This window comes from Equus przewalskii, chromosome 16 (genome assembly GCF_037783145.1).
Source record: "Equus przewalskii isolate Varuska chromosome 16, EquPr2, whole genome shotgun sequence".
NCBI classification, from domain to species: domain Eukaryota; kingdom Metazoa; phylum Chordata; class Mammalia; order Perissodactyla; family Equidae; genus Equus; species Equus przewalskii.
Genome location: NC_091846.1, coordinates 52,134,050 through 52,278,228, shown reverse-complemented (window position 1 = coordinate 52,278,228; position 144,179 = coordinate 52,134,050).

Genomic DNA, 144,179 nt, shown 5'->3' with positions numbered 1-144,179 from the left:
AAAGAGCCTTTGCTCAGCAGACCAGTTCCAACTTTTATTACTCTTTTCTTCTGCCTCCAGCAGCACAGAGCCCAGGGTTTGATGGCAGCCGATTCCCGTGTCACACAAGGATTTCCAGGAGAGCTACCTGAAATGGGGACAAGAAGACAAAGGCCACTGGCTGAGAAGTTTCTAGGTAATCTGCTTAGGAAACTGTCACTACATATCACAAATGTCTGGTTAGTATTTGTTTTCCATTCTCCAAAGTCTGAACATTGAGTTCTTAGTTCTCATGTCAAAAACAGGAGGAAGGGAGCCTAGCGTGATAGACACATCAGGGTCCAGCTCCTGTTGGCAATTTCTGTTCTGTTTCTACTGCCCTTTGCTGTGCATTATTTTTATCCTTTTTTTCTGTGCTCCTCCACTAAATTAAACATTTCTGAAGAGTTAGAACCGGGTCTTCTATTCCTCTTGTAACCACACTGGAGCTCGCTTTTCTGTGATTCTAAGGCTCCCGGAAAGCATTAGACTATTCATCCCTTCCCTTCCATTCTCTAACCCTATCTTGTCCCCACTGGACCCAAGCCTGAAATTCACTCTTAGGGCTTTGGTTTGTTAGCACAGTGATTGTCTACAGTGCAGAAGATGACACATACCCAAATCTCTCAGACAGTTCTTTTTTTCCTTCAAACCCCAGAGAATCCTTTCCTCTGGGGAGATATATTAGAACGATTTGTGTGAATATAGTGATTTCTATAGTCTGAAACCAGACTGACCTAGAAGTTCTTATCCCCCTGCCCTTCCCCTCCCTTGACTACACACCCCCTAGTAGAAACACCCTAAGACTATGTTGAAAGTGACTGCTTTCAACTAAGACTGTGATTACCAAAAGAAAGTTAACAATTAAGTCATATATGTCTCACTGACAGTGGCTTTTACTTCTTCTTATTAAACCTCAGCTTTCGGAATAGAATAGTCACCTTCCAAAATGCAGAGCTGATTAATACCTTACAACGATTCTCCTTCATCCTTAGAATGAAGCTCTAATTTCATACCTTCTAGGCTCATCTACTGCTCTGTCTCTACATGTTGCCTATCATGTAAATTTACTCCAGTTTACGGGACTATGCACTTCTACCCCTTGGTGCTTCAAGCGTGGTACCCTTCTGAGTGAGCTGAGCTTCATGATTAACATCTTCTCACTCTTCATGATTCCCTCAAGAGTACCTTTCTCTAGGAACTCTTCTGAACCCTCCAAAACTGGGTTAAATGCTCATCGGAGGTAAGCACCCCTTACAAATCTCCCGTATGCAGCACTTCTTATCACACTGTATGTGGAATGAGGAGTCTGGCTCCATTTTTGGGATGTTTTACTGTGAATAGCTTTTAAGCCTCACTCTTTCCTCTTTCCTTTGTGCCCCATATGTGGATAAGCTGATAAGAAAGCCTGCGTGTTCCCCCTTAGGCATCTGCAGGAAATTTGAACCATGCAAGCCCCTGTCCCTGTGCGAGAACTCTCGCTCCAGCCTCACCCTCCAACCGCAATACAGTCCTAGAGCCTGTCTCCTTTCCATTGTTCTCTGAAGCCATTTCAGATCTGCTTGAGAGGCCTGCTCTGCTCAATTATGTTAGCAGCAAACCTTTTCATACCTTTTTGGTGCATGTGTGGCATCATGTATCTCAACATCCAAACCAAACTTTGGGTGGAGGGTCCGTCTGCCATTGTAGGTGGCCACGACAGTGTTGTAATCACTGTTTTTCTTGCCCATACTCTCCCCTAAATTATGAGTTCTTTGAGCATAAGGACTGTATGTAGTTTATTTAGGTATCCTCAGTGTCTGGTACAATGTCTGGCACAACAGTTGATGTTCACTAAATGTTTGCCTGTTGAATAAAGTACATGTCTTTAACCAAATGCCTGTTTCCATTAAATAAAATGTAAATAAATTAGACTTTTATAGTTTTAAGGGAACCTGGGTATCATCAAATACAACCCAGACTAATGAGGTATATATATTGCATCATTACTTATTATGGCAAAACAAATATACAGAACGGTTTTTGTTCTTGTTGCTTGTAGTAAGAAGTCACAAAGAGAACTCACTAAGATACAAAGCTATCTCTTGTGGACTAGGCTGAGAGGTAATGAGATCATGACCCTGGGAGGTATTTAAATAGGCATCACTTGGAGATGTCCTTTCCAGTCTCCACAACTGGAATATGGTATGTTAGGATTGCCATTGATTTGGATAGTTTCGAGAACCTGGAAGTAATCATGGACACAGAGCCAGGTAGCAAATTATACATACATTTATTACACATTTCACAATTATTTCAAAAATGCTTTCAGATGGACGCTTATATTTCAAAGCAACTGGTATCAAAGTTAAATCTCAACCAGTAGCTGACTTTAATAGCTGCCTATAATACACTTGGATCATCATCTGCATCAATTACAAGGATAATAAGTAAAAACTCTGGTGAACTGGCTACACAGCATGGTGAAATGAGGCAATCACCTCCCACCTGTCACTGATTTGCACAGACATTCCCCCCAACCTTGCTACCAAGCCTTCTACAGTTCTCTGGGCATAGCTCTGTCGGAAGAATGTATTATACTGTGACGTAACTTCGTATGTTCTTTTCCATCTTCCTCCATTCTCATGTACCATGAAAGACAAGACCGCCTCTTGCTCACTGCTGTATCCCCAGCTCCTAGTATATACAACGCTGGCCACCAGGGCTGCATTATGACTTCTTTGGGCTCTGGGCACTATAGCCTTTATGGGCCCCTTTGTTCACAAAAAAAATATTGAAATGATATTTTATGACTGTGTTGGTATAAAGATAACTAGATTAATATTATAGATTAATATTATATATTAAAACATTTTCTTGGACCTAAAAATTCATTTTTTTCTTGTGATCATAAAAGCAATAAGAATGTTTTTCTGGGTCCTATAAGTAATGTTTGCCTTAGTATGTAACAGATAAGTTCACCCTGCTGGTCATACCAGAGGCACTGGCTCACCACTTGATAAATGGATGAAAGATGGGAGAGGGAAAGAGAATGCAACCAGCCAGCTAGGAGTAAAATGCATAAGAGTTCATACACATATGATCAGTCTAATCCTCCCCCAAAGCCCCCCACCAAACCCATACCCATTATCACTTGAGGTCATTAGACCCAAAGAAGTCAGACCCCTGCTGCATTTCGAGGGGCTCTGCTCTTTGGAGTATCATCAAAATTTTCTCCCAAGTCCACTTTTTGTGCCTGGGATCAGGAGGGGCCTCGGTACCCCAGCCTTGATTGGGACCCACAGGGACCCCTGTTTCTGTTCCACCCCTTTGAGGTGCTCTCCAACCCTTTCGCCCTCTTAATCTACCTCCCCCAAGCATGAGGTTGACCAAATCCCCCAGGAGTTCCAGGACTTGTGTCTATGCAGTGGTCCTGAGATTCTGTAGTTGGGACAGGGTTCCAAGAGGCTGACCTGGTGAGCAAGCAGATCATTCTCATTGTCCAGTATGGTAATCGGGCCGCCAGAATAGTACTGTTGATGCACTGATTTGCATAGATTCTTATTCACATCAGGTAAAGGAAAAGTTCAGGCTTTGGGCTAACCTTCAGGCTTGAGCAGTATGTATGGGCCCACTGCATGTGCCGACCATAGTACTATAGTCCCGGCTCTATAGTACCCAAGGATGGTGGGTGGTGTTGGCTTCCTTGACCTGGTGCACCCCTCCTTGCCCATGCTGGCACCAAGGATGGTCACCCCACTCCCTTCACAGCTCTGCACCATGTGGCAGGCAGTCCTCCAGGGTGGCCACACCTATCTCTTCCTGGGCCACTCATTGCTCCCCAGTACCAATGAGCCCTTCCCATCGATGTGGTGATGGCATGCTTTCTGTGTTGGTCTTAAGCCATGCTGGATGAGGAACACACTTTTCTTGCAGGTGTCACTTTTCTCACTCTGTCCATGGCTCCTTGTGTATCCTTCCTGCTGGTGGCCATGTGTAGAAGACAGGGTGATGGTCAACACTAAAAGATGTCACGATCTAGGAATGCAGTGATTATGGCCTAAAGAATTCAAGAGATGATATGGTTGGAAGATCTGTTTGCTTTATGTTTATGCTGCAAAGTTCCACACAATATATTCTCCATGACCAAAACATGAATTATTGTTAATTATTGTTCACATTTTCTGTGTACTCTGAATAAGAATTGCATTTGTGGCCATCATAAATGAAGCCCAATAACAACTTTTGAGAGAATCTTTGGAAACCAGAGTTTGTGGGCAATGGGATGGGAATCAGGATGTATGAGATGGATCATGAGCAACGAGATAACCAACATCAAATAAATGGAATAAATGGGACTGGGGATTTTCAGAGACAAAAAGCTCAACATTATTTTAATACAAACAGGATCTGAAGAGCCACGGCATTGCAAGTAACAGCACTGTTGCTACCGTATTCTTGTGGTGGGAAGTACTACATTTAACAATTAAGAACATGAAGAGATGACGCCTGGGTCTGAACAGGAAAAGGCAGTATCTGAACACTACAAAGAATCTTCTCGTGTCCTGATTGGATAATAAACAAATATGTAAGTACCTCCTCTCTACTTATTATTCTAAATCTTCGTCAATAAGGCTCTATACATGAACTCAGTGTTGCAATACATTTTTTAAAAATAGTCTTTATATAGACACAGCCCTTGCAAAAAACAAATATTTGCATGGGGCTCTGCACACCCTAGGGGTGGTCCTGATTGAGGAAAAACTGTTGGAAGGATACTCTCTGCTTTCCATATACTATATTCCTGCAAGGATGCCTATTGTATGATTTGTACTTTGATTTCACACAAATTGTAAGGAAGATGACTAAGGTGCAGAAGGGACCATGTAATTAACACATCAAAGCTGATGTCCCCCAACACACAAACACACACTGCTAACTGACAGTTTGCTTCAAGCCTTCAGGCCTTCACAGTTTATCATTTTCATGGGAATTACCAGAAATACCCCCAAATAATAGCTGTTCTTTGAAGAACTGTAATGAAACTCAAGCCCTATTGAAAAGACCTGAAAACTGTGTTCTCACAGTAAAGAGAAAATACTTTCTTTACCAGGTGTCATGAGAAGAAATTTAGTCATCACCACAGTTGCTACATTTTCAAACAATCTTTTGAGGGATGACTCTCTTCATTATCTTACTATTAGCTGAAACAAGTAGACACATAAATGGGAAATAGAGAATTTCTGGATGAAGACGCAATTGTGTTCTTCTTCATAAGGGCTTGATAAAATATCACCATTTCTGACACTTCCCATCCCATTATCTCATTCACAGTGAAAAGAGCATTATGTCAGCCAAGACAAAATCAGAAATACAGCTGTTTAAAAATGAGGTCCTGTCCTGATGAGCAGAGTCAGAACAAATAAAGGAAACATATGTTGATGTTTGTGAAATTCCACTCGATGACTTTATGGTAAGACAAAAAATGTGATAAGGATTAATAAGGGAGAAGTGAGCTCCTGTTAATTAGAAAATTACGGAAGCGCTCTGCAAATGTCTTCAGAACAGTGAAGACCTGCTATAATGTCTTACGAATATTTAGTTAGATGGCAGAGTGTATGCTACCTCATATTTCTGATCCTAAAGCCCAGTTAATTATTCCAAATAAAATTTATATATTTCTGTAACCCTTGAGATTTCACTAGATTAAACTACCCTTAAAGAATTGAGAAATTGCATTAATTCATGTTCCCCATCATTTGTGAATAAGTAAGATTCATAAGACAAAACATGAGCAAATAATAATACTTGAACTACAAATAGCATATCAAGCTAAATACAATTTAAACAAGAGAAGAGTCGTGAAGGAATTAGCAGCTAGGATTGTTTTTAATACTGGGTTTAAATAGAGAATCAAGGACTTGTGTGGAAAAGGATGGTTTTTAAAAGGTTTCTGCAAAAAGGAAGATGAGGTGAAATAAGAACCAAGATATAAAAGGGTGATATCAGGACTTGGTATGAAGTAGGCTGTATTTTTACGAGAAAATGAGAGTGTGGAACACAGTGGGTAATTTATAATAGACCTCCAAACCTAATTTATAAAAGAAACATGTAAGAGTAGAAAATAATTTAGAGATTATGCAGTCAAAATACCTGTGGTAAGCAGAACAATGCCCCTTCCCCACCAAAAAATATCCACATCCTAATTTCCTAAACTTGTAAATATGGTAATTTACATGGCAAAAGGGACTTTGCAGATGTGATTCAAAAACTCTCGAGATGGGAAGATTATCCTAGATTACCCAGGTGGGCCAATGTAATCACAGGGTCCTTATGAGAGGGTGGTAAGGATGTCAGAGCAGGAGAGAGATCCGAAGACGCGATGCTGCTGGCTTTGAAGGTGGGCGAAGGGCCCATGTGCCGAGGAGCGCAGACAGCCTCTAGAAGCTAGAAAGACGAGAAAACAGATCTTCCTCAGAGCCTCCAGAAGGAACACAGTCCTGCCGATATCTTGATATCAGCCCAGTAAGACGTCAGATTTCTGATGCCCAGAACTGTAAGGTAGTAGATTTGTGCTGGTTTAAGCCACGAGATTTGTGGTAGTCTGTTATAGCAGCAGTAGGAAACTAATACACTGTCAGTCTTATAGACAGTCTAGAGAGTGAAATAACTTACCAAAGGTAACAGAGCTGGTAAATGACAGACTAGAGACTACATCCTAGGGATTTGAGGGGCCAATTCATTATAGGCCTCTTTCTTTCAGATTTTGTTCTAATGGAGAAATAGATACATAGTTTGTTTAGACAACAAAACGTAAAGTTATATTAGAGAGCAGAGTCTGGCCCAGTTGGGCTTCCTAGACTTTCTCCACTAAATTGTTCACAGAGAGAGCAGCTGAATAACTGTAGGTACATCCCCTCTGTCCATCCTCTTCCCAGGACGGAGCTCCCCAAGGGAGGCTCAGAGGAGAGGAGAATGCCAGCAGTCTGCAAGCAGGAGCTCCCAAGAGAGTGAACAGGGTACAGGCCATACCTGGACACCTTGAACGTAGTAAACCCGCCCAAATGGGAAACATGGGTCATCATAGCTTTTTCCACACTGCTTCACTGAGAGCGACTTCCTCTTTTATAGGCACAAGAGCTTGCGGAGGAGACCAATGGTGCCCTTTGTACCTGGTTCCACTCCAGTCTGGTCTTTCAATCTGTTACCTGCCTCTTTCACAACTCAGCCGGACACAAGAGAACCTGTGTGAGGTAAAAGAATCTCATGATGAAGATGCATTGTTTTCTTTTTATGTTTTTTTAGAAGGGACATTTGTAGTAACAAAAGTATAAACCGAAGTTTTAAAGTTGTTTGTGGAGGACTACAGATTACATGAAGTAAATATAAACACAAGAAAGGCTCCTACTGAAATATGAATGTATTTTTTACTCTACAGAAAGGTCCTGTCTCCCACTCAACTATTAGCAGGTTCTTTCCCAAGGCAGTAACCTTATATCACGAGCACTTAGCACAGGGTCTGGCTAAGGGAAGTCTCGCTAATATTTGTTGAGGGGGATAACAATAAAAAGAGCCTATTAGCATTTTAAACTATATTAGTACTTAATTCCCACTAAAACATGACAAGGTAAATATTAATATGATCAGTCCTATTTGATAAATTAAATTTGATAAATTTGATAAATTAAAGAACAAGAACAGAGAGATTTGGGAACACACTGAAGACAACACAGCTGGGATTTGAACCCAGGCTCTAAAGCCTTAGCTGTTGGCTGCTGGGCTCTGGGATGCATTTCAGGCAGCCAGGATGTCACGTTCCTGAACAGCCAAAGAACTGAGGAACTATTCATGGCTAGGAAGCCAATCACAAAGGGAGCCGAGAAGCTCTCTATTCACGCTGCCTCGTTTCTTTTCAAAGAAAAACTGTTACAACAATACGGTGTTACATGTGGAAAATAAATTCCTCTACTATCATGTGGTTTAAAATCACGGAAGATTCTTAAACGTGTAGTTTAAAACACACAGTTTAAAATGACGGGCATTTGTTGTTATTTCTTTTTTTCCTCATACTTTAGGCCTATGAGGTCTGAAAGGGTTCCCCCACAGAGACAAATTCTAGGTATAAGCAAACCTCTGAGTCATGTGCAATTCTGTTGAATTGCCAGATCGGGTGTCTGATGGATGAGCAGTGTGCCAAACTTGAATCCGGTATAGGAACAGGTTTCTTTCCTCTGTAGCTCTTACTTAGAAGACTGTTTTCCTAATTTTTCACTATTTTTTTTTCTTATTACAGAAAACGTTGCCCTTCTTCTAGGCTACAAGAAGGTTATTTTAGCATGAAGTTCATAGATTTACCCCAGTGAGGGATTGCTGTGACCCATCTGATGCCATCTGCTTGTGTGGATGGTGTCATCAAGAACAGGCTGGTGAAAGTCATTACGTCATTTTCTATGACGGTGCCTGTGAGGACGTTATTTTTTCCCCATCAAATTTTCCCAATTTTGAGAACCCTGGACACAATTCTTTCTGGTTCAAGGGTTAAGAACATGTCTGCTTTTCTTAAACTATTAGTTTGCTTATCCCTTATGTACTGTCAGGAGAATTGTGTTTGCTTTTCAAAGGGAAGCCAAACCTTAAGTCAGAAAAATAAGGCTGAGAAGTTGGAACTTTGCTTAATTAGCGAGCGGGCAGGAAAAGAAGTTTGGGGGACTCTTCCTTTTAATCTCCGAAATGAACCCAGCTCTGTCAAATAGAATGCTGTACCTCAGAAAAGAGATATGCCATCACATAATATGAAACCCAAAAAAAAACGTAGCCACATTTCACAAAATAAGACAGCTAACAGAAGTACAACTCCTTCACAGATTTATTTTGTAAATTTTCTTCAAAAACCAAAAGAGGACAGTGGATCTTTGGAGTTGGAATGTTCTAGTCTATCTTAGCCCACACTGTGTGAAGCCAGCACTCCACAGCAACAAACTCACACCAAGATAGCCAGAGTGAATGAAAATCTAAATTATTCAAGTTTTCCCTGAAAGATCCATACTAATGTATAAAATTTTAATAGAGGGGTGTTCTGGCGTAGCAGGAAGATTCATATTTTAGAGAAATTTACACATGTGGATGAAGAGAAATGTACAGGGATATTCATAGCAGCATTGCTTTCAAGAAGAAAAGAGACCCTGAAAATAACCCAAATGCCCCTGATCATGAAACTGGATGAATCTATTGTGGTTTATCCAACAAATGGAATACTATGCAGCAATGAAAATGAAAAATTTACAGCTACATGCATCAACATGGATGCATTTCAGAATCATAAAGATGAATGAAAAAATGAAGTTCACCAAAGAAAACATACTAAAGTACACTATTTGTATAAAGGCCAAAAATAAACAAGAAAATTAAAGTTTGAGTATAAATATATCTGTCATAAAATGATAACCAAAATAGTGCTTATTCCTGAACAATATAAAGAGAGGTGTAGAGATGAAGAGGCATGTAGGAAATTTCAGCTGCATTAGTAATATATTATTTCTTAAACTGGGTACTCGTGTTATCATTCTCTGTATCTTCCACATATGTGTGTATATAGTATATGAGAAATATTTCATAATTTAAAGAATTGGTGGAACCAACCAACTTGTTTTAGCAGAAACTAATTATTTGTTCACCACCATGAGCACAGAGCTGGCTTTCAACTTCCTCCCTTCCTTGCAGTTAGGTGTTGCCCGGTGATGAGTTTTTGGACCAGGGACTGTGGGCAGAGCAGTATATGCTATGTCCGGGCCGGGCCCAGAAAGCCTCTATGTACCCACCACTCTGTTTTCTTCCTGCACCTGCTAATCAGATGCAGCGAGTCCAGTGCAGGACTCTGTGGCCCAGGTGGCTGCCAGAGGCACCGCATGGCAGCAGAATGCCTCCCCCATCCCGCAGCTGTGTTGTGAGTCACTGAGATTTTGGGGTTGCCACAGCAGCCAGCTTACCTGCCCAATACACTTGCTATGAAATGATGACCACTCAGCCTGAAATTAAAAAGTGTGATAAACTCAGAACACACACCGAAGTCTATTCCAGAGAAAGTAAATCAACCTCTTTTTGGTGATGAAGAACCAAGATTCAAATCCATCTAGGAAGCTGGGGCCAGAAGTTTCTTCCCTTGGCAAATAAACAAATGAGATCTGAAATGAAGTCAATCCCACTTTACAAAACAAATAAGAGCATTCACAGATCTTAATTCAAGGTAGTTTCTGACTTCCCGTTCCAGTCCATTGGTGAGGGAAGGAGCCATCATCTAAATGTTTCTAATCGAGAGGCCAAACATTCAACAAGGATAAAATGACGGGGTCACGACAAAAATTCCTTGGAAGATCCCAAGGAAAAGATAGGAAATTACCTCTTGCATCCACACAACTGTAGCTGCAGAAAGTAAAATTTGGAGGAGAATAATAGCAATAGCTACATTTTATGAGTGCTTACTGTATGCCTGTTATTATTATCATTGGCTTACAAATACATTTAATCTTCACAAATGTGATGAGTTGTTATCACCATTTGGCAGATGAAGAAACTGAGGCACAGAGAGTGAAGTGCAGGTTCAACGCCCTCTCGACATCTATCTTGGACTGTATTAAGGAAGGAAAATGTGACTTCTGAAATACGGGATAGTTATTTCTCTTTAATTATATTTGTTACATACAAGCCCTAGTCCTCCTTGAATTTTCTCTTTAAAATTCAGTCGGCCCAGTAGTAAATGACAAACAGCACTCACCGAACATAGTAGCAATGACTGGAGCCATCTCCACTCTCCAGAAGCCCAATAACGGGAGGCAGAGAGAGAAGATTCAGCAGAGGGGGGGCTTCGAGCAGTTTCTCCTCCTTCACCACCCCTCTTGCTACTGCTCTCGAAAATCATCAACCTCATTTGGAGCATGTTTTAGAATCCCTCATTTTCAAAGGGGAAAAACTATTAATGAACCTGTCCTGAGTTCTGATTGGATGCATAACGTTCTATTAGACATAAAACTAGGCTGGCGTTACTGGTGAAAAACGGTCCCCACATCCAAGTTCCTGCAATGCAGAATGAAACATAAACATGTCAACTACTCCACTGGATCAAAGAAAAAAAAAATCAATATCCTGTTTTCCTGAACCACAGAACTGCTAATTACCTTTAAGGGGGCAATCTATTTCAGTGGAGTAAGAAGGGCTGATTGCCTGCCTTCTCTCTTCAGAAGCCCGTCCTAATGCAATGGTAGGGAGGAGCCTCTCCTTTTATTAAGACTGCTTTAAGACGAATATAAAATGTATGTCCTGGAGGTAAAATAAGCAAAGAAGTGAGGAAAGGAAAGGAGGAGCAACAGAGACATAAAATATAATTAAAAAATGGGAAAAGACCTAGCAACTCTGGAAATAACAGGACTTGAAAATCATCAGAAATGTGTCCATGGATGCCTGCCACCTTGGCCTTCCGCAGTGATGAAGCTAACATTAGACAAGGCTCGTTCCTTTCCAGGTACCACTATAAACATTTTACATGTATTATCTCATTTAAACAATCCAGTTAGATGAGTACTATTAACGTCTCTATGTTTTAGATGAGGAAATAGAAACACGGAGAGTTTAAGGAGCTGGTGCAAGGTCACACAGCTTTTACAAGACACAGTCGATATTTAAAAATGCATGCAATTTCAAACCCTGAGCCACATCTAAGCAGCCATCCTCTGGTCTGCTTTGGTTCCTTTGCTTAAGTCCCCACATCTTCTAATGGCCTTAATGAATGCTGACGGCGGGGAGTCCAGGTGAACCTTTACAGGTAATTCTGTATATGCAGACTCTGAGCATGCTCTCTGGGGAAAATCCTCCTGAATAGCTATGAAGAGAATTATAGCAACAGTGGAGTGAGCTGGAGAGGCTGCCGGAAATCCTACCAGATGGCATAATATTGTTCAAACAGCATTGACTGATCTCTTGTGTATCATATGCAGAGACAACCTGCCAGTGAGAGAGAAATCGAAGGTGAGAGATCTGAGAGACGAGAGAAGGAACAGGGCTGGAAAAGGAAAAAGGTAGTTGTAATGATTTGACAGTAGCCTCTAGGTTATGAGCCATATTGCAAACAGGTACATTCTCATATGAACTGTATGCGATTCTTACAGAACAACAACATTACAGGAGACTGACGACATCAGCCACTCCAATTGCTGGAGTTAAGAAAAGTCAAGTTACAGTAGATTAGACAGGATTTTTAAGTTTTCCAGCTGGTTACCGTCAGGGCCGAGAAGAGAAATCTGGTTTCCTAACTTAAGAGTTTATTGTTCTTTCCATAACCCTGTGCTACAATGTCTAATAAACCACGTCAAGTTTTGATTATCAGCATCTAAATTTAATATGAGCAATAGGCAGCAAAGGCTTCTATAGCTTCTAGGTTGCCTTTCCTCCACCCGTGTGAAGCTGCTAATTACCTGCTGTCAATGAAAACAAGCCTTGTAGGCAGCTGAAGAAATGGATTGGAAATACGGGTTTGAAGTCACATAAAAAACACAGGTGTCGCTCTGTTCAATTAAAGCCTCACAAGAAACTTAGTGGGATGAAGGGGTGGGAGGTGGGGACGGGAAAAGGGAAAAGTGACGTCATCCTCAGCTAGAATTGTCGGAGAAAGGATAAAAAGCAAGAAAATCGCTTCCTAAGCACTTCCCGAAAGGGAATTTGGAAAGCTGAGGATTTACAGGACTAAACTGTGTCCACGAAACAATTTGCATTTCAGAAAAATAATTTGTGAAAAGATTTTCCATCTTCCGTAAGAAATGTAAATAGGAAGTCGCAGTGGTTAAAATTAAAAGATTAGATGTTGATTAAAGCAGGCAACCAATTATAAAGTTGAGAGATTTTTTGATTCTGCTTTTTTGGAGGGGAGCAAGGTGATCAATTTTATTCAATTTTTAAAGGTTAATTTTCATACACTGTAGAACAGTGTACTATAGTTGACACTGTGCGACTGCAGTCAGGACTAAACATCTTTCTGGTTTGTTTTTACTAAAGATAATATACTTTTCAGAAGTCTTATCGGCAATGTTCCAAAATTAAAATATATTCTGGATTATTAACTCTTCACTTGAACACTGTCTAATTCTCTTATTCCACTTAGGGAGTCCGTTTACTACAGGAAAACAGTAACCTTTATTTTGATTACTTATTTTGCATCTTCCAAGGCAAGAAATTCTCAGGCTCTGAAGAATGTATTGAAGAGCGGTGGAGAGAAGCCTTACCTGGAGATTCAGGAAGCTCTTTGTCCCCCTTCCCATCTCCATCATCTTTAAATCCAGGTACATTTGTAGTAGGAATTTGTTCAGCGAAACCCTGCAGCAATATTTCTCTTCATTTCCATGACAACAACTCCCTATCAACTTCTAAAGGAACCTGCCTGTATTGTAAACAAACCTCTCTTGGCAATTGGCTTGTTTTCTTTCTCTATCTCATCTTCCATCTGTTCAAAGGCTTTGCTTCAAAAAGAAATAGGTTGCAGGTGTGTACTTTTTCTTTCTTTACCCCTCCCCCCTTGTTTCTGAAAGAGGTTGATCTTGGAGATTAAAATTCTCTCCACTAGTGACTTTAACAAGCTCGCTGAGTACCTGTGTGTACCTGTGAACCAATGTTTGGAGCATATCAACATAGAGCATGCTTGGTTCCATTTTAATACAAGTTCCCTCGGAAGTAGGAAACTGACTAATACATTTGGTGAAGTAAATTCTAATCTGCAGGAAAAAAAAAAACGACTATTTAGTGCCAGCCAAAAGTGAATGAGAAATGTTTTTTATTCAGGATCTTTCAGTGGAGACTAAAGTGTCTATTACAGAAATAGTTCCATGACAGAAACAGAACCTTCTCAGTAATCAAGGTGAGAAAAAAAAATTTTATTTCCTTTTAAAAAAAAAGAAAATGTCTCTTATATGTTTAACTTGAGGTTTCATGACCTCAAAATGGCATAAAATTTTAATCCTCAGGGCTTGGAATGTAGGTCAGTTACGTGTCCAATATAATAAATTTGACATTTTTATAAGTTCATTTACCGACACTCTTTAAGTCCTTTTTCATTCAGTATTCCATCAATTGGATCAAGTGACTACTAGAGTAAACACAATTATCTGGTATTATGCCAAATATATATTTAAAAAAAAAGTCCAGCAAAGAAAAAAAAAAGATACATTTTCTTCACCAAAACACCAAATTTGAAGAGAGAGAACTGGAAACAGAATATCTTAGCTAGAGTTTGAGAGAGGTTTGGAGCCTATGAATCACAGTTTCAGGTCTCCACTGAAAATGTTTTATTTGCTTGTTTTGTTTTGTTTTCCTTAGTATTTGTGAGGAGGGACTATGTTACTGATAATATCAGAAGATCCTTGATGTCTCCAGAAAATCCCATATTTGGGAAATTCAAAGAGCCTTCTCAGAGATAAAAGTATTCGCAGGTCTTTATCTCATTTTGTTGTATGGTCTGACTTACACATGTATTTATTCACTCCAAAAATATTGTTGAGTGCTAACTATATCCTAGGCACTGTGCTAGCTGCTGGGAATGCAGGGTCAACAAGGACATAATCTCTGTCCTCATGCAGCTTCCTGGGCAGTGGAGGGTACAGGCTTTAATCAAATAATCACACAAATGTAAAATTATGATATGAAAACGTTTAATAGAGGAATTGGACATGCAGCATTTGGAAATGATTTTCAAGGAAGACCTCACAGAGGAAGTGGGGCTCGAGCTAAAGTTTGAAGAAGACGTGGGAGTTAAGTGGACGAACAGTCATTACGATGTATTTCTTGTCCATTCCTGCTTGCTGGGATTTTAGCCCCACAAGAGCAGACTACACTGTCTCGTTTGCCACATTATCCTTAGGGCCTAAAACTGTGCCTGGCCCCAAATTCAGGTCAATCAATGTTTATTACATGAATGAACTAAAATGAGTTGAACTAAATAAAGAGGGAAAGGAAGAGCAATTCAGACAAGCATCATAGAATCTGAAAAAGGCCATAAAACTCAGAAAACTATCAGTCTGGGAGCCTGGTGTGTTAGGAGTTTTAAATCCCTCAGTGATGAGGCGGTGGGACCCATTGACTTCCTTCTTACTTTCTTCATTTGTTTTTTTAATGAGCAGGCAAGATTCCAAGGCTTATCTTGACTGTAATGCTTTCAAAGAAATGACTTATATGTAAACCCACCCTCCCCTTTCGCTTTAGACCTAGTATATTGCCTACGAAAACTGTAACCAATTATTATTCTCATATCAGAATGAAAGCTGTTCTGATATATCAACAGGGCCGTGCAGGGGCTAACGGTATAGAGATAAAATCTCTCCTCTTCCTCCTCTTCCTCTACCTCCTCCTCCTCTCCTTCTTCTTCTTGTCTGTATTCATTCTCTCTGTCTCCCTCCCTCCTTGCCTCTCTACCTCTGTCTCCCTCTCTCCCGCTTTCCTTCTCTCCCTCAATGACTATATAGAGCGTGCTTTACTCCAAACAATCTTTGGTCCACATGCATAAAATATAAAAAGAGACATGAGAGCAGAAAAATATATTGGCCTTGAGTTAAGCCAATGAGCATTCACTGAGTATTCCCTGCATGACCAGGACTCTCCTGGACTCCAGCTTTGGGGAAGGACTCCCTCCATCTTGAGCAGGCATCCACTTAATTGGAGAAACTAAAAAACTATTCTCAAAAGAAGTTTCCTACAACAGGATTTCAACTCATGTGAATGAATTCTGCATGGCATTGGATATGAATGCATAGCCCATGGGTTAAATTGAGGAGGCTTCCTGAAGAACACTGAGATTTTTTAGCTTGATTTTGAAAGAGAAGAAGGATTTAGGTCATCAGAGAGAATTTGATTTTTTGCATAATGTAAATATTTTTAAAACCTAGGGCCATTTCGGGCAAAACTAATCACCTCCAAAGCAGAATCCTGATACGATCACCAGAGCTTAGAGGAAAACACAGCAAACAATACAGTAAAAAGAATGATTTCCCTTACTCCTTCTCAAGGTCAAACAGGAGTCCTTTCCCTGGTACATCAAAGAAACGTGAACACTTTCCAAAGGACAGGCAATGGGTTCAAGAATAAAAGACCACATTATGAACCAGAGGGTGGCCCAGTTCTTCAAAACTGAAAGTGTCTCCACCTAAAGGACAAATTATTAATTTTGATATTAACCTTTATGTTGTCTTTCCTCTTCTATCTGAAAGAATTCAGTATAGTGGTGAATCATTAACTGCGTCTTTTAGCACACATACCATAAGATTTTAAAACATATTCCATAAGACTAAAAATAATGTTCCATTTTTTAGGCATTTCCTACCTGAAGGCACAAACATAAATTCACACTGGCTGTAGGTTTGCACTGGAGTGTTTTACCTCTTTTTGGATCAACACCTGCTAGTCTGGTCTTGTGTCTCTCTCCCTCTTTCAGATAGTATTTCATTGCTTAGAGGCCTTTGAAAGGCAACAGATAACAAACACTCTTTGGTCCCTTGCATTTCAATAGAATAACCTGAAACTTCTTATCATGAAGGCCCAGGCAGCCCGTGATACTGGGGAGGGACTAGGGGTTCCCAGGTCCTAGTTGCATGTATAATTGGATTTCTTTTAAACAAAGAATTGGTTAAATTGAACCCAAATTTATGCCCAAAATAAGTTTTCATAGCAGCAACAATGACCTGCCTAGAGTCTCCCATTTTCCTCATTTCAAAACTTAGCACTGTTGACATTACATCTTACACCTGCATATGCATGACACATACAGAAGAGGACCGGCTAGACATCAGGGCATCAAGAGCCGTGTCTCAGTGTGAGACTCCAGTGAAGTTATATAAATGCACATTTACAGAGCTCCTGACCGAGAGGCTTTTAAACGGCCCCTGAACAAATTGACTAGTTCACTTGTCCACTCAGTCCATTGAGCAACACTCTCCTGTGGCCAGAAAGGACATGAAATGAGCTCACTGTGCACACCCAGATTCTGTTAGACATTTGCAAAGCCATTTTAGAAGAAACCAATAGTCCAGCTAACAGAGCTTTGATTTTCAAATGTTAACAAACAAATGTGTGTGTTTGTGTGTATTTAAAGGATGTCTCTCTAAGAACATAATATTTACCTAGCATGTCATGATTTGCAAGAAACTAGTGCTTAGAAAACCATCTGCATTGGGAACTGTGATTTGCAATGCACACAGCAATCATTCATAATACATAGCCCAGGAACTTACACGTTCCAGGCACTCATTCTTTGTGGAATGCATGAATGAGTGAATGAACATTGTTGCCCATCCTATTCAGGCTGAGGAAGTCGACAGCACAGTTCTGAGATTGGCTAGTATGAACGAACTGACAAATGCTAACCTGCAGATCTCTCCTTGCTGAGTACACATGTAAGCTGTCACGGTCAATTATATTTCTGGCACGGCTGGCCAGTGCTTCTCTGACTGGATGGGGGCAAGTCAATTAAGATCTCTTTAATTCTATTTCTAATTTTGTAGCTTGGAAATGAAAATACAAACTGACCATCTTCCTCAGAACCAGCATGAAACTAAAAGAGATCCAGACAGAACAATACAAGCCAATAAAATGGGATCATCTCGGTAAATCCACAGAGACAGAAAGGGCATTGGTGGTTGCCAGGGCCTTGAGGAGGGAGTAGGGAGGGAGAATTGGGGAGTGGCTGCTTAATGCGTATGGAGCTTCTGTGGGGTGATGAAAATGTTTGGGAGCTAGACAGAATTGGTGGTTGCACAACTTTATGAAGGTACTAAATGCCACCGAGCTGTGCACTTTAAAATGGTTAATTTTATATTATGTGGATTTCAACTCAATAAAAATGCTTGTACCACAATATTTAAAGTTCTGAAGCATGTTTTTGCTAAGTCTGTGAAAAGAGTGGCATGGTGAATGTTGTCTATCCATGTACATGTTTCAAAAGGACAACCATTGCTCCTAGTAGTTTTGCAATAAACACGTAGTGAGTTTATGAAGAACTAGAGCGGATGTCAATGATGAATGTGGTGATATCCTGATAAAGTTACACTAATCGGAGTCTGGATCTGAAATCAGGGCAAATTTTGTGACTTGGTAATGCAGAACATTTCCTGGCAGGCAAGAAATTATTTACCTCCTTGATCATTTTAAAAGGAAATTCACTAATAAATGTGGTATAAGAAACATTAATAAGCAATATTAGTTTTGGATTATGGTCTATTTACACATTTTCTGAAAGCAAGATTTCTTTAAAATAAACTCTATTGTCACAAGTACATTTGAATTTCACAAATCTCACCCTTCAATAAATCAATGAGTGTTTACTGAGCCCCACTCCACATAGAGTGTGCCCAGCACTATTCCCAGACACTAAAGGGTAAAAAAAAAAAAAAAAATGACAAAATAGATTTTCATCTCTGTTATTTTATTATTTACAAAGTTGAGTTTATCAAATAGATAGTATCAAATGGTAATACTGTGAATTAAGCAAACAAATGCAACATAACCATGCACTTATATAACTTTTGGCAAAATACTTTGGCATGTATTACCCTTACAGCCAAGCTGGGAGGCAGGCAGAGTAGGATTATATTTTGCTGTATTGTAGGATTAGAAAGCTGCAAGGACACACAGTAAGTAGTACAGCCAGGACTTGAATCCACATCCCAGACACCTAGGCTGGTACTCCTTTCATGATGAGGAAACTAGGGGTCAGATCTGAGTTCTAACTGTGGTTCTGCCATTAACTTGTCAGGTGACATGGAGGGTGTCCCTCAGCCCCTTGGATTTCAATTCCCTTCTCTCTTAAATGAGACGGTTGGAGCGCATTTTCTCAAATGTACTGTTTTTGGAATCTGCGTTCTCTGTAGCAAATGTAGGAATTGCATGTACATTAGCTAACTATCTTTCTCTGTCATTTCTTAACTCAAGTGCACATTTTCCCTTCATATAATTCAGTTCTCAGATGCAGTAATCCATGCCTACCTTTTTTTAAATACTCACTATGTAAAGTCTGTGTTTGCAAAGCCACTTCAATTAAAGTAGCCTGACAAGGAGTTCCCTAAAATTCCTCAGCCTGCAACATATGGGCTTCTCAAGGCCACACTGGTCCTATCCATAGGTAGCATTCTCTCTTGTCTGCTATATCCCTCTTTGGTCCTTGCAAAGTGCTTTTCTATCTCTTGTCTCACTTGACATCACTAATACCAAGCAAAGGCTCAGACTAAACCACACTATCTCTCCCTAAACTAACATGGCCCTACACCTAGTCCTATTGTTAGCCTACAAGGATGCGACAGAGATAAGACACGGTGGGAAACTGACCCAGTGACAGCCAATCAGAAGAGCTTTTGTCCGTAGATCTGACCAGGGGTGATTCATCAGCCACCAATACCAGAAGCTTTCAATGGAAGAACAAAAAGTCCACTATTGCCCCAAAGGCTGTGCTTTGGTTTATTCCCTTGTGCAAGAAAAAAGAAATGTTATGTTAACTGTCAGAAGCAACTTTAGAATCCCCACAAAACAAAACTGAAGGGAGAAGAGTCAAAGGAGACAAGCGAAATGTATGCCTTCTCTCTCTCCAGTTACAGAAAGAGTAGAGACAAGTGGTTGCATAATCCAGGATAACCTGTCCCCAGAAGAATAGCCCGATTTATCCTCATTTATCTCAAATGTCAATAAAATCACTGTAAAAAATAAATTATTGAGAGAATGGCCTCAGCATTCCAATCACAGATGGAGTCTTCCTTGTGTGTCACTTCTTTTAAGCCTCCCTAGTTCTTACTATACGTGAATATGCAGTTTTTTTAACCTGCTCACTCACTCCAAAGTATCTTTAAAAATATAAACTCAAGCAAATTCTTCCTTTCCTTTATTTAAATTTTTAAAATTTTATTCCTGTGGAATATAGTGTTACTATACTCATAAGGTTTAAAATCCACTAAAACGCCATCCATAATTTGTACCAGAAAACACAAAGTGTGCGGAAAACCATGGCCACGTGATGTGGGTAGGTAAGTACCCCAGAGAGGGGTAGATGGATGATGGTGAGATGATCTTTTCCACCCAGAGAAAGCCTCTAACCATCCTTGTCTACAAGGGACTTCCAAGGTTACAAGTGAGTAACATTCAACAAGGGAGGCAAGGAAACAAAGCAAAAAACAAACCAACAAAGAAACCAAAATGATCCTTCACAATATGCTAATACTATATTCAGGGTCTGACTGCTTTCTCTATGTGTCAACTTATAATTATTTAATTTTATCATTAGATACAAAAGAGTATAGTCAAACAAGCCCTGGAAAGGTGCTAAATGCAGCACCAAGCTCTGACATTACTATTATGTGTCTTCAGCCTAGTCATTTTTCATTTATGTAATCATTCATCACTCAATGATTCCTTATTACATGTGTAATAATTCTCAAATGCTGTGCAGGGTGCTGGCTCTGAAAGCCTGCCATGTTCAAGACTCCTTTTCAAGAAGGTGATACAGGTAGTTCCTTACATATAGATTTCAGTGATTTGTACCCTAGGACCTGCTACCATGACCATATCTGTTTGGATCAGGAATTGGTAGCTGACTTAAACATGGCCATCTATTGGTCTTCGAGTAGTTTTTAAGATAGCTTATAAGAAATGCTCAAAACGCTTCTCTATACTGGATGATAACCAATTGAACCATTAGAAGAATCCCTCAGGGAGGTTAAATGTCAACTCTAAGGGAGGAGAGCGGGCAGTAGAGTGCAGTAGAAGGAGAGAGAGAGAGAGAGAGAGAGAGAGGCAACAATATGCACAAGCTATGAGGCAACAGAAGCTATGCCTGAGTATAAACTGTGAGTAGAGTAAAGAGATTGGAAAAATCGTAGCAAAAGAAGCAGAGATCTTTTCCAAGAGGAAAAGGTTCATGGATTTAATCAATAAATATTTACTGGGTACTTTCTATGCATGAATATGCAAATGAGAGCAAAACAAAAATCCCTGTATATTGGAGTCTACTGAAGGAGCCAGACATTAATCAAATAATCACCCTAACTGTGATATCCTCGGAAGGTAAAATCACAGGGAGCTACAAGATGAAATGGAGGAGGAGCTGATTTGGTTTGGGGAAAGGTTGCTCAGGAAGACTTCCTGGGGTGGTGACATTGGAAAGATCTAAAAAAATGAATAGCAATTAAGTGCGCCAAAGTAATTGGGGAAGAACTATGATATCATGGAGATATTGGAAGAGTAAGGGGCAAAGGAGTGCAAAGTTAACCTAGAAAGATAGAGGCCAGATCATACCAGGCCTGTAGGCCATTTTAATGATTTGGGTCTTAAGCCCAAGAGCAGCAGGAAGCCATCAAAGGATTCCAATAGGGAGAGACAAGCTGAGATGTGCATTGAAACTGACAACTGTGACTGTCATGTGGGAATTAATAGGAAGGGTTTAGACTGCAAAGACCAGTTCAGAAGCTTCTGCAGGAGTCCAGGGGAGAGATGGTGACAGCTTGAACTAGGGAGCTGGACAGTATCCTGAACCTTCAGGGCTTCAGCGTGGGAAAACATTTAAGCGATCTCTGCATCCATAATGTGTTACACAATCCTGGCACCTGACAAATACTCAGAAAATGGTTGTAGAGTGAATGGAGATCAATTCCACAGACAGTGGTCAGTAATAATTTAGTAAGATTCCTCTTCCACCTTGAATCTACTCTGACTGAGAGATGTCTAATGGTGGAGTTTCAGGTACTGTATGTTATTCTCTCAAAGGAGATATTTGAGGGTAAGGGAATCTTTTAGCCCCTGAAGTGACCCCATTAAATGTACCTCTGTCCAGAAGGCAAATTAGAACAGTGTTTAAGGTCCAGGTTCTGGAACCAAAGTGCCCCAAACCATTTCCCAGTTCACCAATTTCTTATCATGTTACGATAGGCATACTGTGGAAACCCTCTCTGTTTTCACTTCTTCATTTGTATAATGGAAATATTAATAGCACTAATGCCAACTTCGAAGGATTACTGGGAGGATTAAATGTGATTATATGTGTTAATCATTTATCACAAGACGTGACACACACTTGAAGCACTCAACAAACAGTATTATTATTATTTATTATTATTATTATTATTCTCCCCTAGATGGTGAGCTTCCCAGAGAAAAGCATTCTTTATTTGAAGATAGAGCCTGTGACATATTAGGTCAATAAACTTGTGCTGTTGACTTTGCATCCTAATCCATCACCCTGAATCTGAGGATTTTATTTCAGCGTGTTTGTTTCAGAGCCATCTTCTTTTACCCAGGTCTCCTAACATCTTTTGTATCCTGAAAGGGAACATTCTACTAACCCTATAATTATCAGCCTTTCCATCACACTCCTCTTTTCCTGTTCCAAATAAAATTATTCAGGCTGCTTACCTTTCCCCCTACAAATCCTGCTATTTCAAAGTTAATTGCTTCTACTTCCATTACACACCTGCCTTGCTTTATTTTGTCTATTAACTTTGCTTTCTTGTAAGTAGATTGTATCTGTGCTGCTTGTCCCCTTTCCCTTATTAATGAACTTCCTAGCCCTGGCATCAGTTGAGAGTTATCCTTCAACCCAGGCTCCTTGAACCAGTCTCCAAATTCTTTCCCGCTTAGGTGATTGCTTTTGGCATCCTCCTTGCTAATTCACCTTTGTTAAACAACTCTTGTCTCTGAAAACATCCCTTTCTCATAGAGTGCAGGAGGGAATTATTCCTCCAAACAATTTTTTTTAACTGCTCTTTCTTTCGAGTTGGTTTTATTTTCTCCTCCCTTTGAATGTCTAATGTAAGCATCTTCCAGCTAGAATTGCACATTGTCTATACCTCTGGCAGGTAAAAGGAGAAAATAGCCACACCTCCAGGCACTTTTCCAAAAGGAATCAAATACAAGCCCACCCAGCTCTATCCCTCTGGGTACCTCAGAGCATAGGCTGGTTTCCTTCAAGAGGATTAATTCTGCCTCTTCCAATTTCTATGCTGCACTGGCATTCCTCACCTTCCATATCTTAATACTATATAGATTGATTGTTCTTCTCCTTAATTGTACTCTTAACACTGATTCTATCTACGTATTCTGGACCTAGTTTCATGGCTCATTGCAAACTATTCATCTCCCTACCTACCTGCACAATCTCTTAGATTTCTTTGCACAATTCTTAAACAAGCTCCTTGAAATGTTGTTTGTTTGAAGCATGTTTTTCTGTGGGGACTCCTTTTTCTTGTTTTTTTTTTTTTAACTCTTACTTGTACTTCCTGAGGGGTGGTTACTGGCGAGGGTTGCATTTCCAGGGCTCTGTGTTTGTTTGGCCACATTTCTGCCTTCACTCCCAAGTGATCAGCTTAATCGATCACTCAACTCATAATCGCTTACGAGCTCCTTGCTCACAGCTAATTCAGTAGAGAGGGAGGCCTTCTGGGTTGAGAATTACAGAAGCTTCAGGTGGAGAGAACTTTAATCTGGCCCAGTCTCCTCTCCAACATCGACGTCTTCCCGACAACGTAGTTATTCTGCCTCTACTTCGTTTCAGCCGTAAGTTTGATAAGTACTTCTCTTCCTAGGTCATAATACAAATTACTCCAAAAATGTTGACAGAGTCCAGGCCAAGAATACAAACCAGAGAATCCCACTTGAAATTGCTGTCAATGAAAAACCAGCACTCTTAGGTCTACCACTATCCAGGAGCTATAACTCTTTGGAACACACAGTCCTGGCCGTGTTTCTTCAAGTGGTATGCAAAGGTAGCATCCACATCAGGATTATGATAAAAGCTAACGTGTATTATGAATCTACTAGTCCTAGGTGTTTTTCCACTTGGCTTACATGCATTAGCTCATTTGGTCTTTGTAATAACTCTATGAAGTAAGCCATGTTATTATCCCCCTTTCACACATAAAGAAACTAGGACAAAGAGCAATTAAGATGCTCCATCAGACAACGGTGGCAGGGGGATTTCAACTTAGGTCTCAAAGACACCAGAGCCCGTACTCCTAACCCCTCACTGAGATTTTGTCAAATGACATGCAGAAATACAAAATTTTTATGACTCTTCTCATTAACTGTCCTAGTGCTTTTCAAAATAAGGAATGTAGCTGGTTTAACGTGGATCGAAGTGGAAGTGAATGTGGCTTTTAGTGATCGCAACTTCGTTCTGAGCCCCCACAAACCACATCTTCAGTAATCCAGAGCTATCATTTTGCCATGAGTAGAAGCAAAGTTCACACCTCTGTAACCTCAGGATTCACGTTTGTTACGTCTTCATATGCTCCATATGACATGTGCAGTCTAGCTACCCTCACAGATTACTGACAATGATTCAGAGACTGTAGTTCTGTAACCTCCTTGGCTAAACTCAGAAATACTAACCCAATTTAAATGTTCTCAGAAATAATAGACCAATTTAAACATGTAGCCTATCACTCTTTTAATCAGCTCACCTTTCTTGAGCCTCAGTTTTCTTTAATCTTGGTAGCTATGATCCTCAGCTGAAGGACATCCCCAGATTTAAAAAAAAAAAAATTGAGAAAAATTAGCAGTTGAGTATTTCTGGTCTCTTGCTTTTGTCTGAAAACCTTACAGCATCTTTTTCTCATGGTGGGCCTTTCCCTGTTGTCCTGGGGATCATAGTGAAGAATGCCAGTGTAGCCGGGCATCCCCCTTCCTGCTTGAAATATGGCTCAAGGGCAGATTTTATCAAAGTATATAGCATGCTAGGATGTCTCAGGGACAGAATATACTTCTACCCAAATATCTCCTTGCACAATCCTTGTGGAAGAAAAACAATGTTGTGTGTAGCCCAGTTACACTGACGCAGTTTACACCAAACAGGTAGACCAGAGCAGGAGTGGCCAACGCCACCAGAACCAATGTACAGTGATGCAGAGCCAGAGGGAACCAAGGAAGTTGAGAGTTCACAGTCACAGGCAGAGGAAAGAATGGAGCTACAGAAAGACAGAAATGTGAGAAGATAAAGACCAAAGAAAAGAGAAGAAGAAATGGGGAGAAAGAGATCCCTGTAGGCTGGGGTAATTAGCATGGGTCATGGGTATCTTTTGACGGTCAGCTAGCTTACCTTTCTAGCCTCACCTCCCAACACTTTCCTCCCATGACCCCAGTGTACATGCATACCCAAATGTTGCCCCTAGCTAAGCATCATGGTCAGCACATCATGACATCGTGACCCTTTGCCTTTGTTCATAATTAAAGACTAAGCAAATAGAATGCTTGGTGCTGTGCCTGGAATATAGAGTTGGATGGCCTTTATTATCATTTGTTTTCTCCATAGTTCAGTGATAAGCAACAGAAGGCAAAACTCACTTTTGTTTTAGATACAGACCAGCTTTAACGGCCTTGCAAAAAACAACTGGGATGTGAAAGTCCCAGATTGACTTGGAGTGACCTTGAGCACTGATATGAGTACACAGACAAAGCCGAACCAGACAGACTGGCTAAAGCTCCTTAACACTTATTTCATGTTTAGAGTGTATACCCCAAAAATATGCCTCTAGGAGCCATTGGCTATAAACATAAATTCTTAAAAAAAAAAAACCCACAAATTTGATCCAGAAGGTAGTGCTCATTGCAGATGCAAGGAGCCCTTCCACTGCAATGCGCCCCCCATACATTTCCAAGGACAGTTCATAAAAATGTATTGTCTTTCTTAAAGCAAACTCTCTCAAAAAAGAACTGGGTTGGCGGGAATCTAGCAATACAAGTTGTGCATTGGGCCTGACCTCTTGTTTAGCGGTCAATGAGAGAATGTGCAGCTCACGGTTTAGAGAAAAGTGTTTAGAAGAGCGTTGTTCACATACTGCTGCTAAAACAGCAGAAGCCGTTTTTGTCTCTGGATGTTTCAGAACAAGTTGAATCCAAAAGAAATAAAGAGGGGGAATGTTTTTCCTGGCTACTTCTCTCGTGGCTCCCAGCATCCTGGCCTGGTGGGGGCAGAATCACGTGACAATCTTTTTGAGCTAGAGAACATGGGAATAGCCCTTTCTCAGATTGTGCTTGCAATCTATAAATTCCAGCCAAGCCAGATTTCATTCTCTCTCCCAAACTGTTGCCAGGCATTAATGCCAAAAGAATCGTACTGCATGGACTTTTTAAGGAAATCAATTACAAACCTCTTTTATTAGCCAAACAAGTTCAACTACCAGAAATATTTTGTGTGAAACATATATAAAGACCCACAGTTGTTTTGCACCGTGTTTACAGGTCAAGCTTCTTTAGACACCAAGGTAGAATATGATGAATGAAACACAAGTTTTCACAATACACTGCATTTTTTCTCATGCTTCCTCTGTGAAGAATTGTGAATGCTAAAGACCAGCAATGGGGGACCAGCAGCCAAAATAGAATTCAAGGCCATTCTCACTGACAACATTGTGGAGTTACTGAGGGAACAGCAAGAGGAAGCTTTCAGCTTTTTTCAGCGTCTAGGAGAAAATATTTAGAAGTATATTGTGCTTGGAGAAAGTTTTGTCAGCCTCAAAATCAAGAGAGCCATGATGCAATTAAGCTGAAGGGAAGAAATTGTATCTGAGATCCCTAAACAGTGAGCTGAATTTTCAAATCTGCTAGTCAGAAAGAGAAACTGCTTTAGAAACACAGTCTGTGAAGAATTGTGTTATGGACAAGATTATCCCACATTCTTTAATTTATCCAGTTCCTACCAGCTACAGGTGCCTGGAAAATTTGGCCAAGCTAATAAAAATGATTGGCTGTAACAGGTGGGTTTCTATATATGGGAATTCCAGGTCATGCACCATATGGGACCAATATTAGTAGAAAGGTCCGTAGATCTTCTGCAGGAAACCCTGCCATGTCTAAATAGAAGGAAAAAGAGGATCAGAGGGATGGGTGATACTCTTGATTGGGAACAGAGGACTCATGCCTTCTTAGTCCCGTCCATATGCTAAGGAGTTTGTGTACAAAAATATAGGGGCAGGCCCAGTGGCATAGTGGTCAAGTTCAGGTGCTCCACTTTGGCAGCCTGGGGTTTGTAGGTTCAGATCCTGGGCATGGACCTAGCACTGCTCATCAAGCCACAGTGTGGCAGCATCTCACACAAAATAGAGGAAGATCGGCATAGATGTTAGTGAAGCAATAATCTTCCTCAAGCAAAAAGAGGAAGATTGTCAAGAGATGCTAACTCAGGGCCAATCTTCCTCATGAAAAAAAATAATAATAATACCTAAACTTTCCCTGAGGTCCTTTTCAAGAAAAGCTAATAAGCATCTCAAACTGAGCATGAGTAAAGCTAACTTCATCACTTTTCCTGTCAATCCTACTCCTCTTCTTATGGCCTCTGCCTCCACAGAGATCCACTCAGTTTGTCCAAGCTAGAAACCTGTTTCTTCGTGAACTCATTGTAGCCAGTTCTCATCAAGTCCTGCTGATTCTATTTCCCAAACATCTCTTGAAACTATCCATACCTTTCCTTTCCCCTGCCACTACCCTAGTTTACTTAAAGTCCTCCTCAGTTCAGACCACTGAAATGGTCTTTTAGCTAGTCTCTCTGTCTCTTGTCATCCATCTTCCCACTTCCATCCCCAATTCATATTTCCTTCGTGTAGTCAGCGTGATTCTGAGAAAATGTGACCATTCAAAAAGAAGTCTTTACTGCCTGTAGAGACTGGTCCGGGAACTCTAGAAGCCAAAATTAGATATTGACTCTAAATTTTAAGTTGCCAAATTATAATTCCAATAACAACCTCACCAGGTCTCTTGTATAAAAGATAAAGCTCTGACTGGGAAAGTGAGGTGTGCTTTTGGTTGGAATGGGGCTGGCTATCTGCATAAGTTCAGAGGACTTAAAGAACCCTCCAACCCAAATTTAAACACTTCTTATTTAACAATTTCCTTCAAGACCTTCTCCTCATTATTGCTAATTGGGTGGCCGGCACTGGATCTCAATGTGGTCCTAAGGATAAAGTGTGGCATCCGAGTAAGGAAGAAAAAGCTTTCCCAGATAGAATTACAGGAATTCTCTAATTTATATTTTTAAAAATCTGGGGAAAAATTATGTCATACATTTAGGAGATGTTGGACAAAGAAGGTAGAACATAATTTTGGATTGGGTGGCAACCACCGCTGATACAGGTACAATCGTCATCGTGTCTGCACTCAGCGTGCTTGCCTAGGCAGCTGGCTACGGTTCAAACTAGTTGCTGGGCTAGCCAGCTCCAACTAAAATCAAACACAGAATCACACTAGGTGACGTCAAAAGGCCAGAAAATCCTTATTCTATTTGGAGGGAGGATTTAAAGGACTTCGAGGACAGTAAACTACAACGGAATGTTCAACCCACGTTTCATCAGTCCCCTACGTGAGCCCCAAAGACCACCTTCTCCTTTACCACAAGGAAAAGATTGAGAGGGAAGCAATCAGTTCTTCAAACGTGCTTAATAACTGGGTTTAGTAGGCTGGGACTGCTGATCCTAGAGGATTCACCGAAATGGAGAAGAGAGGAAGTAGGAAGAACAGTGGGTATAACCATAATAATAGGAGAGCGCCTAATTTGGAAATTAGACATCAGAAAATGATCTGACCTTCAGGTTTGTCCTACCCGTTTGTGGCTATTTAATCTTAAGGACGTAGGTATGAAGTTGATGGCCTTGTGTGACAGGCTGAACCTTCAGTTGTGACCAACAGAGGCTTGACTCAAGCACCCCACTAGAGAATCCTCTTCCCAGACCCCAGACTCAAGTCGCTTCTGAAGCCCAGAGCAGTGTAAGTAAAAGAAACACTGGGTTCCTCTGATGAACAGCCCTCTTTTAACCACCACACAATTATACCATGAATCTGGTTCCTGCCCTTTTCCCAGGTGAAAAGGAAATCCTGAAAACTGTGATTTCTATTGGATGCTGCCTTCTGAGGTAACACTCAGACCTGGGGTCTCAGAACAAATTTGTCATGGGTCCACATGTCAGATTTTCTTTTGGCCAGGTGCTGACGCTCCGATCTCCTTTGTCCTTGCAGCAAGCATAGAGAGACTCAAACACGCCCTGCGATCATTTCCCCAGTTTCTCAGTCTATCAGTGAAATGGTATCCTCAGTTATCCTCAGTAACCCCCACATTGGCCCTTCGCCCTTAAAGTAATGGCTTAGTGGAATTCGTTGGTTCAGCTCCTCCCTACTCAAGAAGTACATGAAGCGATACTACTTCCTGGGGGACACTGAAGAGACTAGCGCAATTAAAAAGTTTCTAGAGCCAGTCCTGATGGCCTAATAGTTAAAGTTTGGGGCTGTCTGCTTCGGTGGCCCAGATTTGGTTCCCAGGCACGGAACCACACCACTTGTCTGTCAGTAGCCATGCTGTGGTGGCAGCTCACATAGAAGAACCAGAAGAACTTACAACTATACACAACTATGTACTGGGGCTTTGTGCGGGTGGGGAGGGAGAAGAAAAAAGGAGGAAGATTGGGAACAGATGTTAGCTCAGAACAACTCTTTCCCAGCAAAAAAAAAAAAAAAGCTTCTAAATGGGTAGGCATGTTGTTTCTTGTTAGATTGTCACTGAATTTCCCAGTTTGTCTTGGCTTAGAAGTGATACAGCAGGTAATAGGTGAAAGGAGGGTGCTGTGGGATGGAAGTATTTTTCAGGGGTAACCCTGAGGTACTGTGGAATATAGAATAATCTTAAGCAGACATTTTATTCTCCACTTTGCCTAGAAGAACAAGTCCAAGGGCATGAACTCCTTTGATTCCTGGGAAGTGGCTACTGATGTTGTTCCATGGTCAAGAACTTGAAAAGAGGAGTCTTAGGAATTAGTGATATGAAACTTTGAGAAAGGGGTTTATGAATGGACTTCTCAGAATGGTCTAGCCTGAAATTATGGTATATCATGGCATCTCTCCAGAATACACTCCTTGCATAAGAAGGTCTGGCTAGGATAGAATAGCCAGGTGTCAATGTTCTGACTTCCTTTGTCCTTACGATGAGTGTAGTGAGACTCAAACAGATCATGTGTCATTTCCTTAGTTCCCCAATGTGGACAAGACAGCCCATTTGGTGCACATTAATCATCCTTCTTCCCCAGGCAGCCCAGAACTTTCCCAATGGAGTCATGAGGAAGGAGGTCATAGCAGGCTCTACCACATATATATCTCACCACCAAGGCTGACTATTACTTCTACAGCCAAGTGCCCAATTTGACACTAAAAAAATCACTGAGAGCCCACACCATGGTTCAAGGAAACCAGCCAGAAAACAGCCAGTGGCAGGTCCATGCCCCTGAACCCCTAAATTGCAGCCATTTGTCCTTGTTGAAATAGAGACTAGTTTTTCATGTCATGTTATTGGAAAACTATTTCTTTCTCTTTACTCCCATCCTATTGGATATAGGGAATGTTACCAATGGCTAAATTTAACTGTCGTTCTGTATGCTGAAAAGTAATATAGTCTCATGATAGAACTAGAAGCAGAATAGAATATGATCTTGCCTCAGTGAGCATCTGCTGATGTTAGGAAGATAAAACTAACACAAGAAAAAAGAATATAACAATAAAAATGTACAAGGACTCTGTGAAATAGTAAGGAAGGACTCTGGTGAAATAATTGCTTCCAGGAGGAGAGTTTACTGAGAATCCAAGAACTCTAGAAAGGGGCAATAGGCAGGTGTAACAGCCTGAGCTAGATGGAAGGATCATATTTACATGGACAGGATGAAGAGCGTGCCATGGTGCAGGAAGTTGCCAGAAGAAGATATAAGCAGAAAGAAATGAGGAGAACACATCAGTGACCGTGCGTAGAACCAAACTTTGGGTTGGTGATCTTCCATCTGGAGACTCCACTCCGAGACCCATAACGTCCGAATCCTTTCTTTGTGCAGGAAGTATATCTGCAAAATCATCATGTTGTCTGAATCATCCTTTTAATATACTTTTAACATGCATTCTTTTCTTTTCTGCATTTTAATACCACATAATCTATTTTAAAGTCCTATAGATTCCAAAGGAAATGTCTTGTCACTCTCAGCTGCTAATACTCTTTCACGAAGAGGAGGTTTTACTTAAACCCGATAAAAATGCAAAAGAACAAACAATAATGTTCTGCTTTCCATTGTATTTCCTTTTATCCAAAGTTCTTAAAGCACTTTGAAAATATTAAGTACATCTCTAAATAGATGTCTTATAGTAAGCATCTACCATCATCTCCTTTTTTAAACAATGGGAATAAAGCACAGAGCAATATAACTAATGCCTCAAGAAGATGAGGTCCCAGGGTCTAGGCTACATCACTGTACGAACCAGGACATGAAAAGGAAAAGAAATGAAGGATACAAGTCTTGCAGAGTGAAAGAGGCAGATTCTTTTCTCCTTCTTAGAACATGGAAGATTCATTTAATATTCAATATTGTCTTCATCTGTGGAGCAGACACAATAACTCTGAATGACTATGGGAGTTGGATAGATCACTTAGACACCGTGAAGGAAGGCAAAAAAGGAAACTCTCCTATTTTCCCAAATTATTTTTCTTTTGATTACAAGTGCTTGTACCAAGAAGCCGGATTTTGGCAAGATATATTTTTCGCAAATAAAAAGGAAATGAGCTGCATGTGCCTGAACTAGAAATACAAATTGTCTCTTTTGCCATTACTTCTGTCTATAATTTTAAGTCAGTTCACACCCTCTAATTTCCAGGAGTATTGATAGGAGATTGAAAGCCCCAGCTCCTCTCTGGAAAGGCTCCCTTTGCATCCAGAGTTCCTGAGCATTTTAATCCAGCTTTGTTGCCAGAGCTTTCCTGAATTCCCAGAATAGCGTGTCACAGTTGGCAGTAGGCGGCAGGGTAGAGAGACTTTACGCTATCGCAGCGTTTCCTCCCAGCAATTACAGTGTTAAATTATGAGCAAACAAGGTCTTTTTGAAATGAAGAGCTCTGCAAAAGTGACCACTTAATTAAGGGCATTCAAATCCCTTGATGCCTTGGCTAATTCACCTGCCCCGTTTTTTGACCTAAAATAAGCCATCTAATCCAAAACATGAGATTTTTTTCCTGGGCCAATGAAGCCACAATTTGTCACTCAGGTCGTTTAGTAGTACACATTGCCATAAGTCTTCCTAATGTAGTGCAAAGTCATGGTTATGACATTGAGGGTTTCTGGGTAGCCAATTTTAATGAGGAATAAATAATTTCTCCTGTTCAGCTAGTACCTGCTGGTGTAGAAAGGTAATCCACATGTCACTGCTCCATCTCTTTATTGCAGAAAAAGAATAATGGGCAACATCTGCTTTGAATATGTTCCTGGGGGGAAAGGCTTGAGAGGGCATTCAGAGGCCTGTGTACTTCCAACAGTTACCGTGTCACTAGGAAAAAAACCAAGAAGCTCCGGGAAGAAAAGATGGCGCCATCATTTTATTGCTTACATGTACACATTTCTGCTCAACAAGTAGAAAAGCATCCAGAGTAGGAACCAGCACAAGACAAATATGCTTATTGCCACTCTGTAATAAACAGTGGTAATAGAGGAGATTTTGGAACAGTTTTGGTTCCTTCAAGCTTTAGCTTTGTCCACAGAGCTGGTGGGCACTCAGGCGGGACACTTATAAATGGACAAATTTACAATCTTATAAATGGACAAATTTACAATCTAGCCTCTGCAAAGTACCTCAGGCCACATCTCATCCAAGGTACCTTTGCATCATGCTCGTCATCTGTGATGCCCGGGGGTCAGGGCCAGATGTCCCCCCACCTGCATGTACACACCAGCTTGCTTCCAGTGGGGACCAGCCTTTTCCCGTTTATCAGAAGGCTGAAGGCTTGTTTTGATTTCTTGGCTTCTTGCTTTGCTAAGATGTCTGGGTATTTATTTTTTCTCTTTTTGGGAGCATATGCTCAGACTCCCTTAGATTCAGAAACAGAAAGATAAACTTAGCTAGAAAATGAAGGAACATAATGTGATCCTCTCTGGGTCCTTGACATTGGCTCTTTCCTGTTGTGCTTTTAATTTGGCCATTCCTCTGTACAAATTTGCGCTGGACCAATGTTAACAGTAAACAAAAATAGGGCCTTCTTTTAAAGACTAAGTCACCTTATGTAATGTCCAGCCCTCTTTAGGAAAAATACGTATTACATATGCAAGGAATATGAAGCCAAGACTTTACGCTTGTATAAAAACAGAGACACAAACAGTTGTTTACGCGGATAGGGAATTATCAAGAAAACAGCGAAAACAGTTTTGTTCTGTCCTCTTTACTTTGGGTTCCACTATTCATCGAGTATTAGTTAGGGTTACCTGAGTTAGGTCACAATAAAGACATAAAAAAAGAATAAAATCTGAATCTCAATGGCTTAGTACAATAAGTTTTGTTCTTTGTCTTTTGTTCGTTTTGTTAATTTTTTTTTTTACATCACATTTGTGGTTCTGACAGCTGCTGCCTAGGTGGCTCCCAGGACACCAAGCTAACTTTCTTACCCTTGTACTGTAGCGAAGTCCCTACAACCCTCGCACCAGTAAGGTGGTATAGGGATAGCGCTCAATGCCACCGGCTCCACACTGACTCTTTCCTTGGGAAGTGATGGTTAAATGAAGAACTTTCCTTTTAAGACTATCAATTAAATGTCTTTCATAAAAACTAAATTTCAAAAGTAATTGGGGAAAGGATAGCAGAGGAGGCTATTAATTACCTCATAGAAATACTGTTTTTATTCACGGATTATCTATGAATTTAACATGTGATCTTTTATTTGTATATTGCCAGTGCCAAACACTGACCACTCCTTTTTGTTATATTTTTCTTTAGATACTGCTGGCATTTGTCTTATTTTTTTCTGACAAGGGGTTTTTCTTTTTCTGAAAAATACATATATAATTATATATTTATTGGCATATTCTATTCTGTATATATTATATGCTATATAAAATTATATATATTTATATGCATAAATATATGTTTCTAACATGGAGAAAACATAGCAGTTCTCTATCCTAGCTTCCTAAAGTTTCTCTTAACTTTTATTTATTTCTATTTTTATGTGTTGTTAATTGACAAAAAAAAATCATACATTGCTTAAACAGCCTCAAATCCCATTGCCTCTTCATATAAGTAAATGTAAAATTTTCTTCTGAAAAAAGTGTCTGATAAGTGAAAATGAGCAGCATGGGGAAAAAAATGAAAATATGACAGCATTGCAGCCCCATCTTGAACTGGGCTGCATGTCCTTTGGGAGGTCCATGTAGAATGCCAATACTGTTTCAGAGATCTTACATTTTACATTTTAAAATGCTGTGCTTGGCTGTTCTTAGAAGGGTCTGTGGACAAGCATAAAGACCTTTTCTCTTTACCGTTGTCTGAGCCATGCACCAGCTCCCATAAAGTTAATCCACAATGTTTCTGGTTTTTTGGTTGGTTTGGTTGGTTTTTGTTTTTACTCCTCATTATGGCAACATGCTGTAAGGAGCAGAACATGGGGTCTGGAGTAAGGCAAGCCAGAGTTCAAAACTCTCTGCTCCACCTCTGAGATATGGGCCAGTTACTCAACCACTCAGATTGTTTCTTTGCCTACAAAATAGGAGTGGCCATCGTGATTCAAGGACATATTCATGAATTTTATAATTCTTAAACTGAAGTCTCATTATTTGACTTTGAGAACATCCTCATATACTCTCCGGAGCCCAAGCCCAGGTATTTCTACACCAACTGAGGCAGTACTGTCTCTGTACCAATCTGAAGAACGTATTCTCAGGAGACTCGCTATGGTGACCCAGGGCACACTGGATTCAACCACATGCTACTGGATGAAGTGTCAGAAACATGGATCTGAGAGGCACTTGGGGCAATAAAGGATGGCCAGAGACTGACATGTTTTATCCCATGTTTATGACCATTCAATAAGCAACCAGGTTGCTTATGAAGAGGAAGATGTTTGACTGATTCTCAGGTAGAGATGGAATCAACCCATCTGCCCAGATCTTAGTCTATTCCAACCTAACCTGGCTCTGCACTATCAATACTGACATCTTTACACTTAAGTAGGGTCCACCCCAGAAAAAGGAAACACCAGGATGAGCGTGAATGTAAATTCTGCCCCTAAACCTACTTCTCTAGAGAGTCTCCAGAATGAGATGGGCTATCCCATCACAGAATAATAATCAAGGCTGCAATGGGTGCATGGAGGGACCTTGAGTAAATGCAAGATGGAGCATTCCACTTTATAGGGAAGCTAAGCATAAAAGTAAATGGAGAGGGGCTGAGGTAAATTCGCTACATATAATTTGCCTTCTTGCCGCACTGGGACTCAGCCTCTTCTTCAGTCAATGATTCTGATTATCAGAACTGGCTCAAATCTGGAAATTAAGAGATCCTGACTTTATTAGGGGCAACTGCTCTCCTGGTCTCCTATACCTTTTTTTTTTTTTTTTTTGATTGCATGAATTGAGTAATACCCTTGTTGGCTGCCCATCCATCTTGCCCCTAGAAAAGCATAGTGTTCTTTTAATCATTTCCATAGCTCTCTACCCCTGGGCACCACTTTGACCTTGATGATCATTTTGAAAATTGTAGTCACTTTACAGCTGACAGTTAAACACAGGCACCTGGCTTTTATTATATTGGGATCCTTTTACCCGCATTGCTCTCAGAGAGTCCTGCTTGGTAACAGCATCTCCTGCCATCAGCTTTGGCTTATAGAGGACAGTCATCCTTCAACTTTTCAACAATACTGGTGTCCCTCTTTCCAGTGACCTCTGGGCCCTCCCATGGAACATAGTGAGCAGGTGGATTTTCTGTCCTTATATCTACTCTTGCATGCCCTTCTGTCTCCGACTGTCTGCCATGGCAGTCCTGGCATTTCTACTTGACTTAGTGTGTGCTGTTGTTTTTTCAAGGCTTTCAACAGCCATTCTACTAGTGCATTAGCACCATCTCTCAGAGACTTTGCTACGGTGTTTAATTTATATGATGGGAGGGTGCTCCTGCATTGATACATTCTCCCTTATCCATCTTTATGTCCCTCCGCCCTTGATCCTAGTGCCACTTAGATCTTGATTACACATGTTAGCATGCAGTTCCTTTCCTCCCTTAGGAGGCCTAATTCTTTCCCAGTTATTGGTCTGGGAGAAGGGGGCCAACTGGTAGAGCCTGTGGAGGTTGCATGGATCTTGAAGGGCAGAAGCCTCTGATTTTCTTAACGTGATAAGGGGAGTGTTAGCCATTAACAGGGAGGAGTGGACCAGTTCTTCAGTCCCAGAAGGCTCAGGGTAGTCTTGGGATTCTAGGTTCTTTGAGTATATTGACTTAGATTTCCCTACCCCAGGTATCAGGACTTCCTTTCTTCCCAATCAGAGCACTGACCTTGGCATAGCAGACTTGGCCCAGGTAAGGGTTCAAATTCCTGTGAGCTGTCCTACTTTTCTAATTAAGTCCTGGGCCTGATCCTTAGCTTTTATTTTTAATTTTTTTTTTTTACCTTGAGCTACAAAAGATGAGAGTCTCTTTATAAGCTGCCAAAGAGGCACTCTGGCTTTTAGGTTTCATCTTAAATGCGTAATTAATCACCCTCAGCTTTTCATTGTTTTTCTTCAATGTGTCAATAGCAACCAGCAAGAGTCATCTGATTCTATAATCTTTATAATTACTTCTTTCCCCTATATCTTTCACATGCCTGAGATATAACACCTGCCAGTTAATTGTGTATTCCCTTCTTCTGGTGTCCCAACCCAGTCACAGGCAGGGAAAGTTTTAAAAATTATACTACTACCTCATGTCAGTGTATACGAGTGCTCCAAATACTACCAGTGTTGTGGTCCTCATTGCCAGTCAACAAAGAATTTATCTTCTAAATCCCTCTTTAGAGTTTCCCCCAAGATCATTTCAAGTATTGGTTTCCTGGGAACTAGACACTGATATAGAGAGTTCATGCAGCGGGTTTATTGGAAGAGCTCTTGGAAATAATACCTACAAGGGAGAGAGGAAAGCAGGTTTGGGCAGAGGGGGCTGTTGAACAGGGATGGTTTCAGCAGAGGCCTCAGTCAATCCTGTGAGTAGCTTGGGAGCTGGGCATTTCAAAAATAATCCTCCCTAACTGGAGGCTTCATTACCCTACTTTCAAAAATGGATGGAACAACTGGGCAAATCAACAAGGAATAGACGACTTGAACAACACTGTGAAGCAATTAGACCTAACAGATACCTTTAGATCTTCAGATCTTCTCCTCAAGTGCACATGGAACATTCTCCAGGATAGACCATATGATAGGCTATAAAACAAGCTTCAAATAAATTTAAAAGCATGGAAATAATACTAAGGATGCTTTATGTCCACAACAGAATGAAATTATAAATCAGTAACAAAAGGAAATTTTGGAAACACACTAATATGTGAAAATTAAACAACACACTCCTAAATAAACAATGTGTTATAGAGGAAATCAAAAGGAAAACAGAAAATACTTTTAAATGAGTTAAAATGAAGATACGACATACCAAAAAACTTACAGGATGCAGCTAAAACACTGCTTAGAGGGAAATTTATACCTGTAAATGTGTATGCTAAAAGAAGAAAGATCTCAAATTAATAACCTATTCTTCCATTTTAAGACACTGGAAAAAGAAGAGCAAACTAAACTTAAAGCAAGTGGAAGGAAGAAAATCGTAAAGATTATAAGGGGAATTAAAGAAATAGAGAATAAAAATACAATAGAAGAAAATCAATGAAATCAAAAGCTGATTCTTGGGAACGGTCAATAAAATTGACAAACTTTTAGCTGGATTTATCAAGATAAAATGAGAGAACACCCAAATTACTAGAATCAGAAATGAAAGAAAGATGTTATCAATCTCACAGAAATAAAAAGGATTATAAAGGAATACTGTGAACAATTGTATACCAACAAATTAGAAAATGCGGATGAAGTGAACAAATTCCTAGAAGGACACAAACTACCAAAAATGACTCAGGAATAAATATGCAATCTGAATAGATCTATAACAAGTAGAGAGATTGAATTAGTAATCAAAAAACTGCCCAGAGGGGCCGGCCTAGGGCTGTTGCAAAATTGTTCATGCGCTCTGCTTCAGTGGCCCGGGGTTCACCAGTTCAGATCCTGGGTACAGACCTTATCACTGCTTATCAAGCCACGCTGTGCAGGCATCCTACATATAAAATAGAGGAAGATAGGCACAGATGTTAGCTCAGGGCCACTCTTCCTCAGCAAAAATAGGAGGATTGGTGGCAGATGTTAGCTCAGGGCTAATCTTCCTCAAAAAAAAAAAAATCTACCCAGAAAGAAAAGCCCAGGGACAGGGACACTGGTGAGTTCTAACATACATTTAAAGAAGAATTAATATCAATTCTTCACAAATTCTTCAAAAAAAAATAGAAGAGAAAGGAACACTTTGAACTTATTTTATGAGGCCAATATTACCCTGATACCAAGCCTGACAAAGATACTACAAGAAAACTACAGACTCATATCTTTTACGAATATGGACACACATTACCTCAGCACAATACTAGCAAGCCAAATCCAGCAACATATAAAAATATTATACACCATGACTAGGGGTGGGATTTATACCAGGAATGCAAGATTAATTTAACATCTGAAAATCAGTTAATGTAATACTCCCATATTAATAGAATAAAAAACAAAAACTACATGATCATCTCAACAGGTGAAGACAAAGCATTTGACAAAATCCAACACCCTTTCGTGGCGGAAAAAACTCAATAAACTAGAAATAGAATGGAACTTCCTCAACCTGACAAAGGGCGTGTGCAAAAACCCCAGAGCTAACGCCATACTTAGTGGTGAAAGACTGGATGCTTTCTCCAAAGATTATGAGAACAAGAATGTCCACTCTTGCCATTATTATTCAACTTTGTGCTTGTGGTGCTAGCCAGGGCAATTTGGCAAGGAAAAGAAATAAAAACATCCAGATTGAAAAGGAATAAATAAAACTATCTCTATTTGCAGATGACATTATCTTGCGCTTAGAAAATCCTAAAGAATCCACTAAAAGACTAGTAAAACTAACAAATGAGTTCAGTAAGTTTGCAGGATAAAAGATCAAGATACAAAAAGCAATTGTATTTCTATACACAAGCAAGGAATAATCCAAAAATGAAATTAAAAAACAATTTACAATAACATTAAAAAGAATAAAATACTTAGGATAAATTTAACAAAAGAAGTTCAAAACTTATAATCTTGAAACCATAAAATACTGTTGAAAGCAATTTTAAAAGATCTACATAAATGGAGAAACACCTCATGTTCATGGATCGGAAAACAGTGTTGTTAAGCTGGCAGTACTCCCCAAGTTTATCAGATTCAAGTTTATCAGATTGCAGATTCAACGCAGTCTCTGCCAGAATCCTAGCTGGATTTTTTTGTAGAAATGGAAAAGCTGGTTCCAAAATTTTTATGTAATTGCAAAGGACCCAGAATAATCAAAGTAGTTTTGAAACAGAAGAATAAAGTTAGAGGATACACACTTGTTAACATCAAAAATTACTACAAAGCAACAATAATCAAGACAGTGTGGTGCTGGCTTAAGGACAGACATAGACCAATGGAATAGAACTGAGAGTCCAGAAATAAAGCCGTGTGCTTATGGTCAACTGAATGATGCCAAGACTAAATAAAGAAATGAAAAAGAACAAACCTGGACTATATGATACAAAATAGGTCAGGCAAAGCCAGACAATAGGAATCAATAGGATTGTTTCATAGTTGTGACCAGCTCTGGGCTTGGCTTCATCTCTTTGGAATTCCAACAGGAGATTCTAAGTAGGCAAAGAGTCCAGCTGTGACTAGAGTTGGGACACTCTTTCTGTGTGGCCAGCACTCACACCTTATCACCAGCAAGAAATACTAGTTAGTTTGGTTTTGCAGAGGCAAAGGATAATACTTTCCATCTGGCCTTCTGGGTTGTGAAGAAACCACTTCTTCTCACTTTGGCATCAGTCTACGTGAAGTGGAGACTCCCTGAAGAAAGGAGTGGAAGGTATAATTTAAGTCTTCCTGAGGGTAAAAGAAAGAACTAAACTCATTATTTCCCTGCTAAAGTTAACTAAGTCCTAATCAACAATAAGAAACTTTCCTCATTTCAGAATTGTGGCCTTGGTCTCCTTATGACCTCAGGAAAACTTTGTCTTTCTAGAAACACAGGCAGAGCAGGCACTCTGCAGTCTCTCAGCCCCTCAGTTGAGGCTCTGTGTCAGAAAAGTCACTTGTTTTCATCAGAGAAAGAGCTATCTTTCTTCTGCTGTTAACCATGGTTATTTAGCACTGTGTTTAAACTCAATATTGTTTTTAATACACAATATTTAGGAAATAAGACAAGAAGAAGAATCAAATCACGCAGAGAGGCAGAAGGGTATTTTTACTTAAAACTCTTCATATTCATACCACTTTCCCTGACAGAGTTTAACTCTATGCGCCACTTTGTTATTTTCCAAGATGAAAGACGACAGCAGCCTGTCTGAGAAGAAAAAGAGAATGAGCTACATTAATATATCACCCCTCCCCACTGCCTGCCTTCCTTCTAACAAGTATGTCTTTGCCTGGAAGCTAAGAGGAAAAGGGTATTTGTGGCTAAAAAGGTACTCTTATAGTTCACAATAAGCATTCTTTACAATTTGAATACATCAGGTTCAGGGACAGACCAAAGAAAGAGCTGCCATTTTATTATATAGGGTGAGTAACAACAGACAAGGTGAAAAACAAAGAGGATTTTCAATTCATTTTTTACCGCACTTCTCCATGGAGCCGTCAATTCTAGTCTGATGACCAGCGTATGGATGATGTGGAGTGGGCGGAAGCCTCCAGAGAAAGAAGAAACGTGGATCCAGAACTTCCACAATTTAAAATACTCTCAAATCAACACGTAAACTTTGTGGAAATGGCTGGAGGTTTTTAAGGCTCTGTCAGCATTTTAGAAAATTGAGGAAGACCGTGTGAAATACTCTTAAATCAGACACTATCAAGCCACAAATAAAACAATCTTAGTTTTCTTTAAAATGTCATCAAAGGATCCATGAATGAAACCCAAAGATCACAAGGAGCAAAGGAGCAGCTTGAATCCCCTTCTCTTTAGCCTCTTGGAAGTGGAAAATGATCCAAATATTTTGGCCCCAGAAAATCCCTAACCTAAGCCTCACAAATAAAATCTTAGTACTACATTTCATGGTAACAGAGAATTGCTGTAGGTGAGTTGATAGTACTCCGAATTGCATGGTGGGCACAAAAAATGGCCATGAGGGCAGACTGAGAAGATTCTGTTCACCCTGGAGAACGTGCACTCAGCAGGTCCCTCCCTTCTCTTTATTCCAAGATTGAATGTGAGAGCCACTCTTGTGGCAGGTTCATTCATCAGCTCCCAACGCCATATCCTGGTGCACCCAACTAACTCCCCTGGACTTGGGTCATTTCTCATCACTCCCAAACCCTAGCCACACTAGGCCATCAGGCCTGGTGAGAGAGCTGCCACCAAAGCCAGGGAGCGAAATGCATATTGTGTGATGCCTTTGCAGACTCTATGCATGTTGCCAATCCAGACCTTTAAGGATAGAGTGAGGAGTGGACAGAGAAGTAGATCTTTATTGGATAAGGATAGGGGAGTTCTTAGGTTCCTGGGGACAAGATGAGGGGAGTAAAGGGGAGTGCTTGCATTTACTTAAGCCAAGATCAGCAGGACAGCTGGTAACACATGGTGATCAAGCACATGGATCTGGAGGCAGACCTTTCTGGGTTCGAATCTCTGCTGGGCAGTCTATAAGATCTGTGACTGGAGCTCCCCTATCTAGCTTCTCTGCACTTTAGTCCCTCAGATACAAAATGGGGCATAATAGAACCTACTTCACAAAGCTATTTTGAGTATGAAATGAGACATCGTATGTGAAGAACACAGCATAGGACAGGGCCCTTAGTAGATGCTCAATAATTGTTACAACGATCCCATTACATGTAGACATTATTTTAGAAAATTCTCCCAATCCCTCCTGCTCTAAATCCTCCTTCCCAGAGCACATTACGGTTTTGAACAGTTTTAATATACAAAGTGTCGAGCCTCCTTTGGGAGACAGAAGGCCAGCGGCCCTTCTTAACATGGAAGAGGTCTCCTTTCTGTGCTCTCCTGCTTCAACCATCCACTCAGGCTTCTGGCCTGAAACTCCCAGGTCAGATTTGAAGAAAAGAGTAAAAGGGGATTTCTTCCCCTCCTTTTCAGACTCATGAAGATGAATTGCTAATCCCTTCTCAGAGGAAATAAGGCAAAGCGTGTTTAGTAATTACTTAGAGGACAAATAATGTGCTTGTTGAATTACGAAAAGTAGATGTTCTCTTGGAGGAGTGCAAAAAAACTTGAGGAGGGAGAAATGAGATAAGGAATAGCAGGGCCATCAATCTGGAAAGAACTCATGGCAATGTGAATCTGCATCAGTGCTCATCCATCGAGGTGACACCTTCCAGAACATCAAAGTTGGACATGGTCTCCACTTCCCAGACTGCCTCTCTGCTCGGCTCCCTGGAGTCTCTATGTGTGAGTTCTTCAAATCCTGCCCTTGGAGAAGAACATTACTGGGGGTTCTGAGCAACACTGAGCTCAATGTACTAAACTGCCATGCACTGCATTTGAGTCTTAACTCCTGACGCTGGGCTAGACAAAGTTCCAAGATTAATGTCCCACAGAGTCCCACTGACTTGGGATTGGACCCTTAGTGAGCACATTTGGGTACTGTTTTTCTCACGTAGAGAAATTGCGTAAGTGCAACGTGAGAGAGGATGAAAATATGGGCACGCAGAAATTTTAAGTGCCTACATCTCATGTACTTGGCATATGTAATCTTCATGAAACACTGCAGTTGGTATTATTTTCTACATTTTACAGACAAGAAACGGGCTCAATGCAAGGCAAAGTGAGGCTTCAAACGCCCAAATCCATATCCTATGCAGTACTTTTCATCACACCAATTTGCCTCCCTGTGGCATTACTGCAAACTGGTATTCTGATTCTGTTTCTAGTATTTTTATGACCTTTTTCTCACTTATAAAATTTGGAGGTTGGAATAAATCCCCTCAAAGTTACTTCCCAGCTCTGTCATTTATTAAAAGGAAGGGCCTTCTTGCAATGCTCAGGCCTGAGGCTAATAGGATTCTTTCAACGTTCGGAAACACTCCACCCCCTCGCTAGGGCTGGGAGACAAAGCTGGGATCTGTGGGGGAGCTGCTCGTGGGCTGAGAAATCAGGCAAGTATGAATTCCAATCCTGCTGCTGACATTGACTTCCTCCTCATCCTCACAGGCACTTTGTTTCTGAGTTTCCATCTCTGCAACGAGGTTAACAGGACTCATTAATCTCCCAGGAGCATGTTCCCGTCTGCTCAGCATTTGCAAGGAGCTAAAGTCTCATTTTTGAGGGCTTGCCATGGTTTTACACAGGGGTACCCTAAGAAACAAAAATCATGAATGCTTGAAGGCAAGTTGTTGAAAATCACATTTTAAAAAAATAATAATAACAGCATATGTGAACTTGCTCGATTAACTCAAATACAAAACTCATTTTGAAAAGCAGTAGTTCATTATTTGTTCAGCTATTAGGGGAAAATTTCTGTAACTAAAGTCCAACCTAGGAGAAGGCACGTAGTAAAAGAAGTTCTAGAATGATATCAGACAATTTGGAGTTCAACAACTACAAAAAAAGCAATGCAATCTAATTTCTTTATTTTCTTTTTTTTAAAAAAAATTATCTTTACCAAGAGAATGATAGATTGAGTTGAAAAACAGGGAAGCCTTTTGCATCCTCCTTTAAATGGTCAGGATTTTTTATTTTGAAGAAAATTCTAGAAGAAAGAGAATTGTCGAGAACTTGCAAATGTTCTCAGAGTTTGAGTGGGTGGAAATAGCCAAACACAGCAGGAAATCTCCAATTCCTATGCTTATCTGTGAGGTTAAACAATTTGCCAGGTGAGCTTCATGTTGCCATGCCTTTTTGTAGAGAAATATATATATATATATATATATATATATATATATATATCATATTCATATATTATTATTGAATGTGCTCCCAGAGTGTACAGCTTTAAACATCAAAAAGCTTTTCCTAACCCACTGTGATGAGAGTGCCCGCTGTGGAGAGCAGAAGGGAAGAGAGTGGGTCAGCCAGCTGTGCACTGCATCTGTATTTCCTCCAACCTGCACGTTCCAGAAAGAGAAATTTTCTGATGCTGCTCTCCGTACCTTCTTACTATCACCAGAGACTGCTCACATCTACACTCCCCCTTCAGAGCAGTGAGAGTCACTTTTATTTTGTGTAGGTCTTCCATATGACTCTTTTTCAGTGCTTAACTGAGTTCCCAACTGCCTTTCTCAGACTGTGATAAATCAGGGAATTCTCATTCCCACTCTGGACTCCATTCTGACATCACAGTAGCTATACAACCCACAGAGTTAAGCAAACAAAAGAATTTTTTATTTTCTCTTTCATCCAATAAGGCTCCATTTTCTGTCACCCTACAACCTTTTGACCTGTGTCCTAATGGCACTGGTCACTCAAGAGCAGAAGTTCAGCCGTAGGTTAAGTCTGTGTGTGTTTATGTGGGGGAGAGGGCCTGTTGGCACTCACTTCCTGTTGTCCCTGCCTGCACAGAGCAATCGCTCTCCCAGAGCCCTGAGATCCACCTGCTGAGGGGGCTCCTTCCCCTGAAAGATAGGTTAAAAAGGGAGAAAGAAAAGAAGGTTGTTTTCCCTTCTCCTTTCCTCCACTCACCAAACCTTTTTCTCTTTGCTGCAGCTGAGCTGACATTAGCCCAGTCTTAGCTTGAGACTCAGGTTGAGGAAGCCTGTGCTGGAATACTGACTATTCCATTTGGTTGTGACAATTTCCCAGTTTGCATTTCCTAATATCTATTAGTCTATGAATTCTGAAAGTCACATTAAAATGTGCTTTAGATTCCTGTTTTGAAACTAATGGGAAACCATGTATTAAATAACTGAAGCACCATGGAAACATAGACTATATGGGGAAAGTTCTGATTGAAATTAAAAACACACAATTTCCCCCATGGGATCTTTCTTCTCTTATGTGTATCTATTTTCTCCACCTCACCTGTTCCTGCCCTACTCTGTCACCCTCAACACTGCTTCCAGGAGAAAAGCACTCCAATTGCCACTAGTATTTGTGGTAAATAGCTGACTGGTTACAGGAAGTGTTGCTGTGTGCAAACATTCATTCATTCATCCATTCATGCATGCATGCATGCATTCATCCAATCCACCCAATTATCCATGCAACCATTCATCTCTCCCTCTTCCAGGAAGGCCCAAGCTCTAGATAGTGGGCAAATAATGACTATTTTGAGTAGTTCAGTATGGCTCCAGTATAGGGTGTGACAAAAGGTAGGTGAAAACTGGGTTGGAAAAGGACATAGTGTTCATCAACCCCTCATAATAAAGAACTGTGTGATACGCATCATGGCTTATATCTCCTATCTCCCCTAGACCTTTTCTGTACAACAGACACCACATGGACAGGCATTGTGTACACAGCATGGCAGTGCCCTCCAGGAACCCCATTCTCTCATATTCTACTGGCCCCTGAAAGATACCACAGAAAGGATATTTAATTTGGTACCTCTCCAGAACACTGATTTACTTTCCCTGCTGGTTCTCTCTTTGCACTCGAGGTCTGTATGACAGACTCTAAGACCAACAATGGGCATGTAATTAACTACTTGACCTCTCTGCACTATGTGGATCCATGATATGTAATGCTTCCTTCCTTCTTTTCCGTTTTTGCCAGGATTCCAAGTTACATGTGTGCCTCTGTTGCTCAATCTCTTGTTTCATCTTCCCCCATATGGTGTGACAGATCACTCCAACAGACCATTATTGATGGGGTCCCATGTGGGAAGACTGCCCTACTGAGACAGATTAATGATCTTCCTGGAGTAGTGCCACATTCTGTTTTCCAGGGACCAAATCCGGATGCTACTGAGGAAAATATAAAAAACCCATAGGCACTTAATTGTGCAATGTTATACTTCCCACCGCCAGCTGGTGATCAAATTATGAGATGAAACAAGAGGATTTATAATCCTTGAAATTTCATCTGAGCCTGTGTTGTCCCAGACGCAGTCCTTACCATATGGTCCATCCTTTTTGCAAAGTTTCAAGAAAACCACCAGGGCATTGAGTCCCAAGGGTTAATTTCGTTTTGTCTGTTTACTTCCTATAATTGCAAGAGATAAGATGCAATGGAATACTCCTATTTCACCTATTATTTTTCCTTTGAATCCATGTTCTCTTCAAATATAAGTGGTTCTCTCCCTAAAATATGTGGCTCTTCTTCCCAAAATGGTTTAGCATTTCTTACTGTAAATCTTTCTTCATACAGCTGTTCCTTGTTCTTTAGCTGAACTGTCATACTTTCCTTGCCTAGGATTTCTATCATTGTCCTGATTCTAGTTTACTATAAGCATTTCCAGAATTTTCATGGTGACTGAGTGTTTTCCCATTTCTAACTCAATGAGCTTTGCCAAAATACAAATATATGGGACATGGTTCATTATACGGTTTTTCCCCAATATCAGTAGGAAAATAAGCATTATGTACCTCTCCATCAAGGCTCTTCTATATCTGTGTATGGAACTTAGAAGACAAAAATGTCTTATTCAAGACGTAATGGTAAACCTCGGGTATTTAGGAGATGTTGTCTGAAATAAATGAGTTAAACTTTACGTGCAAAAAGTCATCACGGATCTCTGAAAGGAAATATTGAAAAGGAAGATAATGGCCAGCCAAATAATGGGGAAGAGTAAGGTACCTTCAGTTGGATTTCATGGGTAAGTGTTGCCCAAAGCTAGAGCTGTGTAGAGTTGCAGGTACTTTTAATAAACAAAGAGTTTTGAAGGAGCAGGAAAAAGATGAGAAACTCACAGTCAAATTCACGGACAGTAACCTGAAAAATTCACAAAACTGAAAGTGGAAGAGGAAAGTGAGAAGATTAACATGAATGCAATTTAAATACATATTTGTTGACTTAATTAATTGTTTGAAAACTAAGTTTATCATAAAAGGGTCTATATTCAGGCCAAAGGACTGAAGAGAAGAGAGGAAAAAATGCTTATATCTTTAGAAATCCAAAGAGGGACTCCAGTCAGGATAGACAGTTAAAAATATAAATAACTAGTTATACCTCACTGTTCATTCCCCACTGGTCATATGTTAGAGGAAAAGAGGGTAGATATATGTCACCATGAAAAGCACAGACTGAAGCCAGACTCACTGAAATCAAAGTCTTGGCTCTGCCATTTGCTAGCTGGGCAACTTGGACAAGTTGCTTAACCTCTCTATGCCTCAGTTTTCTCATTTGTAAAACATTAATAATAGTATTTACCCTAAAAATTGATTATGAGAACTAAAGGAAAATATAATGTTCTAAAATAGTTCTGACACATAGTAAGCACCACGTCAGGATTTATTGTTGTTGTGTTATGTTACTATTGGACAGACTAAGAAACAAGACTTTGTATTTTGACCTTTGTAAAACCAGATGGCTTAGGAATAGCAATAGAACTCTGGACAACTTTAACTGCATTTGCAGAATGGAAAAAAGGGAAAAGAGCCAACAGGAGAAGAAAAGAATAGGGATGCCTTAAAAATAATTCCTGCATAGTTCAGATTTTTTCCAGGGCTAGGTCTACCCAGACCTTTTCTCCCCACATTTTTAGCACCTCAACTCCCTGTAATGGGGACCAAAAATGCAAGTCACTACATGTATTCAAGGACATACTTCTGACACCTTTCTAGAAATCACCTAGGATATTTGCTAGCTGTAATCAACTTGTTTTCAACCAGATTAGGTCCCAGTCCTCTACCATCTATTTGAATTCACCCCTAATCTCTCGAAGAGGCAGCTGAGATTTTGAAAAGCAGAGATGGGTAGAAAATGTTATCAATGTGAACGGAACAGATCTAGCAAAGGCAGAAAAAAGGAAACATGAAGGTAAATTCAGAGAACTTATGGACTAGAAAACAAGTACATCGAAGTAATATGAAAGAGAAAAGGGAGATGGGCCCGGGCAGACATGATGAATAACAACATGGGAGACAACGCAGGAGGCCGTGGGGGCCTGTGGAGGAGAATACTCGAGGGTATTCTTAGTGCAGAAGCGAAAGCCTTGGGAGTCCGAAGACCTGTTCACTAGCTAGATAATCTTGTTCATGTCACTTAACTTCTCTACCCATCAGTTTCCTTATTGTTCCGATTTTTAAAATATGTGTAGAATTTCTGCCATGTGCCAAACACCATGTGAGGCATTCCAAGAGATTTAAAATTGAATAACAGCATCTGTGCAATTAAAAATGCAGACCACGGGGCCGGCCTGGTGGCGTAGTGGTCAAGTTCACATGCTCTGCTTAAGCAACCTGGGGTTCTCACTCATCAAGCCATGCTGTGGCAGCATCCCACATGCAAAATAGAGGAAGATTGGCACAGATGTTAGCTCAGAGACAATCTTCCTCACTGAAAAAAAAAAAATCAGACCAAAAGACCTGTTCTGCACATGCCAACTCTAACACATCATAATACTATATTCAGGACCCAGCCAACTGGATTCCCAACCCAGTTAATGAAAGACAGCGAAAATATTCACCAAATGTTGTTTCATTTAGTCTATAGCCTATTGAACTCTGAAGAATTTTGTTAAAATCTACTACCACTGGCCTGGCAATCATTTTGCTTTTTCCAGGTGAAGAAACTTGATAAAGAGTGATTGATTCCTATAGTGCTTGAGAAATTAATTACATATGAGAATGAAAATAAATGGAAGTGCAATATATAATGATAATCAGGAGATCCATTATCTTGTCTAATTTTAATCAACTTTTGAAATGTATAAATAGAGATTTAACTGGTTGGTCAATTAATTCTTTTTCAGTTTGTGTGTTTTCAAGTGATTTGTGATTTTTTTGAATGTCTTTCTCCTTTCCTTTTAAGAATCCCTGGTAAGTTGACATACATATGGTGAACACATGGCATTCTCCTAATTGATTTAATTCAAAAGAGGACCCAAGGGAAAGCTCTGAGCACTATCTGTTTGAGAGCTTTAGGGAATGTTTATTTCAGAGTGAAGGATATAAGTGCCACACCACCAGAGCAGGGCAATTGAAGCAGACCGGGCAGTACCCACACTGATCGGAAGTATCAAAGGTATTAATCATTAGGATAATTCTAACCCAAAGCTCTGAATTGGCAGAAAAACATAAAAATGTATTTTTGAATAAAAGTAGGAGTTACTGATTGTGATGTTTATTTCAAAAGACAAAAAAATTGCTTACACTAAATTTCCCCCACTCATAAAACCGTCACTCCCCAGGTAAAGCTGAGTAGCCTAATTAACCAGCACCACCCATTTACAGATCAATTTGCCTACATTCCAGAATGAGCTTATGTTTGCCTAATGCATCCTCCACCTGATAGAGATAATTCCGTAGCTAAACTACTCCGGAAGAGATGGCGCAATCGACTGCATTCCTTCCCTACAGACTGCTATAAATAAAGCCATGTGTCTATCGTCTGTTTGCTAAATGGCTCCTAGAGGATAGTAAGCCAGCTGCAACAAAACCAAGACCAAACTGAGTTCACTCTCTTTATTGTCCTCCCCGGTTTGGCTCTAACAATAAGGTCAGAATACCTGTCTCTAGCTGATGATGACCGTATTGATTTGGAGATTACTTGAATCTTAAATATTGGGTCACAGGACGAAATTTTTAAAATGCGACATCTGGCCATGGCCCTATCAATGTCTCTGTGTCAGCAATGTCCTATACCCAAAGCCTATTTTTCCATGTGACAAAAATAAAGGACATACCAGCTATATCCGTCCTTCTGGGTCAGGCATGGGAAATTTATACTTAATATGTATATTTATATGTATTTAATATAGTATGTGTGTATATGTGTATGTATATGTATATACATACACATATATCTTTATATATTTTTTATATGTGTATGTATGTAAATATATATGTGTGTCTCTCATTTCTTGTCTCTTTGGCCCTTAGCCTGACACATACTATGTTTCTAATAAATGTTTGTTGAATGAATGAATGGGTGGGCACTGCCCATGGTTTACATAAATAACCATCAGGTAGATAATATGATAGTGGTAGTAGCACCAGTACTAGTAGTACTACTACTACTAATAATATATCTACTATTAATTAAACTTTCGCAAAGTCCAGGCACTAACGAAAATGTACTTTGAACTAAATAGTCTGTCTCATTTAATCCTGACAATCATCCTCTGAGATTTTGTTATTCCCCAGATTACAGAGCAGGCAGTTGGGGTGTGAGGAGGTTAAACAATGTGCTTAAGGACAAATAGGTCATAATATAGAATCCAAATAATCTGCTTGTAAGCAGCAAACTATTTCAGTTCAGGGAGCACACTGTCATCTCAATGAGATTTCGTTGGAAGGCTCAACGCTATTTTTATTTGAGCAGTATGATTTCACTTATGGCTTCCTCCTCTTCTGGGAGTTAATTCAATCATATTAAATTGCTCTGGCAAATTGTTAATGACCCTGTATTCATAGACTATAAAATAGAAAGAGGGGGTGGGGGCCTTTGATTCTGGAAATGGATTGCAGCCAAAAAACAAGAGTAAGACAGGGGTCAGAAAGTATTTCTGAAGTGCCCTTGTCCACATCCATTTGCCTGAGCAATCCTCAGAAAAATTATTATTGCGCCGAATTACCAACCTTTGGGTCATCCTCAAATCCCCTGCAATGGAATGCAGTATCATTGCTTCAGTTCCAGAGAATATTTAGGAATTTCCCATTAGGAATTTATCCTAAGGAAGAAGGCTTCAAGATCTGCTTTGTAGAGATCATTCCAGAATAGACTAGTGCATTTTGACGTTTTGTAAAGCGGTGCAGCCTAGTGCCACAGTAAACAGCACTCCAGTCAGTGGTCGTGAATCAAAAATTCCCTTCCTGAAGCTCATATGGCCACAGTGCCACGAGAAAAAGGAGACCTGATATACTTCTCTGTGTATCGTGACGATATACTTAGTCCTACCCAGTAGGACCCAAAGAGGGGGAATAAGTCCAAATATTATTTTAGAGCTAAATATTAGTTTGCATTATTTATTTCACACAAAGAGTAAACAACACCTCTAATACCATTTCTTAATCAACTGGAACTTGAGCCTCTGTAGTTCCTACAATTAATTGCATAATTTGAACACAAATTGTACACTAAAACTTTCCGCATTGTCACAGCTAAAATGACTCTTTAACTTAATAATAGGACAGCCATGCCAATTTTCCCCCATGAACTTCCCTTTAATGTATAAAAAGGTAATCATCCATTGCAGAGGTTTACAAACAGCATAGTTATAAATATTCTTTTTCATGGGCCACAGCAGCACACTCAGGCTGGTCAGACTGTGTGTCCCATGCGAGTGTGGAAGCAGGGCCACAGGACACATATGTAACAAGTGAGCAGCATAAGTTGAACACAATTCCATCTCTATCCTGGTATTACACAGTATTTTGAAGGGAGCAGGACAAGACTGATCGGACTACAAGGAAATTCACACCGTAGAATCTAGCGATCCTATTTAACATACTCCTCGCTCTAAGGAAAGACAATTCAAGTAAATATTTGCATGGCGAACAATTTACATTCTTCTTTTCCCGTAAATGTCTATCTTTCATCAAAGATCCACTTGTCACCTGCACAAATTGCAGGTGTTGAAGCCAGGTCTGTGACCCTGAAGACCATCTTTGCCATTTCCGTATGACCTATGCATCCAAAAATGTGCCCTACGTCCACAGGCAGTGAGCTTCTGCAATTTCCTCTAAGGAACACAAAGCATATACCAGGCAGCTGGCTCACAGATCACCGTGTGTCAGACAATTGCACTCTGAAGTGCTCTGCTTTTCTGATCAGGAGACACCTGTCATGCTGGTCACACAGTGGGAAAAGCATGGAGCTGGAATGTCAATGACTGGGCCTGACTTGGCCACTAGGAATATCTGGACATGTGTTGGTTCCATTGTTTCTAGGTCTCCACTTCCCCACATGCCAGGTAATCACATGATTTCAAGGTCCTTAACCCAGTTCAAAACACCTGTGATTTGTATGATTTTATAGTCAGACAGGATTATGGTAACTTAATTCAATCTACTCTAAGAGCTTCATGGGAATTCTATTGGTTATTAAATACCTTGGGTTATATTTTGTTGTGAGTGCTGTGGAGTCTATTCTGACTCCTAGCAACCCTGTGTACAGCAGAGCAGAGCCCTGCCCCGTCTTTTTGCGCCATCCTCTCACCTTCTGGCGCTGTATCAGGCAATGCTCCACTGCTATTCATAGGGTTTTCGTGGCCAAGAGAATATTACCTTGTGGAAAATTATTTTTGGTAATTTTTTACTTAGAAAAGAATCCACACCTGCCCTCCAACAAGTCTATGATACATTATGAGCATCATAAAGTACTATGTACCTTTTTAAATGCACAAGCCCCTACTGGCCAGTGCACAGGGCTTTATGTTCAAACATACTCAGCAATTTTGCAAATTTGGCTCAGCAGATTTGTAATAGATATAAGTTAACACAAAGAGATCAGAAGAACTTGTTTTAATGAAGAACTGGAGAAAAATAAAAAATGACTATTTTGTCTGCTTAAAGGATTCTGTCTGAGTGAGTGGAACTCTACCTAACCAGGACAATCGGCAAGAAGTAGAGCTACCCAGGAAGCTCCAAAAAGAAATTCCTGGAGCCTTTCAGCACCATTCTGGGTCAAGGTGATTTACTGCCCCAGCCAAACTGGTCCCTCCAGGGTCAAGTTGACCCTTGCCTAAGAAGCAACTCTGGTTTAAAAGCTACCACCCAAACAGAAGCGTGCCACCTCCTGAAGCACTGAGCACATATACCCCGACATCCCTAAATTGAAGGAAAAATAACCTAAGAATTAGTGTTTTCATGACAATGTACACTTATCAAAGCAGTTTCATCTTCCCAGTTCAAACCTCGCCAAATGAAACTCAGAAGACATTCTCACAGAGCAGGTGTTTTGTTTTGCTTTGTTATTCTGATTTTCTCCGCACAGGAAATATTATAGGCACACAACGGACTGCAAAATCCAATTTTATCCAAAATCAGAGAGCTTGACATGCTTGAAGCTTTTAAAATGTTTTACAATTTGAGTAACAATGAGAAGCTATACAACCTGCACCTGTAAATTCAAAGTATGAAATGGAAACAGGCAGCCATTCATCTGCATTCCATCTGGAGCTGTAAAACTGTCCTGGGACATGCTGAGGAGGAGGCTAGTGAGGTTTTAGAGCACAGAGCACTTTCTACCATGAGAAAAATGTAAGTGGCAAAGAGCCGAGGAATAGCCAGGCTTAACCCCTCAAAAGCAGATACTATTTTGTAGGTAGAAGCTTTTAAATATACCACAGCTCTAATGATATTGGCTTTCATGAGGACCCACAGTCCCTCAAGGAGGCTTTTTCATCTAGTTCAAAGACCCCTCCTGGTTACCCACGTCTCCCTACTCAGCATGGACTCTGTAAGCATCCCCTCCCTACTGCTGTAGTATCTGTCCCTCTAGCCCTTCCCGAGTTACCTTCTTGGCAATCACCACCCAGAGAGCCTCGCCAGTTGCTCTTTCCCCTCTCTAAGGTGTCCACACATCCCACTTGGCTTGGGAACTTCCTGGTGTAGCCTGTTGTCTTGTCGTAATTATTAATACAGCTGCCTTTCACTCTCAAAAGTGCCCTTTTTTAGAGGATAAATTATAGGGTCACCTTCTCTGTATCTTGCCTTCTTCCCTTCCTCCTTCTATAATAAATATCTGTTTCTGCAGCATCAAAATCACATGTCCACATGAGTGTCTACCAAATTATTCCTGTGGCCTTGCTCTCCCTTCCAAGCTCCAGACAGTCAGTTCCATTTCAGTGCTACATGCCTGGGTGAGAGTCCATCTAGAACTGTAGATTCAACAAATAATAAATCAAGTCATCTGCCCCTGTTTCTCAGACAGACCAGTTACTCTCTGACATTATTATTTCTGTTAAGGAAAGCCAATAAAGCTCAGTATTGTAAAGTCATCTTGTCAATGGAATCATATGTCTTTTCCCATAAGTTCGTCTGGGTCAAGATGTTCCAAACCCACGTTTTGCTTCCCTTCCACTAGAAGCACCTTCAGCCCTAATTCCCCCACCCCAGACTACTATGAACTGTTTGCTCACAGGTGCTGAAAAATTAGCAGTGATTCCAAAGAACTGCTAAATAGATTTCCACCCCTAAGCCTGCCTTTCAAGGCCTTGCAGGCTATGGCTTCAATCAACTTGTTAATGTTTTTCTGCCCTGACACTTGAGGACTTTGTGATTCTATATATCCTTCCTTATTTCTCAGTAGTAATCAACCTTGTATCCTAGGCTTCAGGTGAACTTACCTACCTAAAAGACAGATTGTATTCCATTTCTGAGAATAATCTGTAATTCCTTACCTTTGTGTCCTCATCTGTGCCATTTCTTCAGCCTGGGTTATCCTCGTTTCCAGGCCTACTGTTGAAATCTATTCATTCTTCAGGACCTATTCAAACACCACTTCCTCAGAAAGCCACCTTCAAATACATTTACTATATTGTTGCCAGGCTGATCTTTCCAAACGTGAGTCTCATCAAAGCATTTCCTAGCATAAAGCTTTTAATGATTCTCTCTTTCCCATAGGATAATACTCAAACTCTTCAGCATAACATACAATAATGTGGACATCTAACTCTCCAAATTCAACTCTGATGTTTCCCAATTTTACCCTTTATGCTCCAGCAACACTGAGCCTGATAACTTTTTCTAAACAGGCTATTGAGGTTTTTTGCTATTGTCTCTTCCCAAAAAAGTCCTTCTCTTCCCTGTGTACCAGGGTAGCGCCTCTAAACTCAGCTCTGATGATAATTCCCCTGTGGCATTGTATTCGATCATCTAATTTTTTTGCCTTCTTTACACTAGACAAAATTAATTACTTTCTTCTCTGGGTACTACCAAATAGTGCTTGCATTATTTCAATTATCACAATATATTTCATTTGCTTAGACTTTGTTTTTTCTACTAGATTTTGCCTGCTCTAAGGATGGGACCTATCTAGTTGTTAAGAGTATGGACTCTGGAGAGAGAATGTGAGTTCAAGTCTTATCTCTGCTACTCACTAGCTGAGTGATCTTCTCTATCAGTTAGCTATTATTGCAAGACTGCTGCATAACAAGCAATCACAAATTCTCAGTGGCACACAACAACCAACAGTTTTTTCTTCATGAGTGTATGGATTGACTGGTAGTTTGTCCAGTTTAAGTTGAGCTTGGCTGTTCCTGGATGGGCTTGCTCACTCATTTGTGGTCGGTGCTGGGTTAGTTGAGGCTAGCCAGTATGCGATGGCCTCAGCTGAGATAACTCATTTCTGCTACCTTTCTTTCATCCTCCAGCAGTCTTGCTTGGACTTGTCATGATGGTGGAGGCAGAGTTTTAAGAGAACTGCAGGGGTATACACGACCTCTTGAGCCCTAGAATGGGAACTAATGCAATGTCGTATTTGCCCCAATCTATTGGCAAAAGCAAATAGAGCCCAAATTCAATGGGTGTGGAAACAGACTCCAAATCTTTATGTAAGAAGCTGCAAAGACACATTGCAAAGGCCATGGATAGAAGGAGACCGTCAATTGGGGCCACTTTTGCAATTAATCTACCACATCCTGAGTAACTACAATTTTAATAATTAACAAACTTTTTTTTTAAGGATTTGCTGTGTGCCATGTCCAACTCCAGATGCGACAACAGTGAGCAATACCAACAAAAATACAATTCTTAAAAACCTTAAATTCTAGTGGAAGACAGTTAATAAATAAAAAAGGAAAGTAAAATATATTGTTCATTATTAGTGATAAGGGTTAAGGAGTGAGTGAATACAATGAAGGAAGGAGGAAATGAAGAGTTGAAGTATAGAGGAAATTTTGGATAGAGTGGCCAGAGAAGGGGATGGGAAGAGATAAGAGCATGAACTGTGAGGATGGGGTGCCTGGGGGAAAGCCTCTGAGGCAGAGGGAACAGCAAGGGCACAGGCTGTGAGGTGGGAGGGTGCCTGGCCCTTCCCATGAATGCTAGGCCAGTATGGCTGGAACATCCTTAGCAGAGGAGTGAGGAGTAGGAGAAGAAATGCAATGAAAGGGGAATGAGTGGCAATGAGGATTTTGTCTTTAAGTTAGATGGGGAAGCTATTAGAGGATGTGCATGAGAAATGACATAACTGTCTTAATGGAACTAGTATGGCTGTGGCTGAAAATAGACTAGAGGGAGCAATGAGCAGAAGAAAGACCAACTAGGAGGCTATTGCAACAATATTTTGATATCACGCCACGGACCTTACTTTCTTCAGATACAAAATGTGCCTGCAAACCTAGAGCAACTCAGTCTTTTTCATTTCTCACACTGCCCACTCTTTCCTCCTCTCTTTCCTTCCTTTTTATAGGGGGTGACATAACACAACTTCGTGCCCTGTTTCTAATACATTCCTTCAGCTTCTGTCTCATAGTGAATGTCTTTTTTTGTTGGTTTTTTGGGGGGCGGGTTTGAGGAAGATTGGCCTGAGCTAACATCTGTTGCCAATCTTCCTCGTTTTTTGTCTTTCTTTCTCCCCAAAGCCAGAGTACATAGTTGTATATCCTAGTTGTAGGTCATTCTATTTCTTCTATGTAGGATGCCTCCTCACCATGGCTTAATGAGCGGCGCGTACGTCCATGCCCAGGATCAGAACCAGCAAACCCTGGGCCACCAAAGTGAAGCGCGCGAACCTAACCGCTCAGCCACAGGGCCAGGGCCAACCCCTCATGGTGAATTTCTTAATTGCCACTTGGTTTCTCACAGGAACGAGAACCTTCAGAACACTTTAAAAACATATCTCTGGTATACAAAATATCAGAAAAAACTCAACATCTTTGCATTATTTAAAGGAATTTTAGACGGTCTACAGGCAATGGGATATAATAGGAAATTTAAAGTTCAATATGTCACTTGAGTTCAAATGACCCACCTCTTAATTATATCACCTAAGGAAAATGGACAAATTGGTCTCTGCCTCCACACCATCATCTTGAAAATGGGAATAAAAATGCCAATCATGGCGGATGGTGGGAAGGATCAAATGAGAGAGCATATGCAATCCCAGAACAGTTCAGCATATATGCCAATTCTCTCCTTTTCAAAATGGGTGCTTTGGGGAGAGGGGAGATTTTATATGTGAGTGAAGTTGTAAAAAATAGAATTTAAGTCAATTAATGCTAAGGTGGGGTGAATTCCTTCATACTCATCACTGAGTCTGAGTGGAGCTGGACTGATGGTAAGCATCAGGTTGGAACTTAGCACAGTGCTTTTCTAATGGTTTCAAAAATTTTCAACTCTGAAAAATCTGATTTCCCCCCCCAAATAATCCAGAGTTTGTCCTGCCCTGGGCAGACTGGAGCCCAGCATCTGCTGGAGTTGAGGGATCACCATCAGGCCTTAATGTGGTTCAGGTCTTGAACTTAACCTCTAGGCTGGCCCAGGAGCCTCTACTTTATCCCCAGGTCCTTAAAGCGTCAGGTACGTTTCCTCCCTCCTCACAGATCCCTCCACTTACCTCACCTGAGTCCCTCAGTCTGCAAGGGAAGCTCCAAGGCAGAACACCGTATTACAAGCTCCCCACTTCCTCCAAAGTAAAAGTATAAGCAAGGAACAGGTGAGAGGAACAAAACAACAAATATGCGGAAATTACTACAGTTTAAGAAACTGAACAAAGTGCAACTCAAAAAAAGTGTTACTATAAAAGTTCTTGGCAGGTTCTAGAAATTGTCTTAAAATCTCGTCCACGCAAATCTATCTCGATTGGACATCACATGGTCTTATTTTGGCGCCATGGTTTCCCCTGTCCTCAGATCCTCCAATTAACTAGCATTAAAAAGTTTCCATCGGGAATAAAAGTTCAGAGCCCGACCTCATGGCTGAGTGGTTAAAGTTCCGTGTGCTTCCCTTCAGCGGTGTGGGTTCATGGGTTCAGATCCCAGGCATGGACCTACACTACTCATCAAAGTCACACTGTGGCAGCATCTCACATACAAAATTGGGGAAGATTGGCACAGATATTAGCTCAGGGGCAATCTTCCTCAAGCAAAAAGATGAGAATTGACAACAGGTGTTAGCTCAGGGCCAATTTTCCCCATCAAAAAATAAATAAATAAATAAATAATAAAACTGCAACTTACTCCAAACTCCACACTTCAAAACTCAAAACAACACTGAAAATCATGTCACCTTTTATTAAGAAACTGTATATTATACAGAGCCAGGCCTGGTGGTCTAGTGGTTAAGATTCGGCCCTCTCACCATCACCCAGTCAGGGAACCACACCAGCTGACTATTGATTGTCATATTGTGGTGGCTGTGTGTTGCTGTGATGCTGAAGGCTATGCCATTGGTATTTCAAATACCAGCAGAGTCACCTACAGTGGACAAGTTTCAGCAGAGCTTCTAGACTAAGACAGACTAGGAAGAAGGACCCCCACCACCCACTTCCCAAAAAATTGGCCGTGAAAACCCTGTAAATAGCAGCAGAGCACTGTCTGATATAGTCCTGGAAGATGAGAGGATAGTGCAAAAAGACCCAGCAGGTTTCCGCTCTGCTGTACACCAGGTTGCTGGGAGCCAGAATCGACTTCACGGCATTAACAAAAAGTATATATTATACAGGAGTTAACATATGGCCTTATACATAAACAATCTTCGAATAATATTAGAATGCCAATTAAATAGGCTGCAAACTTAGAATCATTAGTCTATCAGAATTAAATGTAGCATCATTATCAAGGTATTTGCTAGGGCCCTGGCATCAATTTTGTAATATAGATGAATATAGATAAACATCCTATCCCCTTAACTGTAGACATCAGGTGTTTTTCCATCATGGAATTAATTTACTAAAACTCATCCTTGGTTATTTTTTGCCTCTGAGCCTAGATCAATACAGATTCATCCATTCAGTATTCAAGATTCAGTAAATCTATTGAGCTGTTAGTATCAGCATCTGCCAATACTTCTGGGTTCAAGAGAAACAACTGTAAACAAGACAGGTAACATCCATGATTTCATAGAGCTTATATTCCTGTATATGTGTCTTAGAGTTGGGGAAAACAGGGGAGGGGTTTTGTTATAAAATAAAAAAGTCAACACACACACACATGACAATATAAGCTGCAGTAAGTTCTGTGGAAATATACCACAGTGTAGAGGGATAGAATGTGACATGGGGTGGGGAAACGGTTGATGTTAACAGTAGTAGTTACCCCTTATTTGAGTGTTTAGTAGGTGACGGGCACTGTGTGAAGTGTATGTATGTGTACATACCCATTTAATCTTTACAACACCCTACGAATTAAGTACTACTAATCTTACCCCTATTAACAGACTAGGTGTCTGAGTGAGGCACGGGAAATTTAAGTTACTTAACCGAGGCTTGCCTTGCTGGTGAGTGGCAGAACCAAGAGTTGCTCCCAGGCTGTCTGCAGATCCTGAGTATCATTTCCCTGCCTATCAGACATGAGCATGACCCAACATGACTGTGACGGAAAAACTGAAGTCAAGTGGAAATATTTTAATGACCCTCAGGAGGATGTTTCTGTATCTACCATATCATCAAGAATATAAATTTCCAGTGGCGGTTGGTACATTCGTCTCTTCTCCTGGAGCATAAAAGGCGAAAGAAAAAAAATACATGGATGAAGATAGAGTTGGAAACTCACTGTACTCAAGAAACATTTTCTGGCAAAAAAAAGAGTTAATAGGCAATAATTTTAAAGAAATTCACATGCTTTTTATCTAATTAACCATTTTAGTGTAACAATGCGAATAAATTAGGGTAGTTTTTATGATGACTGATAGACAAATGTAAATAAATCTAAATTATTGAAAAGAATAAAAGTATTAGTAGTCTTATTAAAGTACTAGTCATTTATTAGCATGTCAGTGTAATAACCACTAATAGTCTATTGTACTGATGATGACAGGAAAATAATTCACTAGTCTTTGAGTGGCAGTCAACTACTTTCACTTATAACACATTGTATTAGTGTCTTTTTTCATTTAGCTTTCTTTTCTCCCCTAATATGGAGTGACCTCTTTTTCCTGTTTTGAAAAGGGTCATTTTCCTTCTGGATGAAAAACTTTGATTTTGAACTATTGCTTACCTATCCTCTAAAAACGCTCTTATAGGCTTGGACAGAGACACACCAGATTTGGAGAAATACTTGCCCCAAACATTGCATGAAACATTCCAATTGGTATGTGTACTTTGAGCTCCTCAGATGAATATAGAAACAACATTTAGAAGTAGATTCAAGGGTGTGATGCTGTGTAGCCTACAATTCAAAGAATAGTAAATGAATTTTATTAACATAGGTATTTGAAATTATTATGATCAATAATAAGTGGAACATCCCACAATTTTATGAGCTACCTTTACACAATTGAAATGACTGTTTCATTCTTAAATATTCTACATAAAACCATCACAGTTTGATTCCTAAGCCAAAGACTTTCAGAGTAATCTTACGTATTTATGTGACAGTTTTACAAGTTGACTTGTTTTTAAAAATAATGTGGTAGCATGAAAAATGGGTAAGGATTCAGGCATATATATTTTTTATTGTCACTGTGACTTTCACCAGAGTGAACGTGTCTATCAAGTTTAAGGCCTCTAGTGAACGTCCTTATGTGCATAAACAAGAAGTTACATTAAAAGGAGATGAGGAAGATTCTGGAAACCTGAGGATTCGAGAACACTGAAAGTCAAAAAATCATTCTGTGTTGTCAGCAAGTCCAGTGTTAGAGACATGTTGATAGCAACCTTTATATCCCATAAATATAGTAAATAGACGTGTGAATTCAGGCCCACAGGCACGCACCGATACCCCAGACCGACGTGGATATAGGCAACCCTTTATGTCTGTTCTGACTTTGGCTCTTGCAGCTGCTGTTTTCTCAGTGTTGTCTCCGGGGCAGTTTCCTGTTGCCATAGCTGATGGCCTGCCCACGCCTGCCTGGGCCTTTCAAGTGTCAACACTCCCAGGCCGGCTGCAGTGGTCAAATGCTTGTTAATGAGATATAGCAGCTGGGTAGGGGTGAACCACTGAGACGGATAAAGGAATGCCGCTGGTGCAGGAAGCGATGCCTTTTGAATCTTTTCAGCAGGGTGAAAGCTTTCAAATCAAAGAGGGTATGTTGTATTCATTAATAAACCCAAGTTCCCATGCAGTCACATTAAAGCCAGCAGTTTAACTTTGCATCAGACAGGTGAATTTCCCCCGATTTTACCCTGAAAGACAATGAACAAGAAAACAAGGCTTTAGCTTGGAACAAAGCAGCACTTCCTCATCTGTGGGGCTGACTGGACTGCTAAACCAAGCAGGGGTTGCCGCATTCTTTTTCAATTTATCCTTTTGTCCATGTATTTTTGTGTGTGTGCACGCACACACACGTGCATGTTTCAAATCTCATATCAACCACTCCTGCTCCCTTCTCTTGAGTCTTTTACCAAGAGCATTTTTTTCCTCTTTCTTTTAAAACCTGACTTTCAAAAACAGAGTTAACAACTTAACAACTACTTGTGAGGAAAAAATACCTCGGTGTGGTTGTGGGTCCATATCCCCCGTCTCAGATGGACAATAGCTGCACTCCCTGAACCTCCTACCCCCAACCCAACCTGTAGATGAGGTCATTTCTCCAGGGGGTGTGGAAGTTGGCAGGATCATGAGACAACTCCAACAGCTGAGAGAAGCCAGAAGAGGGGACAAAAAGGACACTGAAAGCATCTAACTGGCAGGGAGTCCTGAAGAGAGTGTTGAGGAAAGTATTATTTTTACATGCTTTTGCTAGAAAGTGAGATTCATAGGGGATGAAGATAGCCGCAATAAATAGCATCAGAGATGGATTATCTACTTGAGGGTTGTTTGAGAGAATTCAGAATGAGTGACATGCTTTTAGAAGCAGGGATATCTACCTTGGACCAACTGAGATATAGAGATATCCTTGCACGTCACAGTCTCCATTTTTTTAACAATCTTATGAATCAGCTAATAATTCTCCAGGCCCATCTAAGCACTACAAAGCAAAAGTAGTACCTATGTATTATCCTGATGACGTTTTCAACTGCAAAGAAGACTAGCTATCCAAGGGAATAAATAAACGGAGTGGGTGAGATGCATTTTGAAGAAAGTACCTCAGTTTTTAAAATATTCACAAATTGATTTATTTTAGGCCTCAACTCTTACAAGAAAGCCTTTAACCTATCTGAAAAGAGAAATGGAAATCCCATTTATTTAATGCTTATAATAATGTGTCAGGCACTGAGCTAGAGAGACACACAAAAAATTTATATACAGAAATGTATATGTCTATACATAACATCTCTTTAAATGTTAAGATTATACTGTGGGTAATTTTATGAAGCCTTTTTTACTAATCAGGACCTTCTCTTGTGGAGAGGTTATATCAACTACCCAAGGCTATAACTGACGGACAAATTTAGAAACAACACTCTTTACCTGCATTTTTTATCCTGCCATGTTACTTGGGCTGGGCTGGGCTGCTTTCCACCACATCACTCTGACCTATTAGATATTGTCTGATAAAAAACAAGCAACCAATCCAGAATATTCAGTGCTGTATGTAAATACGTATGTGAGTGTGTGTTGTTATGTGTGCGTTGGGGTAGGGTAGGGAGATGAATTATTACTAAAGAATCCAGAAATCTTAAAGAAAAACACCATCATGGGCTTCCATGAAGCCTGTATTTCCATTCAGTTTAGCCTAGAGGTGACTATGGGATATGTTCTCTTTATGTTCTGTATTTTAAAAGGCACCTCAGGGCTATGTTCCTTTATAGCATTCCAGAATGGGATTAGAATGGGTGGAGAATTGAAAGGAAAAGGGTCAGGTCTGGAAAAGGTCCTTGATTAGAATCTACAGAATGTCTCCTTCTGGAACGCTCTCTGTGCCCAGTCTCTTCTCTATGCCAGGTTAGGAGAAGCCTGCCTTTTGGGGGGGATATAAGGAGATTCCACACAGAAAAATTCTGCCAAAACTTGACAATTCATATTTACTTAAAAGACATTGCTCAACGGTTGGTTTTCTAAAGCCTCCCCTCCTGTTCACCCCAAGTTCTGAACATCTCCAAGGAGCTGCTGAGTCTTGTCCTTCCAGCAGCAGTAATATTCTGACTCATCTGGAGCCACTGCCTCTGCCCCGGCACCCAGGAAGTTGCCTATCTTCTTAATAGTGTCCAGTCCAACCCTATAAGATGGCAAACTGGGAATCCACCAGTGGCCTAGGGTGTTCCCTCCCGCCGAGGACAGGAACGCAGAGGCACATATCCGAGCCCTGTAAGCAGCTCAGACCTGCGCTCTTTGGCCTGTATTCCTCTACCTTTGAATTCGCTGAATCTTAGTAGTTCCTTGGAAAAGCAAAACCCTAAACAGCACAAAATCATCACTGTTTCTATGTAAAACAAAACAGAAAGTTCATTCTCCAGAGCACACATGCACTTAGCGCAAATCTGGCATTTCGTACACTACTGCATTCTGTTCTTTTCTTTTCTGCCTCTCCCTAAACCACCTCCATTTACACCATATTCTCTCATTTCTTTTGCTTTTTTTTTTTTGGCTAAGAAGGTTTTGACTTAAAACTGAAAATATTCTAAGTGACAACTAAGTAGCCCCTTCTCAAATAAAACCTGCAATAACGTGCCTGGATTACATTAAGGAATGCTGGAGGGGATCCCAAAAACCAGTGTTTGAACAGTCAACCTGACAGAATCCTAGGACACCATTGAAAAGGCTCCTGTTACCTAACTGACTTAAAGCTCCTCCGAGTAATCCGCATGACAATACATTGTCTGACTTCAGGAACCTGCCTCAATGCCCAGCGGGAGGGAGAGGGCGGGAGGGAGCCACTGAGCCACTGGGAGCCTCCGAAGCCTCTGCCACAGTAAAGTGACAAGAGCTGCCTTTCCCTCTGGCTCTGCTTTTGAACAATGTGGATCAAGAAGTTTCATAGAGTGAGATAACTTAGATTTATTAAGGCGAGTAAGGTTAACATGGAGACAAAAACAGAGAGAAAACCACAGAAAGCAATCAATAGCTAATGTCCAAATCCCAGGAAACAGAGTAGCAGTGAGCGGAAGTTTCTTGGCAGGAAAACCAGCCTGGTCTAGAAAAAAGTTTTGGGAAAATGTTTGAACCAGTCTCAACAGAATGAAAATGTTTCTAAATGAGCCCTTTGACTAGTTTTCTCTTGGACAACGTGAAAGTCAAATGAAGAGAGAGTGGAGCGATGGTTAAACCTTTTAAGGGTAACTTAAACTTTCCTGTGACTATTTAGCCCATTTCTGAGAATGTCTCAAGACTCTTTAAAGCATAAGAATGCAAGAAAAGACTCTTAATGGCACTGGATCTGTCACCTCCCAGATCTGGGTTGAATGGGTAGACAGCACAATATCTGTCTTAGTATCAACAACTGTGTCTTTTGTCAAACGTCCCTCCTGCTCAAGAAAAACACTCCCAATATTTGCTATTGACACTTTTTAAAAAGAACTCCTCCATGGTGAGATACCTGTTTGAAACTGTTTAATCTGAAAGAAAGGTACGTACATTTACATTCTGGCTTTAGTTCATTTCAGGCTAGGCTGCCCAGCAGAAGGAGGGCTGAGATAGACTGTCGCTCTGGTTTTTATTTATATCCTGCGGACACAGCTTAAGAAAAATAAAGGGTACTAGAGGGAGGGAGAAGAAGGGAGAGAAGTTGAGGATTAAAAGGTATAACCTATGGCTTCTACATAATTTTGAGTGAGATTAATAATCTTTAATGGCTTGGATAGCAAGATGGCCAGTCCTGTTGACTATCAGCGCAGGCCATGGTTAGATTACTATTTCTTATCTCTTGTTCAAAGCTCTACTTCAAAGGACTATTATCAACTGTTCAAGTAGACAGCAAAAACTCGCAGTGCCTTAGAGCACTCAAGAGTGAGGAAAATATGAAAGCATTCTTTCTTGGGGTAGAGGTAGGTTTGTTGCATGTTAAAGAGGAGAGAAAATGGTTGCTAGTATAGTCACAGTACTAAAGTACTGATGAGTGAATAGGCACAGAATAAGTCCTTGGGCAATTAAGAAACTTAATTAGAAGTCAGAGTACCAGAGTGTTAGGATGAAACTGAATTTAATTCTAAACTGGAAAAAGCTAGACATCGTATCACAGTAAAACCACTCAATTTGTTCCAGTAATTTTCTTAATGAGTCACTCATTCAACAAGCATTTATTGAGCAACTATTAGCTGCTGAGCTCTGTTAAGGTGTTGGCAAAACTGCAAAGAACAAAACAGGCGAGCATCCTGCCATCACAGAGCTTATAGCCTAGAGATCATTGCCATTGTGCTGGCCTTCGTTGATCATTCTGGCCATTCTTCTCTGACAATTTACATTTAATATGTAATGCTGAAGGCTTATGATTAATCTAATCTAATCTATGGAGAAAAGACACCTTTTTATGTGACACAGTACTATTAATCACAGCTTAATTTGATGGTACGTGAGTGTATGTGTGTGTGTGTGTGTGTGTGTGTTTGAGGTGGAGAAGAGGACATTTTAAAATGTGGAATCCAGAAAATATCACAGAGAAGAGAGTTATTTTGGGGGGAGGATGTTGGCCTTCCTAGAGGGAGGCACTTTATTTTTTTTTTCCTCCAAAATTACAGTTTCCTGAAGGAAATAATTTATTTTCTAGAATTCCTAGGATATTTCCTTCAGGGCCAAGTGGTTGCAGTTCACCTAACTCAAGATAAAGGAAAATAGCATCAAGAATATGCGCCAGGAACAGGGAATTTGTAATGAAGACCAAGTCCAAGGATATGAGAGAAGCCGATGTGTTACAAAGGAGAGAATGAATCTGGAATTTAACTTTATTAAGTACTAATTCTGCTAAATATTGTTTTGTGCTTAGAAATAGACCAAGTATTACCTAATTATAGCACAAGTTGAATTCAAAGAGTAGAAAGGCAATATACTTTTACAAAATAGAAGCTGTGACTCGTCACATTTTATATAAGCTTTGAGCAGTAATAAAATAATCATTGTGACAAATCCTTATCTTTAAAGATAAGGATTAAAGGATTAACTAGAGTATACTGTATTTTCAAGTGCAAGGACAACAAGGAAGTTCTCTATAGAAAATGCCCATCTGTTTGAAGCACTTTCTTTCATTTCTCCACCTTGCCTTGTATTGGACTCTTCCCTCTGCAGTGCCCTAAAAGGTATGTGATATTTTGTTTTCCAGAACATTCTCTTGTGGTACCTCATAACTTGTGCCCAGTCTCATAGATAAATTGTAGCTGATTTGATTACACAAAACATTTGCTTTTGTAGGTTAATGTATCTGTTCTGTATTCTCTTCCCTCCACGCAGCTCACTCAAAAAAACCAGCCAAAAAAACCTAACAGATCAGTCGCACACTAACCCCAAAGGAGGAAGTCAACCCTTTGATTTTCATCTTAGGTAAGCTCCAGTACAAACAATGTTCAGTTGTTCACACTCAATTTTAATTTCGGCCATCCTATTTCAAAATCAAAATTTATGAATATTACCAGAGTTGTAATATAAAAAGGTGATACCTCATTTTTCTAAAATTCTTTAACAGACATCTATAATATAGATGCATTTATTCCAAACTATTTTTTAACCATCTGTTTTAATTCAGTGAGTCTTGCTCTTGGAATGCATTGAAACTTTTGTTCCAAAAGCAATGCCATTTTTTTTTGCTTCTTCAAATTGGATCAATGTAGTAAAGGGAAACTAGACATTTTCTTTACATAATAGAAATAGCCAAACTAAATAATGCACATCAAAAAAAAAATCCCCTTTGGAAATTATTAAACCAAACAAACTTGCTTTTTGCTGAGTGGTCCAAGGTTTGTATTACAAGCAGCCAGTCTACTCTATATGATATTTTAGGTGCTTTATAGAGGTCTAGTGGGGAGACTAGCATCATTCTAAGTTGTCTTGAGAATGAGGAGACACAAAAGCTGGGGCCAGTTGACTGAAATGTGGCTGATGCAATCCACTGTCTCCCCAGTATTTCATGGTGGATAGGAGCCTGGGAATTCTGTGATGCTAAAGAAGAGTTAGAGGATAAGGCCCAATAAGAATGTCATCCACTGTTCCTGCCCATAGCAGATGGCAGTTTGGGTTGTGGCTCCAGTGGAGTTGGACGCTACAGGGATGGTCATTAAAGACATGATCTCTGTGTCAAAGGGGGTATAGAATTGTGGCAACTGTCATGTTTTAACTGAAAATAAGTAGGCAGTGCCCGATCAGCTCTGGTTGTGAAAAATCAGGTCCTGATAAAGGGCATCTACAGTTAAGATCATGCCTCTCCCCTAAGATGAGGAAAAAGGCAAGGACGTCTACTCTCACCGCTCCAGTTTAACATGATGCTGGGAGTCAGCCTGAGTATTAAGGCGCAAAGAGAAAAAAGAAAAAGAAATTAAAAGGTGTACAGATTGAAAAGGAAGAAATAAAACTGCCTATATATAAGTTATATATACAAGTGTATATAAAGTTGCATAAGCCGTGAAGATAATTGAAGTGATCAGATTAGTCATGCCAAAGTGTAGTATAGCAATCACCTATAGAAGTCCAAAGGCCATACCTCCTCAGCTCTCCCAGAACCTAGTTGACTCTTGGAAGTCATTATTGAACACAAGTGTCCCTCATCTAGGAAAACAATTAGCAAAATTCCAAGCTCTCAAAAGAAGTTACTACAAAATAATTCATACTGCAACAGGATTTTCCCTGCAAGTTACCCTTAGAGTATAAGCTCTATCATGCCTGTAAGCATTGTTTGATTTGCAAAAACTCGAATTGCATTCAATGTTTCTGTGACACATTCATTTTGCAAAACAGATGGTACATGAATTAAAATCTTAACTTTTATTGAATGTTAAGCACAGAGGAACTGATTGGAGAATAATCTAGGTTGAAAACCTCATTTTACACAAAGCACTGGAGAGCAAAGGATAACCAATCTGACCACAGCAGTCACAAATCTTAGAGACTGAACCCAACCGTCATCACGTCTTAAACTACTAAAATATAGAATGTTTTAGCCATTCCACCCTTTTTTAATCTATATAATGTTGACTATAGTGTATGAATCATTCAACAGTCACAATTCAAGTTTGACCTTTCGCTTTCTTATCTAGAGAAAATTTTATTTTCAAGTATCCAAGAACATTTAAACTATTCAAAGTATTTCAAGAGAACTTTTGGCACAGTCACCTAAGCTCAATAGCTAACAGTTGCTGCCACCTATAGGTTCAATCTCAAGAGAAGGAGCTGGGACTTGATCAGAGACTTGCAAGTTTCAAAAGCACAGTGCAACAAAGCAAGGCTTTTTGTTTTTTTTCCAATAGAAAGACATAGTTGGTATTATAGACTGTCGATGCAATGCCATGAAAAACTGGAATTAGATATGACAAATTTCATTGAGTTCATCAACCACAATCTCTTTTAACCACCTCATGAGGAGCAGAAACTTTAAAGGAGCAGCCTCTCTACTCAAAGCAAACAAATAAAGCAAAATGAATCAAGTTAGCTGGTCTTCAGCAACATCTAATCATGACTGCCATGGCTATACAATCATGTGAAAATAAGTGACGAGGAGATAGTCTCTCTTGTGTTCATTAGCATGTTTCACATGTGAGAGTCTGAATTTTTTTGGATAGATTCTCTCCCTTCTGGAGATATTGTGAACTCTTTCCTGTGAGACATATGTCCATATATATGAAATAATCTGTCTTCTAATCTTTAAAATGACATTTGAAGATAGTCATTCTTATCTCCATTTTACTGATTTAAAAAAATCCCGAGGATGAAAGAGAAGAAAAATATTGTCTCCATAAAACAATTCAAACTTAAATCTCAGCTGCAGGACTTTTTTATCAGTAAAATGGAGATAACAATGACTACTTTCAAATGTTATTCTAAAGATTAGAAGACACTATATTTTTATATATTATATTTATTTACATATACATACACATATGTTTATGCTTATCCATTGAATATATATATTCTCAATGAATAGCACACAACAGCTTATAAAAATGCTAGCCCTGTTAATAATTTTATGACATTCTGCAAGTCATTTCTTAGTTGGACTTTTGATTCTATATTTGTAAAGTGAAGAACTTAGACTATGTAATTCCTAGATTCCTCCTGGGCTAAATATTCTCACGTGAGGCATTTGAGTTTGGCATCCTCTCTACCCATTGGGTCCTACCCAGTTGGACTCATATGGGTTTCCCTTACACTGGATAAATGGCTGAGGATCAATGCCTTCCAGCAATGTGTTCCCTTGATGTTCCAGGACACTCAGAGACCAGAAGAGGAGGAAAGTCTTCATGGCAGATGTCCGTTTCACTATTCCTAAATACAACCGTCCCCCTGTTATGAGCTGAAGTATGTCCCCCCAAAATTCTTATGTTAAAGTCATAACCCTTAATATCTAAAATATATTTGGAGATAGGGCCTTTAAAAAGATATCAAGTTAAACTGAGGCCATTAGGGTGGGCCCTAGCCCAATCTGACTGGCGTCCTTATAAGAAGAGAAAATTTGGACACACAAAGAGACACCAGGGATGCACACCCACAGAGAAAGACCATGTGAGGACACAGTGAGAAGGCACCAGAAAAAGATAGCATCTACAAGCCAAGAAGAGGGGCCTCAAAAGAACCCAATCCTGCCAACACCCTGATCTTAGAATTCCAGCCTCCAGAATGTGAGAAAATAAATTTCTGTTGTTTAAGCCCCCAAGCCTGGTATCTTGTTATGACAGCCCTCACAAACTAAGACACTTCTTGACCTAACTCTGTGACTTTGAACAAGTTACTTATGTTCTCAGATTCCTTATACTCAAATGGAGATAATAATGCTTTCTTTGAAAGTTATAAAATTAAAAATGATAACCTTTATAACTGGCCTACTATGTGGCCAACACAAAGCAGTTGCTCAAACACTAATTCTTTTCCTTCCTGAATCCTGCCTCTGCTGTCAAGTGAACTTGAGTAATCTTTGGAATGTAATTTCACCCATTTTTTTGCTCTTCCAGTAGTCACCTGGTCTATGTGTACATAATTTGACAAAATATTTTAAAATAAATATTGATATGTAACATCTTTTGTGAAACTATATACATTAAATGTAAATAGTTATATTTAACAAAACATTTTGTTGAAAAGAATATATATGAAATCAACACCACTCTAATCAATTCAGACTCTAGAGGCACCATATCTGGGTGAATTCTTGGGCTTACCCTACAAAGCTTCACGGATTTCACCACTTAGATAAACACTTCAAAGGCTAACTGTTCATTCAAATCTTACCTTAGGCATACATGTTTGCTAAGCTTCCAAAAACCTAATATATGATCAAGATCATCTTAATAGATCTTTTTTTTCTTTTACCACCTTCTAGCAAAGGCTCAAGCAAAAATGTTAGAGCTTGCTTCTTTTATACTCACCGTCTTTTCTCCTCCCACACTCCACCTTCGATTATATCTCAGTCTCTGCCTTGTTATGTTAGTGTAGAGTTAATTCTATATCTTCCTAAAACATTTTCTTAAATTTACTACTCCAGATTTTATGAACTAGTAAAACTTAGGGCTAATAAAAACAAAATCAATAACCACACTTGTAAAACCATACTAATTCAAGGAGGCAAAACTTTCAATAAGAACACACTTACCTTTCTTATTCTTTTGGCCGAATTTCATAATCTTTTTATTTCTCCCTCCTCCCTTTTCCTCCGAATCTAAATCCCAAAGCAGAATCTTCCCAGAAGCCCATGAAAAAAGAAAAGTAATGAAAACAAATGTAGGTTAAACTTTGGAAAATGAGCTGTTCTGGTTCATTTCAAATTTTGGGGCAAAGATCCAGGATTAAATAAGAACCAAGACCACATATCCCCAGTGAAGAGTAGACAGTGTACATTGTGTAAAACTAAGTAGAGAGCTGAACAATTATCCATCTAATTAAAGAGGGAGCTAGCTTGGCAATCAGGTAAAAATAAAAAATTTTCTTCATGTATGACTCAGGGAATCATGGCTATCATAATAACTCCACCATCTAAGATAATAAAGTAATACAGCAAAGTTTTCAAACTGACAAATGCTTGGAAAAATAGATCAAAAAAAAAAACTTGGAAAGTCTTAACTTTAGCGTAAACGGTAAATACAAGAAAAAAGAAAAGTAATTTGAAATCAAAAGGACAGTCATAAACTTATCACTCTAGTTCTTTAGCTACAAGTAGCACCAAGTATGACTAGTTATTTTAGAGAAAGGAATAAAATAAAAGAATCTGAAGAGTAGAAGAGAAAGTTTATTAAAGTTCCAATCAGTATCTTTGGTGGACACAGTTGATTAGCTGACTCAGTCTTATCCACAACTCCTCTTTAAACACTTTCCAATGATTGGTCTGTTGTAGCCATGTGACCCAATTCTGGAGAGTGATATATAAATGGAAGTCACTAAATGAGACTTTCAGGAAAGTTTTAAAAAATATGTAGATATCTTTAGATAAGGAAAAGACATAGACTCAGCTCAGTCTTTTGCCTTTATCTCTTCTTCCTTTTTAGAACCTGACATGATGCCTAAAAGTACAGAAGCTCTCTTATTACCACAAAGGGATAGCATGAAGAAAGATGTCCACATGCTAAAGATGGGAGAGCCCAAACAGGAAAAGACTCTCTTTACTGCACTGATGCCAGTCTTCCTATCCCCAGATTTTTGCTTCAAGAGACAAATAAACTCCTTTGTTTATTAAGCTACTATGGTTGGATTTTCTACTATTCATGGCCAAACGCATTTATAACTGATACAATATCCTCAAAGAGATTCATAAGGTATTTCATCCATAAAACAAGAATGAGTTGCTATGAAAAAGGAACAACAACCAGAGAACTTGAAAGAACTCTTGTGATTTCAACATAAGATTGGCAAATTTAAAAAATTAATAATAGAAGGGCTAAAAGATAGAGTAAAATCAATTTTTCTGATTATATAACAAAAAGCAGAGATATCAAATATCAGCAAAAAGCTCAGAGAAATAGATACGTCAGTGGGCATGAAATCTGGTTCAATAATATCCCCAAAGAGAAAAGAGAAAATGAATGGGAGAATATAATCAGGGAAATTTATTTTTCCTCTGAATTGAAGTAGAACATAAGTGTCAAATTGAAAGGAACAACTGAGTGTCAAACACAATGAATGGAAAAAATATCTATACCTTAGCACCTTATAGGACAGTTTCAAAATTCTAAGAATATTGAATAGATCTAATAAGCTTCCAGGAAGAAAACATAAAGATTTCATCCATAAAGAAATTGTCATCAGACTTTTCATCATCAACAGAAGATGCTATTAGAAAATTCAGCAGTATATTTAAAGATCAATAGGCAAGTGATTTTCAAAATAAAGTTGTACATTCAGGTGAACTATGATTTCCATATGAGGATGCAATAAGAATATGACTCCTTTTTTGATATTTTACCACTGACAGTTTTCAATCTCCAGCCCACTCTATTCCTCTCTAGCCCCACGTCTAGGCAAATCTCTAAGAAGGACCATGCACTCCCTCCCTTGGCACTGGCAAGAAGTTGAAACCCTCACTCCGGCTTTACTCTGTAAGCACAATAAAAGCCAAAGCTACTTAACCTTCCCTTCACTCAAGACATTTCTGACTGGCTTGGGTACTCGCCCTGCTATGTCCCCAGAAAGTCTCAATATGTGAGTAATAAATGTTTCAGTGAATGTACGACATCATCAGTCTCAACATTTAAACCAATTTCGGATGGGGGCTTGATCTTACCCACTGTGAGGCAACCACAAAACAGAGGCTAAATAAGTCTATTTCCTAATATGCAAGGCCCAAGAAATCTAACTTTCCATGCACCTTTCCGGAAAAAAAAATCTGTTGGTGATGCTCTCCAGAAAAGAATAAAAATGTTCCCAAGATGGCATCTATCTTAAAAAAGAAATGTTTCAAGACATAGAAGACTTAATCCAGGAGTGTGATGAAAATAAACCCTGGGAATTCTACAGCAGAAGTGAGCTAGATCAAATTAGAACAGGAGATCCGAATTCCACGTAGTCATAATTTCTAGAAGAACTTCAAAACAAATGGCATGATTAAGAAGTTTAAATTTCTTGGTGACATGATATAAACACGTCTCTTATGTCAACAAGAATAGAGACAACTGAAAACTTCAGAGGGAAAAAAGCTCAATAAAAAAATCATAATTCAAACATGGAGCAAACCAAAATGAGAAATGATTTTGAGCAATTGACGGTATGAAATGCAAACAACAGAAGAAAGGATCCGACTTTGATATTTGTTTAGCAATGTAGAGTTATTATTTCTTTCTCTGTGTCAAATCATACTATTTGGTTCTTCAGATAAAAATATATACATACTATATCATGAATACTCTTTATTACTTTTCAATTTTAGAATCAATGTAGAGGTAAAGCATAGAAAATACAGTCAGATTAGAATGTCATTGTTAAAAATAAAAACAATGAAAAATAATATCTTAGCTAACAGATGCCTGAAATAAAGATGGAGAGGGAAGGAGGTGATAAGAGTAAGAAATGTGCATAAATCCATAAAAGATATATATGTAAATATATATAAAATACATATGTATATATAAAACAATATCTTTTAATAACTGGACATTCTAATTTTAATGATGTCCAATGTATCAGTGTATCAATCTTTTCCTGGTGATGTCATTCTAGGCCTGTAGTTTTCTTTTGGGGAAGTGTTAAATTATGGATTTGATATATTAATAGATATAGCTCTATGCTGATTTTTCCATTTTTTGTGTCAGTATTGGTAAGTTAGTTTTTAAGAAACTTGTCCATTTCATTTGTCAAAATTATTGTAATAAAGTTGCCTGTAATATCTTCTTCTTGCCTTATATTTATGTATATATATTGGTTTGTATGATATATATCTATACACACACACTATCCTCTTGATTCTTTTTATTAATATATGTATATGTGTGTATATATATACACACATGTAAATATAAAGTAAAGGGATATATAAAGCACTCCTGTGAAGCAGTAAGAAAACATTGACAAACCGATATTAAAAAGGACAAAAGACACAAATATTCTCAGTTTCCTTACCTATAAAATGAAAATAATATCTACTTCACGGAGTTAAATCGGAAAATCTTTGTAAAATGAAACACATAAACTGAAGCAATTATTATCATCTTATTGTAATTGTTATCTAATGTTTAAAAAATCCATTTAAGAAGTAATCAAACAAATTTGGGTGATATAAAGACATAAGGCAACAGGGCCTATTTTAAATTTTCATCTTGCAACTAGGTGTGTTCTTGGCCCATAAATATAGTCAGAAAGAGTAAGAGAAAAAGAAAAACATATTTTTCAATGTGGACAGAAGAGAAGATTAGCTCATCCAAATAAATTTAAGTGCAGGAAACACAGTCTGTGTTAACTAATTTTCTTTAATATCAACTCTTTGCTCATCAAGACTATGTCATTATTTTCTAAAAGAAGAATGTCTTCTGATCTCATAGGAAATGTTTTACAGATCCAGAGCTAAAGATATTTAACAAAATATTTTGTTTTGATGGGAAAGAAAATCTTCTGATTTTTTGTTTTGACTGGTAAAAAAAGTATTGGAAAAATCTCTTCATTATAAGTATGTATTTCTTTTTATCTGCTACATGACATTGATAATGAAGTCCAAAATAATTCCTCAGTTAAAAAAATATGTATAAAGTACAAATAAAATAATTCCAGAATATAAAAATAGTATTCACTTAACATTTTATAACACCAGCTAAACAATATGAATTTGATTTAGATTGAGCCAAAGAAAATCATTTTAAGGTTTGTCGTTAGTTTTGACTCCAAAGCTGACAATATTTTATGCAGTGAATTTTGTACTTATTTAAAGTATTAGACGTGATTGTACTTTACCTTGAAAATTCCTCAGAGTTCATGAGTTTGTTCAGTGCCTATGAGTTTGTTCAGTGCCTATGCAGCCTGAACATATTATTGGACGACGTTAAAAGTGTGATGGATGGGCGTCTAAATGAGGGGCAGCCAGCTGCTGTGAGGCAGCCATTAACCTGAACTAGACCCCAGAGCAGCTCACCTATCTTGATTTCAGGAATTTTACATGGAAAATAATCCAAAAGGAAACTGGTCTTTAATCTAAATAAACAATAACCTAAAGTTGTAAAAAAAAAAAAAGAAAACAAAGCGTCAGAGAAATGCATAATTTATATTTTAACATCTAATTTATATTCAAGAATTTATCTCTGAACATAACTGTCCCTTAATGGTTTCCTAAAATGATGGCACAGAAATGCATTTTGTAGTGGGGAGTTTTAGCTGAGACTGTTCTCTCAAGTTTTTGTTTCCTTATAAAACCTTATTCTCTGGAATTACAGAATGAGGTCTTATTTTAAAGCATAAGTAAACTTTCCATTTCTCTAGAGGTAGAGCCTTAAATTCTGATTTGAAGAAAAGAGCTTTTTTTCCCCTCTATTCTTATTTTGAGGAATGGACCTCTGGATTATTCATTGTGAAAGCCAAGATGTCTTCTGGAATTGCAACACCTTAAAATATGGAGGAGCTAGGCTATGAAGGGGATTGTTTTCTTGTGCTGGAGAATGGTCTTAGTGCGGCACGATGCTTCCCAAAGTTCAGGTGAATGGATTCTGCGAGAGGCCGGAGTGGACAAGGACATGAACATGCTGGCGATGGGGTGGAGAAGCACGTTCCGGAGAACGGTTGACAGATGAAGAGTTGTTGGGGTAGGTAAAACTAACTTTGTTGCAACGTTTTTTCTAGAGGCCATACCTGTAGTCATTGCCTGAGACAGCTGTAGTTTAGAGTGGAAAAGGAAAGAGGAGGCCAAAGGGGAGAGGGTGACCATTATCTTCCAAAGTCCCATACAGCTGGTTGCTGTGTATCCTGCAGTTTGAAGAAGAAAATAATGATTCAGATTAAAACTTGTCTTCAAAATAAATTTCTGTTACAGTGTTCAATCAACTAATGTGCACAGTTATTTACTCCCTAAGTAAAGTATTGTAGTTCACAGTTTAAATAAGGTAATAATAAGTAATTTTTAAAATGAATAAAGTGTTCTTTTATGTCAAAGTTTGCTGGGCTGTACAAAACAAAACCCCTTAATAATTAAAGAAAAACTTCCCACAACTAGAAGGACCTGCAACTAAGATATACAACTATGTACGGGGGGGGTTGGGGAGATAAAGCAGAAAAAAAAATAATAACTAAAGAAAGACTCAAATTAACTGATACATTAGGAATCAACTTAGTTTAAATACAACCTCTTATTTCACCTTCATTTTCTGAGAAACAGACGGTATTTTTAATAGTGGACCCAGGTCTCCATTCAAGGTAAGGAAAGTTAACAGTTGACATTCCTACAGCCTCAGAATTTTGGATCTAGCTTCCAATGAGAGTCCGCGGATAGTGTCTATGAACTTTCTGAAACCATATGAAAATATGAGCCCTAAAGACATTTTTTTAAATGTGGGATTTTTTTTTCTGAGAGAATATTTAGAAATTATCAGATTCTCAAAAGAATCCAATGTCCCCAAATGACTGAAATCCGGAAGCAGTCCCCAGAGGAGACCACTCCAACTAAATTGGAGTAGATTTCATTAGGGCCTCTCTCTGCTGATCTTCTGCAGGAGAGAAACAGCCATTCCCATTGAGGGGCCTCAGTCTGCCCAGTGCGGGGGGCACTACTGTGTCTCAAAAGCAGGAAGAGACTCCACCCTGTCTCTCTCTCCAGGGTGCAGCCACATGGAACAAACAGAGGGTGGGAGCGGCCCTCCATTTCCTCCTCCTTTGCAAAGAACATTTGATTCAGGGCCCTGGGTCTGCCTTCTATGGGGGTGAAGAGCTAAGACGAGACCTCTGATACCACTGGCCAGAGTCTGATTCTTAGACTCCCTGCAGGTGGTTCCAGGGTCTAATTTTGAGAGCCCGTATTAGAAGGTGCTCTGATTTGGCCTCAGGTCCTCACCGTACTCTTTAATGCAACTTGAGCTGGGAGCCACATCTTTGAGAATAATTAGACCTCTATTCATACTGTTGATCCCCTCTTGGTTCCAGGGTTTCTTCTTTACTTGTTAGAACCCAGAAGTGTGATAAGTGAGTACCTGGGAATCCAGAACTCCAGTGGGAACCTCTAGAATAACCTTCGCAATTTACAAAGTATTTTCATGTCCATTATCTCCTTTGCTCTTTGCAATAACCCTGAAATTTAGGTAAAGTATTATTATTATTGTACAAACGAGAAATGTTCAAGTTAAGTAGCTGCTAAATTGTACAGCTGACATTCAAATGCAGATCATTTGACTCAAACGTGTTGCTCTTTACACCTCTTTATTACAACAAATACAAAGCCAAGGGTCATTCCTTTGAGGATGTTGTGTGTCCCCATGGTCCATTCACTTATCAGGATCTAATGAGGATCTGACTTTTTTCCAAGAAAGCTTTTTAAGTGGCCACCCTTTAGGGAGTCCCTTTTCTGCTGATACCTAGATAAACATCATTCCCTTCCTTATATCATCCCCATCACTTCTGTGACCTTAACTGGTGGACACCAAATGGAAATTTATAAATCACAAAGTATATGGAAGTAGAGATTAGACAGAAGGGGTAAAGATGGTACTGATGACTTAATTCCTGATAGAAGCACCAGAGAAAGAGACTAAATCAGCTAATTTCTTTCTAACCAAATAATATTGAACTATCATCCATGTCTCTTCTTCGGTTATGAGAGCAGGACATAGTGTCTAAAAGTCTCTCAGGGCAATTGGGAGATTGGGCCCCACGATAATGGAGCTACCATTTAATATTTTTTTCTTGTTACACATGTGTTTGTCTAAATTCCCTGTTGATTCCTTTGGTATCCAGCATCCTCAGGTCTTTCGCAATCTCTCACTCAGGCCACTTCATCCAGAGCTCCTCCTGCTTCTCTCCCATCACGTCTTAGCTCGATGCCCTCTCCCTACCGCTGTTTTCTGAGAGAGCTGGCCTTTTAGGTGGGTGTTCTTACAGGCTGCTTCTTGGAAGGATATTACAAGGAGAGAGAAGCAGGAAAAGACTGCTATCTAGACTAGAGGGACTGGTAAATAATTAGGAAGTGAAACAGGGGGTTAATTTGTGATTAAGAATATAGGCTTTGGAGACAGATATATGGATGTTCAAATATTCAAATCGTACCCCTGCCACACATATACTTCGAGTATATCTCTTAATTGGCTAAGCATCAGTTTCCTCATTTGTCAACATGGGGATAATAATGCCTGCTTCCTCTGGTTGTTGTGATATTAAATGAGATAATCTGTGTAAAATGATTCCACAATTAGATAATAGGTGTTTAATAAAGGAAAATATAATTATTACTCTATTCTGTGAATAGTTCCTTAGCCACAAGTGAATCTTCCTAAATCTTAGTCTTTTTCCTTATGCTAAAAATTGCTGTTTTATAGCCATTTATTTCAAATATTGGTGTTCATGCACCTTCTCATTTACTGTTCTTCAAATTTCTTGAAGGAAGAACTTGAGTCATATATCTTTGCATTTTCCTTCATTCTTTGCAGTAATTTGCATTAAGTAAATGCCCCATTATATTTTTTGAAAGATGAAAGGAATTGCATTTAATACCATGTCCCCACTGTAAGATTGATCTCATTATTTTGCTATGATGCATGCCCTTTGCATTCAAAGTTGATGCCTTTGGTTTGTCTATAATCGATTGTATCTTCCACCATGGTGATGGTCTCCCAGTTTCACTGCGGAGTTTCAGGACTAATGAAACGCAGCTGCAGAATCCTGGGCATGCTGAGCAGTGTGAGGAAACCACGGCAGGAAGGCGTGGATGACACTCAACCCTTTCTTTTTCAGTGTTCTGTTCAAAGGGTCCAACCAGGAGGGGATGGTGACTTCTAGAATAGAAAGCCACAGATCTGGAGAAGGACACTTTATTCTACCACATTTCATAACATTCCAAATTATTTTACTCAATGCTCGGTTACGTTTTCAAAGAAGGAGGAGGATGAGGAGAAAGAGAAAAAAGAACCCCACTACTCTCGGTCACAGATCTTCCAAGGAGCACGTTTTGAGCTAGGGGCCCTTCCTTTGCCACAAAACACAGTTAAAATCTCCATGGATGAAGGTACCCAAACCATCTGTTTTTAATGATGGTCAGTGTAAAGATGGCTTTTCCAAAATGTACATTTGATTAGATTGTCAGTGGCCCAAAAAGGTACTAAATTTCAAAATAAATTTTTTTTAGGATAGATAATCAGAAACAAGAAAGTGCTTTTATGAAAAGACTAATCCAAAGGAGATAGACTCTATCCAAGCAGAAAAAATATATACTTTTTTTGTCAGTTTAACTGCTAATGAATCTGAGTTGTCTGTTTTTCCTTTTTTAAAGTGCCAAATGACCTCTGCAAATAGTCTTCCTGGTGGTTCTGAATGAATCAGTTGCTGGCAACGCCATCTAATATTGCCCGTTGAAGAAGAGGCCACAAGACAGTCTGACTTGATTAAAACCCAGCGATAATGTGTGGCTTCATGCTGCAGCAAACCTCGCAGAATGTGCCTGGTGTGCTGAGAAAATCCTATGTTTTGTAAATAACCTCCCTTAAGTCTGATCTGAAAGTGCTCTCTTCCTGATTTCATCAATAAGGTTACTATGTGACTCTAAAAAATTCCACTGCTCTAGGAAAACTTCTGTTTCCTTTTATGCCCAGATTTAGCAGATTTTTCAAAGCCCTTCTTATTAAGAAAAGTTGTGGCTGGAAAAATGGATAAGTAGTTACAACTATTCCAGGAAGCTATAAATATTCTGGTTTAAGCCATTTAAGAAATTATCCTCTCCTTTATTGTCTCCCAGGGCCCACCTACAACCGGGTGCTGCCCTCCCAAAGTGAAGTGGATGGTCCTAAATGATCATAGGTGGGTTTTAAAAAATAAACACAAAATTAGTTTCACACCTACTTAGACAGCTTAGAATTTTAATGTGTGAAGTATGCCAGGACTCTGCAGTGAAATAAAGCTTTGCATTCAAACTGATGTCAGCCAATCAGAGCACAGTACAGAGTGCTGCCCATTTCATAATTAGGGAGAATTACTCCAAGTTCTAGATTTTGCTTGTTAATGAATAAAGCATTTCTTGACCCAGTTTTGCCATTTATTCATAAGGACCTTGTTTTCAAAAAGTGTTAAAATAGCATGAAGGCCCTGATTTATGCCCATCAAATCCAGGAAATTCAAAGTTAATCCTCGGAACTATTTGTGACTAGTTTTGCAGCAAACATTCTATATAAAACCATGCTCTGTTCGAGGATAACACACAGAAAAGAGACTACAACAGGCTTTCCTGCAAGCTTGACTCTTTCAGCTTCAAAGGTTTAAGTTGTATGCTGACATGTTTTTGATTGCATTTTGCTCTCCGCCATAGCCTTACTTCAGTCTTGCTTGCCTGTCCTCTGTTATACCGTTTGATGGCCATGGGACTTCATCAGATAGGCAGGAGCAATGGCAACCTTGACTGACCAAGAGTGCCGAACTCTCAGGCTTCTGGAGGTAATAATACTTCCAAAACATCCTCTTCTTTCTCTCTTCACAAACTCCTCTCCCTGGAACCACTTTTAGACATACCGGATATTGAGGACAGATTCTCAGTGAAAAGAAAACAATTCCAACAACAATTGGCACATGATTCAGGAGACCATCCTTCTTGTTTCCCTCTTTGAAACACTGTCTGTCCCTCTTCGTCTAGACCGTCAAACACCTACCCAACCTACAAATGCCATTCATAAGCCTCCTCTTTCGGCAAGTTATCCCTGTCTTTCGGTCCCAGTTTATCCCAGTGTCACATTAATGGAGAAGATTCAGATCTTGAAGGTCTCCTCTAGTCCTGAGATGCTGTCTGTTTGTAACCTCCCAAGGACAGAGTGATTTTCCAGCTCTGAACTTAAAGAATATTCTTCTGTCCCATTCATTTGGTAGTTAACATTTACTGGCTTATACAAATTCAAGTCCAAGATTTGCCACAGCTTTGCCTAGCTGTGAGAACTTGAGCAAGTTAGTTCATCCCTAAGCCTCAATTTTCTCACCCATAAAATATAGATCATAATGGTATGTGGTATACATTATAGAGTTGTTTTAAGGATTACAGGACAGAACACATATAAAGAGCTCAACTCAGTGGCTGACAATAAGTGCTGGATAAAGATTAACCAGAGCTTCTTCTAGCTCTTTTTTCATGTATACATTCCCTGTTACCCCAAACACGATCATAAGCTACTTGAAGTTAAGAATGAACAATATGGGGGCAAGCCCAGTGGTGCAGCAGTTAAGTTTGCATGTTCCGCTTCGGCGGCCCAGGCTTTGCTGGTTCGGATCCTAGGTGCTGACCTACACATCACTTGTCAAACCATGCTGTGGCAGGTATCCCACATATAAAGTGGAGGAAGATGGGCATAGATGTTAGCTCAGGGTCAGTCTTCCTCAGCAAAACAGAGGAGGATTGGTGGCAGATGTTAGCTCAGGGCCAATCTTCCTCAAAAAAGAAAAAAAAAAGAATGCATGATATGTTCATTAGCATGCCTCATCTTGCTTATTACAATGTCCTAAAAATAATAGGAACTCAATAGTGTTTTGTTGATTACTTAATTTTTATAGCTTTAAGTCTTATTTCCAGTCATTAACCATTCTATACCTAGTTTTTCTATCTATGAAGATATGACTTCTGCCAATTCAACTCTTAAAATTGTGTGAAGATAATGATCCATGGCAGTATTCTCAATTGTTCACAATTCCAATGCTATGCAAATAATTTTAGAAGAGCAGCCTAAAAGCAAGACTAGATTGGAAATGGGCTGGGCCCTCCCCTGCTCAGAAGGCATACACCCAGAACACGCTGGCCTGAACTGAAGTTGAAGTCAGCCTTCTTGGAAGCCATTGTGTTCCTCCATTACAGTGACCCTTCCAGTGGAAATGACTGTTTTTGTGTGTTTGTCACTTGTTTCTTTTTGAGAGTAGGAAGGAGGAAGGGATGGAGGGAGAATGGGAAGAGGAAAGATGTATAAAGGAAGAAAAAAGGAAGGAAAGGAGGCAGAAAGCAAAGATGAAAAGAGAGGAAAGGAAATGGAGAGAAAGGTGTTCTTCAAGGGACAGGATGAAAGGGAATGACTTGTAAAGAAGGAACAGGGAGATAAAGAGAGGAAAGGCTAGTGTGGTTCCAAAGCCATAGGGAAAGCTCCACCTCTAAGTCTACAGGTGGAGCCTGCTTATCTGGCCTCAAAAATGTTAACAGGAGGCACAGCAATAACTTAAAGAAGGTTTCACTCTGAAGCTGAAATTTGGCCAACTATGGCATTAGATTACTATTCTTATTTGATGGAGATTTCCCTTGTGGAACAGAAGATAATAGGTTTGCAGACTAAGGGAACCACATAAAATCATCATTTGGTATGACTTTTTTGCAGAGGCCTCTTCATGATTCTGAGGAGAATGTGTGTGCAACAGACATATGTTTTGTAAAGATTTTTTTCCAGCAGGTGCTTTTTTTCCCCCTTCACACATCAGAGACTTCTAACATTCCAAATTCTGGAAAGGAAAAAGATGGAGCTGCAGTGACTCCCAACTGGCTGAGTGCGCCTCCAGAAGAACCAGCATTATTTCACGAGGAAACTTCAGCAGTCTACACAGACATCTTCTGGGTTTGCTGAATAGTTTTCTTCTCAGTTGACTTAAGAATACAGCGCTCTTAACCAAACCCTGGCCTCACTGGGGAAACCAATCAGACACCAGGCTTAAAACCCAAAAAGTAACATGAATGGCCTTCTGTAAATCTGAGGTGAAAGGTGGTGTTGTTGGGAATGACCCAACCTTCCAGGCAGATCTGAGTATGTAGAAATTGATTAACACACTCCAGTCCCATTTCACCTACATTTTGGGAAAACATGCCGCTTGGCAGCCACATCGGTGGCTTATCTCTGTCAGCTACAGGGATCTTCAGTGAAGATGAAGTCTGTTTTGTAGGGGAGACATTGGCAAAGATCCCTGTAAGATATAATTTTCAAAGTCAGAACTATCGTGAGTAGGGTTTTTGGTTTTAACTGCAAATGTAATCAGCATCCTAGCGGTGGCTGCTTCTCTGACAGGCGCTCTGATTTACTGGAATACCTTAGCTCCCACAAGGGAAGAAATCATTTCCTGTGAATTCCAAGTCCTGCAGGTTACTGAAATGTAGCCATTTCCTCCTGTTGCTGAGCACCCTCCCTGACTATCTCTCCAAGGGCCACATTCCTCCGTTGTGTAGCTGTGGACATCCCTGGCCCGTTTCCATGGAAGCACATAGCAGGAGACTCTTATGCCTGGGTCCTGGGCCAAGAACTTTTCACTCTTAAAAAACATATTGGCCTCTAGAATTTCAGTGCTGTTTGAAAACAGATACTTCAGTTTTCAAGGAGTTCTCTTGTGAAACGTGCAGCTATGTTATGGTTTAAGTCATGCCCTATCACAAGATGGAAAAACAAATCTAGGAGGGTTAGAAAAGGTGGAATTTCTGGAAACCTCCCCATGTGTGTTTTCATTGCATGACTATGGAACACTGTGACATTCTGAAATCAGGACTATTTGAGACATTGTGGTGTCATGGAGCCACAGGGCTTAAGTTTAAATCACAACCCCACCACTTCTAGCTGTACACCTTGGGTAAGTTTCTTGACTTCTCTGAGTCTCAGTTTTCTCATTTGTACAATGTAAGCTTAAAAAAAAAACCTACTCCTAGGACAGTTATGAGGATTAAATGATATAGTATATATAAAAGGCCTAGCGTCTTGAGGAAGCAGTCAATAAATAATAGTCTCCCTTGATGTAAGGTCAAGCGAGTTAAAGGACTTGATATCAAAAGAGAGTTTTTATGGGACTAAAATTCACATTTCCTAACTTGTTCAATCACCTGTTAAACTAAATCACCTCCCTACTAAGTGGCTGTCTCTCGCCAAAGATTTTTTAGAGATTTTTAATTTTTTTCCTTTTTCTCCCCAAAGCCCCCTGGTACATAGTTGTATATTCTTTGTTGTGGGTCCTTCTAGTTGGGGCATGTGGGACGCTGCCTCAGCGTGGTTTGATGAGCAGTGCCATGTCTGCGCCCAGGATTCGAACCAACAAAACACTGGGCTGCCTGCAGCGGAGTGCGTGAACCTAACCACTCAGCCACAGGGCCAGCCCCTCGCCAAAGATTTTTAAAGAAATTAGTTCTCATGTCATGTTACAGTCAGTTGGCTAAAGAATGTAATTTTTTCCCCAGGATAGGAGTATTCTGATGCATATATGTTAACCTGGGAAAGTTCAGTTTGTTTGTTTTTTTACGTTTTTATCTGCCATCATCCCTGCCCTTGCTTGGTCCTTGAGCCCTTCAGTCCAGCCCTAACAGGCCCCTGTTTGTTTAGTCTCCCAAAGAATTCGTCCTGACTCTTCTTCAAGCCCTATTCTTTTTGTTGTTGTTGTTTTGTGAGGAAGATTGGCCCTGAGCTAACATCTGTTGCCAATCCTCCTCTTTTTGCTTGAGAAAGATTGTCGCTGAGCTAACATCTGTGACAGTCTTCCTCTATTTTATGTGGGATGCTGCCACAGCATGGCTTGAGGAGTGGCGCTAGGTCCACACCCCGGATCCAAACCTGCAAACCCCAGGTCGCTGAAGCAGAGCATGTGAACTTAACCACTACGCGACTGGGCTGGCTCCCTTCAAGCCCTATTCTTCCCTCAAAGTTCAGATTAAGGCCTTTATAGCACACTCCTAATTAACACCACCCTCCTTGTTTCCCCTGAAATGCATAGAATTTATGGCCTATAAGAAAATTTTATATTTAATTCTATCTTATTTTATTCTTGTTGGTTCGTGTATTAGTTGTACCTCCAGCTAAATAAGTTCTTTTGACTACAAAGACCATTCTTGTATTCTTCTGCAATAATTGCCAACCTTGCACTCAGCACAGATTGATGGCACAATAAATACTTTTTATTGAACTGATAATAATTATTGATAATTGATGTAGTTTCATTGTAATCACCATGTCCATCAACTGCCTAGACAGAGTGTCCACAAAGAGGGCTTCAGCCATGGCAATATTTTGTCTGGTTCCTAGCTCTCTCAACTCTGCTTTTGACCTGCAGTTAATGTTTATCACTATTTTAGCAGCAGCTAATGTGACTTCAGCACATTTCCACTTACTCTTCCCAGAATTAGAAACGGTGCTCCCTTCAGTTCAGTCTCACAGGAAGGAAATGTGGCAACCAGACACTTAAGTATGTGATTTTTGCTCTAAGAAAGAGCCAAAGCAAACATGTTATTAGGCCCCACATAGATGCCTTGGAAGTTCACACAGTGTAATGCATCTATAGAATTCATAAGCACAAGAAGCATGGGTAGGTCAACCCAGATACAAACTAAGCATAGGGGAGCAGGACAGTGCACTCATATCGGAGGGAGGTGGGCCATCATGCAGTCTGCACAGTGAAGAACATGAGCGAAAAAACAAGTGAGATTATCTAAAATGTCATTACGCAAAGAGAACAGCAGTTAACATTTAGTGTAAATGCTCCCTGTTTTGTTTCCAGGTAAAGAGATGTATTTCTCTTTTTAAAAAATTGGGATTATAGTGTATGTAATGCATTTATGAAATAACATGTTTATTTCAATTAATTTATCATGGTTATTTTGCATCATTCTATAGTCTTCTATAAGACTACTTTTAATTGCTACATAATATCCCATGGAGTGGATAAATTTTTATAAGATTTCCATTTTGTGCTATTATTACTGATCTTAAGATGTAAATTTATAGCTAAAAACTTTTGTGTATTCTTTACTATATCCTTAGGAGAAGTTCCTAGAAGTGGAATTTCTGGTACCATCAATTCTTGCTCTCTTTACTCTATATTTTCCCTTCAGTCACTGGTCCATTTCTGATCTTCTCTGTGCTGGGTATCTTCCATTTAACTCTCCAAACTTACTCCCTGCCCTTCTTCTGTGTCTCAGGAGATGGATCTGCATGGACTTCATTGACAAGCCCCCTGGCCTATTGTTTTTTGGTTGAGCTCAGCCACTGAGGCATGAAGCAAGAGACTGGAGGAATGGAGAGGGGAGAGTGAGGTCGGGGTATATACTCCCTTGACTCTTCCCTTACCTGGAAGGTTTGCCATGGGCTAGTTGCACTCCTCCACTGAGCATCACCACTGCCATCTGGCATCCCTCTCCACATAGCTCTTCTCCCTTTCTCTCTCCCGGGTTTTAGTAACGGCTCTCTCCTCTTGCTTGATCAGGCCTAAGACAGTAACAGAGCCCACTGTTAGGTAGCCTCGTGGTAATGCTCTATCCTTTGTGGTTTCCCTACTCCCTGTCCAAACCTTTATAAGCAGTCCACTTATTAAAATCCCAAATAAACTAAATTGAGTGTGCCATCAGTTCACTGCCATGCCACTGCCGGAGCCACCCCCTTCACAGCAACTCTCCTTACATGAGTTGGCATTACTTCTTGTCAATGCTTTCTCTCTTCTTTTCCTATCTTGAAAAACTCCAGTTGTGCTTCTGTCCCACCGCAATCACAAAACAGCTATGTGCCGCACATTGCAAATCCAAAGCACAGCTTCAGTCCTCATCCTTCTTGGTCTATCGGTGGCACTTAGCCCAGTGAACCTGGTGTTAGTTCTTGAAACATTCTGGTCACTTCACTTCAGGACATCATTTGTACTTCTCCAGCCTCCTTTGCTGGTTCTTCCTAACCTCCTTAACGTCTAGCACTAAAGTTGCAAGTACCCCAGTCTTTGGACCTCTTTGCTTCTCTATTTATACTTATTCTTGGTGATTTCCTTCAGTTCCATAGCTTTAATTATCATGTGTACTAAGTATTTCCAAATTTATATATCCAGTCTGTATCTCTCCCCTGAACTCCAACTCGGATATTCAACTGCTCATTCAACATCTCCATCAAAAGTTTTCTCTACTTTGACATATGTAAAACCTAACACTTATTGTTTTTACCTGCAAATATGTAGATGGCAACTCCATTTGTCTGGTTTCTCAGGACAAAAACTGGAACCATCCGTCTTTCTTCCATACCACGTATACAATCTATCAGGAAATCCTATTGACTCTGCCATCAAAATGTCCAGAAATCTAATGGCTTCTCATCAACTCTCTCTAGTGTGATTTCTCACCTAGATGACAGAAATGCATCTAAACTGTTCTATTATTTTCACTCTTACTTGCCCCCTCCTCAACAGACTCTTACAGCAGCCAGATTCTGCCATCCATCTGCTCAAAACTCTGGTGACTTCCTGTCTCAATCAAAATAACACCAATTCCTTTCCACTGACCTGCAAGGCCCTAAATCATCTTGCCTCCGGGTATCTCTGCATTCTAATCTCATCCTTATGCTTATCTCAGTTCTCATCCCCCTTACAGATTGTCCTTGCTAGTTCATAAACACACCAAGCATGCTTTCTCCTCAGGCCTTTGCATTTATTGTTCCCACTTCCTGGAATGTTTCTGGAATGTTCTTCTGCCACATATTTACAGAGATTGCTTCCTGGATTTCTTATGTCTCTGCTTAAATGTCATGTTATCAGAAGCTTTCCATAAGGACCTTGACTTGAAAAGCACACAACTAACCCCACCTGCAATGCTCCCTTATCCCGCTCCTGTTTTTAGAGCAGCAATCACCACGTGCTGTATTTTATGTTCATTTTTATGTCTTCATAGTCTTTTCCTTGCTGCTAGAAGTAAGCTCATTGAGAGCAGGGATATGCTTATTCCCTACCATATCCTCGTCACTTAGAACCATGCCTGGCACAGAGAAATGCATTTAATGAATAAACAAATGAAAAGATGTGTATTTTTTCTTTCTAAATGTTTATTACAAAAACTTGAAAACATATACAAATTAGAAGAAATAGTTTAATGCATCCTCATTTATTCATTAGTGAATTTCTACAATTATGTTTTTTACTTTGTCTTTGATTCTTTTCTTCTTCTTCTTCCTTTTTTTTTTTTTTTTTTTGGTGAGGAAGATTGGCCCTGAGCTAATATCTGTTGCCAATCTTCCTCTTTTTTTTTTCTCCCCAAAGCCCCAGCATATAGTTGTATATCCTAGGTGTAAGTCCTTCTACTTCTTCTGCGTGGGTGGCCACCACAGCATGGCTTAATGAGCAGTGTGTAGGTCTATGCCCAGGATCCAAACCAGAGAACCCCAAGCTGCTGAAGTGGAGTGCATGAACCTAACCAGTATGCCACTGGGCCAGCCTCTCAACAATTATTTATATATGGCCAGTCTTGTTTTGTTTTTTCCACATGACTTCCCTCCACCTGAGTCCTACTAGATAGTTTTAAAGCAAACCCCAGATGTCATGCCATTTTATCTGTAAATTATATGTATATTTTTAAATGTCCTCCAAAAATTTATGCAATTTATACACACCAGCAGCGTTTAAAATGCCCATTTTCTCATCTTTTACTCATACTAGCAGATATGATCATGTAAAATAATCTTTGCCAAGTTATTGGTAAATTCTTTAATTTTTAAATTAAAAAGAACAATGAATTTAAAAAGTTCTTGAAGGCTGTAACAATGTCCTCTTCTTTCTCTCTGTGACCTCTCACAATTCCAAGAGACTAATAGGCAAAATGCATTAAACTATGTTTCTTTCCTTCTCTTTTTAAAAACTTGTCTCATATAATTATGCATAATAACTTGTATAATTATAAGATCACAGCCCTATCTTAATCATCTCAGCACATACTACCAAAAGGCACATCAGAAGCAACATAATTTTGGGGGGAAGGAAAAAAGGCCTTTTTTGATTTTAGCAAGATGAGAAGAGGGTATGGAATAGAGAAATTGCTGAGAAAAATGAGCTGGATGTCCCTGGCCAGTATCTTTTTCAACTGGTCACTTCCATAGATAACCTTATAAAAAAAAATCTTCCCAGAGACTTTGCTCAATTTTTGAAGCCATCTTCCAATTCTAGAAGGAGAAAGCCAGTCCAGGCCAAGGTGCCCCTGGGCCCCTCATCTGCCGTGGGACTAGAGACAGATTGCATCCTGGCAGCGCGGGAGGGTTCAGGTCGGCGATTCTGGCAGTCACACAGAACAGCTCTGTGACTCTTTCTGGAGAAAGCCTTCTGTTCTCATAAGTGTTAGCATATTAAGCATCTACCGCATGGAATAGGACGGGGAGGGGTTTGGAAAAGAAAATGTGAAGACAAATGGGGATATTTAAAAGCAGAAAAGAAATCCAGTGCTCAGAACAGCATTCTTTAACTTAGACTAGCTATAAATTTTCTCTCTTGTTGATTTCCTGTCTTGGAAAGAACCCATTAATGAAAAAAAAAAATAGAAAAGGCTAGAAACTCAACTGTGAATTTTTTTTTATGGTAAATCTGGTACCATTCATATCTGTGAAATGTGAAAGGAAGATTTGAAAATCTCTTTTTGTCATTTTACCAAAAAGCTTGAACAACCTATTTAAAAGACACAAAAATAAATTTACAATCTGGGTGGAGGCTGAGGAAGTGCTTTTCTTGCCTTTCCTCCTACTGGCTTTACCAACGGAACTTGAAGCTTCTCAGTCTGTCGTCACATTTAACTCCATTTCTTCCCTGCCAAGAATCTGATGGCCGAGTTTCCGGTTACACTGGGAGTAGGATAAATCTTTGTCGTGATTTGCTTGAGACCCCACCCAACTAGATTTCTGGATAAGAAAATTATTGCGTCTCCTCGTTGAGGGCTATAACAACAGGGCAACAGTTTCCACACTCTATGTGAACGGACATTCACTGGACCAGGGATGTGGCACACTTACCAGTCAGTTTACAAATTTAATTGGAGGTGAAGGATGGAAGTAAAGGTCTGAAAGGAATGAGGTCTCCTCAGGCTGATCCTTTCTGGAGCTTCCTGAGGGGGCTCCTGGTGTTTCTAAAAAGCTTCTCCAGGTGTCTGTGGCTCCTGCCTTCCACAATGTCAAGGGGCAGAGAGGAGGAGAGTGGTCTTTCCACAAGTGTCCCAGGGGCCCTCAGAACGCTCTCGCAGTAGCTGCCATCCAAAGTTCACAGACTGGCCTTCTAGGGTGCCTGTCCAGAGCCTTTTAGGAACATAAACCTAACTAATTCCATAAATGACAGACTGCCGGCCGTTCTCTCAGCACCCTGGAGTTAGGCGGGATGGAAGTTATTCTACTAACTCTATCTCAGCTGAGGGCAAGTACTCACAATCCCTAAAGGAGTCTTTTCCCAGGCAGGAGCAAGCCATTTGACCACAGCACAGTACATCAGAACTATCTGTGCATGTACGCAGCCTAGAAGGAAAAGAAAAGAGAGCCGAAGGAGGGGAGGAGAGAAAAAAGAGACGAGAGAGGGGAGGTGAGAAAAAAGAGACGAGAGACGAGAGAGGGGAGGGAAAAAGCGAGGAGTCTACTGCCTGCATTACGTCTGTTTCTTGGTGTCAGTCCAGCAACTGAAGATGCCAGCTGATGAGAAATAGGGACTCTTCATTTAATCATCTTGACAGAGGTAGAAAGGTTTCCGTTGTACTTCCAGTTACATAGCAGGTGTGTTCTTAGAAATCTTTTTTCCTCCTTTAATTTACATAAATGCCTATTTCAAATATACTGAAAAAATTCCTTACCTAAAGGATCCATGTTAGGAATTTATTTACAAAGTGAAAAGTCCTCTTGCAATGAGAACAATCACCTACATTATTTTGTTTTGTTAATGTGGCATTCCCTTTCACAAGTTAGATAGAAACCAGAATAAAAAATGTTAAATTTAAATAGAACCTGACTCAGAAGTTAAAACAGATAGTTAAAATAATTAAAGGTAAAATAGCCTGATGAGGAAATAATATACTGACTCTGACTCCAGCCAACAACCCAGTTTACAAATGGCTGACGTTGTGATTAGAACTTGGGTACCCGGTACTGAGGTTAGTACCTTTGAGAAAAAGGAAGAAGTTGTAGCAATGCCTCATTTAATAAATTATTTGGAAATAAGCTCTTTCAATAAGGAGGTCCCTATTTAAAAGAGAAATGAAATGCTTTTGAAAATAACAAAGATTAAGAATTGTGTAAAGACTGCCTTCTGTTGTTCAATCTCCTCTTTCATCTCCCTTTCCATTCTCTGATGTCAGTCCGCCTCATCCCACTCCAGTTCTCCCTAAAGTTCTCTATCACTTTCCTATTAAAATGAATCACTTAATAGCAGTTAATCAAAGAAAACTTCAGTGTAACAGAGTTTCAGGGTATCACCCTGAGTAAAAACTGCAAAAACAAAAAAAGAGTTTTTTATTTCAGTGTCTGGGATTAAAGTGTTTGCTTCCTGTAAAGAAAACATCAAACATAAGCAAAAAGATGGTAAAATAGATATAAATTTTTTTAAATCATGAGGCCGTCCCTCCATGGCTTCTTGGTGGTGGGGTGAGGGGCGGAATTAGCCTAGGATAACGCTCATATCCCTATTGGAGCTCCTTGTTCTGTCTAAAGGTTTTCTTTCTGGCATGTTCTACCCTGACTGAGTGCCCATCTGCACTTTCTCACTCCTTCCAACCTCACTATCTTCAACGTAGCGCCCTCCTCCCTAAGTCTCACATTAGCTTTTGCTTCTAACACTGTTTTAGTACTACTAACCTTGTTATCTCATGTGCAGTGGCAACACGCCATTTTCATAACTTAAGAACTGACTCAGAAATATCCACTGAACATATGCAAAACTTATTCAACTCATTAATTAATGAGGGAATCAGTAGATGATAACGTTGCTTCCAAAAAACATTTTGAGGAACTATTTATAGGCAATCTGAAAATTGAGAAAGAATATTAGAATAAGATTGCTAGTTTGACAGAAAACTGGTTAGTAACTTACAAGGCAATAAGCCATTGCATATCTTTTCTACCAGACAGAAATTATTTGTCTCTCTATTGAACAAAAGCTATAGGTAAATATGTAACTACACAGTGTCTGGACACCAATCAACAATAACTTTCAATGTAAAACAGTAGTAAGATTACCTATAAAATCAAATAATTTGGGGATGGGTCTAAAAATATAACATTAAAAAATAATGCAGTCATCCTCTAGGCCTTATTCACAGATTTTTGGATAATTTTTCTTGAAAGTAAGAATGCAAGTCCTGTTGCTTTATTATTATTCCAATCCAGTTTACAAAGTTTCTGACAATATTTAAGAAGGGTCATTAGAACATATGTTTGTCATTAGTTGAGGTATCAGTGCACCACATGTACTTCTTAACAGAAGAGAAGTAAGAGGCACATTAACTGAAAATGTTTGCTAAAGGACATGTCTGTCATGCCAGGCAGTGGGACTTTTCAGACTGGAGTCCTCAGGCAAGATCATTAAGACAGAAAATCTGAGTAATCAGGAACCATGCCTGATACGGATCATGGCAAGCTAGAGGTTGGGAAATTGATTTAAAAATTGAGATGAAGGAGCATGTACGGTCTGGAAGCCAGAGAGCAAAACTTGAGGCTAGAATAAGTCAGTTGTCAATAGCCAAGGCCTTAAGGAGCCAACAGACCTCAAAGGTCAGGACAGATGGGTAGATAAGGTCAAAGTACTTAGATAGACTACCTCAAGGGCTACCCTCTAAGAAATTTGACAGCTTTGACCTTCGACTGTACTTGACACCCCTCATGTGCCCACACTAGAAAGGTTGCTTAACGCTAAGGCAGAGAGCTCCATCCCAGGGTCAAGGGTTGCCCGGCTGTGTGAACTCTTCTACCTGCTTCACTGTTGAGAAATGAGAGATAAATCCTGACAGCAGAAAAAATAAGAGGTAGAGAATAAATTCCCGTGTTCCCAGAGTTCTAGTCGAGTGGTCTCTTACTCTCTCAAACTAAATTGTCTATAAAAGAGAAAAGTGAAATGAAACTAATGACTCCAGAAATTGACTTCTGAATCGTTCCCAAGTTTTTATTTGATCCCACTGACATATCTCCCTGATGTTAGTGAAAGTATAATTTTTGTTTTGGCATAAATAAGAATCTTAAGTCTCTTCATATTGATGAGTGAAGGTGATTTGAAAACTTTTCAGTGCAGTTGATCAGTGTAGAAAGTTAACGCAAGGAGCAGCTATCTTTCAGAGTGACTACTCAGAATATGGTCATTTTCCTCTAAGAATTACATCCCTCTCTCTACACATAAGGGTTGGCCCTGGCTGCCATGTTGATATTATATATTCCTATCCCATTGGCAAAGCTGATTGAACTAGGGGTGGCATCAACACACGTTGGGCCAATCGACATTTCTCTCTTGAGGGGCCACCCGGTGGCATAGTGGTTAAGTTAGCATACTCCACTGCAGTAGCCCAGGGTTCACAAGTTTGAATCCTGGGCATGCACCTACACACCACTCATCAAGCCATGCTGTGGTAGCATGTCACATAGAAGAACTAGAAGGACTTACAACTAGGATATACAACTATGCACTGCAGCTTTGGGGAGAAAAAAAAAAAGAGGAAGACTGGCAACAGATGTTAGCTCAAGGCCAATCTTCCTCACCAAAAAAGGAAAAACAAACAAACAAAAAAACATTGCTCTCTTGAGAAGTTGGAATTGGATTCAAAGATGCTAGTCAGTCTCTGCTAATTGCTCAAACTGAGGATATGCAAATGCAGGCACTACTAGAGAGTTATCTTTTACTATTTTGCTGTTCTAATATGGTAGAGATTAGCCACATGCAGTCATTTAAATTTAATTAAAATGAAAAATTCAGATCCTTAGTCAGCCCAGCCATATTTCAAGTGCTCAATAGCCACCTGTGGCTACTGACTGCCATATTGAACAGTACAGATATAGAATATTTTCGTCACGGCAGAAATGTGTTGAACAGCATTAATTTACCACATGCTCGGAGAAACAGAGAAAGCCTGTGCGCAGAGACAGGGGAAGGAGGTAGATGTGTACACAAAACTAGAACCAAGAGACAAAGAAAAGGTGGGAGGTTAGCTGCTTTTCTTTTCTGGGGCCTTCTTCTAGTCTCTCTAGACTCAACTCTCTCTTGCCTTTAAACTCCAAGACATACATGCCTATATCCTCATAATAAATTCTCCTTTCTCGTTTACGCTAGTTTGTTTAGAATGTTTCACTCGCAACTCAAAGATGCTTGATTAAGACAATCTGAATTATTTTAGCACACTTCATCTTCTTTCTCAACACTCTGTGGCACTGAATTACTTGGTTATTGCTATTTTCCCCTTCATTTTTGTCTACAACATCAGGTTTTTTTACGTTTATTTTCAGGGAAAATTCCAAAAATTTACTGAGCAGGGAGTATTAATTTTTAGTTTTAAATCTTTAAATAATACAGTCTAGGCTAATTCATACAATCTGTGGGTAAAGCTTGGGTGGGTTAAAGTGAGGCGTTAGGTATGGAGTTAATTGGAGGGTGATTTGAAGATTTCCTTTATCCAGAAAGGTACTAAGTAAAGTGGCTCGCAGGCAGAATGGAAGGACTGGTCAAGATGTATCATAAATCTCAAGCTTATGATGTACAAATTATTTCAGGAGAAGAATTCAGGGAACTGAATTTGTGTGACTTAGGAGCTGCCTCCGAAAGATTTTATTCCCATTTAGTATCTTTTGCTAAAACTTTTTGGGAGGGAAAGCAGGAGCTCGGTATTTGCTGACATAAGTTTAGAACACACAGGCTTGCACAAAGCAAGAGCAATGTTGACCTCGGGCAGGCAGAATAGCTTTGATCTTCACCAGCCACTGTAGCTGCCTGAGATTATCTCAACTGCTAACCAGCGAGAGAGCACGCCCGAAGCTAGACCAACTCCACTACCTGCCCTGTGCAATGATCCCTTACCAGGGAATGGGCTGCTGTGAAAAGTGATTAAAGTCTACGGGTGGTTGGCACAGGAATTTATATCAGAGAAAGAAACCATTTGCTATCTGAAACTCTGCCCGCTGTCCAAGGGAGGTGGATCGCCTTCCTTGTGGGTGTAAGTTTAGGAGTAAGATCTAGAAATATAAAGAGGAGAAGAACTGAACTTAGGAATTCAGAGTAAGGAGGAGAACCTGGGTAGAGAAAAGAAGACATATGGAAGCTAGATTCTGTAAGAGGAAAAATCCAGAGAGAAAAAAACAAACAAATCTAGAGAAGCGGCCCAGAAAAGACTTTAAGGAAATGCCTCATAGAGTTTTAAAAGTTGTTTCATGTGAGATGCTCAATGTAAATATTTATTCCAACCTCTCTCCTATAAAATTTTAGTAGCACTTTCCCTCCCAAACAACAAAGACCTTTCTTGCTGAGGGAGATAAACTAGCCGGGCACATTCACGAGAGGTGGGCCAATGACAAATCTCTCAGTATGAGGGTATTTTAAGTAATTCTTCGTCATAATCAGTGCTTAACTTTTATTCAAAAAAATGGTAGCCTCAAGTAAGCTTTGTGAAGCTATTTAATCTGATAGAAATTACGTTTCAGCCATCTCAAGTTCAACCTTCATATTTTACCCAACCAAAGTTAGTTATTACTAGATTTAATGTGAAGGAATGCAAAAGGAGCAATAGTAATAAAAACAATAACAATTGCAATAATAATAGCTTTCATTCAGTGACTAATACATCTAATTCTCACAGCAAATTTAAGCGGTATTTCTTCCATTTTATAGATGGTTTAATTGAAGCCAAGCAGATCAAATAACTTGCTTAAGGTTAAACTAAGTGACAGAAGCAGAATTTCTATCCAAGTATACAAGTCATGGCTGCAGAAAGAAATAGATGGCATACCTGCAAATTGGAACCTGGAGAGATTAGTAAATAAATGAGGAAGATGTTGGAAACCAATGAAGTGCTCTGAAGCTAGTTCTACTGGGGGCCATTACTATCTCTGGTTCAAAGGTCAGGGGCAGGGGAGGTGGTAGTTATTAGCAAACAGTGTGAAAAGGGCTGACTTTCAGCAGTTATGACCTGTAGTCAGGGACATAGCCAGCCCCCGTGACCACAGAGAGGAAGTTGGTAGGTTTAATACCCTGACCACCACTCTTTCCTCTTCCTGCTGTTGCCCCCAGTTGGTAAACTCAACATGAAGCCATCGCTTTTTGTGAGCAGATTCTTTGGGGTTTTTGAGTTCTGCATCTGAATCAATGGTTACAGCACAGAAATTGAGAATTCAGAATCCCAGAAGCTAAGAGGCTCATAAGATAACAAGGACATGAAAATCTTGGGGAGACTTAGACTTCCCCAGGTTATGAATAGACGTTAAGACTATTACATCTAGATGTCAAGAGCTGGAGATGCTCTCTTTGATGTCTGGTTTGCATAGAGGTAAAGTTCACTTAGGTTTGAAGTTATGTCCACTGTTTGCTGAACTTGTCATTGTTCTGAAATATACATACAGTCAGTTCTACTATACCCTTTGTTTCGAAAAAGCAAATTTTTTGCAACATGATTGATATATCAGGGAACGATTTGAGCATAACACAAATTTCTCGTGTTTGCACATGCACAATTTTGTCCAACAGAAACACTAGAGTGGATGCAGAAAACTGCACCCAGTTGAATAAAGCTGCATAAGAATACACCAAATGCATACACACACAGCTTGAATATCTGCCAACTGCCTCAGTGCATTGTGTGTGGTATGAGCCACATCCATTCATATCTGATATTACACTTTCCATGCAAATGCATGATTTTTCATAGCACTGTGATTCTTAGGAAAACGTATGTCACATTGTGGCAGAACTGAGTGTACGCATCACTGATGGGCCGAGTGCTCCATCCCACAAAGGTCTGCCCATCTTTTCCCCAGTCTCAGAACTATGAGACATTCAAGCTACCCCATAGGCCATCTTAGAGGCTCTCCTTTTCCTTGCTTGTGTTTGAGCCCTTCCTTTTCCCAAATCTTTCCCGAAGGCTTTTCTCCTCATGCATTTAGTAGCTCATGGGAGAGGCTGTCAAAAGGAAATAGGGCCCACGCTCCCAACCAGAGCAGTGATGAGAGGGAACTTGGGTTTAAGTCTCTTCTGCTTGTCCAGGCCAGCAGTTCCTAATGCCAAACCACCAACCAGTAGTGGTCAATCAGGAAGTTTCTATAATCCTTAGGAAAATATGAAAAATAAAAATAATGTGATTATTTTTTCATAAAGTAAGATATATTGAGTTTTGAGGATTGTCTTTTATTCTAATAATTTTCATATGAAATGGTCATTATTTGAGGTTTTATTTTCCTTATCACCCTTACTTTCTAAAGCTTCTGGACACCAGCTGGGTGTCCTATAATTCAACTCAATTCTGACACTACCTACCTGGAGATAGCATCAGATCTCACAGGCTATGGACTCGATCCTACAAGACTGCCCTCCCGACCTCCACCACCTCTTCAGAAGCCAGTTGCAAGCCCAGGTTGTCACCTGTGCTTCCGACTGCCCCGCTATAGATTGGAGGTTCCAACAACCCCTTCCATGGGTTCAATTAATTTGTTAGAACAGCTCACAGAATTCTGAGAAACATTTTACTTACTAGATCATCAGTTAATTAAAAAAGGATATAACTCAGGAAGAGATTCATAACACAAGGGATGGGGAAAGGTCATGGAGTTTCCGTGCCCACTCCAAGCGTGCTACTCTCCCTGAATCTCCATGTAATCACCAACCCAAAAGCTCTCCGAACCCCATCCTTTTGGATTTTTTTTTTTTTTTTTGAGGAAGAATAGCCCTGAACTAACTGCTGTCAATCCTCCTCTTTTCGCTGAGGAAGACTGGCCCTGAGCTAACATCCGTGCCCACCTTCCTCCCCTTTATATGTGGGGCGCCACCACAGCATGGCATGCTGAGCTGTGCCATGTCCACACCCAGGATCTGAACGGGCGAACCCCAGGCCGCCAAAGTGGAACGTGCAAACTTAGCCACTGTGCCACCAGGCTGGCCCCTCCTTTTGGATTTTTTATGGAGGCTTCGTTATATAGACATGATTGATTGTCATTGGCTATTGGGAATTGCTTCCACCTCCAGTCCCTGTTCCTCTCCCTTCCCCGGAGGTCAGACACTTTAATCACATGGTTGGTTCTCCTAGCACCCAGCCCCCATCCTTAGGGGCATCCAAAAGTCACCTCACCGACATAAAAGACACCTATCACTCTCAACACAAAAAATTCCAACAGTTTTAGGAGCTCTGTGTCAGAAACAGGAAAAAAGACCAAATATATATTTTTTTATTACAAATCACAATATCAGGCTTAAGAAAACAAAAACGGCTTTAAAATCTATACCCTAATTTTTTTAATTTACTGGAGTTCCAAAACCTAGGCTTCTCTTCTCCAGATACGCATTGCTGGTTTGTCAACCCCTCAGGAGATATGCTGGCCTTCTACTATCTTCTTGATTGTGGCTTTTTGGTAGATGTGCTATCAAGAAAGCAGAACCATATCTGCCTCTGAAGACACAACCCAGATGACCTCAGGTCCTCTACTGAAATACTCATTATGAAAGTTTTAAGTCTAAAATGTTAATTTTCCATATTGCATTACTTTCCACATTCAAATAGTATGGGGGCAGCTGTCAGTTGTAGATACAAAGAAAGGAGACTAGATGTGCATAATATTGAAAAACATTGTTCAGTCCCACGTCCTTCTACGTTGGCCTAGACAGTGAGGGAATGCACCAAACCTGGGAGGAAAAACAGTCTCAGGACCAAAGTGGGGTGGCCAGGGGAAATGAGATTTGATAGGAAGGGAGTGATCTCAGAAGCTACAATGTGGCTATTTCATTCTTACATGAAGAGGACTACACCACCTAAAACTGAAAGAAGAAATAACACAGACCAGCCACGTGGCACAGTGGTTAAATTCGCACGTTCCACTTCGGTGGCCCAGGGTTCGTCGGTTCGGATCCCAGGTGCAGACATGGCACCGCTTGGCAAGCCATGCTGTGGTAGGCATCCCACATATAAAGTAGAGGAAGATGGGCATGGATGTTAGCTCAGTGCCAGTCTTCCTCAGCGAAAAGAGGAGGATTGGCGGCAGATGTTAGCTCAGGGCTAATCTTCCTCAAAAAAAAAAAAGAAAGAAAGAAATAACACAAACAAACTGAATTAAGGGTAATAAAACACTTGTTCTTCAGCTTTAATCAATCACTTGTTTCATCATGTCTGGCTTTATGCCAGCTATCTCAAGGGACACACACGCACACTCACACACTCACATACATACACACACACACACACACAGTGTATATATTCCCTGTCCTCAAGGAATTAAAATATATTTTTTTAAAAACAAGACAAAAAAATTGTAAGAGAATGAACTAATTAAATGATGTTATACGGACAAAAGTAAGTCAAATTCAAAAAAGAGAAGAAAAAGAATAATGTATGTTGGAATGATTAATTTCAGCAACTACATGAAGTAGAGGATAGAACATATACAGAAACAGCAAATAAACCAGCCTGTCTGGATGGAAGAATCAGGATGCAGGGCAGAGGGGCAGTAGGAAATGAAGTTAGATAAGGAGATCCAAGCCAGTTTCTAGGCAGTCTTGGATGTAGAGGCAAAGAATTGTTCCAATCTCTCTCTATATATAATTCCACTCACTTTACTCCTTACTCGAAAGTTAGCAAAATGTACCGGACTCTAAGGTCTATGAACAGTCATTCAAAGTTTATGGATCAATCTTGTCTTTGCAAAGGTGTGCTGACTCAAGTAAAGCAGACACTTTCTGGAGAGTCTGCAGGGCTAACAGAGGCACCGGGATCCCACATTCTTCAGTCAAAGGAACGGTTGGCGATTTATACTCATCATAGCAATTCCTGGATTCCTATTATCTTTAATCTGCTGAACCATCACTGGGATTCCAGAGGGAAATTTAAGTCATGTGAAGAAATTATCCTTAGGAATTCCTTTTAACTAGATATTTGGGGAGATTATATTCCTTGCAACACGCCTTCAATAAATTACAAGGCTGCTAATACTTAACTAATACTTACCTTTACTTTTACTTGTGAACTTTGATGAGACTTTCTGGACGTTTTAAAGCCCATTTAGTCCAAAGGGATAATGAATTATGACATCTAGTTTTATTTACTGCTTTGCTGTCGCTTTCCTAATTATTTTTGGTTCCACGGTCTTCCACGTCTAGGATAGTGGTTGGATAATCTGCCCCTTCTTTCTGGTACATCTAGAGTTCAGTTTAGGAGCGCACACCATCCTCCTTGCCCTGAAAGGAGTAGCAAGAATGTTCATGTCCTGTTTTAACAAGTGTATGATCTGCCCCAGCTTCAGAGTCAGAACTCCACACCATGAAAAGGAGACCATTATGCTAACTTTCGCCCTGTGAGAAAAGCAGGATATGTCAAGCCTCTACTTAAGTTTTTTCTTTTATCCTTATGAGTCCCTCTCATGAGCTAATTTCTTTCATAGACTATATAAGCCCCTTAAAGAGCAGTAGTGTTCCCCGACAAACACACTGGCATGCAGTTAATCATTAATTTTGCATGGTCCACATCTGCTGTCTGCTGGACTGTACATTGTTTGAGAGACTTCCTCCCATTAGTATAAATGCTGCTGTGTGAGGGTCAGCGTGGGGTCTTTATCTAACCTATTATCAGCAGTCCAGACAGAGTCTTATGGCCCCCCTTTAACAAGTCCAAGTTACAGAGTTCACAAGGCTCAAACTACACGAATCCAGTAGTATTTTTTATAGCAAAACAACAGCTGCAGGGGCAGACTCAGCAACACGCCCTGGCTGAGTATGTGCAGATACTAAAAACAGGTGCACCTCACGACTAAAACTGTCGTGCTGTGCACCGTGAAAAGAAAAGATACCAGACATTCATTTCTTCATCCGATCAAGGTTTAAATAAAGTATGTGTTGGAGGTACGTAAAGGAATTCAGACACATGGTCAGCTGAAATACCAAGGCTTTAAAAAAGGTAGAACTTAAAATTGCAAGGGAAAGATTACTTTTAATTTTACTGCTGGGGAGTACATCACCTTACGAAAGTCTAAAAAGCCAGCCAGACATGCACATAATAAAAGTTACTTTTCAATGGCAGGCAAATTAAATTGTATCATCTTTCTTCTCTTTCTTGGACTTGGTCTGGGGTTCCAGTTTTATACCAGTTGGGAAAAAGTCGAAATTAGGCTTTGTGTGGGTGGAGGAGAGGCAGATTTGAATGTGATCCTGTTCAAATAATCTCATCCAGCCTTTTTGTGGGGTGGAACGTGAAGACTGGAAAGAGTGAGCCTCGAGTCCAGGCGTAGGGGCGACACCTCTGAAGCCACGCTGCCAGGAAGGCTCAAAGGGAGTGTCCAATAAATGTCAATGTTGTGTGGCTATTTCAACTTGAAAGTAACTTGCACAAGTTTACTTGAAAATTAACACTGCAGTCATACAGCAGGGGGAAAGGAATGGGTGTTGTTTCCAGACATAATTGAGATTGAACTCCAACCAACTCAGAAACGAGTGTTACTTTCCGCAGTCCCAGAGAAGCCAGCTTGCCTCTGCCAGAAGGGAAGTATTGCAATCGTCAGGAATACAAAGCGCTCTGTATGCAGCTTGCCGAGAGAAGCAGCCCTGTCATTGGGCTGCCCATTCATCTTTGTGTGTCTTTATGGCAGGGGGAGTGTGAGAAGGAGGAGTACACTCTTCCTAAAACACATGTGGTGCTTCTGGGGTCTACGTGGTCTCCAACACCAGCTGTGTTTGAGGCATTGCTGACATAGGAAAGGGCCCGAAGATCACTTTCAACCTGCTGTATAGACATCAATAATGCCGGCCTGTCCCCAAGAGCTCTGAGCATTTACCTGTCTTATACACAGCCTGACTTCTCCCCAGGATTCCTTGCGAGGCCAGCAGTGGCCCATTGAGAAAACCAGAGACAACTTCAAGGGACATTACTCAGCCCCACCAGAACTACTGACGTGAAAGCTCTCCTTGGAGGCCTGCCACACTTAGAAACAGCCGAGATTTAGAGACTGAGAATTCTCAAGTTATGTAAAGGTTGAGTAAAAATAGCAATTCTGCTGCTACTTTTTATTATAGAAGTTTCACATTTAGTCTCTTGCAACTAAACGCCTGGGAAGGTGAGGTTGACTATATTGCTGACTCAATGGCGTGGGACCGTCTTAGATTTCTGTCTTCAGTGCCAAGCCAGGCCTCTGATCTGGGGTAAAATAAGAAATAATGAAAGGAGCAGTTTATAGAGATAATTTTCTTAGGCATAATGGCAACATTTTGAAACTATAACATTCTTAATGGCATAGTTTTTGTTTGTTTTAAGGAAGACTGCAAAAGTTTCAAGCAAAGGATTAAAGGATTTTGGTTATTTTATTATCATGAGGTACCTCCTTCTCCCCACTTCCACGGGCAAGGGAAAGAACTGGAGTTTTACTATTGAATTAATTGTTGAAAAGATCATTGACACACATTCAAATGTCCTGAATGTATTTAGCTAAAATGTTCACATATTGATAAAACATTTACAAATGTAGACAGAGGTGGGTAACAGCTGAAGTATGTTTATCTGCCAAAATAGCAGCGGCAGGGAGTGGTCTGAGCTGGGACTGGCAAATGAGGCATTAAATCTTCCTCAATTTAGCTGGGGCAGAGGAGTCGTCAGAAGTAAGTCAACTTTCAGAAGGGTGAGAGATCAAAAGAACCCGAGTAGTGCTGTAACAAAGAATGTGGACTTTTCTAGCAGATTGATTTGCTTTCAAACCTGGCTCTGCCTCTGGGAACCCTGAACACATTGTCTGAACTCTCTAAATCTTATTTCCTGAGTTTTAAACTACCTGTGGGTGTGCTGTGCTGACTAAATGAAACAGTGGAGACCTGAAAGGTATTAGCTGTCGTTGGGTATAAGCAAGAGTCTCAAAACCAGGAAGGTGAAGCGAAGATGAACATAGCCAGGCTCTGAAACAGGTGAACAACTAACAATCAAGAATTTGAGGAACTGTAGTGCAAAGAACAGGTAGAAGTTGCCAGAAACGGTAAAAGTACTCAGACACCTAGAGATCAAGTGGCGGACTTAGTGACCAAGACACAGAACGATTCAAAATCCCAGAGATCAAGTAAAGAAAAACCTTCAGTCCCGAGGCCAGAATGTCACAATGAGCAAATCTTGCCTCATCTTCATCCCAAGAGGGCCCAACACAATTTGAAATGAGAATTGAATTGGGCCTATGTAGCTGGGGTAATTAGTGAGACAAGAGAGAACAAAGCAGATTAAATAAAAGGCAAAGAACAGGAATATTCTGAAGATATTTATCAGCTGTCACTCACTCTCTATGTCATGCCATTTAGTCTTATGGCTTTGGATTAGTTTCCTATGGCTGTTGTAACAAATTACCACAAATTTACTAGCTTAAATCAACACAAACTATCTTACAGTTGTGGCAGTCAGAAGACTCACTGGGCTAAAATCAAGGTGTCGACAGGACTATGTTCCTTCTGGAGGCTCTAGGGGAAAATCTGTTTCCTTGCCTTTCCTGTTTTCTAGAGGCTGCCAGCACTCCTTGGCTCGTGGTCTCTTCCTCCATCTTCAAAGTCAGCAGTTTAGCATCTTCAGGTCTCTCTCCCCCTCTCATTGTCTCTGACTAGGGCCTTCCTGCCTCCCTCTTATGAGGACCTCTGTGATTACACTGGATTCACAGGGATAATCCATGATAATCTGCCAATCTTAAAATCCTTCACTTAATCGTATCTGCAAAGTCCCTTTTTCCATGCACAATAACATAATCACAGGTTTCAGGGATTGGGATCTGGATGTCTTTGGAGGGCCATTCTTCTGCCTACTACTACTCTAAATATTCTGACATCTCTCAACTTTATAATTCAAGCTTAGACCTCACCCCCAAACTTCAGCCTCAGTCATCTGACTTCCACTTTCCAATGGCACGTGTAAGGGCTTGGTAGTCACCACTCCATCCTAACAACAATAAAAAGCTGGAGAGGTTGAAAAATCAACAACTCTTCTTGGATCTGCAAGACAGAGGAAACACAGGGCAGACTGCTGCCCTCAAGATTGGAGAGACAGACAGGCAAATACAGGGAGTCATGTCTTACTAGAGCAGAGACTCACCAGCGGAAACCACTATGGAAACCAGTGCCGGGGTAGGAACACCTGAACTGTAATTGACAAATTGCTCAAGGCTCCATGTGGTCAAGTCTGAGGGTAAAAACTCCTGGAGCATCCTGTTATAAGGGGACCCCCACAATATTGTGAGATTTCCCTCTAGGAGCTCAACCAGGTTCCCACAATAAAGACTTAAGAAAAATCCCCCAGTGCTTCTGGCAGGGCAAGGGGGAAAGGAACCACTTTGAAATATGCCAGAATACTTTGTTCTTCTTAACAAGACCTGCCTTTAGGGGAAACGAGTTAACCAGAGCCGAATCTGCTGTGGTCTGTCAGAGTCTAAATGAGCCGGGAAAAGGGAAATCCCCAACTTCAGCCCACTCTAGCCACCTTCTCCCACCTAAGAGAGGGGGAAAAGAGGGAAACACTTGTGAAGTTCACAGGTCAGAAGCACAGGCTCACTAAAAGACTGAGAACCAAGCATAGGACCATAGGAATGCTTCCTCTCCCCCATACCTCATAACCCCATTTCTAAAGCCTATTTATAGCAGTTCCTTTTACCCAGTACATCATGTCCAGCTATCATGAAAAAATTACAAGACATACCAAAAGGCAAAAAACACAATTTGAAGAGACAGAGCAAGCATAAGAACCAGACATTGCAGGGATGTTGGAATTATTAGACCAGGAATTTGAAAGAACTATGATTAATGCACTAAGGGCTTTAATGGGTAAAGTAAACAGCATACAAAAACAGATAAGCAATGTAAGCAGAGGGACAGAAATCCTAAGAAAGAACCAAAAAGAAATGCTAGAGGTAAAAAACATTGTAAAAGAGATGAAGAATGTCTTTGGCGGGCTTATTAATAGACTGGACGCAGGTGAGGAAGGATTCTCTATCAATGGAATCCTCAAAAACCAAAAAGCAGAGATAACAAAGAATAAAAAACAGAACAGAATATGCAAGCACTAAGGGATAATTACAAAAGCTGTAACATACATGAAAAGAGAATACCAGAAAGAGAATTAAGAGAGAAAAGAACAGAAGAAATATTTGAAATAATAATGACTGAGAACTTCCCCAAATTAATGTCAGACACCATAGATCCAAGAAGCTCAGAGAACACGAAGCAGGATAAATGCCAAAAAACAAAAACCTACACCTAGGCATATATCATTTTCAAACTACAGAAAATCAAAGATAAAGAAAAAAATTCTGAAAGAAGCTAGAGTTTTAAAAAGACACCTTACATATAGAGGAACAAAGATAAGAACTATATCCAACTCTGCCTCAGAAATAATGCTAGCTAGAAGAGAGTGGGATGAAATATTTAAAATGTTGAGAGAAAAAACCACCAACCTAGAATTCTGTACCCTGTGAAATTATCCTTCAAAAGTAAAGGAGAGTGGCTGGCCCCATGGCCGAGTGGTTAAGTTTGCGCACTCCACTGCAGGCGGCCCAGTGTTTCGTTGGTTCGAATCCTGGGCACGGACATGGCACTGTTCATCAAACCACACTGAGGCAGCGTCCCACATGCCACAACTAGAAGGACCTACGATGAAGAATATACAACTATGTACCAGGGGGCTTTGGGGAGAAAAAGGAAAAAAATAAAATCTTTAAAAAAAAAAAAAAGTAAAGGAGAAATAAAGACTTTTTAAGACAAACAAAAATTGAGGGAATTTGTTGCCAGTAGGCCTGCCTTGCAAGAAATGTTAAAGGAAGTTCCTTAGAGAGAAAAAAATAATCTTGGTCAGAAACTCAAATCTACATAAAGTAATGAAAAGCATCAAATAAGGAATAAGTGAAGGTAAAATAAAAACTTATATTTTTCTTATTATTAATTGATCTAATGGATAACAGTTTGTTCAAAATAACATCAACTACGGACTTGATTATATGTGCTTATGTATATATCTTTGTGTATGTGTGTGTATATATATATGCTTATGTGTGCTTACATATAAGTGAAAATAAACACTAGCAATGATACAAGGGATGAGAGGGGAGGAATTAGATTATTTTGTTATTATAAGGTACTCCCACTACCCATGAAGTTATTTGAAAGTAAACTTAGATTAGTGTAAATGTATATTGAAAACTCTAGGGCAACCACTAAAAAAAGTACAATTGACATGCCAAGAAAGGAAAGAAAATGGAATCATATAAAATGCTCAATTAAAACCACAAAAGGCAGAAAAACAATGGAAGACAAAAACAAGAAAAACAAGGGCAACAAATAGAAAACAGTAGCAAATATGGTATATAGTAATCCAGCCATATCAATAATCACTTTGATAATCAATGCTCTAAATGCACCAATTAAAAGACAGATTATCAGAGTAGATAGAAAAAACAAGATACAACTATTTGTTGTCTACAAGAAACCCACTTTAAATATAAAGCACAGATTAAAAGTAAAGGAATGGAGAAAAATATGCCATGCTAACACTAATCAGACTTAGTCATCCAATAACTTATTCCTTATCTCTACCTAGACTTCTAATTGGGGTCTCAAACACAACATGTCAAAAACCAAACTACAGAATTCCACTCAATACCCTACCCCCAGCAAAACCTGGCTTTCTGCTGCTCAGTCCATAGCAAGTCCACTGTTTCTTTTGCTTAGACCAAAAATCTTGAAGCCATTCTTGACTCCTTTCTCTCACATTCTACAATGGATGGATATGTTCATATTTCTGTATGTTCTTACACATAATACGTGGACATATTCTGTATGTTCATACACATAATAACATGGACGAATCTCAAATAATTATGCTGAGGGAAAGAAGACAGACATAAAGGAGTATATACTACATCCACTTATATAAAATTTTGGAAAATTCAAACTAATCTATACTGAGAGTAAGCAGATCAGTGGTTGCCTGGACACAGAGCCAGGGTCATGGGTAGCGACAGGAGGGAGAAATTATAAAGGAGCTAAAAGAAGCTTTCAGGGGTGATGAATATGTTCACTATTTTGATTATGATGATGGTTCCACAGGTGCATGTATATGTCAAAACCTATCAAATTATATATTCTTTAGATATGTGCAGCTTATTGTGTCAGTTATAGCTCAATAAAACTGTTAAAAATATATCATTGCAGGGGCTGGCCCCGTGGCCGAGTGGTTAAGTGAGCGCGCTCCGCTGCAGGTGGCCCAGTGTTTCACTAGTTCGAATCCTGGGCGCGGACATGGCACTGCTCATCAAACCACGCTGAGGCAGCGTCCCACATGCCACAACTAGAAGGACCCACAACGAAGAATACACAACTATGTACCGGAGGGCTTTGGGGAGAAAAAGGAAAAAATAAAATCTTTAAAAAATATATATATATATCATTGCAATTATTAAGAAAATATGCCTTGTTTTTAAAAAATGAGGTTGTCTTCTTCCACATGGGAAGGGATGTTTTTAAAGTCATTCACAATTGAAATAACTACTGGCATTTTGCCTAGAATTCACTACCATTAAAACTGCTGAAATTGTCACGATTTCAAATTTGATATTTTGCTGTTCATTTCTTTTTCAGAAAATATAATTTTCATTCAAAGAAAAGAGGATATTTGAAAATGACAAGATTAAAATATTTTTGAGTCAAAAAACTATCCTTTTAAAATTTTGTTTGTATATATATTTTAAAAAGTATATTACAGGGGCCAGCCTGGTGGTGTGGTGGTTCAATTCACGGGTTCTGCTTCAGTGGCCCAGTGTCCGCAGGTTCAGATCCTGGGCATGGACCTACATGCCACCAATCAAGCCATGCTGTGGCAGTGTCCCACATACAAAATAGAGGAAGACTGGCACAGATGGTAGCTCAGTAACAATCTTCCTCAAGCAAAATGAGAAAGATTGACAACAGATGTTAGCTCAGGGCCAATCTTCCTCATCAAAAAAAAAAAAAGTAAATTATATACTTCCTTTTTCTGAAAAATGACTGAAAAGACAATCGGCAGAAAGATAGAAATGACAGACCTCCTATTGCAACATACCTAGAAATTCTGGCTAAAAACCGCCTGCATCCTCTAAAACACAAGGTGAGTTTATAAGGAAATAAGATGGAGTTTTACACACCAAAAATGATTGGAGAAAGAACTGAAAACCAAAGTGGTAACTTTTTGAACTGAAGCTGCAGCTACCCCAATGGAGTTACGTGTTTTCATCTCAGTTTTCAAGAGTCTGAATTCTTTATTATTTTTTTAAATTTTTTTTGAGGAAGATTAGCCCTGAGCTAACATCTGCCACAATCCTCCTTCTTTTGTGCTGAGCAAGATTGGTCCTGAGCTAACATCTGTGCCCATCTTCCTTTATTTTATATGTGGGATATCTGCCACAGCATAGCTTGATAAGCAGTGCATAGGTCCACACCCAGGATCTGAACTGGCGAACTCCAGGTCGCTGAAGTGGAGCACATGAACTTAACTGCTATGCCACGTGGCCAGCCCCAAGAATCTGAATTCTAATGCCTATTTTGTGGAACAGAAAATATAGCCTGGGCCCACAAGGAGCAAGAAATTCTAAGAGTCCCATATAACGTCAGAACAATCAAAGCACTACAATCCCAGAAGCAATTAGAAAATAACACTCTGCCCAGTAACACAATAAGACAACAAGACACCATGTCTATCTCAGTTTAGATTCTGGGTGGGGAAAAATAAATCTCCTCTGAGAATTCCTTATCGTGGGGCAACAAGTCTCATGGGTTTGGGATTTGAAATTATAATATTCATGTGGTCTAGGAATCCTAGAAAGAGAAACTAATGTTAAAATTAACACAAAGTTAGTTACAAACTTGAGATGCCTGGCAAAAGCAAACTCAAAACTCCTCCAGAAGGACAGGCCTTCAGCAGGGATTCTCACAGATGAAGTCCTACTTATGCAGAATTCACAATCCAGAATTATAGAGTACGTGAAAAAGCAATCCATGTGAACACAAGACAGCAAACCCAGCAATATTGTAAGGACCTCCATTCTCATGAAATTCAAATAATAGAACTCTCTTTTTTTTTGTTGTTAAAGATTGGCACCTGGGCTAACAACTGTTGCCAATCTTTTTTTTTTTCTGCTTTATCTCCCCAAACCCCCCCTGCACACAGTTGTATATCTTAGTTGCAGGTCCTTCTAGTTGTGGGATGTGGGATGCCACCTCAACGTGGCCTGACAAGTGGTGCCATGTCCGTGCCCAGGATCCGAACCCTGGGCCGCCGCAGCAGAGCACGCAAACTTAACCACTCGGCCACGGAGCCGGCCCCTAGAACTCTCTGATATAGACTATGAAATGAGTACATTACAGCTGATTAAAGACACAACCAAAAGACTCAAAAACATTAAAAATGACAACATATTATTAAGAAAAGAAGACAAGGCAAATTTGAAAAAGAACCAAATGGAACTTCCAGAAGCTAAAAAAAAAAAAATCTATTTAAATGTAAAAGAAAATAAATGGGTTAAATATACATGTGACACTGCTGAAGAGAAAATTATTGAGATGGAAGATATAACTGAAGAAATTACTCTTATTTAGCACAGAAAGTAAAGTAGATGGAAAATATGAGAGAAAAAGAGACAGAGAGAGAATGAGAAAATCCAACATGTGTCCAATGGTACTCTCAAAACAAGGGAATAGAGACAATGTCAGAGAGACAATCCCTAAAGAGATAGAAATAGAATTTTCCAGGATTTATGAAAGACATGAATCAAATTCCAGAATCATATTTAATCCCAAGCAGAACAGAGAGAGTAAGACAGATGTACACAGATACACAATTAGAATCCAGAAGATGAGGACAAAAGAATAATACCCTTCAAATTCTAAGGAAAAATAAATCATAACAAAATAATAAAATTCAGTGATACTACATATAGCTGGAATCTTTGAAGAATAAGGTAAATCTGGTCAAGTGAACATTTCAAGTAACTGAAATTATCACTTAAATGCTACAATTCTTTCCATTTTGGCTAAACTATAAATTAAATCCTTTATAAAATATATTATACCCATTCCTGAATCCATATTCAAAGCATAGTAACTATAATGTAACTTTTTTTTGAAATCTCAAGCAGTGTACCATAGCTGCAATTTAAGAAAACACGAGTCAGGGAGGTTTTGGTTCAAGATAACAAACTAAGCATATAAATTGACCAGTGAAATGTCAGTAAAAATGTATAAAAGGAAATAAATTCATAACAGTGCTGAGAGCAGAAGAGAATCCCATCAGCGTCCCAGAGACATGACAAATTACCAGGAGAGAAAACATATTGGAATCTGATTTCCAGCTGGCCAGAGTGGAGGAAGTCAAAATCCAGTGCCCTTAGTCCAGGAAAAGACCAAGAAAATGTGGGAACCTTTCCTTTTGACTGTAAGAGTAAGTGTGGCAGATTTAGAAAGCAGGAACGGAAAGCAATAGAGCAATCCACATATTGATAAAAGGGCAGTCTACAAACAGCTGAGCCAGATTCCTACCTCCTCCCCTCCACACAGAGGGAAACATGGAAGCAGGAGTGTTTGCCCTGGGACAAAAGCAGAGATGGGTTTACTGAAGAAAACGTATCATCCTCCAGGATGTGGAGAGGTCATGCCCCTGGAGCAATGTCCCTCTCGTTTTGACATTTGGGGTTGGAAAAGTTCTATATTGTTGCTTTCACCCCAACAGCAAGCTAGTTAAAGCCAAGACATAGGTCTTCAAAAGGAAAGTCAATTCATTTAAATAATTAATATGAAGAAAAAGGTGAATTTTCTTAGTAATAAGGTAAAAGTATATGTTTCTTTTCTTAATAAGGAAAAAACAACTAGAGGCTCCAGAGAAGGAAAAAAACAGCTAAAACAAGAAAATCATGGTCTATATCTAAAGCAAACACAACTGTGGAATGATCTTAAGCATCTAATGAAGTAGACGAGAAGAGAATCCATTGACATTGACTCTCATTCTCCCTTAAACGGCACAAATTTTGTGACAAATAATTCAATTTCTCCTTTATAGCCTGGCTATTAATAACAATAGCAAATATTTACTGTTTTTAAATTTTAAAAATAAACCTATAGTCAAGGCACAGAAGACTAAATAATATAGAGCACAAGGCAACATTTTTATGCTGTCTCAAATATAAAAAGATACAGCTGAGAGATGGGAAGATCTGGAAAAGGCTGGATAAGATGTGATAAGAAAATGAGCAAATTGTCTGAAGTTGACAGATTCAGAAGTAGAAGCTTAGAGAGAGTGTTGTTATAAAGGAAATTTAATAAAATAAATTAAATTAATAATATATCAAACATAACAAAAATATGACGAAAAGGAAAAGATAGGAGAAATTATAATTAGCTAAATTCTCCCTATTCCATAAAGGGAATTAATTAAACGCTGTTTAAAGTTAATAAATCAAGAAATGAGGCCTATAAAAACACATTATTAAAGATATCAAATAATCTTCAGAAGTGCTGAAACCAGAATGATTTTAAGTGGTTATCTCTAAAGAGAGCAGGAATTTTTACTATTTTATACATTTATGTGCTGTTTCATGCATTTGCTTTGTAATTAAATATATATGTAATAATAGTAAACTTATACTTCTAGAAAGGATTAGAGATTACTCTTATTCTAAAATATTTTTCAAATTTCATATACAACCAAATGTTAAAATGTTTGTCTGAAAAAAATATGTATTAAAGAGACAAAAAATTTGAGAAGGAATTATGGTACAGATTCTTTTTAAGATGAAATAACACATCAAGATATAACTATAATCAGGTGAAAAAAATTTAAAACTGTTACTTTTATTTTAAAAACCAAATAAGTATAAACCTATATTCTGCGCATTTCACTTACTATGCGCCCATAAGTGAGTTTTTTTAACCACTGAATCTCAAATTTCTCAAAAATCCCATAAAGTGAGCCTAATTATATCTGTAAAGGTTGTTGGCAGAATTAAATGAGATAAATTCAGTGAAGTTACTAGCCCTTTTTAAATGTTCAAAACTGTTAGATTATTAGCACCAATATCTATGTAATAAGTGACTGTCTATATATTAAAAAACCCTCTCAGAATAGTACAAGAAGAGATCAGATTTTTTAAACAGAGAAGAGTGCACATCCTGGCTCTGATACCTTGTGAGTGTGTGACTTCAGACAGGTGACTTAAATTTTTCAAATCTCACATTCTACATTTGAACATTAGGGTTGTTAATCTATCTCAATGATACCTTCAGAGGACATTAAGGTTTATGGGCAGGCCGCTTTCGCTTACATAGATAATGCCAGACAGATGAAATGTTGCAGCTGGGATTTCTGTTTTCTTCTACATTACTGTCTATAGTCTATAGTGGACATCTGTCATGCAAAATAGATGAATCTGAACTCCTTTAGCATATGTTTGGGATTGCCCCACTTCGTGAGTCTTGGCTGAGATCCAAGACCACAGGGAGCTGACTATATTGGATACTTATTTCCCCAGCCTCCTCCTTCTTGCATGCAGGGTGAGGCACTTGACTGTCGATCAGAGCACCAGGCTTAGATTCCAGACCCAGGGCACAAAAAAGCAAAGGTCCGGAGGAGTTCACATTCTCTCTCTGCAGGCAATGTCTACAGTAGCAAAGACTATAAGCTCAAATTCCTGGTGCAGAAGTAGCTCAGTGCAAACGGTCACTTCTGGTGATCGGAAGAGGTGAAAGCAGCCACCTACTCATGAATGGTTTTGCAGTCCTTCCAATGACTCTGTGAGCTACCCAATATGCTTAATAAATGTCTTGATGCTTGCAACTAAGAACCTGACAGATATGCTGTGCAGTGTCATTTTCTAATATTGTTGGTATCTCTCCTAGCAACCTCTAATCCTGCCCAAATCCAAATCAATGTCCAGAAGAAATATGGTTCTCTATGGCAAGAATTTGCCATTGTGATCACAGAATTGTGATTAGGATCAATATGAAAAATGGGGAATGGGGGAGGTACAGAAAGACTAGGTCAGACAAATGTGGCAACAGTTAGAAAAGGAAGGCTCCAGAAATTGCAGAAAAATGGACCCTGCCAAAGTTCAAGAAAAGAGTAAACATCACTCAAGGACTTTACTTCATCTTCTTGGGAAGGAATTAGTGTGTTTTGGGTTGCACGCAGGATAGTCATATCACGGCAGGTGGAATTGTGACCTCCTTATTGTGTTTATTTGGAGATTAAGTATGGTTTAAGGGGGCAGGTATTGGTGCCAAGTTGACAAGGGATGGACTTGTGATGGTTAATCTTATGTGTCCACTTGACTGGGATAAAGGATGCCCGGATAGCTGGTAAAACATTTCTGCGTGTGTCTGTGTGGGTGTTTCTAGAAGAGATTAGCATTTGAATCACTAGACTGAGTAAGGAAGATTGCCCTCATCAATGCAGGTGCCCATCATCTAATCCACTGAGAGCCTCAATAAAACAAAAAGGCAAAGGATGAGAGAATTTGCTCCCTTCCTGAGCTGGGACTTCCATCTTTTGCCCTTGGCCAGGCTCCTGGTTCTCAGGCCTTCAAACTTGGACTGAATTACACATGTACCTTCCTGGGTCTCCAGCATGCAGACAGCAGATTGAGGGACTTCTTGGCATAATCTCATGAGCCAATTCCTAAAATAAATCTCCATATAGATATAGATATATTTCTCTGGAAAACTCTGACTAATATAGTGCGCTTAGAAAATCTTCAATGGCTGGAAGATTAATTCCACAAAAGATTAAATGATGGGGGGTTCATAGCAACTGGAGAGAAATGTCTAGAGGTTTACCACTAGGCTTTATTCCATTGCTCATTCTATTCAAGAGTTTTATCTGAAGAGTAGGCATTGAAGGCCTGCTGATGAAATTTCTGGATGACTACAGTAGAGAGCTAAGATCACTATAGCAACATTGCTTATAAACCATTTAATCTCCATGGGACCCAGTTATAGACTGGGTTAAGCAAGTAGCTCGCCTCAATTGGCTACACTAACAGAGTTCAGAGTCTATAATTTAATAATAGGTTTTTCAATGTCTCAGCACTATATTTATAGGTAAATATATTTACCCTTTCATGAGCATTCAATGGGTTAATATGTCAAGTACTTAGAATAGGGCTTGGCACATAGTCAGTGTTCAATAAATGGTAGGTACTAAATTATTATTGTTGTTGTTATTGTTATTAGACCTAGCTACCAAAGACCTGGCTTTACAGTCATACGTGTAGGTGGCTGCAAAAGACCGTAATAAATGTAGTAGCTGGGACAGGTGCCGCTCTCTGACCACAGAATCATTCTGCCTGAAGGGGAAGACGTATTACTGAGGGAGTCACTATGGGGCAGAGGAGTAGATGAAAGAGGTTCCAGCAAAAAACCTTCAAAGAGGCACATATGTGATGTAGAGGCTTCTATAGTTCCCTGCACCTGATGAGTGTTTAAAAAATATCTGTAAACTGAATAAATGAATACACATTAGTTGAGTAGTTTAGAGTGCATAGACAACCCAAAAAAACACTGAGAAAGGAAAGAGCCATGATGTGTCTGTATAAGGCTGATCGTGAGATGGTCTTGAAACTAGAGTAGATGGCAAACATTGAAAAGTAGAGAAAATAGGTGGGATAGAGAGAATAGATCAATCAAACGAAAGTATGATCATGAATACCGAGCTATTCAAGTTGGACTTGAATCTTGTTTCTTTAAGGAGGGGGTGGCATAACAAGTGATGTTATAGGAAGATTTTAGCAGACCATAGGGCAATTTGGTGAAGGAGTCACTAGAGGTAAGAAGAAAGGTCATAGCACACCGTTGAGGTAATTCTACTACATGATAAGGACATTGATACATTAAGATAAAGTCCAGACATAAAAGTTCTTGTAACTTCAAATGTTAAATGAGTGATTGCTAAATTTCCATTACTTAATTCACTTTCAAACCAGAGTGTCAAATTTGTATGTATTTATCAGTTCCAAGTGCTTATAATTTGAGTAGGATATGCTTTGATCTGTTGGGATGACGAAGCTTTCTAAATTGTTTCTCTGTTCCTTTGGCTATGGTCAAAAGTATAAACTTTTTGTATCTCAAACCATGAAAACCTTCATATATTTGAGAAATTAAACCACTGAGTAAGTAGTCAGGCTTAACCAGGAAAAATACGTGCTGCATATTAGAGAATCCAGAGGTAAAATTTGTCAAGCATTGGCTGAAAGATTTTTTTGTCTATGCTTATGTTTGTTCAACTTGCAATCTAAATTACTTAGACGGAAAGAGAAGTTCTTTTCTATATCTGTTTGTCATAATTAACACCAAGAAAAGTGATGTCAAATGATGTGTTTATTTACAGATTAATAATATATGTGTCAGTTAGGAGAATCGTTCCAAATTTTAAGTATTTTAAAACCATGCCAATAAAATATAATTTCAAATTTTCCATTCCATTTAGGTGCTTCTGAAACATATGAACTACACATATTTTTTCCTAGAATTCAGACTCACACAATCTGTTGGATTTTTGGCCTAGCCCAAAGACTTTGGATTTATCGTTCATTTATCGGTTTATTGCACAATCCACATTCAATCCATCAACAGATGATGAGGATTCTATTTTCAAAATATATCCAAAATCCTGACACTTCTTGCCACCTCCTCTGCCAACACCCGATCTGAGCCACCATCATCTCTCACCTGCGTTGTTGCAAAAAGTCTTCTAACTGGTCTTCTTGCTTCCATGTTGCCCCTTTTTAATCAATTTTCAGAAGAACAGCTAAAGTGATTGTTATAAAACCCCTACGTTCCCCCTCACTATGCATTCTAGGTCATAGGTCTTGTTCTTTGGGCAAGTCAGGCACGAACATGACTCAGGGCCTTTACATTTGCCATTCTCACTACTTGGAACATTCTTCCCCAGAAGATGTGCAAAGAGTTTATTGCCCTCCCCCAAGTATTGACTCAGATGTCAGCCTTTCAGTGACCAACATGATAAAAATGGATGCCTTACCTCAAATTTCCTTATTTCCCTTCTCTGCTTTCCTTTCTTCATAGCTCTATGTATTCCACACAGATACCATATATGGTGCTCATTAATTTATTGTCTAGAATAGAGTTCCAAGTAGGCAGAGATTGTTGTCTCTCTTATTCACTGCTATATACTCAGTATCTAGCATATTGTGAGCATCCAACAAATATATGTTGAATCAATGAGTTAATTAATCTAGCGAGTATTAATTTCAATATAATTCAGTGTTTTGCCACTTGTTCATGAGGATCAGATCAGGAACAGCAAGCAAAGGTAGGTAACATCCTGGCTCGGGGGCATACACTTAGCAATCAGACACCGGTGCAAACCCCACCTCTACCACCTTCTGGCCATATTATGAAGGGAATGTTTCTTAACCTCCTTGTATCTGAGATTGCTCATCTGTAAAATGTGTGTGATAGCTCTTGGATTATTGATAGGGCTAAATGCAATATACATATAAAATGCTTAACACAGTGTGTGGCGCATAATTAATGATTCATAACCATCATCATCATCATCATTATAACCACACAATTAGTATAAGAAAACAGCTAGATTAAACCTTTGGGGTTCTTTGTCCTTGTTTAGGTACCTGACCTCAGAATCTGAACTGAATATATGAGGCCATGAACTTCTTTTAATTTATACTTTAAAAATAAATAGGAGGGTAATGGAACTGTTCTCTATCTTGATTGGGGTGGTTACAAAACTGTACGTATTTGTCAAAACCCACAGAACTATACAATAAAAAGGCTGAATTTCACTGTACATAAGTTACGACATTTCAAAATAATAAATGGGAGCATTAGTGCAAATGTGTGGAACTAATCATAGTAGTCAGAATTAATTGCTTGCTTTCTCCCAATGAGGAGCAAAAACCACAAGGGAAAATCTAATGACATCAGAGGTAGGGAATTTCCTCCTCAACGCATAGGAGACACAAAATGGCTTTGCTTGCCTAGTTCCAGGTAAAAACAGTTATTTCAAAACAAAACAAAACATGTGCTAGCATTGCAAACCTCTTATACTAAGGGAAAGTTGGCAATTACAAGCCTGAATCCAATTGTATAAAATAACCTAATTATAATATGTGTATAATTTTATAGTTTCTAATGCTTTAGAAGCAAATGTAAATTAATCTAAAAATAATTCTTAAATGTAATACCACTCAGAATCTTTCATGGTTATATGCTAAATCAACATATCCAAATGTTTACTATTCTTTTGATGAATTAACTAGTGACCCATAGTTAAGAGAAAATTTCTAGATTTTAATGGTATTGCCAGACCTAAATACATTTACACAAATATGTATCAATGAGTGGAATAGAAAAAAACATTTTATCATACATGTTTCTAGTTCAAATGATCCAGTTTCCTGAAACATGAAAGCAGCTATAGTTTCCAATGTGGCAGCACATAATGCAGTCAACAGCAAGAAATTCAAACTTTTATTTTTATTTATTTATTTTTTAGGCCAAGGCAGATTCACCCTGAGCTAACATCTGTTGCCAATCTTCCTCTTTTTTGCTTGAGGAAGATTGTCCCTGAGCTAACATCTGTGCCAGTCTTCCTCTATTTCATATGTGGGTCACCACCACAGCATGGCTGCTAACGAGTGGTGTAAGTCCACACCTGGGAACCGAACCCAGGCCGACAAAGTGGAGTGTGCTGAACTTTAACCACCAGGTCATGGGGCCAGCCCCTCAAACTTTTACTTTTAAAAGAGATTATATTTCAAGGTAAACTTCCATTTAATTCATTTATTATTAGTTTTTCTTAAATTTTTAGCAATGCTGACTGGATGCCATATAACAAAAAACAAATAAAAAAACAATTGAAAATTATTTGCTTAAAGCTATTATCTAAATTTTGTAGCAAATTTCTCATTAGTCTGAACCTTAAAAGAAAAGAAAATCAACAGCTGGTATTTTCTAATCCCTGTTTAAGGACTCAAGCCAAGATTATTCAGAGATTTAGCTAGACATGCTAAATAAATACAGCAGAAACAGGGCCCATTTGAATTAAACTTGAACAGCTGTCTGTGGTGTCTAGACCATAAATGATACTGTATTTCAAAAACAAAAAGCTATATGGTTAAGTATCTTCAGGGCCTAAGATAGAAGCAGAAAGTGAACTCATTTCTTTGTAAATGGTTGGAGTTCCCCAGATATTTCTAAACACCTGTTCCAAGGAAATATTCTTTATGTTTAAATGGTGAAAAGATCCAAATCAAGGAATAAGGTCACTATGACATGGGCTTGAATTCCTAAACTAATATGTGTACGAAGGTAATTGGCAAAGGCAGATTTTTTTTCTAGAGAAAGTAGTCCAAATGCAATTTAATAAAAGGCAGATGGCAAATTGAAGACAGTTGATGGTTAGAGTTATGGAAGATATGCAGTTCATTTTTTGTTGTGAAAACTATTTGTAAATACTAGATCAAGTATAATTTTTATATTTCAAACCACTGAGATTAATACAAAGCAGAGTAGTTTATAGACAATCCTGCTCTTTGTGATGAAAAACTCTATCTTAGGTACTGATTTGCTCCATTGCCAGTGGAGCTTCAGGGCAAGTCAGAATCTGCTACGATGTGGTAATGATTTAAAACAGTTTCAAAGCAGACACGATGCATGAATATAAAAGTAGAAGTAGGGTCCTCAGAACCCCAGTGGGCTCATACTCTATGCAGCACAGAGCAGTCACCTAAAAGCCGAGTACTGTGCACATCTCTGGTCTCCACCAATTACATGAGGCACGGTGAATTTGCACAATGTTCAAAGCAAATCAATACAGATAATTAAAGAGTTGGAAAACAAGGCCTCTGGGCAAAGGTGAAAGGAACTGGAGCCACCTTATTCAGTTCCCTCAGGGCAGGGACTTTGCATCCTGTTTCATTTGCAGCCCTCAGAGCAGTGAGTACAATACACCAGGTGAAGTGAGTCCTCCGTAGAAACCTGTTGGTTAGCCTAAGGGATAAAGTAAAGAAGAATGACGTGATAACAGTCTTAAGCTGTGTGAAAAGGGTTGTCATTTTTAAAAAATGGTACCCAGCTCTCTCTGCCTCTACCTGGTAGACAGAGCAATGACAAAGGCAAAAACTAGTCAGAATAGGCAAAGGTTCATGAATAGGGTGACCAACTTGTTCCAGCTTGTGCAGGACTTTCCCAGTTTTACCAATGAAAACCCTACTTGAAGAAACCTGTAATTCCGGGCAAACCTGTGCAGTGGGTCATCCAACATTGCAGATGTTGAAAATAGGAACAATTCTTACCTGAAAGGGAAAAGTGAACAGCCCCTACTTGAATGTAAGGAGAACAAACTAAGCATCCTTTCATGGAGCTTTCCAGGCATATGATTCTACCAGCATAATGACTATCACAATTATTCATTATCAGGAGCAATAATAACAGCAATAAAAATAGAAATTTATTTTAGTGATTTTATTTTCTACCTATCGAAGTGAGATTGTGCTGACATCAGCTTAATCCCATTAAGTTTGTGTTTTAACCCTGAGCAGAAGAGTTAAGCACATTCCCCAAAGTCAGAAGGAAATAAATGTGAACCACAAAAATGGAGTGGAACAATTACTTGTAGAAGCATAGCAAGCCAGTCTATGCTCGGTCATGCTTCAGGTTGGTCAGGCCAAATAAAATATGGCCGAATGGTTAACAGCAAGGCTTAGAATTCATGCAGGTCTGGGGATGAGTGCTTATGACTGATGAAATGACCTTGGACAAATTACAAAACTCTCTAAGCATCTGTTTCTTCATCTATAAAATGGAGATAATATCATTACCCGCTCATAAGAAGTTTATAAGACTGTTTCTTTTAGTGAGCCTTCCTGCAAAGTGATGGCATAGTGGAAAGCAGGCCTACGAAACAAGAACATAATTGAGGAGTCTGATTACAATAGCTAACATTTTCAATACTTCCTATGTGTTGGAAACTTTCTCAGCACTTACATGCATCACACATCAAATATAACCCTGTGAGGATTATTACTCTCATCCTCATTTTATAGATTAGGGAACTGAAGTACAGAAAATTTAAGTATTTTGCACAAGATCACCTAACTAGAAAGCAGCCGAGTTCATATTCAAAACCCAGCAATGTAACCCCAGAGCCTGTACTCGTATATACACCATACTGAACTTGGCTTATTTTCAGATGACCTGTGAAGGTATGAGTGGACTGCATACCCTTTAAAAAATAATACATAGGGGCCAGCCTGGTGGTGTAGTAGTTAACTTTGCACACTCTGCTTCAGCAGCCCAGGATTCACAGGTTCAGATCCTGGGCACAGACCTGGCACCGCTTGTCAAGCTGTGCTGTGGCGGCATCCCACTTACAAAATAGAGGAAGATTGGCACAGATGTTAGCTCAGGGCCAATCTTCCTTACAAAAATAATAATAATAATACATAAATACAACTTCTCTCCTTAAAACTTTTAAGTTTTAGTGGCAGTGAGGTCAAAGTTAAATTCCCTGACAAATACCTAAAATATTGTATGTTGCTGATTACAAGAATGAAAATTTAGACCTTCAGATACAATTTGAAGTGATACATCTAATTCAAAATTCATCTGATTCAAAACTCATTTCTATTAGCACTATGTGCTGTATACTCTATGTGCTAAATAACTGTTTATTGATAAATCTCACATACAGCCCCTGTTTGAATATTGCAAATTCAGTTAGCTCACTATTCATGAAGCAATTTACTCCTAATAATAGGTTAACTTCAGGAGTTAAAAAGATTTTTATGATACAAATTGTTTTGGCTTTCAATAGGGGAGTAGTTTACAACGGACTAAGGTTTTCCCAGATAATAATCATAAACTCTAAAAAAACTATACATATAAAAAACACTATTTGAAGGCATCAGAGAGTGATCCAAAGCAGACAAAAGTGATGGGAGAGGCTTGGAAACTTACAGAAGTGAAGCATACAAGTTAAAATTCACAGTTATATGGTTTTTCACTTGAGTCCTCTGCTGTCCACTTGGCATGGAGAGGCTAGAACTCAAGTAGAAAGCCATAATTTTATTAGCTTGAGAAGCTCAAAGTTTGGGGTTGCCAGTGAGGATGGAAAGAGAGAGAGAAAACTTTCAGAAACAGTTGAGTAACACAAAGGGAATAGAAAAATCTTCAGGAATTTACTGCTTAATTCTATCAAACATCTGAGGAAGAAATAATAGTAATCTTATATAAAATCCTTCAGAAAAGAGAGAAGAAAACACTTTACAACCTGTTTAGATCAGCCTAAAACCTTACATGAACACTTGACGAGGGGCTGGCCTGGTGGCATAGTGGTTAAGGTCATGTGCTCTGCTTTGGCAGCCCGGGGTTCACAGGTTGGGATCCTGGGCACAGACCTAGCACCACTCATCAAGCCACATTGTGGCAGCATCCCACATAAAATAGAAGAAGATTGCCACAGATGTTAGCTCAGCGACAATCTTTCTCACAAAAAAACGATGAAGTCATTAAAAGAAAACTATAGTCTGATATCCTTCAGGAACACAGATACAAATATTCATAACATAATATTAGCAAATGAAATCCATGAATATATAAAATAGATAATACATCATGACCAAATGAGGTTCATTACAGTAATACAAGGTTGATTCAACATTAATTATACAATCACTGTATTTTGTTTTATCAATAGACTAGATAAGAAAAACTGTATGATCTGAAATACATGCAGAAAAAGAATTTGACAAAATTTAAAATTCATTCTCGACAAAAATTCTTTTTTTATTTATTTCTTAATTTTTATTTATTTATTTTTTTAAAGATTGCCACCTGAGCTAACAACTGTTGCCAATCTTTCTTTTTTTTTTTTTTCTGCTTTATCTCCCCAAACTCCCCCGTACATAGTTATATATCTTAGTTGTGGGTCCTTCTAGTTGTGGTATTTGGGATGCAGCCTCAATGTGACCTGACGAGCAGTGCCATGTCCGCACCCAGGATCCAAACCCTGGGCTGCTGCAGCAGAGTGCGTGAACTTAACCACTTGGCCACAGGGCCAGCCCCTCAACAAAAATTCTGAGCAACCTAAGAATAGATAGGAACTTTCTCAATGTTATAAAGGACCTTTACAGAAAACCTGTAGTTAACATTACAGTTAGTGGTGAAATATTAAATGCTTCCGCCCCATGACTGAGGGAAAGAAAAGTAAGGATGTCTGCTCTCATCACTTATTTTCAAATTTATATTGGATGTCCTATTTGATGTAATCAGGGAAAAAAATAAATTAAAAAGAAAGTGTGTCTCTATTTACTGACAATAATTTTCTGTGTAGAAAATTCTCAGAAATCTACAAAGCATATGCCATAACTCATAATTAAATTTAGCAAGGTCACAGGATTTAAGGACAATAAAAAAAGCCAAGTGCATTTCTCCATTATAAAACCAAACAATTGAAAAATATAAATTTTAAAATCTATCCTGGGGGTCAGCTCAGTGGCATAGTGCTTAAGTTGGCACCCTCAGCTTCAGCAGCCCGGGGTTCGCCAATTCAGATCCTGGGCACACACCTACACACTGCTCATCAAGCCATGCTGTGGCAGCAACCCACATACAAGCAATAGAAGGACTTACAACTAGTATATACAACTATGTACTGGGGCTTTGGGGAGAAAAAAAAGAGGAAGATTTGCAACAGATGTTAGCTCAGGGCGAATCTTCCTCACCAAAAAAAAGCATTCCTTTAAAAAAAAAGGTATTCTGATTATAAGCCTATTTTTTTAAACATAAAATACTTAGGAGTAAATAAATTTAGTAAAAAGTGTGCAAGACCTCTACACTGCAAACCTAAAAAACATTCTTAAAAAAAATGAGAGAAGATGTAAGTAACTGGAGAGAGAAACTATGTCTATGGATTGGAAAACTTAATATTGTTAAGGTATCAATTTCCCCAAACTGATTTGTACACTATGCTCATTCAAATCAAAATTCTAGCAGCCTTTTTAAAAAGAAATTTACAAGCTAATTCTAACTTTAAATGGGAATGCAAAGGCCCTAAAATAGCAAAAATAATTTTCAAAAAGAAGAACGAAGTTGAAGGACTTACATTGCCTAACTTCAAGAACAACTGTAAAATTACAATAATAAAAATGGTAGTTTTGGCATAGGATAAATAGATCACTGAAACAGAATAGAGGGTTCAGAAATAGACTCAGTTATACAATCAGTTGGTTTTCAAGAAGTCAAGGTAATTTGGTGGGACAAGAGTCATCTTTACAACTGGCTATCCATATGGGAAAAAACACATCTTGACCATCACAATACATACAAAAGTTAATTTAAATAGATAACAGACATAAAGACAAACAAAAAAAACCCCATCAAGCTTCTAAAATAAAATATTTGATTTTTCATGACTTTGGCATAGGCCACTTTTCTTAAGACAGAATAAAAGGAAACAATAACCATAAAAGAAAATATGAGTATATTAAGCTTCATCAAAGTTAAAAACTGCTTACCAAAAGTCAGCAAGAAAATGCATAGCCAACCACAGACTAAAAAAACATTCAGAAAACATATCTGGACAAAAGATTTGCCAATAAAAATTGTCAAAGGACTTGAACTCTTCACAAAGGAAGGTGTAGAACTGATCACTGGGCGCATGAAAAAGTGCTCAACATAATTTGTCATCAGGGAAATGCATATTAAATGAGCTACTAAACGTTAAATTGAGTAATGAGCTACCATTACACATCAACTAAAATGGTTAAATTAAAAACAGTGACAGCATCAAACATTAATGAGAATGTGAAGCACAAGAATTCTCATATATTGGTGGAGAGAGGGTAAAATGAAATAACTAGTTTGGAAAAGTGTTGCTCAGTTTCCCATCAGATTAAACACACATCTTCCTATGACCCAGCCCTCCCATTTCTAGTTAATTACCTGAAAGAATCGAAGTATGTGTTCACAAAAAAACTAGTACCAAATGTTCAAAACAGCCTTGTTTATTAAAGCCCAAACTGGAATCAACCCAAATGTCTATCAACAGGAAAAGCAATCCATGGTACATTCATACAAATACTACCCTGCAAGAAAAAGGAGTGAACTTCTGATAAGCAACAACATGGATGAATCTCGCTCCCAATATCCTGGGTGAAAGAAGCCAGACACAAAAGAGTACATCCTGTGTGATTCCCTATTTATGAAGTTCTCCCACAGGAAGAACTATTCTATGGGGGAAAAAAACAGAAAAAGTGGGTAAATCGACTGGGAAGTGGCACAAAGGAGCTCTCTGAGGTGATGGAAAAGTTGGATCTGGATAGGTTATAGGTGACACATGCATTTATGTATTTGTCAAAACACAAGTCAGATAATTAATATTTACGAATTTCACTGTACATAAATTTTATGTCAAAAATGTAAACAATTTTTTTCTTTCAGATTTTGCCTTCTTGTAAATTCTCCATTTGTTCTGGTTCTGAATTTAGAATAACTAAAACAAAACTACCCCTTCCTACATTCCTTCACATGAATGTGGCCCAGTACAGTGACATATTAGACTGCGTGGTCTAGTAACGTGAAGGTAAATGGGTTTCAACTTGAGAGCTAACTTTGGTCAATCTGCCATGGCTACGCAGACAGGTATTTAGAGAAAGAGCCTGAGGTTGTATCCAACCGTCTGAGGGATTTGGGATTAACGGCTTTGAGTAGTTAACAATACCTATCAGGCAAGTGGGGAGGTGTGACGAATGGTGGTCCCAGCTCTCTCGCCATCTTCAACTCTATCTCATCAAACAGCATATCTTGGTCTATAACATCTGAGGTGGTGCCTTTAAATGCTCTTGCAATATAGATATCATTAGGTCAACACAGATTCCATGCTTTCACTGCCATGGCCTGGGTTTGTTTCCCAGTTGAGGAAACGTACCACTTGTCTGTCAGTTGTCATATTGTGGCCGCTGCATGTTGCTGTGATGCTGAAAGCTAAGCCACCAGTATTTCAAATAGCAGCAGGGTCACCCATGGTGGACAGGTTTCAGCAGAGCTTCCAGACTAAGACAGACTAGGAAGAAGAATCTGGCCACTCTTCTGAAAAAATTGGCCATGAACATCCTATGAATGGCAACAGAGCACTGTCTGATAGAACACTGGAAGATGAGAGGACAGCGCAAAAAGACCAGAAAGGGTTCCTCTCTGCTGAACACAGGGTCACTAGGAGTCAGAAGTAACTGGACAGCAGTAACAAAAAATGCATCCTTAAGCAATCTGTTGGTGAATTTTTTGTTTCTGCACTTAGTATAATTGCTATTATCTTCTATGATTTGCTCTTTTTTATCCAACGTTACGTTTTCAAACTGAATTCATGTTGACCTTGGTAGGTATAGTTCATTAATACTCACTGCTGTAAATTATTCTGTGCTACTGCACTTTATCCAGTCTCCTCAAAGTAGTTATCTGTGTTGTTTCCAGTTTATCACTATTACAATTAATGCTGCTATAAACAGTGAAAATACGCAAGAGTTTTGAGAATGTTTTGTAGGAGCTCAATTCCCAATACCAAATTGTCTTCCAGTGTGGTTATACCAATTTACACTTCCATCAGTTGCATTTAAGAGATTTCTTAACAAACACGATATTGTCCAATGTCTTAATGTTTGCTAAGCTAGTAGATGGCAAATGCTACATTATTGTGGTTTTAATTTTGCTCTTCATATTACCAATGAAGAATATATTCGTATGTTTTTGGCCTTTTATATTTCTTCTTGTAAGAAAAGTTTATCTTGCCCCCATTTTCTTTTGAGTTGTTTGTGTTTCTCTTATTAACTTATAGGTGATCCTTTATCTTTTCTGGACCAAAATCCTTTGTTGGCCTATTCTTGCAAATACTTTTTCCCCCAGATTGCAGTGTCTTGTCATTTTTTAATGATGTCCTTTGATGAACAGATGTTCTCAATTTAAGCAAAGATGAATTATTGGTCTTTTTCTTTATGGCTTTTCCCTTCTGTGTGTTGTTTAAGAAATATTTCCCTATCATAAGGTCATAAAAGTATTCTCCTATATTTCCTTCTAAAATTTTTTAGTTTTATTTTTTACATTTATGTATTTAAAACATCTGGAATAGAGTTTTTAGTATAGTGTGAAAAAGTAATTTAATTTCACTTTTTTCCATATGGGTAGCCAATAATCCTAGAACAGCTTTTTGAAGAGTTCATCTATCTACGCTGCTCTACAGTTTTCTGCTCATTATATGACACCTTTCCAGATATATAAATGAGTCACTTTCTAATATCTCAATTTCTTCCATTGACTTACTTATCCACCCCGTACTGATATATTTATAAATGTATCTTCTACATAAACAATCACGTCATCTGTAAAGAGAGTTTTATTTCTTCCTTTCTAACCTATATACCTTTTCTTTCTTTTTCTTGACTTGCTCCAATCTTATGTTGAATAAGAGTGGTGAGAACTGGGGCTGGCCCCGGGACTGAGTGGTTAAGTTCGTGCGCTCCGCTGCAGGCGGCCCAGTGTTTCATTGGTTCGATTCCTGGGCGCGGACATGGCACTGCTCATCAAACCACGCTGAGGCAGTGTCCCACATGCCACAACTAGAAGCACCCACAACGAAGAATATGCAACTATGTACCGGAGGGCTTTGGGGAGAAAAAGGAAAAAATAAAATGTTAAAAAAAAAAAAAAAAAAGAGTGGTGAGGACAGATATCCTTGTCTTATTTTCACTCCTAGGAGAAGAAAGCATTAAGCCTTTCATCAATAAGAATGATATTAGCTGTAGGTTTTTTGTAAAGGCTCTTCATCAAGTTTGGATAATTCTCCTCTATTCTCAACCTGTAGAAAGCATTGTCAGGAGAGTGATTTTGTGAAATTCCTTTTCTGCATCAATTGATGTGATCATATGATTTTCATTCTTTAGCTTTGCTGATATAGCAGATTACATTGATTTATAACTATAATCGTGGATTTAGATATTTCTCATTTCAGATCTATCAGTTTTTGTTTCACATATTTTGAGGTTCTGTTTGGTTCATACACATTTAGAATCCTTATGTCTTCATGATAGATTGATCCTTTGATCCTTAAGAAATCTCTCTCTCTCTCTAGTAATTTTTTTTGCTCTGAAATCTACTTTATATTTATTAATATAACCACTTTTGTTCAGTTGAGTTATGTTTTCTTTGTCCACTCTGCCAATTTCCGTCTCTTTTTGGGCAGGGGGTGAACAACCTCTATTTTATTTAAGTAGTCTCTCTTTTAATATAATATATTTATAGTTGTAAATTGGGAAAAATAATACCTTGTTTTAATTAGCATTTCTGTTATTACTAATGATTTTGAGCATCCCTCATATACGGACCTGTTCTTTGACCATTTTCCTGTTGGATTTCCTATCTTTTCCTGTTCATTAGCAGGTATTCCTATACGTTTTCAATGAGAGAATCTTGTCACTTTTAGACATTGTATACATCTTTTTGCAATCAGTCATTGGTTAACTTCATTCTTCACTGAGCAGAAATCCTTAATATCAGTGTTATCATGCCCATTGACTTTTTTAATTGCATAGCCTGTACTTTTGAGCTTTTTTTTAGTCCTTCACCTCTAAGTAACAAACATGTTCTCCCACATTTTCTTCTATTAACTTTATCATTTGATCTTCACTGTTTAGGCCTTTTATTTATCTGGATTCTACCGTCATGTATCTGATGTTAATTCTCTCTCTTGATTGATGCATTTAGACCACTTAGCTTTAAGGTAACTATTGATAGTTTAGCACCTAAGTTTCACTTGTTTTCTCTAATTCTTGCTCCTTTTGTTCTCTTTTCTTGATTTCCTGTGGGTTCCTTGAACATATTTTAGGATTCCATCTTGATTCATTTATGGTGTTTTTAAGTGTATCTCTTTGCACAGCTTTGTAGTGGCTGCTCTGGGTACTATGATACTCACATGTGATTTAGTCCCCTGATATCAACACTTTACTACTTTGTGTGAAGTATAAAAATTGATTTCCATTTAGGTCTCTGCTTTCTTCACTTTTAAATATCATTATCTTGAGTAGCAGATGTTGTTAGAATTTTTGGTTTAATCATCAAATAGGATTTATAAAACTCACACGGAATAGGGTAGTCTATATTGCATACACATGTTTCTGCTTTTGTCTTATCTTGCTTCTTCTTGATGTACCAAGATTCCTTCTTTTATCATTTCCTTTCTATTTGAAGAACTTCCTTTAGCCAATCTTTAAGGGTAAGTCTGCTAGCAACAAACTTATCTAGCTTTCCTTCTTCTGAAAACATTTTTATTTCTTTTTCATTTCTAAAGGGTAGTTTGACTAGACACAGAATTTATGATTGACAGCTCTTTTCTTTCAGCACTTGAAAAATGTGGATCTGGGAGCCAAGCCTGGGGCCATCTCTCCATGCCAGCAGATAGGTGAAGCAGCCCCTCAGGCAGGTGCGCACTAGAGGTGGAGATATGGATGGGAGCCCCTGGACTACAACACCGTCAAGACCTAGCCAGCCCCATCTTCCATTGTACAGATAGAGAAATGGGCTCCAGCAGAGGCAACCTCACTTGGGTCATTATCAACGCCATGTGGAGCTGGGAGAGAAGCTTTGCCCCTGACTTCACGCCTCAGCTCCTCCCAGGGCAGTGCTCAGGTAGGCAGAGCCACCTCTGGTGTCCATAGAACCCAGGGTTATGTCCTGCCTGAGACAGTTCTTAGCTCCTAGCTGGGTAACCTTGGACAAGTCACTTCCTCTCTTGGAGCCTCCTTCCCTCTCTCTCTCTGAAGATGCAGCACTTAGCAAGTACTCAATAAACACTAGTTTGGACCTTGGTCTGTCTGGAAAGAAAGAGGACCACCGATTTTAAACCTTCAGTCAAACTTATTTGGAACCATTTAAATATAAAATTAACCAAAAAAAAAGAAAAGAAAAAGAAAAATGCAGTGCCACTTCTTTTAGATCTCCATGGTCTCAGATGAGAAACTGGCCATCGTTCGAACTGGTGTTACCCCATAGATAATGCATTGTTTTCTTCCAGCTGCTTTCAAGATTTCTTTCTCTAGTTTTCAAAAGTTTAATTATGAAGTGTGTTGGCATGAATTTCTTTGGGATTTTCGTCTTTAGGATTTGCTCAGCTTCTTGGATCTACAGGTTTGTGTCTTTCACCAAATCTGGGAAATTTTAGCCATTATTTCTTCAAATAGTCTTTCACCTTCACTCTTTTTTTCCTTTCCTGGGACTGCAATGATACATGTTGGCTTTTTGCTATTGTCTCCCAGGTCTCTAATTCATCTCAGTATTGGCACCAGTTGATTGACTTTCCCAATCAAGTTGTGATTTTTATTTTTGGTTCTTGCTATGATGTAATTTTATTGTATCATGGACACTTTGTCTAACATGTTAGAAGGCTCTGGGTACTGCTTAAAGTATTTATTTTAGCAGGTAGGCACTCTATTTAGGTTTAGCATATGAGCCTTGGCCTACTTTTGTGTGCTGTGATTCCAATGACAGTTTAATTTTCAGAGCCTCTTCAGTGTTATTTTGATCCGCTTGGTTTATCTGGTGCTCCTAGGGATTGCACTGATCCCTGGTGGTGCTACATGGTTGGACAGAAATGGTCTCCATAAGCCAGACTGCTGGGTGTCTCCTGGCGGACAAGAGGTATGTTGAGATCCCCCTATTGGTGCCTGTCCCCAGATGCCCTGGTGGTTGATTATTTTTTATTATCCTATTTTCTCTTCTATCAGCTTTGTAGTTATACATACTTTTTATGACACTTTTGGTTGTTGGTTGCCCTAGAGATGACAACATTCAAACCAGCCTTATATCTATGTAAATTAATACTTTCATAATGGAAGAAACTTAGGACTCTTGCATTGCATTCACCTTCTTGTGACTTCCATGCTTTTTCATCTGTTTTCTTTTTTCATCCTCCTCCCTTCCCCCTTCCCCCTCTGGTAACCATCAATCTAATCTCCATATCTATGTGTTTGTTTGTTTGTTGTTTAGTTTTTGTTTCTGCTTTTGGTGAGGAAGATTGGCCCTGAGCTAACATCTGTTGCCTATTTCCCTCTTTTTTTTCTCCCCCAAATCCCAGTACATAGTTGTATATCCTAGTTGTAATTTCATTCTGGTTCTTCTATGGGGGATGCTGACACAGCATGGCTTGATGAGTGGTGTGTAGGTCCATGCCCAAGATCCAAACCGGTGAACCCCAGGTTGCCGAAGTGGAGCATGTGAACTTAACCGTTCAACCATGGGGCCAGCCTCTCTTGTTGTTGTTTTCATCTTCTACTTATAAGTAAGATCACTGGTGTTTGACTTTCTCTGTCTGACTCATTTCACTTAGCATAATATCCTCAAGGTCCATCCATGTTGTCACAAACGGCAAGATTTCATCTTTTTTATAGCTGAGTAGTACTCCCTTGTGTATATATACCACATCTTCTTTATCCATTCATCCATTGATGGGCACCTAGGTTGTTCCTAAGTCTTGGATATTGTGAACAATACTGCAATGAACATAGGGGTGCAAGTATCTTTATGTATTCACGTTTTTGTATTCTTCAGATACCCAGAAATTGAATAGCTGGATCATATGGTAGTTCTACTCTTAATTTTTGAGGACTCTCCATACTGTTTTCCATAGTGGCTGTACCAGTTATATTCTCACCAGCAGTGTAAAATGTTTCATTTTTGCCACATCCTCTCCAACACTTATTTCTTTTTTTTCTTTATTTTTTGAGGAAGATTGGCCCTGAGCTAACTACTGCCAATCCTCCTCTTTTTGCTGAGGAAGACTGGCCCTGAGCTAACATCCATGCCCATCTTCCTCTACTTTATACGTGGGACACCTACCACAGCATCGTTTTTGCCAGGTGGTGCCATGTCCGCACCTGGGATCTGAGCCGGCGAACCCCAGGCTGCCAAGAAGCAGAATGTGCAAACTTAACTGCTGTACCACCAGGCTGGCCCCCAACACTTGTTATTTCTTATCTTGTTAATTACAGCCATTCTCATGGACATGAGGTGATATCTCACCATAGTTTTGATTTGCATTTCCCTGATAGTGATGTTGAATGTCTTTTCACCTATATTTTAATTTTGGATATATTCTAATCCTATAAAATAGTATTTTTGCTATTTTACACAGTAAATATTTATTTAGATTTACCCATCTGTTTATGCTTTTCACTTTTCTTCACCCCTTTCTGCAACTGTTATTTTTTCTTCCTTTCTAAAGACCACTCTTTCTTATTTCCTTCACTGTAAGTGTTATGATGACAAATTCCCTCAGGTTTTGTTTGTCTAATAATGTCTTTATTCTACGTTTATTTTTACAGGATATGTTCACTAAATATAGAATTATAGATGACATTTTATTTTCTTTCAGCACTCAGCACGTATCACTCTATTGTCCTCTAGCTTCCATCACTTCCATTGAAAAGTCTTAAGAACACCCAGTGTTCCTGCTGCTCCTTTGCTCTCAGTGAGAGTCAGTAATATTATCTAGTTAGTCATTGCGGGAAGTGGAAATTTGTTATGATTTTAATGATCACATTTTATTTCTATATTTTATTTTTAAAATATTTCATAGATCTTTACTCCTTCCCTTTTTTTAATTTCACCTTTTGTTTACATAATGTTATACATAATTATTTTATATTGTATTTCAGATAACTCCAATATCTGAAGTCCTTGAAAGCATAAATTTATTACATTTTCTAACTCCCATTGCTTGTTTTCACCTTTTTTTTGGTAATAATTGATCTTTTTATTTGAATTTGTGGGAATCTGCAGAAGTCTAGGTCCAGTATCCTTTCTTATAAAGAGACTTATGTTTGCTTCTGCTGGTTACCAGATTACCCTAGCTATCTATAATGACATTTATTTGGCGTATTAGCTTGGGCTTTGTGAATTATACCAGTAATATAAATTTGGATTCCAGACCCATTTGAGAGTAAATGTATGGTAACAAATTCTCATAATTCTCCTGAAAGCCTAGGTGGAGACAAATAAGTTTAACTTTGGCTTTGAGAAAGCAGTTTTTTTTTATGGCCATGTTTTCACTGAGAATGTAGTCCCTTCAAGGGGCCCAGGATTATGTTAAGGTCTTAAGTTCAGCTGCTCTCCTTACAGGTCCACTTAGTTTCTCCCGTTACCTCCCATTGCCATTAATATCCAAGCTCTAAGTCCCTGATTTTGACATTTTCTTTAAGGCACTTCAAGCTGCTTCTACCTACCATTCTTGTTTCAGCTAATTAATTTACATTTACTATATTTTCTTTTCTCTTTTTTAAGTCCCTTGGAGGTTTCTCTTCCTTCTTTGTGATGTAAGCAATACATGTAAAAGTATTTTTGCTGCTATTGTTGCTTACCCAGAACCTGCATATTTCTCAGTGTGAGGTTTTTTTAGAATATGTAACCCATCCATACTGGTGAAAGTAGGAGTCACATATAACATCTTAAGTCACTTTCTTAACACTCCTTTAAATGACACAAATTTTAACTTGGTTCATCTCTTTTCACTGATGCTTCAGAAAAGCCAAAGAGTGAAGAAAGTCCTTCTCCTGTCCTTCAGGTTAGACTTAGAAGTGACACACGGAAAAGAGTTCAGCTTTAGCTCTTCCAAGTGATACCACAAAGACCCTAATAGGAAGTGGGGGAGAGTAAAAGTTACCGCCAAAAGATTTTCATGTGAAGATACTCAAAATCCTCCAAACCAGGCTATTTTCAGGGCTTCCCTCTCAGGTTCTTCACAGATGGCGAGGAAACATACACACAGATTACTCATTTCAACTTCATGTGTGATAGGAATTTTCCTTTCCATTGCTAGCCAAATTATACTTTCCTCATTCCTACGGTGAACTCCACACGATGTTGATTAAATGCCCATGCCATCACGCCTTTAGATACAAATCCTTGGCATGACCAGTGACCCCTTTAAATATCATTGTCTTTTTTCTATTCCAATTGTCCAATTTTTGTTCCTTTCACAGAACCAGTAATTCACTCAGCTACATATAATTCACCAAAAGGTATTGCTTTAAGTCACTTCTAAAGACCATAATAATCAGTCTGGCTGGGATAACTTCTGTAACTGCTGGTTAAGTGCTCAAAACCAAATAAAAAGTCTATCTTTCATGTGTGCCTGTTGCAGTGAGACAGAAGAAGAATATACAAACATCTGTTACAGTTAGAGAAAACTGGAAAAACTTGAGAGATTAACCGTATTGGATGCCAGCTTGGAAAAATACCAGTATGATATGTACAGAAAAATGAAATCCAGAGTTGCTACCCAGCTTCTTTCAGAAAATGTTTTGCCAATTCAAATATAAATACATGTGGTAATAATCAATGTCTATGGCTTTTCCAGATTACTATTAAATACCCATTCTAAAATCAATGCATTTATTTTTAATGGTATACTTAATTTAAAACTTTTGTTTAGAATTCTAGTTGTTAAAATGCAGAATTTTAGACACTTCAAATAAAGAATAATAGCAGAATGTGAAGAGAGGAGAGGAAAAGGAGACAGTGAGAAAAAGGAAGAAGAATAAAAATAGGAAAGAAGAAGAAAAAAGAAGAGAGCATAAAATAGAAAAAAAAGAGAATTAGGGGCAGAGAAGCAATCTGAGAGTAAGAGAAAGTTGGAGGTTGAGAAGCAATAGACATAGTAAAATTATATTGGGTGTGTAAGTTAGTAACCTATATGTAAATCACTACCAAATCTATTTCTAAAAGTTAAACCTTTAATCTGAGCTCCAGATTCATGTTGATAATTACCTCCTGCACTCTCCCATTGGATGAATCATGGACATCTCAAAATCAACTGGTTTACAATAAAACCACCATCTATCCCTAACTCACTCTCCTTTCCCAAATATGTACATCTAAACCTGCTGCACCCAGTATTTCTTACCAAAGTAAATAGTACCCCTACCTGGTCAGTTGTGGCAAATTCTATTTTATTTTTCTCCATGCACATAGATAGAAAATACTGCCCAGCCTCTTTTGCAGTTATGTATGGCCATGTGACTGATTTTACAAATAGAACGTGGATTAAAATGATGATGCCAGGGCCAGCCTGGTGGCATAGTGGTTAAGTTTGCATGCTCCACTTCAGCAGCCCAGGGTTCGTGGGTTTGGATTCCAGGCGTCGACCTAAGCACTGTTCATCAAGCCATGCCATGACGGCATCCTACATACAAAACAGAGGAAGATTGGCACAGATGTTAGCTCAGGGCCAATCTTCCTCGCCAAAAAAAGAGAAAAAAGATATATGCCTCTTCCAAATCCTAATCCTTCACATTCTCTCTCCCTCTTTGTCTGACAGCCAGATGCACAGAAACCAGTGGAAGATTCAGAAGCTCTAGGACGGCAGAGGCAGTAAAAGAAAGAAGCACAGGTTCCAGAATGACTGCTTAAAATAGAGTCCTTCCCTATGGTAGACTCTTATTACACTGATCCATAAGCAAGAAACACTTTTATTGTGTTGAAGCATTGAAATTTGGGAGAATTTACTTGCTATAAAGGCTTGCCATCCCAGTTACACTGGTATCTCGAAGTGAGGAATTCTGATAACAAACACCAACACTCCCTGGAGCTGGCTTACCAGCTGGAAACCAAGCAGTAAAGAAAAAGCCGTCACAGGTTCTGAAAAGATGGCAACCTGTGTTATACAGTGGCAAAGTATTTAATCAAACTGTTGCCTGTTATCCACAAGAGAACAAAATCTCAAGACCCAGGAGAAGTAGCTAGCAAGAATCAGAATGTTGTGTGTTACCTGCTCCTGTCTTCCTTAGGCAAAAGATTACAAGAGAGACGAGCTTTAAAAAGAATTGGTTTGTTTCAAGCAGAAATAAAAGAGAAGAGGGTACAGAAGTTTAGAAAAGCCCACTGTTGTTAGACTTCTAACAATAAAAGATTGAGAAAAGCTTCAAGCAAAAAACGTCCAGTAAAACTTCTCGGTTAAAAAAAAACTCAAGCTTGTGGCAAAGATAGATTGAGGGTCCTCACCTCCCACCCAGGCTTGTTGCTGCAGACGGCCTCGGGCTGTCTCTCTTACATTGAGAGTGAAATATAGAGCGGGAAAATCATTTTAAAGGGAAAAATAAAAGCAAATATGAGAACTAGTCTAGGAAAGAACCAGTAAGAGTGTGGTTATTGGCACATGGAACTGACTGAAAACAATAAGATCAGGAGCCTACTACTTTTTTGAGGCAGTTGTACTGACAAAGAAATTACAAACCTGGTCCTAAAATGTACATAAGTGTCCAGTGAATCTTAAAACATTCCTCAGGGCCGGCCTGGTGGCACAGCGGTTAAGTTCCCACGTTCCGCTTCTGGGCAGCCCGGGGTTCACCGGTTCAGATCCCGGGTGCGGACATGGCACCACTTGGCAAAAGCCATGCTGTGGTAGGAGTCCCACGTATAAAGTAGAGGAAGATGGGCATGGATGTTAGCTCAGGGCCAGTCTTCCTCAGCAAAAATAGGAGGATTGACTGTAGTTAGCTCAGGGCTAATCTTCCTCAAAAAAAAAAAAATTCTTCAAGTGAGAATGGGCTGTAAAAGCCATACCTCCTTCAAGAAAGGCAAACTCCCCAACATCTACTTCAGACGTGGTCAAGGAAGATGCAAATAGTCAACAACTTCCCAGAAGACAGAACCAGAGATCATGAAACAGGGAGTTACTCTAAGAGAGCAGAAGTAAGAGTGATCAAGGAACTTCCCCTACCTCCAGGATAGGGAACCTTTCATAACATCTATCCAATGAAATTTGTGACTGCTACACACTGTGACCGTGTGTTACCCATTCTGTCTCTTTCTGAAAGGGAGCATTTATTTATACTTATTCAGTCTCTGTTACACCACAGAAGGGGTATGGGGGTAGAAAATTTGTTATTTTAGACCATAAGTGACCAAACCGTGAGGAGCCACATCTCTCACTGTAAATCATCTGGAGATTCTGCACTTTGAGCAGAATGAATGACTATTGGGACTTTAAGTTGCCCCATCCCTTGCAAAAAGGATGTCTTCTATGTGCAAGAGGAATAGCGAAAAATACACTTAGTAGTTGGAAAGGCAGACTGTACTTGTGCCCTCAGCAAAGTTCATTTTCTTCTTCTCCTGGATACCCAGAGAGACTACATTTCCCAGGCTCCTTTGCAATTAGGTATGGCCACATAAATCAGTTCAGACCAATGGAATGTGGCAGAGCTATATACACAATTTCCATGACTGGACTCAAAAAATCTCCTCACAATCTTCCACACTCTCTCTTTTGCCGTTTCAGCCAGCTGGATAGAGGACCAGAGGAGGACTCTGAGGCCCTATGGGATTGTGGAGCCATGAAATGAAAGGAGTTTGGTTCCCTGAATGACTGTGTAGAGCAGTGACACCCCCACCCACCACTACCAATGTGCATTGGACTGTGCATGAGAAAAAATATAAAACCTTCATTGGGTTAAGCGCATTGAGATTTTGATGTTTATACTGCAGTTAGTCGATTTTGACTAATATATCTCTCAAGCTGAATTCTGAAAATTAGTCTCAATTTTCCACTATCTCTCACCTCTTACATATAATCATTTTTATAATATGTCTATTTTGGCACCTAAACATTTTTCAGATCCTTCTCTTTCTCACTGTCCCTATTGCCACTGCCTTAATTCAGGTGTTCATAATCCTGCATCAGAATGATTGATATAATCTTCTAATTCATAACCCTACATTCCAATTCACTGCCTATTCTCCTAATTTATCTTGGACATTGCTTCCAGAAAGTTTTCTAAAATGCAAATCTCCCTACTCAAAATCCTTCAGTGTCTGCTAAACAGCTTTAGAGAAATTCCAAACTCCTTGGTACGGACTTTAAGGACTTTTCACAATATTGCCGCTGCCTCATTTGTCCCCCACTGCACCTTGTGCTCTCAGAACTTCTCCCATACAAAAGTGTCCTGCAGGTTTTACGATTATGCAGCTCCCTATAGCCTGGATGCCTGCTTAGGGTGTGAATAAAAGGCAGATTCTTGATCTCAGGAATTTACTATGGAACTCTCATGCTTTATCCACTGCTCCTCATTCCTCACCTCTTACTCCTCACTCTTCATCCATTACCCCAACTTCTTGTCCTTGTTCATCTCTGAATCCTTGGTCCATTTTCTGTTTATGTCTTAATTTCACACATATTTAGAATAGTGACTAATCCCTTTTCTCTTAACACTAGTCTGACTCCACTTGACTTCATCCCTCAATTCTATATTCCTACTGATGGCTTTCAGGGTACTCCTTCCACTGTGCCAGCATCTACTCTCTCTGCTCTTTCCCAAGACAGGCCTCCGACATTTCTCCTAGTTTTCCCACAATGGAAAACTTGTCTGTGTTCCCCTCCTTCCAGGGGTTGAAAACAAGATTGAACAGGTGCTTGTTTAAATGTCCATCCAGTGTCCATACTCTTTACTCCATTTAGAGTATGTCCTCCTACTGTTTTGCCTGGAAATTCTCAGTCATCTTTAAATCCCAATTCAAATACTACCTCCTCCTTGAAATTGTCCTCGATCCTCAGAGCAGAGTTTTACCTTTTCTTCTCCATATCCCTTTTGCACCTTTTTAATACTCCTATTTTTTCAGTAATCTGATTGTATTTTAACATCTTGTTTACGTTCATCTCTCTCTAGAGAGTAAGATTGTTGAGGACAGAACATTTCTTCTTCACGCTTGTATCCTAACATAAGGCAGATGTGTTTCTTTAATAACTAAACTCATGAAATCACCGATACCCAAAATGTAGTTGAGGAAGCAAGAAAACAGTGGGATTCAGCTTGGCAGCATAGAGTAGTCAAAAACACACTAAGCTGGGTCAAAAGACCTGACTCAGTAATGATCTCCAGGAGCAATGAGCAAAGCATCTTAAACTCCCTAGATCATGGACTCAGACGATTAACTGTAAGGATTTTCCAATTCTAAATTCTATACATCACCCAGACACAATCTTCCCATACCAAAAATGGCAGGAGATGGGGACACATGTGACAATTTAAAACAAACAACACCAGACTCTGCCCAGAATTTCTTTGGAGTCTGGTGTGGTCAGACTGTGACCAGCTTCCTTTCTCACCCATTAGTAGTAGCAACACTCTGTTAATCAATATTTTATCGACTACCATCTTCTCCTGCTAGTAAAATGAAAACTTCTTGGTTTCCTTCTCTAAACTCTATTTTCACGAGCATGCCTTTTTATTTTGTCTGTCTGCTCACTGTCCAGCTTCCATATTAACAAGAGCTTCTTCAAAGGTCTTGCCATTTCACTGAAAGTCACCTCTGAATATGTAAACAGAAATACCCTGGTTTTAAAAAAAATATTTCTAAGTCAGAAGTTAGCTGCTTCATGAGAAATATCTTACTCATAGAAGAAAATTGCCAGCGATATTTGGGTTGGTCTAGCCCAACTTGGTTAAGAGGTCCAAATCTGTCATAACTGATACTTGCCCAAGCTCATATTCAAAGAGTGAGGAACATATGCATGTCATCAAGTCATTATCTTATTACTGCCATCAGTTCTCTGTGTGTGCTGGACAGCAGCATGTCTGTCTACTCTAAGCCTGAGAAAGAAAGCTTAACGCCAGTAGTTATCAGGCTGCTGGGAAAATGGCAAAAGCTAGACGGTGGTGAGATTAAGATTCAACTTTCTATGCAAGGAAGTTTAGGAAACTGGAAAAAAAAATTGACTTTATGGGCAAGTTGAGTTTATGCTCTTTTATTTAACATATTTAGAAGTTTTCATATGCACACATAAATAAATATCAGTTTTTCAGAAAGGCCTGACATCTCACAAGCCTAATAGAAACAAATTTTGCATAGTTCTAACTATTGATTATGGTTAGAAATATGTCTTGAAGTTCCCTTTAACTTAATATATAATTTAAAGTCTGTCTTGAAGTTCTGGGAAAGAAACTTCACCTTGTTCTCTTTTTAATTTAGGAAGATTTTTAAAATCAAATCAATGTCAGAAATATGTAGAATGGGGATTTTGAATGAGTTTTCTTTCTTTCCCACAGGATCTCAATTATTGGGGTCTTAGATCCTATTTCCTCCTATATCAGCAGGGAGTTGCAGAAATGACACTAGCTAGACTGTGGGAACAAAGACCAAAGTGTGAGTTTTCCATGCATTTTTCTCCATTAAGCTAGAGACACATAAGACTCTCAAAACTTCTTCTCCCTTTGGCTACATTCTCCCAAATATACACTACCTGTGGCTTAAGCTATAACTCCTATCTGCCTCTGGAATTCAAGAAAAGCCAAACACCCTATAAAATTCCTTAGTTACTTAAGCAAATACCTAGCGTCCAGGTACCTAGGAATATTAGGCAACAAATCTGTTAATTGATTTGGATATTTTGGTAACCCAATTTTGTTTCCGTTAAATTTAGTATCAGAGTAAAACTAATGAATACCTATGTAAATTCTGATATCTTTGAAAACTTAACAGCAGTCTTTATTCCCTGATTGACTCTGCAAAGTCCTAAAACTAAAATTTTTCAACACAGCATAAGGATGTATTCAAGGAGGGGGGATAAAAAGTAAATACTGGAATATGTCTAGCACGAATAAAATTCTAAAATCTAATTGAGAGCAACAACCTGTCAAATTCCTGAGGTCTTTCACAGTGACTGCAAATTCTTTGCTACTCTCTTATTGAGACTTACAGTGCAGTCCTCCTCTCCTTGAATCTGGACTGGCCTTTGTACGTTGATGGATCAGAAGGCAGCTGATGGCTTGTCCTGGCAGTTCTGAGACTAGATGATAAGAGGCCTGTGGCTTCTTCCCAGACCTCTTGGTACACTCTATATGGGAGCCCTGAGCCACCATGGAAGAAGTCTGAGCACCTTGAGACCACCATTCTGTGAGCAGTTCAAGGAAGGTGGAAAGGTCCTGGAGGATGAGACACCACATGGAGAGAGGGAGGGGACAAGGACAATCAAATATGTGACTGAAGAAGTCATCTTGTAAGTGGATTCTCTACTCTAAATGCCTCAGCTGATGCCACATATTGATCAGGAACAAACCGCCCACTGAGCCTTCCTCAAATTCCTAGATCAGAAAATCTCGAGCAAAATGAAATGGTTATTTTAAGACATTACATTTCAGGGTGGTTTGTTACGCAAAGATAAATAGGACAGAATTTGGTACCTGAATTGGGATATTATATAACAAAAACCAAAACACATGACACTGACTTTTGGACCCAGCCGTGAGCGAAAGCTGGACAGTTTTCTTCACTGAGCTTGAAGGACTGTGAGGAGATAGTTACCGGAGTCTGGAAAAAAAGGCCAAAACTATTTTATAGTGGTAGAAAATTTGGCAGCACTGTGTCTCCTGTAATTTGCAAAAAGAAAATAGACCTAATGAACTGATGGGTTTGTCTAAAGAGATTTCCAGGCCGAAGGCTGAAAGTGACAGCCAGTTTCTTATAGCTGTGTATGACAACGTACAAAAAGAGAAATGAGTTCTTTTAAAAAAGAGCTGTTCAGCTTTCAAGCAGAATTGAGAGGAAATATAAAGGAGCCTAAACTTGCTGGGTTTAGAAATAAAACTGTTTTCAAATCTATTTTTTCCAATCATCAAAAGGCTCTCAAAATAAGAAACAGCCTTCCAGTAAGTACTAAATCCCAGGCACTGTGTACAGCTTTGCCTTAGGGTGACAATATCAAGGATGTGGCTAAGGATGCTTGAAGGGAGTGTATACTTGGGCTTCTAAAAGTCCTAAGGTCCCCTCTCTCAGGTCCTCCCTCCTAGAAAAAAGGGCCTCTAAATATCTCAAGGATATTGTCCCTAAGCATCCTGACTCTCAAATTTTGGAAAGAGGCATGGTCTGGCATTGGACCAGTGGAGCAGATTATAATTTGATACAGACAAACCCATAAAGCTTTTAAAGGAATTATATTAGTTTGAACTGAAATTACAAAGTGAAAAGAGGCCTTTGAATCTTGAATTTCTTTGGGGAGAAAACAGGCTAAGAAAACTAGTCCGCTGGAAATAGGGACCATTTCTTACAGAAAAGGAAGGATGACGCAGTGGGCAGAACCAAGAGTCCAGAGGGCAGAACAAATAGCCGTGAAGGATCATTCTCAGGGAGCTGGACTGGGCCCTAATCAAAGAAGAGGCAATATGTGCCCACCTGGAGTTCATCATTGCTATGAACCAAGGACTGCCTCTGTGACTTCTGTTTTACCCCTTTGTGAACCAAAGTGTCTGTTGTGGACACTCTACCATTTTATGTTAAGTGTTGGGAAAGGGGGGGAAACTTATCTCTTTAGTTCACAGGTCTTCAGAATTGTACTCAAAAAACTTCACCTGAGAAACTTATCTATATCTGGACCTGATTTTGCTGATCAGATCCCAGACTTCAAGCCAATGCTGAAAAAGGATGAGATTGGGGGGCGTTGGGGTATGTGAATGTATGGTGTGTTTGGGAAAATGTAAACAATTTGTGGCCAACGGCAGACTGTAACAGATTAAAGTTGTCTCCAAATTCTTTGCTCCTTCTTAACTGGCCTTAGTGACTTGCTTGACCTATAGAATACAGTATAGGCAACATACTGGGACTTCTGAGGCTACATTAAAAGAAGCCATGCAGCTTCTGCCCGGGTCTATTGGAACACATTCTCTGAGAGCCTAAAACCACCCTGTAAAATATCTGACCATCTTAAAACCACCAAGCTGTGAGAGGCACAGCTCATCTGCAGAGGCCCTAGAGAAGACACCATTTGGAGAGAAAGACCAAGGAGCACTGAGGGGTCAAATACGTGATTAAAGAAGCCATCTTGGAAGTGGATGCTGCAGCCTGAGCTGCCCTCGATTATGCCATAAGGAGCCATTCTCAAATTCTTGATCTACATTATTGAGAGGAAAAAGAGAAAAAGAAGGAAGTAGTTAAGCCACTAAGTTTGGATAGTTTGTTACACACCAATAGACAACCAGAACATTTTCCTTGCTTATTTTCCCACCATGTTCCCTCCAAGTTGAAATCTTTCTATTTTAGAATCTCTCTAGGTCTGGCCCCTTGGTGCAGCAGTTAAGTTTGCACGTTCTGCTTTGGGAGCCCGGAGTTGGCCAGTTCGGATCCCAGGTGCAGACCTACACACTGCTTGGCAAGCCATGCTGTGGCAGGCATCCCACATATAAAGTAGAGGAAGATGGGCACAGATGTTAGCTCAGGGCCAGTCTTCCTCAGCAAAAAGAGGAGGATTGGCGGCAGATGTTAGCTCAGGGCTAATCTTCCTAAAAAAAAGAAAAAAAAGAAAAAGAAAGAGGAGGATTGGTGGCAGATGTTAGCTCAGGGCTAATCTTCCTCAACAACAACAACAAAAAATTATAGAATATCTCCCATGAGTTTAAGCTTTCAGGCTACAATACGATATAAGACATATACTTCTAGAACAGCCCTAACTGTAGAACTCATTTTGTAGTGTTTCTCTTTTCACGTAGATAACCATTTATGGAACATTTTACCACAAATGCGAATGCTCCTTGTTATTTTTTTCTTTCACAATATGCTCCTAAAACTGAACTCGTAATTCTACAGAGTTTTAACCGCAGCATATGTTGATGTTACCCATTAGCTGGCAAATGCTACTTTGTTCTTATCCTTTCTGTTAAAAGCACGTAAAATTTCAGTAGACTATCTTACTGTATTGGTCAAAGTGATTTTGTCCTTTGGCTTGAAAACTACAAGTTTTCTCTTCCATTCAACTATTGCAATAGACATTTAGCGTCCATGTAGTGAGGAAGCCCTGGCCACACGGAGAGGCCCTGTGTAGATTTTCAGAGTACTGTCAGGCAATAGGAGTTGGCAAGATATATCCAGCTGGATTTCAAAATTTCAGTGGACCCTAACGCTGTGTGTCTCCCATTTCCCTACCACCACCTCTTTTGAATGGGAATGTTACAGTAATTATCCTATGCTTGCCATTCCGGGCCTGGTGGATTATAGGGGACAGGCAATCTGTTCCTTTAGTTCACAGATCTTCTGACCAAGAGGAATAGGGACTCAAGGAGCTGTGACAATCCTCAGCCACAGAGCCTCATCAGAACTAGATCTGATTTTATAGTGAGATTCTAGATCTCAAGCCTGAGTCTGATAGTGAAATGAAGTGAGATTTTAGAAGTCTTGGAATAAAGGTGGCTATATATTGCATGAAGAAGAGCTTTCTATTGTAATAGCCAGAAGACTGACTGTAGACATTATATTTTCCAAAAATGGCTATAGCAGTCTTTTTAGTTACACATGCTTTTCCATGAATTGCCACCGCTCCATCAAGAGTTAAGGTCTCTTTTCCTTCCCTTTGAAATTGGGCAAGCTTTTGTGACTACCTGAATGAATTGAATGTGACATAAGTGATGCCTGTGTGACTTCTGAGGTTAAGTTGTAAAAGGAAGTATGGCACCACTCTCTCCCTTTCCTCCTCCTTGCTCTCTGCTCTCTCTCACAATGCTCATCCTTGGAACCCAGTCATTGTGTTGTAAGGGAGTCCAGACCGCATAAGGAGGCCCATGTGTAGATGTTTGGCAATAGTCCCAGTCATGGTCTCAGCCAACAGACAGCACTAACCATCAGACATGGAAATGAGCACACCTTCAGATGATTCTGGCCTCCGGACTTCAAGCTGCCCCAGCTGATGCCAACTGGCAGAACCACAAACTATCTCCATGAGCTCCGCCCAAATTACAGATTCATGAACAAAATAAATGTCGTCGTTGTTTTAAGTCATTAAGTTTTGGGAAATAACTGACTTTGGAGCCTATCAAGAAGACAGTTTTTCCTCTTCCCATACCAGAAACACAGATATCCCTTTTACGTCCTATATTTACAGGAA